Source organism: Hemitrygon akajei, chromosome 30, assembly GCF_048418815.1.
Source record: "Hemitrygon akajei chromosome 30, sHemAka1.3, whole genome shotgun sequence".
Lineage (NCBI taxonomy): Eukaryota > Metazoa > Chordata > Chondrichthyes > Myliobatiformes > Dasyatidae > Hemitrygon > Hemitrygon akajei.
The window spans coordinates 9,349,159-9,493,337 of record NC_133153.1 but is presented as its reverse complement, the minus strand read 5'-3'; the positions used below and the strand labels follow the sequence as shown (position 1 = coordinate 9,493,337).

The 144,179-nt window shown below is 43.7% G+C and overlaps 1 protein-coding gene across 2 annotated transcripts; it reads left to right on the top strand.

Annotated features, from left to right (window-relative positions):
- The first annotated feature begins 86,563 nt into the window (after window positions 1-86,563).
- minar1 (membrane integral NOTCH2 associated receptor 1) lies at window positions 86,564-133,438 on the top strand. Of its 2 annotated transcripts, none has more exons than XM_073032965.1 (4): window positions 86,564-86,773; window positions 87,194-89,333; window positions 116,144-116,371; window positions 130,220-133,438. In XM_073032965.1, the coding sequence occupies exons 2-4, from the start codon at window positions 87,210-87,212 to the stop codon at window positions 130,415-130,417; spliced, it is 2,550 nt and encodes an 849-aa protein (XP_072889066.1). In that variant the 5' UTR covers window positions 86,564-86,773; window positions 87,194-87,209; the 3' UTR covers window positions 130,418-133,438. The 2 variants fall into 2 exon arrangements, with proteins under 2 accessions (XP_072889066.1, XP_072889067.1); XM_073032966.1 differs by lacking the exon at window positions 130,220-133,438 and adding an exon at window positions 120,253-120,563.
- The last annotated feature ends 10,741 nt before the right edge of the window (window positions 133,439-144,179 follow it).

Here is a 144,179-nt window from a genome sequence, read left to right as displayed (position 1 = left end):
AACTAGTGGAGTGGTGTTGCAGCAACAACTGGCACTTAACATCAGTAAGATGAAAGAGTTGATTGTGGACTTCTGGAAGGGCAAAACGAGGAACACTTATCAATCCTCATAGAGGGATCAGAAGTGGGGAGAGTGAACAGTTTCAAGTCCCTGGGTGTCAAGATCTGAAGATCTAACCTGGTCCCAATATATTGATGCCATTATAAAGAAGGCAAGACAGCAGCTATACTTCATTAGGAGTTTGGTATGTCAATAAATACACTCAAAAATTTCTATAGATGTACCATACAGAGCATTCTGAGAGGCTGCATCACTGTCTGGTATGGAGGGGCTACTGCACTGGACTGAAAGAAGCTGCAGAGGGTTGTAAATTTAGTTGGCTCCATCTTGGGTACTAGCCGACAAAGCACCCAGGACATCTTCAAGGTGCGGTGTCTCAGAAAGGCAGTGTCCATTATTAAGGATCTCCAGCACCCAGGGCATGGCCTTTTCTCACTGTTACCATCAGGTAGGAGATACAGAAGCCTGAAGGCACACACTCAGCAATTCAGGAACAGCTTCTTCCCCTCTGCCATCCGATTCCTAAATGGATATTGAACCCTTGGACACTACCCCACTTTTTTAATGTATATTATTTCTGTTTTATACAAGATAGTAGACAGATCTCAAATCTCAGCCAATTATAACCCCACAATGCTGACCTTAATATTTTTACCACACACAAGACCAATGTGGCTTGTTGGTAGTTGTATTGCACTGTTGCAAATGTCATTCCCACAGGAATGAGCTTTTCTCCAGTACAAGTTTTTAAATGGAGATCTGCAGGCTTCCATTCAGTATCTTTGAAATGCCATTCACACTGTTATTGAGGAATGACTGAAACAGCCGAGCCAGTGTCAGGTTCCATTTTAATTAATTTGCCATTCACTTCTGGTGTAAGCCATTTTGATTGTCTATTGTTAGTTTTCACATTGTGAATCATAAGGCTACTCAGTCCTGTGTCACTCTCATCATTGTCACACTTTTCATCAACAGCATATAGATTAGTGCTCTTTTTGAAACTGCAACTTGACTTTATCTTTTTCTCTTCCCTTTATTTTGTCTGCCTGACATGTTCTTTGTAAGTGTCCTGCTTTATTGCCCTTTCTGTTTGGTCTGATGTATAGCAGGTGAGTTCCCACCACAACGATAACACAAATTGTTCAGCCAGACAGGTTTCTGTTTAGACTTTACAATTATGTTCACACTCACTTTCATTCCTTACCATACTCAATTGTGTCTCTGTCTGCTGTTTCCATTGATACAGCTATTTCAACTGCCCTTTCAGTTCAGATATTTTTGAATGCCTGCTTGTAAGATTCCCAAAACTAAATTATCTTTCAGTGCATCATTAATCCCGTTGTCATCAATGGACTGACAATGTTCAGACAAACTCTTCAATTCAGCCACATAAGCAGTAACAGATTCCCTTTTCTTTTGATTCCACTTATGAAACCTAAACTGTTATAAAATCAACAATGGCTTTGGTTGTAAAATTTCCTGCATTGCTTTCATGATCTGAGCAAGGTTATTTCAGCTGGTTTGGTTGGAGCCGTTAAACTTCTAAGCAAGCTGTGTGCTCTGCCCCTTATTTCACTCAGTGACACTGGCACTCGATTTTCATTGGCTATTTAATTTGCTTCAAAACACTGCTCAATTCATTCAGTATATATAATCCAGTTATCTGTTGTGCAATCAAAAGTATCTACCTTTCCAATGTAGCCAGCTATTTCTGCTCTTTGAACACAGCAGGCCAGGCAGCACCTATAGGAAGCACAGTCGATGTTTTGGGCCATCGACACCGGCACTTTGTGTGTGTTGCTTGAATTTCCAGTGTTTTCTCGTGTTTGCGTATTTCTGTTCTTTTATGTATCATCATCCAGTACTCTTGTTCATGAAACAGAATCTGTTTTCTGTCTTTCTTTTTAAAAAATCAACCATCTTTCTCACCCTCTTCTGAAGAAAAAAAAGCACTGTTTTTTTTTTAAACTTGAATGTGTCTTTCTCCCCTTTCAAAGAAAAAAATGTGCTGCACTTTTTTTTATATAAACACAAATGTCTCATTGTGCTTCAACCTGGTTCTCAGGTTCATTTTAAAACTTCCTTGTTGCCACTGATGTGTTTTGTAACTCCAAAGCTAATCAAAAGAAAAACACTGGAGTTGGGAGTAACATGTCTACTTTGTTTTTAAATTAGTGAGGAGACACCTTTGACGTGCTGTTGTAATGACCTATGCCATTCACATATTTTTACATACTGTATACTCGTAATTAATTATGTGAACAAAGAATGTTTAATCAAATCTTACATTTACAATATTACACAAATATTACAGAAATATTAAATACATTCGCCCCATATCCCTGTAACTCTTTCCTATCCATGCACCCCCTGTTCAAGTGCCTTTCAGAATGCTGTTAATGTCCCACTTCCTCTAGCAGTTAATTTCGTATCCTTACCACCCTCAGCGTGGAAAAAGTCCTCCCTCAGTTTCCAACCAAATCTCTTCTCTGATACAAATGACAATTGACATTTTGTTATGATTCATGTAAAGATCTTTTAAATGCACTCACACTATATGAGCAGTTTGAAGGCCTACTCAGCCTGCACTCTTGCACTAAAACCAACCCATACACATTAAAGGTTTCATTAGTTAATGGCTGGAAAGCGATTGAACCAAAGCTAGTGTCCATGATGGCCTGCTGATGCAGGTAGCCATTCCAAATTTCTACATTTGTCCAGTCACTCAGAGGAGGGATGATAGGTGGGTGAATTAAAAGTTGCAACTTTGCACTCAACCTCAGCAAGACCAGTGGACTGATTGTGGACTCTGGGGAAGTTGGGAGAACACCCCAGCCCTCCCCGAGGTCTCAGAGGTGGAAAGGGTGAGCAACTTCATGGTTGGGTATTAGCATCTCAAATGATCCATCTTGGGCCCATTACATTAATGTAATCACGAAGAAGGGACATCAGTAGCTCTAGTTCATTAGGAGTTTGAGAACCTTCGATATGTCACCAAAGTCTAACTAATTTCTACGATGTACAGTGGAGAGCATTTGGACTGGGCAGGGAAGCTCCCATGTGCTGGATTAAAAGAGGCTCCAAAGGGTTATAGTCTCAGCCAGCTCCATCATCAGCACAACCCTCCCCACATCAAGGACATCTTCAAAATGTGGGAACTCAAGAAGGCAGCATCCATAATTAAGGACCTTCACTTTACAGAGCCCGCCCTCTTCATTATTACCACCAGGGAAGAGGTACAGGAAATTGAAGACCCACAGCAAATGCTTCAGGAACAGCTTCTTCTCCTCCACCATCAGATTTATGAACAGTCCATGAACCCATAAACACTACCTCACTGCTCCTCTTTTGCTCGATTTATTGTAGCTGAGAATGTTTTTGTGTCTTGCACTGTATGCTGCCACAAATGAACTGCTGAACTTTGTTACAACTCCGTTACTGCCCCATCAGAATGTCTGTGACAAAGTTCCTCAGCAACAGTGCACATCCATCAAATATAAACAAAGAACATCCTTTCTGAAAACTTTTCAGAAACTTTTGGATGTTTTTAAGAATATTTTTTCTTCTTATTTGACATTCTTTGCCTTTATATATCCCCCAATATCAGGCCTGCACGTGCCTTGGAGGAGTGGAGACATTGGCTAATGGGAAACACTGAGTCCTTCCTAATCTGCATTAATCTGCACTGGGTCCTCTTCTTGGAGGAATTCACCTTCACCAAACAGGCTCCAAGAACACTAACAGTAGGCACACTATCACAACAGTTTGAGTCAGCTGAAATGAAGATTAACACTCAGCCTGCCATTCCATATTCCCAGATACTCACCCCGATTGTCTGGGACTTTGAGAACCAGATCTGCCAGACCCTACAATGCGAGCCTGCTCCAGCCGACACACCCAACAACCACATGTTCGTGCCAGTGGCCGTGCGCTCTGAAGCACTCCAGTGGAATCACTCCTCACCTACAACGGATAGATTTTCTTGACGCACCATGATTGCAGATGTATGCCAGTTCACTGCTGCCTGTCCTCAATGTGTCTAATTCAATTCCTCCAACCAGTGGCCCCTTCAGCTCCTGTGGCCCCTGCTGGTCCCTCAATGACCAAGGTCCTACATCGCCATGGATTTCATCATGGGTTTGTCACATCCAATGGGGTCGCAGTGATCATGATAGTGTTGGGCCAGTTCTCCAAGCTGGCCCACTTCATTGGTCTTCCCAAAGCTCTGGCAGCCTCTGAGTTGGCTGACCTGGTTCTTCAATGTGTAGCTTGCTTCCACAGCTTCCCCCAGGACACTCTGTCAGACCAGGGCCCATAATTCATCTCCCATTTCTGGTGAGCCTCCTACTCCCTCTTCTACACCTCAGTGAGTTGTCCTTTGATTATCATCTGCAAAGCAATGGACAGTCAAAAGGAGCCATTCGGCGAGTGGAAAGTTTCCGTGATACTTCACTGCCTCTGACCCTTCTGCATTTCAGAAGTATCACCTCTGATCTGAACTTGCCCACAATCTACACACCTCCTCTGCCACAGGTATGGCACCTTTTGAAGTGTTTCATAGCCATGAACCACCATTGGCTCCTCCACAGGGAGTAACAGTAGAGGTCCTGTCCACCAGGTCCCTGGTTTGCCATTGCAAGAATGCTTAGAAAAGGGCACAGAGAGCTATCCTAGCTACGATCTACACCTACTGCCACCAGACTAACCACCATCTGCACCCAGTCAGACTACTCTGGCCGGGGACTGTGTTTGACTGTCCCCTCAGAGATCTGCCTCTGCACTTTGACTCCCACAAACACTCACCTCAGTTCACTGGTCCGTTTAAGATTACACGTTGCATCAACTCAGTCACTTGCCATCTCCAATTGCTACCACCCCTCAGGATCACACCTACCTTCCACGTGTCCTGCCTCAAGACCATCATCCATACACCATTCATCCTACCCGGACTGGCACCTCCAGAACCAGCGATGGTGGAAGGTGATCCAGTGCACAGAGTTCGCAGGTCGATTTATTCACATCATCGTGGATGGGGTGTGAAATACCTGGTCGACTGGGAAGGGCAAGGCCAGAGGAGTGGTGTTGAGTTTCACCTCGGATCCACTGCACATTGAAGAGTTCCACTGGGCCCATCAGGATTGCCCTGGTGAGTGCTGGCTGTAGAAGGTGGGAGGTGGCACCTTGTCATGGCTGCCCAGGCAGGCATTTCCAGTGTCCACCTAGCTAACAGACATCACCTGCAGCCTATTTAAACCCGACCGTCATCCACAGTCCCTCTTCACTTACAGAAACCAGCCAGCCACAGCCAGTTGCTCCTTGCCATCAGTTATCTTGTTGCCTTGTTGTGTTAAGTATCTGTTCTCTCATCCTGTGGACCCTCATGGCTTATTATTTTTAGTTTATACTGAAGTGAGATACTCCCCAATTGCTGGTGCTCCCCAATGCCATTAGGCTTTACAATTCTACCGCCAGGACTTAAGAACTTTTTAAAAGCTATTATTAATGCTTTTTGAGATAGTGATTTAGATGCATATCATATTTTTTACTGAGTTAAGTATTGTATGTAATTAGTTTTGCTACAACAAGTGTATGGGACATTGGAAAAAAAGTTGAATTTCCCCATGGGGATGAATAAAGTATCTATCTATCTATCTATCTATCTATCTATCTATCTATCTATCTAAGTGATTGCTCACTACTAAACTAGCTCTGTTGCTCTACATTTGAGTCAAAACTCCTGTACATTTCTTGACACCCAATAGAAATACATTTATTATTGGTCCTTGAAAGACAGACGTGAGGAGGCTGTTAAGAGTCAACTGCGTAAAGGGGTCTGCAGTTGCATGTGGGCCAAACCAGGCAGAGGCTGGGAATTAACGCTCTGAAGGACCAGATATATTCTAACCGTCTGGTACACACTGCACTGCCAGAGGTGTGATGATTGGGCAACACTTTAGTTGTCCTTCCAGATGGATGCTAACAATTCTGAGACTTAGTTTCTGCACTGTTATAATGAGGCACAATGCCATTTTAAGTGCAGCACCTCACTTCCATCTGAGCACACTTCAACCCGAGTTCTCTATCTCTAAATAATTCACTTTCTTTGTCTGTATCTGAACTGGCCAGTTCTGCTAGGGGTCACCCATTGATAGCATTGTCTCAGTTTCTCTCTCCCCCTCTCTTAGAACAGCCTGACTCACTGAACATTTCCTACCACTCTGCATTTCACAGTTTTTAAGTTCCTTTCTCTCCAACTCCCTTACAAACCAATGGAATGGATGACACTAGTTACATTTTATTCCATGACAATCTCAGCCTATTAAAGAGATTCCCTTTGCCATCACTATCTTCCATCCCTCTCCCTGTCTCCCTGGAGATTTTTCAAATGGGAATAACATATAGGAGGAAAAGGATCTAAGATCAGGCCTCCTTTGCCCATCCTGACTCTGCAGGGAACAGTTGGTTGAATCTACGCCCAACAATTCTTTCCCTCTGCTACCCGATTTCTGAATGGACATTGAACCGACGAACACTGCCTCACTACTTGTTTGTGTGCCTGTATATTTACTGTAACTTAGTTTTTTTAATGCATTGCATTAGCCAGCCAGTAGTGTAGTGGCATCTGCACCGGAATTCAAGGCGAGTGGTCCCGGGTTCGAACCCGGCCAGCTCCTTGCACAGCTTTCCATCTGTGATGGGTTGAGCGTCAAACTAGCAACTCAGCCTTGTAAAAAATGTATTGCGTCGTTCTGCTGTTGTAACGACAACAAATTTCACAACATATGCCAGTGATATTAAACCCAGTTCTGCTTCTGGCATCCTTCCCATCATGAAAGCACTGCCTCTCCATAGGGCAGGATGACAGGACTTGTCTTCTTCCATTGCCAGCCACGGCATACACGCTGCACGTCACCGTTCAGTGTTTGAAGTCAGCAGTGGACAGTGGCGCCAGAACCAATAATGGACAAATGGACCTGGGTAACTGCGGGCCCAGCAGGGACAATTACGCTGGTTAATAGCTGGAAGCCAGGAGCCATCTCTGAATGAGCTGCTATCACTGCTTGAAAAATGACTTGTATTAATGGCATGATGTGGGAAAGTTATCGTCTGGTTTTGTTATGACATTGAGCGTAACAGCGCGAGATGCTTGGATAGATGCCCAATGGTGCTTTTCGTTTCTTACATTTCTCTCCACAATGAGCTGTGTCCCTTTACTGCACCTCATTGTATCCAGCTGCTGACTAGTGCTGGTCAAGTCTCCATCTCCTTGTTGTTACTCCAGTTTACACCTCAGCTCACTTTTGAGGGGACATCAATAACTAGGATCACTTTCGCGAGTATAACATTCCAGTCTCAGTGTGGAGCTTTCAATAAAAGCCAACTACAAGACTCAGCAGGGTAGGATCGCAAGAGATCCAAGGCAACTCAACAGGCCCTTCAGAACATCGAGTCCATACACGCCATATTCCCTCAGGTTCGAACACTCATCTACAGTGGCCAGTCTATCTAACAACCCGCGTGTCGTTGAGGTGCAGAAGGAACTCTACGCAGTCAGGGTCAGAGGTCAGGATCGAACAGGGATCCTGGAGCTGAGAGGCAGTTGTATTACTCCCCACTGAGTTACTCACTGACTTTAAAGGTCTGTTTATAGAGGGCATGTAGGGAGTGTCTCTCGTGTTGAGACCATCAGTAACTCGAAGGTCAGTGAGGCCAGCGTTGAGTGATCGGCTGTTGGAGCAATGATGACTTCCTCTGGGGATCCACAGGGCGAGACTGCACACTGCAGTTTTTTACAGCCGGAAAGATCTCGTGTCAAGATGGACGTTCAAAATGGGCAGAGAATCTTTGCTCATCACAGCAGCTGACCCCCAGCAATGGCTCTGATCGTCGATAGCGGTGTTTCTGTACAACGTGGCAATGGATTTCCGCACCTCCACCTAGGAATGCCTCTTAGGAAGCAGCATATATGCTGGGGTCCACAAATTGCAGTATACAATTGCGGGTGACATTTGTGTAGATGGGCTGTCAGAGAATTCTGACAATGGAGCTGGAAGTTGCACCTCTCTCACACTCACTTGGCTGGCATCATAGAACATAACAGCAGAGTACAAGCCCACACGTACAAACAAGCTGGATGAACTCAGCAGGTCGGGCAGCATCCGTTGAAATGAATAGTCAACGTTTCGGGTCGAGACCCTTTGTCAGGATGAAGAAGGAGGGGGCAGGGGCCCCATAAAGAAGGTGGGGGAAGGGTGGAAAGCCAATCGGAGGAAAGATCAAGGGGTGGGGGAGGGGAAGCAGGGAGGGGATAGGCAGGAGATGTGAAGAAGGAATCTAAGGGGAAAGCACTATGGGTAGTAGAAGAAGGCAGAATCATGAGCGAGGTGATAGGCAGCTAGAAGAGGAGGAAGAGTGAAACTGGAATGGGGGAAGGGAGAGGGAGGTAATTACTGGAAGTTGGAGAATTAGATGTTCATACCAAAGGGCCATGATGAGGCCAAACTCAGGTTGGAGGAGCAACACCTCATATACCATCTGGGTAGTCTCCAGCCCCTTGGAGACCATTGTCCAAGACCATGGAGACCATTCTCACTAACAATGCACTAACAGATGAGGAATGAACAAACAAGAACAGAGACAGACAGTAACTTACCAGACAATCTACCTCACCCAAACTCAATGAGCCAAAGCCACTCCAAAGAATGGCTACTCCGTTTGCACTTGCATTATTCTTATTGGCCCATTCTAATGAATCCCTCTTGCTGATTGGTCGCTCCTCAACTCAGACAAACCGCCGCGAAACACTGACTTCAAATTCTCGATCGCCGCCCTGGTTAAAAAGTAGTTCTTTTCACGCACCCCTGGTGTGGATTTCCCAACGCAGAGAAAACTGGCTCGAAGCTCTGCCTCTTAAATCTTGAACACGGATCTGACTGAAAGGTAGCCCTCTTTACACTCTGCCGCTTGCTGATTGTTCGCTCCTCACCTCGGGAAAAACTACCGCGAAACTCTGCCTTCAAAATCTGGATCGCTGCCCTGATTTAAAAAGTAGCTCTTCTCATGCACTCACGGTGTGGATTGACCAACTCCAAGTTAACTCCTAAAGTGAATCCGATTATCTTAAAGTTATGTCCTTTTACGTTAGGCATTTTTGCTGGGGAATATGCTCTTGGCTGTCCACTCGATTCATGTCTCTTATCATCTTGTACACCTGTATCAAGCCATCTCTCATCCTCCTCTCCAAAGAGAGAAGCTCTGGCTCTCTCAACCCCTCCTCAGTTCTGAATCCTTGCTGGATTCCCTCGCCCATTACTAAGCAGCTTTGATGCTGAGTGGGGCCACGTGAACAACGGCACCCCAATTGGACAACTGGTATGAGCAAAAGACTAAAATCCAAAATATAAAAGAGGAAATAACAGAGGCACACAGTAGATCAGGGAGAAACACAAGTAATTCTTCAGAGCTGACCATTCATGGGACTGTGAACATTGGCCTCACATTATAACCTTATAACCATATAACAACTACAGCACGGAAACAGGCCATCTCGGCCCTTCCATTCCGTGCGGAGCGCTTACTCTCGCCTAGTCCCACCTACCTGCACTCAGCCCATAACCCTCCATTCCTTTTCTGTCCATATACCTATCCAATTTTTTTTAAATGACAATATCGAACCTGCCTCTACCACTTCTACTGGAAGCTCATTCCACACAGCTACCACTCTCTGAGTAAAGAAGTTGCCCCTCGTGTTACCCCTTAACTTTTCCCCCCTAACTCTTAACTCATGTCCTCTTGTTTGAATCTCCCCTACTCTCGATGGAAAAAGCCTATCCAAGTCAACTCTATCTATCCCCCTCATAATTTTAAATACCTCTATCAAGTCCCCCCCTCAACCTTCTACGCTCCAATTGTTTTTAAAGTTTTCATATAAGGATCCAGTCACTTCACTCCTTACCTCTTCCAATATAAAAAAAAGATTTACAAGAAGTCTGCATTCCTGCACTTCTGGCTTTCAGTGACCCAGTTTCGATCGCCGTAGTCTTGGTGACGGTACTCGCAGCAAGCATAGTGAGTAGTGTTGCTGCCTCAAAGTTGCAGAGATCCAGGTTCAGTCCTGACTATGGGCGCTGCCTGGCTAGAGTTTGCACCTGCACCCTGTGACCGGTTTCCATCCACCTCCCAAAGAAATGCACCAAGAAGGTGGCCACTGGAATTTACCTCTTCCTGCCGAAAACTGGCAAAATAATCAAAGAGCGGCGATGGCATTCCAGGGCAGGGATGTAAGGAGAATGACAATGGGAGTAAACTTCTGGGAGGTGGCATGGACCTGACTAGTATCCCCAACTTGAGAACATTTGCAGACGCTGGAAATCCAAAGCAGCGCGCACAAAATGCTGGAGGAGCTCAGCAGGCCAGGAAGCATCTATGGAAAAAGAGTAAGCAGTCGAAGTTTCAGGGTGAAACCCTCCATCAGCACTGGAAAGTGTTTCTCCTCTTCCTTTCCAGACCTGATGAAGGGTCTTGGCCAGAAACATTGACTGTTTACTCTCTTCCATAGATGCTGCCTGGCCTGCATCTATAGTGTTTCAATTACAGAAAAATGTAATGCAGGTAGACAAGTACAATGTAAAGGCCATGACGAGGTAGATTAAGAAATCAAAAGTTCATTTTATCATATAAGAGGTCTGTTCAGGAATCTTATGATAATGGATAGAAACTGTTCTTGCTGTTTATGTGCCATAGTAACTCAGGAATTTCATTCCTAATTTGCTTTACTCCCCAATCTTTATATAAGACTTTCTTTTAAATTCTGCAATCTAAATTTGGATTAGTCCATCAAAGACACAGTGATGATAGAGAGCCACTATACACCTGCCATCGGTTCCAATTCACACTTCTGGAGTGGGAGAACATTGACCTGTGGAATGGATCTCTCCATTGTCCATTCTGCATCAATTATATTAGACAGTGAAATGGAGAAATACATGAACCATTAATTGATTTGTTCACTCAACGTCACTTCATTTCTCTACAGTTCTCATTTATGTTGTTACTTCCGTTCAGTGTGCAGCAGCCTTTCCGTTTCGAGAGAAACCCATTTTAAAACAGTTGTTTAAGTTGATAGGCACCGACCAATGCACTCATTTATTAAATGTCCATCTCTCACACTCACACACTCATGATTGCAGGATAACCTAAACCTTTTAACCTTCCTAGTAGAAAGAAATACACAAAATATTTCAGGCAAGTTAGGTATTCAGTTGTTTTTCAACTCAGTAGCAACCAACTGATGCAACAAATGCCAGAAGTCACTGAACTCATGGTTTAGGTAGTACACCTATTCAACTTGATTGCACAGGGGCCTTGCAACAGTCAGCGGTGAATGTCAGTGGCAGCGGCTTGTTGGGATATGCAGATGAAAGATTGTTGCTAATTGTGAGATCTATGTGCAATTATGGGAAGGAGTGGAACCAATTAGTGGGGTAGGATGGATGGATTCTGGTTAAGTGACACATGAAAAATAATCGAAGTGAAACTTGGGTCACAATGCAAGCTGTCAGCCAGGCAATCTTTGCCCAAGTAAAGAGACGTTATTAATGAGAAAAATTAAGTGGGCAATTATTGTGTAGTATAAATAAATAAGTAGTTATATGGAGGAGTTCATTAGTCAAAAATTTACTATAACGTTTAATATTAATTTTGGACCATTGAATTTTTCAGTTGTTATTTCATTGCAAATAACATTCACCTTTTTCAAAGAACAGAACTTTTTCACTTTTATACATATAATATGTCATGCTGGCAAGGCAAAATTTGATAACTTAAAAAAGAACAGCTCAAGAGACAATTAGAACCTGCGGTTCGCTAAGCAATTCCAGCAGACCTCTCTGAGGTCAGGATATAAGTCAATGGATTGTTGGCAATCTCAAATCGAACTTGGCACCATATAGGTAGTCACTTAACTTATCCACCACAGCCCATTTCAACACCAGAAACTCCAATTTGTGTGTAGGGTAGTTTCGTTCAAATGGTGACAGACTCCGCCTAAGGAAAGCAACAGGTCTCAACCTTGGTCCTGATATTGAACACTGCCTAAACCCTCATGGCTGGCATCTGTATGCAGTGTTAATGGCAAACGGGGGTTTGCAAAGGCCAGCACAGGTGCTTTAGTCTGCAACACTTCCAGCAGCCAAAAAGAAAAAAAAACTCTGCACATTTTGTACCCCATCTTTCCCCGAAAGGCTTTGAAGGGCTAAGGTAAACTTTACCTTCTTCTCCTTTTGTTCTCTTCCCTTTCTTCCCCAAGGGAGGGTAACCACACAGAAGCTCATTCACAGGGTGGCTTACTTTGCAGTAGTCCTTCATGAATCTCCGGTAGTACCTACAGAACCCAAGTAGCGAGCATTGGGCACTCACATTCTTGGACCTTGGCCATGTGGTCACTGCCTCCATCTTGGACAGATCTGTAGTCACTCCATACTGTGAGACTATGTGTCTGATGCAGTTGACTGGCATCTTACACTTGTCCAGTGATGGTTTTAGATCTTCAGCTTTCAGGTAGCCTCATCTTATGATCCTCCAGTGTAGACCCGAACATTATGAGATCACCTAAGTACACCAGTACATCAAGCAAGTTCATCTCCCAAACAAACATGACATGTAGCCGGTGCTCCTGATACGCCTGGGGCATTCTTTCAAACTGAAAGAATCCAAGTGGGCATATGACACGCCTTCCCTTTATCAGCTTTCCTCATGGATATCTGATAATACCCACTCTTTAGATCCAACACAGTGAATCATTTCGCTCCATTCAGGCAGGCCAGAGCATCCTTGATCTGTGGAACAGTATATCGGTCTGGGACTGTAGGTCTTACTCCTTGCAAAAGGGTCTTCCCTTTGGAGGGAATCCTCTAGACATCTTCCCTGGTGTTCTTCTCCCCGCAACTCCCACCAAAAAAACCCCCAAACCAGACTCTCTGTTTCAGGAATCTGTACCCGCCCAGTTCTCTAGAACCTTCTCTCACATTTTATAATCCTGATTGGCTGACACAACATTCCTAAGTTGGACAACATAGCTCCTTATCTTTAGCCAGAGCCAAAACACTCTCACCAGAAGGACACAGTACTTTTAGTGCTAAAATAAAGTACCTCACAGCGTAGTAGTAGAAACCTTAACCAGGGTGTTACACAAGGAATGAAGACTTAGCCTGCCAAACTCTCCCTAAAAAATACATCCTTAAGTCTTGGCAACATCCTCACAAATCTGTTCCTCATAACCCATCTGAATCCCATTGTGATGAGAGGCCTAGGTGAGGATGGTAACAATCCCAAAGCTGGAATTTCCAAGAGTAGAACCAGGACATGATTGTGAGACTGAGGCAAGAACGGGGTTCTTGACTAGATGTCAGATGAGAACCTGAGAAGACTAGGCGAGAATCCAAACAAGACGGAACTCCTTAACACAATCGCAGACTGAACCAAAGTCGAGCTGATGACTGAACACCAAACCTGAGTTCAGGTGCTCTTTAAGTATCTGAATCTTGGCACCAAAGCACAGCAGCTAATTAGGGGAGTGGGCCACAACCTTTAAAAGGTCCGTGTCATCTATCCATACTCCAGAAAATCGGAGCGTCTAAACCCCGGAGGCTGGTGCAATTGGATGCATTCCATAACACCCTTAGCTCATGTTTGCACAAGTGGGCATCTCAATACCCCAGTGTCAGGTTGCATGTATGCCTGGTACAAGGTATGCTTGCTTGTAGGTGATCCTCCCAAAAGCTCAGGGTGGCTCAGGGTGACTCAGGAGACCTTCTCTTGTCTCGCCTTTTTGCTCTGAAAGTGTCAGGTAACGCATTGGTTATCAAATACAGCTCTCTTAAAATATAACCAGGCACTAGTACCACAATTCCACAGGGAAATTATTGATTAATATTCATTAATTACACCCCTGGGGTGTTCAGCACATTCAGCTGCCAGTCACACAAAGCTCCAGTCAAACAAAATTCCTGCCTGCCCTCTCAAGTCAGAACTTAGAATTCCCATAGACTCTTACAACTACCTCATCTATACCTCCTCCTCCATCTCCACCACATCTGTTCTTGAGATGCGACCTTCCACTTCAGGACATCTGAGGCTCTCTTTTCTCAAAAAATTGTGTTTCCCTGCCCCAACTGTGGTTGATGGACCCATCACCCACATCTCTACTTACCCCACTCCCCACTCCCCCAGGTAGAATAGTTGCCTTGGTCCTTCTCTTTCGCCCCACCAGCTTACACACACAGCATACTATCCTTTGCAACTTTGGCCAGCTACACTGAGATCCCGGCACCAACCAGCCACCAGACACTTCTTATCTTCCTCACTCTTTTCTACTTTCCAAAGGGACCACAGTCTTTATGCCTCCCTGGTTTGCTCATCCCTCTCCCCTCCCTTTCCTGGTACTTTCTCCTGCAACCAGAACAGGTATAACACTTGTCCCTATACCTCCTCCCTTCACTGCCCTTCAACCTCGATGATTGTATCTAGTGCTCTCAGTACGGCCTCACTTACATCAACAGCATTGTGCGGTCACCCTTGACAATCGAGTTGAGTGAGTGCACTGTAGTGGTGAGTTTTCATCATTGGGGGAGTGGGATCCCCTGACTGGGGCCAGCCTGTAGCAACATCTGGAAGCTGAAAGGACTGAGAAAGCCTTCAGGTTTAACCAGTGTGCCCAGCAGTCACCCCAGTTCCTGATCAAGGTCTTCAGATCTATAACTCACCAGCAACAGACAGTTAAATAGTTTGCCAGATTGACTTCCACCTCAGCCAGTCTGTTGAAAGTGGCCTCTCCCTACCTCACAGTGTTATTGCTGTGTAGAAGGACAATGAGCCCTTCCTCTCTGTATTGAAATTTTTGGATTCAGTCCCAGTGTTGTGCTCTTTTTCACAGAGTGAGAATCATCAAGGGATACAGCACAAAACCAGGCCCTTCGGCCCATCACACACATGCTAACCTACAAGCACTTATCTTTATAACGTCAATCATTTTATTTTGCCCAAGTTGCCATTGACACCCCTCAGGTTCTATCACTCACCCTACACACTAAGGGTAACTTGCAGTGGCCGGTTAACTTCCCCGCCCACACATCTCTGGAGCACAAGTGGAAAGTCACGGAGACAACATGCACACTACACATAGACAGCTTCTAAAGTCGGGAGTGAAGCTAGCTTGCTTGAGTTGTGAGGCAGCATCAGTAACCACTGAACCATTGTCACCCGGAGCGGCTTGCAAACCTTCGGGTGGCACTTCATATTACATAGATGAGACCACCCTGGAGTTTTCACCACATCCAGCTATAGGAGGGACGTGTGAAGCTACAGAGAATGCAGAAAAGAATCACAACATGTTTCTGGACCAGAGGCTTGAGTATAAGGAATGACTGTTTTCCCTGGAGCGAAGGGGGCTGAGGGATGATCTTGCTGAGGTTTATAAAATCATGAGGGACACAGATAAGATGGATGGCCACAGTTTTCTTTTTATCTTGGTTGGCAAGTCTAAAACTAGAGCACATTGTTTTAGATGAGAGGGGAAAGATTTAAAGAGAAACAATGGCAAGTTTGTCACACAGTTTCGGTGGCTATGTGATAACGGAAAGTATAGACACAACATCTAAAAGACTTTTGGACAGGAATGCAGATAGGAAAGGTTTAGAGGGATTTGAACTAAGTGCGGGCAAATGGGATGTGGTTAAGGAGACACTTGGGACAGTGTGTACAGGCTGAGTTAGAGGGCTTGTTTCTGTGCTATAGGACTCTGCCACTATGAATCTGCATTCAGGCAGAGAATTCAAAATCACCTAAATAACTAAAGGTTACATAAGGGACATCATCCTCATAAGGAGCACATTTCTCACATAAACTTCAGATATTTTGTTAGTCATTTAAATCTTTAGTACAGAATCCCTTAACTAATGAGAACAGTTTCACTTTATTATCTAAACTCCTCATAATTTTCTCCACTGTTGTCAAATCTCCTCTCAAACTCTCTGCTCCCTGGAGAGCAAATCAATACTAGTCCATTGGTTTAGTTTAGCCACTGAGGTCTCACTTCCCTGGTGTCATTCTAGTTCCCCTTTAATATATCATTGCCATGGTTTCACATACTCCTTTGAGCAGGGGTTCCCAACTTTTTTAGGCCACGTACATCAACCATTAACCAAGGGGTCCATGGACCACAGGTAGGGATCCCCTGCTCTAGAATCTCTCAGCATTATAAAGGTTTAGCATAACATCTCGGCCTTGGTATACCATTTACAAAACCTATATTCAAATATTTAGTCAACTGCTTGTTCATCTTCCATGCCATCTTCAAACATTCATGCAGAGATACCCCCAGATCTCTGTTCTTCCACCCATCTGGAAAGTCAGAAGCAGAATCAGGCTTATAGTTGCTGACATATTGTATGTCATGAAATTTGTTGTGTTGTGACAGCATTACAGTGCGGGGATAACAAAGTACTATATGTTATGATTAAAAATAAATGAGTAAATAATGCAAAAGAGGAAAAGTGCTGTAGTGTCCTTAGGGATCATAGACAGTACAGAAATCTGATGGCAGAGAGGAAGAAGCTGTTTCTAAAATGTTGAGTGTGTGTCTTCAGGCTCCTGGACCTCCTGCTTTTTGATAGGAATGAGAAGAGGGCATGAGGGTCGTTAGTGACAGATGCTGTCTGCTTGAGGAAGCACCTGTCGAAGATGTTCTCAATGCTGGGATAGCTTGTGCCTATGATGCAGCTCCTTGAGTCTACAACCCTCTGAAGCCTCTTGTGATCCTGTGCATCGGTGCCTCCATACCAGTTAAGACCACAGACCATAAGACATAAGAGCAGAATTAGGCCATTTGGCCCGTCGAGTCTTTTCTGCCATTTTATCACAGCTGATCTATTTCCCTCTCAGCCCCCATCTCCTGCCTTCTCTCTGTATCCCTTTATGCCCTGCTTAATCAAGAATCTATCAATCTCTGCCTTAAATATACCCAATGACTTGGGCTGTGACAACAAATTCCACATACCTTTTCATCTACATTCCAAATGGATGTCCATCTATTCTGAGGTTGTGTCCTCTGGTTTTAGACTACCCCCACCAAAGGAAACATCCTCTCCACATCCACTCTATCATGGCCTTTCAACATTCAATAGGTTTCAATGCAATTCCCCCTCATTCTTCTGAATTCCAGAGAGTACAGACCCAGAGCCATCATGTGATGAGCTTTACATTCCTGTGAACCCTCTTCAATATCAGCGCATTTTTTTATTAGAAAAGGGGCGCTAAACTGCTCACTATACACTGTGTAAGACCTCACTAGTGCCTTATAAAGCCTCAACATTCCAGTCCTCTCAAAATGAATGCTCACTCAGCATTTGCCTTCCTCACCAATGGCTCAATCTGCAAATTAACCTTTAGAGAATCCTGCATGAGTACTCACACTTCCCTTTGCACCTCAGATGTTTGAATTTTCTCTCCATTTAGAAAATCGTCTCTGCTTTTATTTCTTTTATCAAAATGCATGACTGTGCACTTTCCGACACAGTATTCTATTTGCCACTGCTTTACCTGTTCTCCTAATCTGTCTAAGTTATTTTCTATGGGTCTTGACTTGTTAAACAGCCTCGTGTGTGGCACCTTGTCAGAGGCCTTCTGAAAATCCAAGTACACAACATCCACTGATTCTCCCTTGTCTATCCTGCTCGTTATTTCTTCAAAGAATTCCAACAGATTGCTCATACAAGATTTTCCCTTAAGGAAACCATGTTGACTTCAGCCTATTTTATCAAGTCCCTCCAAGCTGCTTGATACCACATCCTTAACAATCAATACCAACATCTCCCCAACCACTGAGGTCAAACTAACTGGCCTATACTTTCCTTTCTTCTGCCTCTCTCTTCTTGAAGAGTGGAGTGACATTTGCAATTTTCCAGTCCTCTGGAACTTTCCCAGTATACATTGATTCTTGAAAGATCATTGATAATGCCTCCACAACCTCTTCAGCCACCTCTTGCCCTCCCCCCCATTACTATATCTTCAGCATCATTTTCCAGTGATCCGATATCAATGCTCACATCTCTTTTACACTTCATATATCTGAAGAAACTTTTGGTATCCTCTTTAATATTATTGTCTAGGTAACCTCAATATTCCATCTTTACCTTTCTAATGATGTTTTTGTTTCTGTTGGTTTTTAAAAGCTTCCCAATTCTCTAACTTCCCACTAATTTTTGCTCTATTACATGCCCTCTCTTTGGCTTTTATATTGGCTTTGATTTCTCATGTCAGCCACGGTTACATCATCCTGCTTTTAAAATACTTCTTCTTTGGGATTTATCTATCCTTCCACTTCCTAATTGCTCCCAGAAACCTCAGTCATTACTGCTTTGCCGTCATCCCCGCTGGAGGTCCCTTCCCATCAGTTTTGGCCAGCTCCTCTCTCATGCCTCTGTAATTCCCTTTACTCCACTGTATTACTGATACATCTGACTTTAGGTTCTCTTTCTCAAATTGCAAGGTGAACTCCATCAAATGATGAACACTGGCACTAAGGGTTCTTTTACCTTAAGCTCTCTAATCAATTCTGGCTCTTTGCACAACACCCAGTCGAGAATAGTTGATCCCCTCGTGGGCTCAACTACAAGCTGCTCTAAAAAGCCATCTCATAGGTATTCTGTGTTCTCCTCTTGGGATCAAGCATCAGCTAGATTTTCCCAATCTACCTGTAATCCCCCATGACTATTGTAACATCGCCCTTTTGTCATGCATTATCTATCTCCTGTTGTAATTGGTGGACCACATCTTTGCTACTGTTTGACGGTCCGTATGTTACTCCCACCAGGGTTTTTTTTTACAATTGCAGTTCCTTAGCTCTACCCACAAGGATTCTACACTTCCCGATCCTATGTCACCTCTTACTAATGATTTGATTTCATTTTTTTTACCAAAAGAGCCACCTCCAACCCCTCTTCCTACCTGGCTGTTCGTTTGATACAATGTGCATCCTTGGACATTAAGCTCTAAGTTATAATCTTCTTTCAGCCACTATTCAGCAATGCCCAGAACATCATACATGTCAATCTATAACTGTGCTAAAAGTTCATCTACCTTATTCCATTAAAATATGATACCTCAGACCTGTATTTGTCACCCTTTTTGATTTTGTCCCCCTTTCACATTGTAACTCATCCCATTGACTGCAATTTTGCACTGTCATCTGCCTCTCCTTTCTAGGAGTCTCACTACACAATGCCTCTATTTGTAAACTAACTACTCCATCTTCAGCCCTATCACTCTGTTAATATACAGATTGATATCAAATGTTGATGTACCAATCTCCTCAAACTCCTAATGAAATATAGTCATTGCCATGCCTTCTCCATGATTGCAACAATATGGCGGACGCAGGATCGATCCTCCGAGATGCTAATGCCCAGGTACTTGAAACTGCTCACCCTCTCCACCACAGACACTTCAATGTGTTTTCTCCTGATTTCCTCTTCCTGAAGTCTACAACTAGTTCCTTGGTCTTGGTTGACATTGAATTCAAAGTTGTTGCTGTGCACCGCTCAACCTGCTGCTCCTCTCCACCTCCTCGCCACCATCTGGGATATTGCCTACAACAGCGGTAACATATGTGAAATTTTAGTCACTGTTCAAGCTGTGCCTAGCCGTATTAAATGTACCATTTAATCTATATTCTTACTCTTTCTGCCAAGATACTTTGAAACAGTTCACTTCTTTAAACTTCATTTTCCATTGGTCTGCCCATTCTACTGGACTTTTTAATGTCCTCCTGAAGTTCACCATCTTCTGTTAGGTGGAGTGAGCTAGGAGGCAAGAAACTGGTGAGGGTTGACATTGATTATACTAGCTCAAAGTCACTCCAACCTATTTCTAGCTCAGCCCACCAGGACTGAAATCACAGTAGCTCAGTGCTCATGAGTCATAGAGCATTGAAGCAGACCTTTCAGTTCCACCTTACGCACATTCATGGAAAACAGTGCTGCAGTGGAAACCTCCGACCCCTAAGATCAGGTTAAACCTCCAAACTCTATTCTTGAAACCACACCCTCCTGTTTTTGATAGATACTTTATTGATCTTAAAGGAAATTACGGTGTCACAGTAGTATTACAAGAGCACAGATATAAATATTAGAAGAGAAGTAGAAAGAATAAAAGATAAGTTACCACAAACAGTCTAACAGGAGGGGTTCATCACTTACCTGGCTCTAGTTTGACTCACTAGAGTCAAATGACTCATTGACTCTTTGGAGCAGTGCGGTTGTCTTACCCTATTACAAACTGTGCTCCTCTCTTCAGCCAAGGTGGCATGCAGAGAGTAAGAAACGTTGTCCGGAATTGCCAGGATTTTCCATAGGGACCTTTGTTCTAGCTCCATTGTGTCCAGTTTGACTCTTAAAACAGAGCCAGCCTTTCAAATTAATTTATTGAGCCTGTTGCCATCACCCATGTTGATGCCTTTGCCCCAGCACACCACCGCATAGAAGATTGTACTGGCAACAACAGACAGGTAGAGCGTGTGAAGGAGATGCCACTACTAGTGGAAAGAGATTTTGACTCTTCACCTTATCTCAGCCTCCTTCACACTAGGAAGAACAAGCCCAGACTCTCCAGTCTCTCCCCATAACTAAGAGCTCTCCCCATCCAGGCAACACGTCAAATAATCTTTCTGCTTCCTTCTCCTTCACTCCAAACCCTCAGGCGTGAAGTACATTTGGGACAATGGGACCATGGAAGTTGCTGCCAGATTCAGTATTTAGGTTTTAGCAAATATTTAGCATGCATTCAGCTTTACCAAATTGCTGTGATAGCTTATTTAATCTCAGAAGGGAGAGGTAGGATTGAGTGCCATCTACTGGTTATGAGTAAAACATTACCATAGCATGCCAATCATAGGTGGAATCGTAGAATGGCTGCAGCACACGAGAAACTCTATGGTCCATCTGTGGGTACCAGAACACCTCACTAGTTCCACCCCATAGTCCTCTCCCCACAATCTTGCATATTTTTCTCCATCATGTATTTATCCAGTTCCCTGCTATAGAGTACAATGGAGGCTGCCTTCATCATATCTACAGGCAGTGCATTCCAGGCCCAGTCACAATGCATAAGAAAGGTTCCACCCCTACCTTCTGTCAGCTTTAATTCCCTTCTCATGTAGTGCTCAAATCCTCCACCAACAGAAACAACCTCCCACTATCTACTCTGTTTAGACCCCTCAGTACTTTATGTATTTTTATCGGAAAACTCCTCAGCCTTCTCTAAAGAAAACAGTACCGTCCTCTCAAAACTATCCTTGTAACAGTCCCTCATCTCAGGAATCATTCTTGTGAAATCTTTCTCTCATGCCCTCACATCCTGTAATGAGTGATCAGAATTAAATACAGCTGATCCAGTTCTCAGACCAATGTCTTCTCATAGCTGAGCATGATTTCCCTACCTCTATACTCTGTTAATAATGCATAAAATTGTGTTTGCTTTATTAACAACTTTCTCAACCTGCTCTAACACATTCAATGACTGTACACAGTTACCCACACTTTATTGCTTCTCCTCATTCTTCCTATCAAAATGCATCGTGTCACATATCCTCTCATTGAACTTCATCTACTCATTCTACCAGCCCAATTCTATTGTAATTCATCACCGTCCAGTTTGCATTCCTGCCAGTCTTTGTGGCAGTTGCAAATTTAGAATTTCAGTCTTGAACCCCATATCTGGCTTGTTCATGTAAGTAATATCGTTAAAACTTATCCTTCCTCCTGTCTGCAGAACATTTGCCATGGTCCTTTTATTCAATTACTCAGCCACCTTCCTATCCAGCTAATAATGTACCATTAATACCATGAGTTTTAACTTTGCTGCTAAGTCCTTATTCAAATGCTTCTGGAAATCCAGGCACAGCAGATATCAGCATTAGTCCTTTCAACTCTCCCCATGACTTCATCGATATTTCCATCAGATTGATTAAAAGTGATTTACCCTTAACTAGTCCATGCTGGCTTGCTTTAATTAATCTATTTTCTTCCAGATGACAACTCTTTCTGACCTGGATTAATATATCTAAAAGCCTTCCCACCACTGAACCTGCTGGGCTTGTACTCATGCAACACACACAAAATGCTGGAGGAACTCGGCATGCCAGGCGGCAGCTATAGAAAAGCTATAGAACAGTCGACATTTTGGGCCAAGACCCTTCATCAAGACTGAAAATAAGATGAGAAGTTAGAGCAAGAAGGTGGAGGGAGGGGAGAAAGGAGTATAAGGTGGCAGGTGATAGGCGAAACCAGGAGAGGGGAAGGAGTGAAGTAAAGAGCTGGAAAGCTGATAGGTGAAAGAGAATCTGATAGAAAAGGATAGATGACCATGGAAGAAAGGGAAGGGGGAGGATACCAGAGAGAGGTGATGGTCAATTAGGGAGATAAGGTGAGACAGGTGTACTTCTTCCTCCCCTCTCTCAACCTTCTTGCTCTGACTTCTCATCTTTTTTTCCAGTCCTGATGAAGGGTCTCAGCCCAAAATATTGACTATTTACTTTTTTCCATAGATGCTGCCTGGCCTGCAAAGTTCCTCCGGCATTTTGTGTGTGTTGCTTGGATTTCCGGTATCTACAGCGTTTCTCTTGTTTGGACTTATAGACATTATCTCTCTTTTGAGCAACTCTTCAGACCTCTGGCACCATCCCTATATCCAAAGAAAGAATTTGGTCAGTCTGTACAACGTCTTTCTATCCTTCCCTCAGAACACAAGCGTTTATTCCCTCTTGCTCTGGGTGAATTACTTTCTTCAAATTCGTCCAACTGTTTCTCATTTCTTTACGTTGTCTGATGTTTCAACCAACTCTGCTTTCACTACTACTGAATAGCCTAATTCAAAGAAAATTGATTTTATTTCAACAAATATCTCACCAAACATTGAGTTAGAGCAACTACTGCTACAGACATAATGGATTAAAGAACTTCTCCCTCTGTTGTAGTTTCTACAGTTCTGTGAAGCTGGAGACACTGATATTTATAAATGCTTTTTAGTTACCTGCTGATTTCTTGGCTTTAGTGTATATTGGTCTTCACGTAATGTGTTTCTCCTCCACAGAATGACCACTGTGGTGTTGTTTTATTAGCCTCATTTTGCAAAAGTCAGAAATTAAGGAGGTGAAATAAACTACTAAAGTTTGTTGGGAGTTGTTTGTTTTTCAGGTGTGGACCAGAGATGAGAGCAGCAGTCTGGTTGTCAGACATACTGGAGCTCTGATTGTGTGTGTTTGAGGCAGATAATCAAGGAGCATTTTTCTCTGCCCCCAGTTCCATGGCGAGATGCCACTGCCAGGAAGTTGATGCCAGTCAGCAAGAGTGTTGCACTCAGAACCTGGACATGGCCATAGAGTCGTAGATTCATAGAACACAGAAGCAGGCCCTTTGGCCCATCTGGTTATAGAGTCATAGAGAAGTACAGCACATTTTTGGACCATCCAGTCCATGCTGAAACCATTTACACTGCCTACTCTCATTGACCTGCACTGGGACCATAGCCCTCCATACCCCTACTATCCACGTACCTATCCAAATTTCTCTTAAACTTTGAAATCAAGCTTGCTTGCACCACTTGTGCTGGCAGCTCATTCCACACTCTCACAACCCTCTGAGTGAAGAAGTTTCCCCTCATGTTCCCCTTAAACTTCTCACCTTTCACCCTTAACCCATGACCTTTGGTTGTAGTCCCAACAAACCTCAGTGCAAGAAGCCTGCTTGCACTTATCCTATTACACTGAATGTGCTATTGTGACCTGCATCTGATTTTTAAAATTCACACCTTCATAAGGACGTGAGATCCTCACCAAAACCCACAGTATGGCACTTAAACTAAGTCTTAAATGAAGGAAGATCACACCTGGGAGCTTAACATTTAAAGATGCTATGATGATTCAAGTTTGCGGCACAGATTTAGTTATTTTTATGTTTGTAAGGGTGGTCTTAGGGGCAAAGGAAAGTTGGGGGTCAGGTTAGAGTTCAGCAACAGGGATGTGGGGGAGTTTGGCGTCAGGCTGGAGTGTAAGCCTCTGCTCCACTTTCAGTGGCCAGCAACATGGACGTTGGCCATCTGTGGCTAGATGTCAGGCCTGCATGGACAAGGAATGGTGGCCGCCCCCCCAGAGTCAACAAGTTGTGTGCCAGTTCCAGAGTCAGGGTTCTGTGCGGCAAGGAGGAATGAGGTCCAATGATTATCTGGGTACACAAACTGGCGACAGCAGAATCTGAGGCCTAGTCTGTGGTGATTGGGGGTGTACTGGGGTCAAGGCTGAGAACTGAGACCCAAGGGCCGTCTGGAAGTCCAGAAATCAAGGCCTGATGGCCAGAACCCTGGGTCTGGAAATCTCTGAGTAATTTGAAGGCCGGATGCTGAAGGTGGCCTGTCCTGGGATTGGAGGACTGCAAATGCGCTTGGGTGGGCGGAAGGTAGGAACAAGGCTTATTTTCCTGTTGATGTTTGGTTGTATTCGGTGTTGTTCTGCTGAGCGTTGTGGGCACGCAACGTTGATGCTGGAATATGTGGTGACACTTGCGGGCTGCCCCCAGCACACTCCATGATGGTTGTCACTGCAAATCTCACTGTGTCAAACGCACAAGAGATAAATAGATCTAAATCTGAACCTTGAATCTTGTGTCAAAGATAAACATCACATCAAAAGAACAGGCAGATGGGCGGGAGGGATGCAGTGGCTTTGTTGGTACAAAATAAAATCAAATTCTTAGAAAGAGGTAACATAGGATCAGAAGATGTAGGATGGGTAGAGCAAGGATAAAAAAGACCCTGATGGGAAGAGCACAGAATACAGGCCTCCGAACATATTCAGGACATGGAGTGCAAGTTACAATAGAGATAGAAAAGACTTTTAAGAAGACCAATGTTATGATGGTCATGGGGCTTTCAATAAGCAAGTATCTGTAGATTGGGAAAATTAGGTTAGTGTTGGCACCCAAGAGAGGAGGAATTGGTAGAATGCTTACTGTTTGGCTTCTTAGAGTGGCTTGTATCTGAGCCCACTAGGGAATAGGCAACTCTAGATTGGCTGTTGTGTATTGAACCAGATTTGATGAGAGAACGTAAAGTAAAGGAACCAATAATGATCATAACGTGTTAGAATTCACCTGCAGTTTGAGAGTGTCAAGCTAAAATCAGAAGTGTGAATATTACAGTTGAGTTAAGTATAACTACAGGAGCATAAAACCCATGACTGTGTGGCTAGATGCAGCTCAAGTGCCATCTATAAATTTGCTGATGACAGAACAATTGTTGGCAGAATTTTAATGGTGATGAGATGGCGTACAGGAGTGAGATAGATCAGCTAGTTGAGTGGTGTCGTAGCAACAACCTTGCACTCAACGTCAGTAAGACCAAAGAACTGATTGTGGACTTCAGAAAGGGTAAGATGAGGGAACACACACCAGTCCTCATAGAGGGATCGGGAGTGAGCAATTTCAAGTTGCTGGGTGTCAATATCTCTGAAGATCTAACCTGGACCCAACGTATCGATGCAGCTACAAAGAAGGCATGTCAGTGACTATATTTCATTAGGAGTTTGAGGAAATTTGGTATGTCACCAAAGACCCTCGCAAATTTCTACAGATATACTGTGGGGTGGGGGGGGGGTGGGGAGGAGGCTACTGCACAGGGTCAAAATAAGCTGCAGTGAGTTGTAAACTTAGTCAGCTCCATTGTGGGCACTGGCCTCCATAATATCCAAGTCATCTTCAAGGAGAGATGCCTTAAAAAAAGTGGCATCTATCGTGAAGGAACCCCATCACCCTGTTCTCATTGCTACCATCAGAAAGGAGGTACAGAAGCCTGAAGGCACACTCTCAGCATTTCACGGACAGCTTCTTCCCCTCAGCCATCCAATTTCCGAATGAACAACACTTCACTACTTTTTATTTTTATTTTTGCACTACGCATTTACTTTAACTATTTAATATATATTAATATGTATAAAGACAAATTTCACGGTGATATTAAAACTGATTCTGAGTGAGGAGCTGGCCAAAGTTGGCACCAGCAGGGATGACAGTAGAGCAGCAATGGCTAGGCTTTCTGGGAGTAATTTGGAAGATATAGAGTTGGCTCATCCCAAGAGGAAGAGCATGGTGCAATCTCGCTGACAAGGATCGCAAAGATGGCACAAAAGCAAAAGGGAGGACATACAACATAGAAAAATTAGTGGGAAGCTAGAGGATTTGGCAGCATTTAAAAATCAACAGAAGACAACTAAAACAGTAATAAAGAGAGAAAAAAATGAAATATGAAGTGAGCATTGTTTCCTTGTCTGACAAATCTGTTGGAATTATTTTAAGAAATAACAGATAGGATAGACAAAGGAGAGTCAATGAATTTTGCTTACTTGAATTGTCAGAAAGCCCCAAGGTGACCCAAATGAAGTGCTAAGCAGGATAAGAGCCCACGGCATTATAGGAAAGATACTAGTATGTATAGAAGCATGGCTGACTGGCAGAAGACAATGATAGGTAATAGTGGGGACATTTTATGATTGACTGCCAATGATTTGTGCTTTTCCATAGGGGTCTGCTATATTTCATATTGAAAGGCCTAGAGAGAGTGCATGTGGAAAGGATGTTTCCATTAGCCTCGGACCAGAAGACACAGTCTCAGAATAGAAGGATGTCACTTTTAAACAGAGATGAGGAGGAATTTCTTCAGCCAGATGGTGGTGAATCTGTGGAATTTTTTGCCACTGTCGGCTAAGGAGAAAAAGTCATTGGGTATATTGAAAGCAGAAGTTGATAGCTTCATGATTAGTAAGGGCGTCAAAAGTTACAGGGAGAAGGCGAGAATAGGCATGAGAGGGAAATAAATTAGCCACAATCTAATGGCGGAGTAGTATCCATAGGCTGAATGGCCCAATTCTCCTCCATGTCTTATTGTCTAAATGCTTTATCCTTTGTTCTTCGACTGTGACCCCTGGTCCTGGGCACCTTCTCAACTGACTCGTCTCATCTACATCAACTAATGTGATAAACACCTGTATTTACCTAGAGCCTGTCAAAAATATGAGTGTATATCAGCCAAAATAGCCATGCAAATTTTTAAATTGGTGTTAATTCTAGCCTATTTTTATACCTGACATTTTCACATTCAGTGCACCATTGGACAAGGTCTGGCAGAAGCTAATTGAGATCAAGTAACCTTGAAATGATCATGAACTTCATTTAGATTGTGCTTGTAGTATGACACATTCTTCCAAGAAGGCAACAAGCCCATTCTTTCCATTAGTTCTTGTACTTTGAGAAAAGTATGTTATCAAATAAATGATTGCTGAATAAATAAATCCGTTTAAAAGCGTGAAATTAAGCAGGTCAGCCAAAGATGAAGAGATGCCTCACTGCAGCTGGAGCAAACAAGGCAAAGGAAGAACTTATTTTTAAGCTTTTTTGTAATATAATATTTGTCACATGAAAATCAATTGCACTGAGCTGCTTAAAAATGTTTCAAACCTTGGGCAGAGGGCATATGATAGATGAGTTAATTTACAGTATATTGCAAAGCATTTAAAAGTGAAATTGCTCATTTGTCTTTAATCGTTACCAACTTTTCCTCTAATTTTCTTTTAGAGATGTGTGGACCAACCATTGATCTCAACAGGAAATTTCTTAATGGCACTTTAAGATTTCATAGGTTTCAAAAATTTCAAAGATTTCAAAGTACATTTATTATCAAAGAATGTATAAATTATACAACCTAGAGATTGTTTGCTTACAGGCAGCCGCAAAGCAAGAAAGCTGAAAGAACCCAATTAAAAACAATAAAATAAAATAATGACCAACACCCGATGTGCAGAAAAAGGGAAAAAAACACAAATCTTGCAAACAGTAGACATGAGCAACAACAATCCAAACCAAAATGAGTCCTTAGATCCAAACGGCGGAGCAGTCAGGAGTAGGCCCAAGCTTTGTTATCAGTCCATTGTATCAGTGGGCATGGAGCACAGCAGCCAGGGGCCAGTATTCATAGCCTCAGCGCCAATGAGACAGGAGCCACTATCGTGGGAGAGCAAACGAAACTGGCTCTTGTTTCTAATCCCAATGCCCTGTCTTTCCAGTATATCATTTAAATTGTCCAAACAACGTATCCTACCTCAAACTAGGACCCGGGTACAGCTGCCGTGGAAGGCTCCGGTCCTAGCCCAGATCTTGTTATTTTTTTGTAATTATGCATACAATGAAATTTTTTTTGTGAGCAGGTGGCAAACAGTGCGCGGGGTTGTTTGTTGCTGATGCTGTGCGAGGCTTAAAACAAGCAGGGTAGTTTCTGGCATTTTTCATGATCAGTGGCAATAAACGTGGAGCCAATAAAAACAAAGGAGGTGCAACTGGAGTGGCCATTGTGTGAGTGGGGCATAATTAGAATGGTCCAGCTTTGGCTCAACAGGATTGGGCAAGCACAGGCAGAGGTTTTAGGTAAGTAAGAAAGTTTCTCGTAAGTTTTCTTTTCTGCTAGTGCACTACAAATGCATCCAGAACATGCATACTGGCATGTTCTTTGTGTGAGATGTGGCAACTCTAGGTGACCTAGATAGATAGATAGATACTTTATTCATCACCATGGGGAAATTCAACTTTTTTTCCAATGTCCCATACACTTGTTGTAGCAAAACTAATTACATACAATACTTAACTCAGTAAAAAAATATGATATGCATCTAAATCACCGTCTCAAAAAGCATTAATAATAGCTTTTAAAAAGTTCTTAAGTCCTGGCGGTAGAATTGTAAAGCCTAATGGCATTGGGGAGTATTGACCTCTTCATCCTGTCTGAGGAGCATTGCATCGATAGTAACCTGTCACTGAAACTGCTTCTCTGTCTCTGGATGGTGCTATGTAGAGGATGTTCAGAGTTATCCATAATTGACCGTAGCCTACTCAGCGCCCTTCGCTCAGCTACCGATGTTAAACTCTCCAGTACTTTGCCCACGACAGAGCCCGCCTTCCTTACCAGCTTATTAAGACGTGAGGCGTCCCTCTTCTTAATGCTTCCTCCCCAACACGCCACCACAAAGAAGAGGGCGCTCTCCACAACTGACCTATAGAACATCTTCAGCATCTCACTACAGACATTGAATGACGCCAACCTTCTAAGGAAGTACAGTCGACTCTGTGCCTTCCTGCACAAGGCATCTGTGTTGGCAGTCCAGTCTAGCTTCTCGTCTAACTGTACTCCCAGATACTTGTAGGTCTTAACCTGCTCCACACGTTCTCCATTAATGATCACTGGCTCCATATGGGGCCTAGATCTCCTAAAGTCCACCACCATCTCCTTGGTCTTGGTGATATTGAGACGCAGGTAGTTTGAGTTGCACCATATCACAAAGAGTCTTCCTTATAAGTACAACTACACAAGTGTATTGAGCAGCAGCTCCTTGGGGCCATGTTAAGGAACTGGACCTTCAGCTCATACGGGAGAATGAGGAGGTGATAGACAGGAGTTACAGGGAGATGAATGAGTAAGTGGCTGAAGAATTGGTGCAGGAGACAGGCTTTCAGATTTCTGAATCATTGGATCTCTACTGGGGAAGGTATGACCTGTACAAACAGGGCAGGTTACACCTGAACCTGAGGGTAACTAATATCCTCGCAGTCAGGTTTGCTAGAGCTATTGGGGAGGGTTTAAACCAATCTGGCAGGGGGAGGGGAACCAGAGTGACGGTGCTGATGATGGGGCAGTTAGTGTACCTGTAGATGCAGTGTGTAGTGAGGAAGGACAGACAGATGATGGGGCAACATCACAGTCAGTGGGATGAGTTGAAGTGTAATAGGAGGCCAAAATCAAAACAAGTGATTAATACAGGACTGAGGGCATTATATTTCAACGCACTCAGCACACAAAATAAGGTAGATTTTCTTGTAGCACAGTTGGAGATTGGCCGGTTTGATGCAGTAGGCATCTCCAAGTCGTGGCTGAAAGAAGACCATAGTTGGGAGCTTAATTTACATGTTGTATCAAAAGGGCAGACAGATAGGCAGATGGGGTGGAGTGACTGTGTAGGTAAAAAATGAAATCAAATCCTTAGAAGGAGGTGACATAGAACCGGAAGATGTAGAATTGTTGTGGGTAGAGTTAAGAAACTGCAAGGGTAAAAAGGCCCTGATGGGAGTTATATACAGGTCTCCAAACAGTGGCCAGGATGTGGGATATAAATTACAATGGGTGCTAGAAAGGGCATGCACAAAGGGCAATGTTGTGATAATCACAGAGAACTTCAGTGTGCAGGTAGCTTGGGAAAATCCAGTTGGTGTTGGATTCCAACAGAGTCAATTTGTAGAATGCCGAAGAGATGGCAATAGACAGTAGACAACAGACAGTAGGTGCAGGAGTAGGCCATTCGGCCCTTCTAGCCAACACTGCCATTCACTGTGATCATGGCTGATCATACACAATCAGTACCCAAAACTGCACACAATACTCCAGGTGGGGTCTCACCAGGGCTCTGTACAGCTGCAGAAGGACCTCTTTACTCCTATTCTCAATTACTCTTGTTATAAAAGCCAGCATGCCATTAGCTTTCTTCACTGCCTGCTGTACCTGCATGCTTGCTTTCATTGACTGATGTACAAGAACACCTAGATCTCGTTGTTTTTTGGCTTTTCAGAGCAGCTTGTGGTTGAGCCCAATAGGGAACAGCAATGCTGGTTTGGACGTTATGTAATGACGCAGACTTGATTAGGAAGCTGAAGGTAAATGAACCCTTAGGAGGCAGTGATCATGATATGATAGAATTCACCCTGCAATTTGAGAAGGAGAATCTATAATCGATGTATCAGTATTACCGAGGAGCAAAGGGAATTACAGAGGCACGAGAGAGGAGCTGGCCAAATTTGATTGGAGAGGGACACTAGCAGGGATGACAGCAGAACAGAAGTGACTTATGTTTCTGGGGAAAATTTGGATGGCACATGCAAGGTAAATCCTGAAGATGAAGAAATATTCCAAAGGGAGGATGAGGCAACTGAGGAGGAAGCTCCATTTGACAAAGGAAGTCAAAGACATCATAAAGGCAAAAGAGAAGACATACAGTTCATTGAATAAGTATTTAGCCCCCAGCTATTTGTTCACATACAGTAAAGGAGTATTAAAACCAGGCATTTTGAGTAATTCAACTGAGAACTTGTATTTGTGAATCACGTGCTCTTTTTTCATAGTTGAGCCCAAAAAATTAAAGCATGAAAAGTTAAACATTCAGAATCTGAAATGTCAACATTTTGCTCAGTTGAATCGCCTCTCACAGCTATTACAGCCATCAGTCTTTTTGGATAAGTCTCTATTAGCTTTGCACAATGCAGTGAAGCAAGATTTGCCCATTCCTCCTTGCAAGATTGTTCAAACTGTCCCAGGTTTGTTGATGAGCAACTCTGGACAGCAGTCTTGAGGTCTTGCCAAAGATGTTCGATCAGGTTAAGGTCAGGACTCTGACTGGGCCACTCAAGGACATCAATTTTCTTCATTTGAAGCCACTCCATGGTTGCTCTGGCAGTGTGTTTTGGCTCATTGTCCTGCTGAAAGATGAACTTCCTCCCCAGTTTAAGCTTTCTGGCAGAGGATAGCAGGCTTGTATCCAGGAACCCTCTGTATTTAGCAGCATTTGTCTCCCCATCAATCCTAACCAGATTTCCAGACCCTGCTGCTGAAAAGATTCCTTGTTGCACGATGCTACCTCCACCATACTTTACAGTAGGGATGGTGTTACCTGGCTGATGCACAGTATTAGATTTATATACTGCTAAGTGTTGAAGCCAAAAAGTTCCACTTTATTCTCATCCAACCACAAAATATCAAGGAAGCAGGCAGGACAGACAAAGGGGAGTCAGTGGTTGTTGTTCATTTGAATTTTTAAAAGGTCTTTGACAAGGTGCCACACATGAGGCTGCTTTAACAAAGTAAGAGTCCTTGGTATTACGGGAAACACACTAGAATGGATAGAAGATTGGCTGACAGGCAGGAGGCAAAGAGTGGGGATAAAGCGGGCCTTTTCTGATTGACTGCCAGTGACTAGTGGTGTGCCATAGTGGTCAATGTTGTAACCACTTCCTTTCACATTGTATGGCAGTAATTTGGATGGAGGAATCGATGGCTTTGTGGCCAAGTTTGTTGTCAATACGAAGATAGGTGGAAGGACAGATAGTGTTGAGGAAGCAAAGTGTCTGCAAAAGGAACAGGCAAAGAAGTGGCATTTAGAATATAGTGTAGGGAAGTGTATGGTATTGCACTTAGGAAGAAGGAAGAAAGGGGTTTATATTTTATAAATGGAGAGAAAATTCAAATTTCAGAGGTGCAGAGGGAATTGGGAGTCCTCATGCAGGATTCCCAATGGGTTAACTTGCAGGTTGAGTCAGTGGTAAAGAAAGGAAAATAGATTCATTTTGAGAGGACTAGAATACAAAGCAAGGATGTAATGCTGAGGCTTTGTAAGGCATTGGTCAGACCAAACTTGGAGTTTTGTGAGCAGTTCTTGGCCCCTTACCTAAGAGGTGATGTGCTGTCTTTAGAGAATGCCCAGAGGGGGTTCACAAGAATGATGCCAGGAATGAAAGGGTTAATGTATGAAGAGTGTTTGATGTCCTTGGGCTTGTACTTGCTAGAGTTTAGAAGAATGGGGGAGGGGGGGGATCTCTTTGAAACCGATTGTCTATTGAAAGGTCTGGATCGAGTGAATGTGGAGATGATGTTTCCTATAATGGAAGAGTCTAGGACCAGAAAGCACAGCCTCAGAGTTGAGGGGTGTTCTCTTAGAGCAGAGATGAGAAAACATCTCTTGAGCCAGAGGTTGGTGAATCTGTGGAGTTCCTTGCCACAGATGGCTGTGCTGCAGACGTCATTGGGTATACTTAATGCAGAGGTTAATAGGTTCTTGATTAATCAGGGCATCAAAAGTTACAGGTAGAAAGCAGGAGAATAGAGTTGAGAGGGATAATAAATCAGACACAATGGAATGGCAGAGCATACTCAATGGGCTGAATAGCTTAATTCTGTTCTTAAGTCTAATGGTCTTATGAATATTCGGAATGAAAATTAAAAATCATATACCTCTGGTATTATTTATTAATTGAAGGGTATAATGAACTACATATAACTAAGAAAATTTCTCACATTTCGTAAACTTTTTCTAGTCTGTATTACAAATCCATTGTCCAGATTAATTTTGCATCTGGATGAAAGGTGCATCTTAATCCTCTTTAGACCATCCAAATGATCCACCTCTAGTCTGTTTCTGGATTTACATCTGATGGAATCCATGTTCACAGTCAGCACTGGAGGCTTGAAATGTTCCAGTAATGTCAACAAGAATTGACAGTTCTACAAATTCTTCATTTCTAAGCATGTAGTTCAAGTTATCGGTAAACGTCTTAATTGAATCAATTTTAACTTTCTCAGAAATAACAAATTTGAAATCACAGTATTGTCCAATACTTTTGATGCAACGCTTTTGTTGTCATTTGTAATGGTGGCCAAGTATTTTATTGTCAGTTGTACAACAGTCTTATTTCCAAATTCAAAATCGGTTGCATCTGCAATAGCAACAGGGTCAAAAGCTTGCCGTTCTGTTAATTCACTGTCAATAAACCTATTATCCAAGTGATTACACACACGTTGAATGAATCAAATAAAAGGCACAGTATCAGCATCAGAACTTATAGATGTAAGCAGTACTTTCACTTCATCACTCCAGTAAATGGTATTGCCAGGATACTGTAACTGTAGCTTGTTAATGATTTTTTTCTTTTGCATACTTCTTCAGCTGTACTCAAACAGCCTTTCTGAAGGAATTTTCAGAGAGGTGTCAAATCTTCTAAAACATCGTTAAGGATAGTTAATGCTACTCAATATTGTGGATTAGTCAAAACCTTCAGGCAGTGGTTGTTGATTGGATCATTACATTCATTAACTTGCTGTTTGCAATACAGGATCAAAACTTAATAATTCCTCATTAAAGCAGTGACGGCAAAATGTCTTGACAGCCATCTCACTTCGTTTAGTGGTCCAAATGACAGAACATCACATTCTGTGACATTAACTGGTTCTTTCAGCTTTTAACCAACGATGTGCTGAACGTTGTCTACTCTGTTCAGAGCAGTGTTTCCATATCCTGCATAATTGATCCTTTTTTTCCATGTGTCGGCTGCTCCCAGGGTTCCTGTGTACAACACAACATTGCTCAGACAGATGCTTTGTTTGTCCATGAAGAATTGCTGCCACACCATTATTCTTTCCAAGCTTAACATTTGCTGATGTGAACATGACCGACTTTTGAATATCAAGATTGTTGATATTGTTTATATTGCTTCAACAATAGTGATACCGTCACATGCAGTTAGTTTCAAAATACCCACAAGCACAATCTTAAAGGAAGTTTAATTTTCTGGTCAAAACTTAAGATACAAAATTAATATTTTCTGTACAGAAATGTCTATATTTTCATCAGCAATTAGTGTATGGAAAGCAAATTTTCGCAGTTTTTCCATTACCTGTTCCTGAAGCACAAAGGTGATGCAATCAACAAATTCAAACACATAGTAGTGGCTGCACCACTATAATTACGTATTTGGCCATGTACATGAAATTCTTGCATGGAATGCATAGAAGCAAGCATTTTAATTGCTAAGATAATGTTGCCAATGACCACTTTGACTGTATCAGAGTTAGACTTCAGTCTTGCTCTATGCTCTCTTTGGAGTTTGTTAACGTGCACAAAATTCCACAATTCTGGATGCATAATTTGGTGACTGCATCTATATGAATTCTCTGGTTAAAATGTTGTTCTAAGTAATCCAAGTTCCATTCTTCCCATCTCTCCCCTGACTGAACTCACCCCCAACATTCGCTTCTACACAAATGATGGATACAACATTGCCAGTATCTTGATATGTAAAAATATCAGCAAATTTTAAGTTCTGTTTTTGATGTTCAGTATCCGAGTTGCAAAAGCCATTCTACCTTAAATTCTTGTACAAACTTTGTTCTTCAGAGCACTTAACTCCTCTTCTGCTTTCCTTTTCCATATCCTTAGGATACTAAAAATAATAAATATTATTTGAAAGATTTCACAAGTCAAAAAATATATAATTTTAATAAATTAACCTAAATTGTACATACAATTTTATACAAATGAATTTTTACCTTGTTCTAACAGTTTCTTAATTTTAAAAAATCTTACTAGGTTATGATTTCTTTTGAAGGATTACTAAACAAAAAAGTCAGAATATAGATTCTCTCACATCAAACAAACACAAACCACCTCTCACAACACAAGTAAACGATGCCAGACAAAATAACTGACAGGCACAATGACAAAAGTAAAATGTTTTGACTAGATGGTTTTGGTGTTCAATAGGCCAGTGGTTTATTAACAATGAGTTACCGACTTCCATTCTGTAACACTCACAAAATACTGGAGGAACTCAGCAGGTCAGGCATCATCTATGGAAAAGAGTAAACAGTCGATGTTTTGGACCAAGAACCATCACTGAAACATCAACTGTTTACTCTTCTCCATAGATGCTACCTGGCCTGCTGAGTTCCTCGAGCATTTTGTGTGTGTTACTTTGCTTTCCAGCATCTGCAGATTTTCTCTTGTTTAGACTTCAGTTCAGTGTTTATTGATACAATTTTAATTGTTGTAATTTGAAACACTGACAATGTAAATATGTTGAAGCTCTAAAATGTTTCAAAGTAAAGGTTGTGGTACAATTATTATTTAGAAAATCCATGGATTATATTCATTACAACATAATTAAGTGTATTTCACAAAACAATTTCAAAATTATATTGGCATTATATTGTCATGGAAAACTGCAGCACAGAAACAGACCCTGCATTGATCTAGCCCATGCCAAGCTGCCCAGTCCCATCAACCTGCCCCTGGACCATATCCCACCATATTCCTCCCATCCACATACCTATCCAAACTTCTCGAAATTGCATCCACCACTAGCGCTGGTAACTCATTCCACTCTCTCACGACCCTCTGAGTGAAGAGGTCTCCCCTCAACTTGCCCTTCAACTTTTCACCTTTCACCCTTAACACATTTCCTCTAGCCGTAGTCTCACCAAACTTCAGTGGAAAAAGCCTGCTTGTATTTACCCTTTCTATATCCTTCATACTTTTGTATACCTCTATCAAATCTCCCCTCAATCTTCTATGTTCCAGGGAATAAAGTTCTAACCTATTCAATCTTTCCTTATAACTCAGGTCTTCCAGTCTTGGCTAAATATTTGTAAATTTTCTCCGCACTCTTTCAATCTTATTTACATCTTTCCTGTAGGTAGGTGACCATTGCTGCACACAATACTCCAAATCAGCCCTCACTACCATCTTATACAACTTCAACATAACGTCCCAGCTTCTGTACTCAATACTTTAATCTAGGAAGGCCAATATGCCAAAAGTTTTCTTTACGACCCTATCTACCTGTGACAACACATTCAAGGAATTATGAATCTGTATTCCCAGATCCCTTTCTTCTACAACACTCCTCAGTGCCCCACTGCTCACTGTGTAAGACCTACCCTAGTTGGTCCTCTTAAAGTGCAACACCTTACACTTGTCTGCATTAAATTCAATTTGTCATTTTTCAGCCCAATTTTCCAGCTGGCCCAGATTCCGTGCAAGCTTTGATAGTCTACCTCACCTTTCGCTACAACCCCAGTCTTGGTGTCATCTGCAAAATTGTTGATTCAGTTAACCACATTATCATCTAGACCATTGATACAGTTGACAAACAACAATGGACACAGAACTGATCCCTGCAACACTCCTCTAGTCACAGGGCTCCAGTCAGAGAGGCACCCATCAACTACCACTCTCTGGCTTCTCCAACAAAGTCAATGTCTAATCCAATTTACAACCTCATGTTGAATGCCAAGCAACTGAACCTTCTTGACCAACCTCCCATGCGGGATCTTGTCAAAGGCCTTACTGAAGTCCACTTGATGACATCCACTGCCTTGTCTTCAACTTTCCTGGTAAGTTCCTTGAAAAACTCTATAAGATTGGTTAGACATGACCTACCAAGCTGACTATCCCTAATCTATCCCTGTCTATACAAATACTCATATATATGGTCCCTTAGAATACTATCCAATAGCTTTCCACTACTGATGTCAGACTTCACCGGCTTATAATTTCCTGGTTTATTCTTAGAGTCTTTCTTAATCGGTAGAACAACATTAGCGGTCCACCAATCCTCCGGTACCTCACTTATTGCTAAGGATGATTTAAGTATCTCTGCTAGGACGACAATTTCTACACTTGCCTCCCACAAGGTCCAAAGAAACATCTTGTCAGGCCCTGGGATTTGTTCACCCTAATTTGTCTCAAAACAGCAAACACCTCCTCCTCTATATACGTATGAAGGCCAATGTGCCAAAGTGCTATCCACACTTCTATTAACTATGTCCATCTCGCGAGCAAATACAGATGCAAAACTCCATTTAAGATCTCTCCCATCTCTCTTGGCTCCATGCACAGTTTGCCATTCTGATCTTCCAGAGGACCAATTTTGTCCATTGCAATCGTTTTGCTCTTAGCATATCTGCAGAAGCCATTGGGATTCTCCTTCACCTTGTCTGTTGTAGCAATCTCATGCCTACCTTTAGCCCTCTTGATTTCCTTCCTAAGTGTTCTCTATCATTTCTTATGCTCCTCAAGCACCTCATTTGTTCCTACCTGGCTGTATCTGCTAAGCACCTCCTTTTTTTCTTAACCAGGGCTTCAATTTCTCTCAAAAACCAAGGTTCCCTAAATCTGTTATCTTTACCTTTTATTCTGACAGGCACATACAAGCTTTGTACTCTCAAAATTTCACTTTTCAAGGCCTCCCACTTACCAAGTACACCCCTGCCAGAAAAAAACAGGCTGTTCCAATCTACACTTGCCAGTTCCTTTCTGATACTAACAAAGTTGGCCTTTTGCCAATTTAGAATCTCAACCTGAGGACCAGACCTATCCTTTTCCATAATTACCATGAAACTAGTGGCATTGTGATCACTAGATGCAATGTGTTCCCCTACACAAACTTCTGTCACCTGCCCTGTCTCATTCCCTAATAGCAAATCAAGTATCGTGCACTCTCTTGTAGGGACTTCTATGTATTGATTTAGAAAACCTTCCTGAACACATTTGATAAACTCTATCCCATCTAGTCTAAGAGTCCGGGTTCAAATCACCTGCTATAACAACATTATGTTTCTTACAACAATCTGTGATCTCTACAAGTTTGTTCCTCTAAATCCCTTGGACTGTTAGCTGGTCTGTAATATAGCCTCAATAACGTGGTCATATCTTTCTAATTCCTCAGTTCCAACTCACTAGACAAGTTCACTAGTCTGTTCTGGCTGAGCACTGCTGTGATATATTTCCTGACTAGTTATACCTCCCATCCTCCTTTTATCCCTCCCCTCTATCATGTCTAAAACAATGGACCCCCAAAATATAGAGCTGCCAGTCCTGCCCCTCCACAACCTTCTCACTACAGTTTCATAATTCCATGTGTTGATCCATGCCCTGAGCTCATCTGTCTTTCCTACAATACTTCTCGCACTGAAATATACACAACTCAGAACATTAGTTCCACCATGCTCAACCCTTTGATTCCTCACCTTTGTCTGTGGTCTTAAGAACATCTGTCTCCACAGCCACTCCACTATCTGTTCTGGCACTCTGGTTCCCAACCCCCCCCCCCCCGCACCTGTAGTTTTACCACCAACACCACCCCCCCCCCCCCCAACCCCTTTTCACTAAGATATCAGTCCCCCTCAAATTTAGGTGCAAACCATCTCTTCTGTACAGGTCCCAACTTAACTGGAAGAGTCCCCAATAATTCAAATATCTGACACCCTCCCTGCTACACCAGCTCCTTAGCAGTGTGTTAGACTGTATGATCTGCTTCACTAGCACTAGGAAGAAAATTCCCAGCTGCGCAGCAACAAAGGTTATGTGTGAGGGAGCATTTCAGTCACTGTGCAGCTTACAGGGAATCGTGATCAGTGAGCAGAGAGGCTCACAACATTTTATAAGCATTTAGCTGAGCACTTGAATTGCTGAGGCAAGGAAACTATGGACTAACTGCTAGAAAATCAATTTGTATGGATAGATATTTGATAGTTGGCATAGACAGACTGGATTGAAGCACATCTTTCTGAGCTGCCCAACTCTACCTCAAAATGCCAAGTGGAACTTTTAACCTAAGTGTGAGGAAATGCATTTTGGAAAGAACAACAGCACAAGGAAGGTTCGGTAAATGGGAGGGTGCTCAGTGCTGTAGAGGAACACAGAACGTTACAGCACAGTACAGGCCCTTCTGTCCACAATGCAGTGCCAACCTTTCAATCTACTCTAAGATCAATCTAACCCTTCCCTCCTACAAAGCCCTCCATTTGTCTATCTAAGAGTTTCTTAAATGTCGCCGATGTTTCTGCTTCTCCTAGCATCGCTGGCAGGGCATTCTAAGCACTTGCCGGTCTCTAAGTAAACAAAACCTCACCTTTAACATCCCCCAATACTTCCCTCCAATCACCTTGAAATTAGGCATCCTTGTATTAGCCTAGGAAAACATTTTTAGCTATTGACTCAATCTATGCCTCATATCATCTTGTACACCTCTATCAAGTCACCTCTTATCCTCCTCTCCAAGGAGAAACACCCTAGCTCAGTCAATCTTTCCTTATAAGATATTCTCTTTATTCCAGGCAGAATCCTGGTAAATCCCCTCTGCACCCTCTCTAACGCTTCCATGCCCTTCCTATAAAGAGGAAACCAGAATTGAACAGAATATTCAAAGTGTGGCCTGAACAGACTTTTATAGAGCTACAACAGTACCTCGTGGCCCTTGAATGGAATCCCCTGACTGCTGAAGGCTAACACACCATATGCCTTCTTAACAACCCGATCATCTTGCGTAACTACTTTGAGGGATCTATGGACATGAACCCCAAGATCCCTCCACTGCTAAGAATCCTGCCATTATGTCTTCAAATTCAACCTTCCAGAGTGAATCATTTCACATTTTTCTGGGTTGAACTCCCATCTGCCACACCTCCGCCCAGCTTTGCATCTTGTCAACGTCCCATTGTAACCTATGAGAGCCTTCTGTCCTATCCATAGCTCCATCAACCTTCGTGTCATCTACAAACTTGCTAACCCACCTTTCCATCTCCTCATATAAAAACCACAAAGAGCAGGGTCCCGGAACACTGACCTCTGGGAAAAATGAGCACCATTTACACCCACCCTCTGCCTTCTGTGGGCAAGCCGATTGGGAATCCACACAGTCAAGTTTCCCTGGATCCAATGACTCCTGACTTTCTGTATCAGCCCATCATGGGGTACCTTGTCAAACACCTTACTTATATCCATATGCACATATCAACTGCTCTACATTCATCAATGTGCTTTGTAATATCTTCAAAGAATACAACAGTGTCGTGTGGCATGACCTGCCCCTCACAAAGTCATCTTGACTATCCCTAATCACCCTATGCTCTTCCAAATGCTCGTAAGTCCTATCCCTAATGATTTTCCTACCACTGAAGTAAAACTCAATGGTCAGTAATTCCCAGGGTTATCTTCACTCAATTTCTTGAACAAGGGAATGTCACTTGCCACCCTCCAGTCATCTGATACTCCTGTGGCCAGTGAGGACAGAAAGATCATTGCCAAAGGCACAGTAATTTCTTCTCTCGCTTCCGAAGGGAATATTCTATGTTCTACAGTATATTGTATGTTCCATTAGTTAAACCACAGATCCGATCATAACTTTACTGGAGTCACACACACAAAATGCTGGAGGAACTCAGCAGGCCATGCACAGGATTACAGGAGTGTTGTAATTGTATGCCAAAGGGTGCAGAGGAAATTTACAATGTTGCTAAGAGGATTGTAAAATATTATCCATCAGAAAAATTGCGCCTTAAGAATTCCTGACTTATGGATGAGCATTTGAACGGTTCTCATATTATTAAATTCAAAAGTCCGATACACATCCATATGTTGGTTCCTACAAAGGACAGAATTAGCTTCCTCTCTCATTCTATTTTTAATAATTGTTCTTTTTTTTCAGTCCTTTGTACTTTGATGCCGTTCATTACATTACTGTGGAGGTACAAGGTAAATGGTAGGGCACTGAGGAGTGCAGTAGAACAGAGGGATCTGGGAGTACAGATACATAATTCCCTAAACGTGGCATCTCAAATAGATAGGGTTGTAAAGAGAGCTTTTGGTATATTGGCCTTTATAAATCAAAGTATTGAGTATAAGAGTTGGAATGTAATGGTGAGGTTGTATAAGACATTGGTGAGACCGAATTTGGAGTATTGTGTGCAGTTTTGGTCACCTAATTACAGGAAGGATATTAATAAGGTTGAAAGAGTGCAGAGAAGGTTTACAAGGATGTTGCCGGGACTTGAGAAACTGAGTTACAGAGAAAGGTTGAATAGGTTAGGACTTTATTCCCTGGAGCGTAGGAGAATGAGGGGTGATTTGATAGAGGTATATAAAATTATGATGGGTATAGAGTGAATGCAAGCAGGCTTTTTCCACTGAGGCCAGGGGAGAAAAAACCCAGAGGTCATGGGTTAAGGGTGAAGGGGGAAAAGTTTAAAGGGAACATTGGGGGGGCTTCTTCACGCAGAGAGTGGTGGGAGTGTGGAACGAGCTGCCAGATGAAGTGGTGAATGCGGGCTCACTTTTAACATTTAAGAAAAACTTGGACAGGTATATGGATGAGAGGGGTTTGGAGGGACATGGTCCAGGTGCAGGTCAGTGGGACTAGGCAGAAAAATGGTTCGGCACAGCCAAGAAGGGCCAGAAAGGCCTGTTTCCGTGCTGTAATGTTCTATGGTTCTATATGGTTACCATATTAGGTGTTTTGTTTTTGCGTATTTTCTCACTGTTCATAACCCAGAGGTAGCTATAGGCTAGATATCTATTGACTAGGTAGCCTATAGAGGAGCGGAGGATACTAAAAGGAGCATTCATTGACAAATGCAAAGTTATGAGGAGCCTAGAGGGTACATTATGCAAGCTGCTTCACTGCTTCAGTAAAGCGACCAATATCATCAAAGACCCCATCCACCCTGGACAATCCTCTCTTCTCCCCTCTCCCATTGAGCAGAAAATACAAAAGCCTGAAAGCATGTACCACCAGGCTCAAGGTCAGCTTCTACCCTGCTGTTGTAAGACTATTAAATAGTTCCCTGGTATAATAAAATAGACTCGTGACCTCACAATCTACCTCATTATGATCTTGCACCTTAATGTTTACCTGCACTGCACTGTCTCTGCACCGTTACACGTTATTCTGTGTTATTATTGTTTTGCCTCATAGTACTTCAGTGCACTGTGTAATGAATTGAACGTATGGAGAGCAAGCACAGCAGGCTTTACACTGTATCTCAGTACGTGACAATAATAAACCAATACCATTATCAAATAGCAGTGGGATTTCAAAAACCAGCATGCACATTAAAAAAATAGTTGGTAGAAGGATGAGAGAGGAAATTCTTTGCACCCAGAAGGTGGTGATATTCCAGACTCGGTGCCAGAAAGGATGATGGAAGCAGAAATCCTCAGGACTGGAGCCAGGACAAGCCAGACTGTGGACCCAGTGCTGGAAGGTGGGCATGAGCAAAAATGGACGTAAGGGGCAGAATGGCCTTTTCTGTATCATAACTTGCGTTTGATTCTATGATTTAAAAACCAATCAACTTTATTTTGATAAGGATTAAAACTAGACAAGATAAGGAAAAATTTGCTCGCCTCTGAAAATGTTACATCTTTATATGAGAGTCGGGCTTTAAAATTGCTCCAATGTTCAACAGATACTGTTTATCTATTTGTGTTTCAGAGCAAAATGAAGAGGAAGAGTGACTACTCCAGGGTCTATGTCTCTCTGTTGTAATATTCATTTGTCCACTGCATTTCTTCCACAGTGAGAATCTACGTGATAAGGTTTATAATAAACCGGGGTAAGCAATTGGAAAACCCTGCCATGAAATTACTGGCAGGCACAATGTATCTATCACATGCTTCCCCTGTATAAATGAGCTAATGATTTATTTATCAGTTCCTATTATTACACTCTGAGACTGGAAGCAAATTGGCAGAAAATCAAAACAAGTCTCATTCAAATTTACCCTAACAGTATTTTCATTATTGTCGCTAGTAACATACAGACTAGGTGGGTGGGAATCCTAGTTTATGAATGTTACTCTATAATTCTATTCCTGATCTGCACCACATCTCCTGATGAAGGTTGATATGATTGCCTTTACAAACCTACTAACCATCCTTTCTTTGTTTTGATGTAAATATCCCAATGTGTGTTTTATTATCTCAGGCTAAAAAGAGAAAAAGAACCCCAGGAATTAATCATCCATGGTAGGTGTTACAACCAAAAGGCTCACACTCCAAAGGAAATTATAATTAAACCAGTCAAAACACTGATGCTGTTGTCAGTAATTTATTCTGGCACTTTGAGACTCGTATTTTCTTATCAGCAGACTGCCAATCTTTTCTCTGTTACTATGCTACAGTGGGTTCACGGAGCAGATTCCCGGCAGTGCTGCTGGAATGATAATGTTTAATGTGTTTCCAAAGGGAAACAGACATCTTCAGAAAAAAGACAAAAGTGGATTCAAGCTTATTAGAAATGGACCTAGTCTGTACACTAGGACAGTAGAGTGTACTGTTGTATGTTCTGTCCTGCTGCAGACCACAATCAGTACCAAATAATCATTTAAAAATGTTAGATTATTATTTAAAAGCCAATCTAGGTTTCTACAGATAGTAGAGAACCCATGGGTGATTATTGCTTATACTTCCCCATTATGGAAATTGGTTCCATTCTAAAACAGATTGCTGAAGTGTACTGGAAAGTGGCATTTTCACTGGCTGCTTCCAGGTAATTATTTCAGCAGCTTATTAAAAACTCAATACTTATATTTCATTTGAAATAGCCTATTAAAACACAGAGTGCATTGATGCATGCTGTCCAACACCATTAAATCTAGTGCAGAGGGGCAGGTCGATGGTTTACTCCTTCCAAATTTTCATTTCTCTTTTGCCTTGTTCATTCTCAGGATTAGAACAAGACTAGCAATTATTGCCCAACCCTAGTTACACTTGGTAAAAAGACTGTGGGCATTCTTTTTAATATAGTTTTTCTAGTATGCTTAACATAGTCCCAGTACCTGAGAATCAAAGAACTACATTTGCTGAAGCTCTGAAATTAAAAATAAAATGTAGGAATATACTCCAGATTTTGTTTTGTCTCAAATATCATACCGTCACAGTAGTTTTCCAGAGGTCAGGCAGTATCTGTGGAAAAAGGGGAAAAAAAATTACAATTCATGTTGGTTGTAAATTGCAGGAAGGGTGAGGAATAGGATAGGTCAGAGAGAATATCTTTGATAGGGTGAGGACAGAGTTGCCCAGGTGCTTCTGTTTTATATATGGAGCTATCTGGTAGGCAGTGAAAGACAAATAAAACTGAACAAATGGAATCTGAAACAAAAAAGAAACAGGAAATACTGGAAGAACTCAGTCAGCCAAACAGCATCCGTGGAGAGAGCAACTAGTTAATGCTTTGGGTCAGGCATACAGTAATTCCTCAGAACTGGAAGGAAGGGGGAGACTGGTGGGCTCACAGTTTTCAGAACAGAGCTGGGTGGAGGAAAGAGCTGTAAGACCAAGGGGTCCATGGAGATTAGTGAAGAGACACAAGGTAATAAGGAGCATATACACTGACCATTAATGGGAGATTTTATAGAATGAGGTAAACACAACACTGGGAAACAACAAGAGTGCAGGTTACCTGCAGTTAGAAAATTCAGTTAGAGAGGAACACATTACAGCTCTAATTACAGAGTATCAACATTTCCATTTAACTGATTTTTATCTCCCCTCATTAACCTATGAACTTGACAGCTCCATAAACAGCAGAATTATCTCAGCAATCCTGACTTTATGCTAGCAGAGTTATTCCCCTGAATCTCAATCCTCCCCCTCCTTCTCTGCAGCTTCAAACAAGCTTATTTCTTGCTTCCTTAGTCCTTTAGGAGGATAGAGTCATAGAGCATTACAACAAAGAAACATGCCCTTTGGCCCATCTGGTCCATACCCGACTATTATTTTGCCTAATCCCTTTGGCCCTCACCGTGACCATAATCCTTCACACCCCTCCCATCTATGTGCCTGTATGGACTTCTCTTAAATGTTGAAGTTGAGCTCACATGCACCACTTCCGCTGGCAGCTCGTTCTACACTCACCACCCTCTGAATGAACAAGTTTCCCCTCGTGTTCCCATTAAACATTTCACCTTTCACCCTTAACCCATGACCTCCAGCTCTAGTCTCACCCAAACAGTGGAAAAGTGTGCTTACATTTGCCCTGTCTATACCCCTCATAATTTTGTATATCACTATAATATCTCCCCTCATTTTCCTACTCTCGAGGAAATAAGATCCTAACCTATTCAACCTTCCCCAAAAACTTAGGTCCTCAAGTCTAACAACATTATTGTAAATTTTCTCTGTACTCTTTCAGTCTTATTCATATATTTTCTGCAGTGGGTAATAAGAACTGTACACAATACTCCAGATTAGGCCTCACCAATGTCTTATATGACCTCAAAATAACATCCCAACTTTTCCACTCGGTAATTTGATTTATGAAGGCCAATATGCCAAAAGCTCTCTTTATGACCCTACCTACCTGCAACGACACTTTCAAGGAATTAGGGACCTGCATTCCCAGATTCCTTTGTTCTACCGCACACCTCAGTCCTCTACTGTTCACCATGCAAGACCTACCCCGGTTGGTCCCACTGATGTGCAACACCTTGCACTTGTCTGCATTAAATTCCATCTGCCATTTTTCAGCCCATATTTCCAGCTGGTCCAGAGCTTGCTCCATGCTTAGATAGCCCTCCTCGCTGTCCACTAAGCTCCAAATCTTGGTGTCATCCGCAAATTTGCAGCTCCAGTTTACCACATTATCATCCAGATTGTTGCCATAGGTGACAAACAACAATGGGCTCAACACCGATCCCTGCAAAACACCATTCGACACAGGCCTCCAGTCAGCGGCAACAATCTGTCACCACTGTCTAGCTTCTACCTTGAAGCCAATGTTGAATCCAGTTCACTACCTAACCTTGAATGCCAACTGACTGAATCTTCTTGACTTGCCTTCCATGGAGGACCTGGACAAAGGCCTTGCTAAAGTCCATCTGTTCCCTCTCCTTCATCAGCTTTCCTGGTAACTAGCTCAGTAAGATTGGTTAGATACGACCTACCACACACAAAGCGTGAGCGTAGTGACATCAGCACTGGACTTCGAGCCAAGTGGTCCCTGGTTCAGATCCAGCCAGCTCCTTGCACACTTTCCATCAGTGCTAGGTTGAGCATTGAGCTAGCAACTCGGCCTCATTAAAAACAACAGAAATAGCACGGTTGCCAATTGAGGTACCACAAGGCAGGGAAAGGAACAGCAATAAGCATGCACAAAGCCATGTAGACAATCCCTAAACAGTCCCTGACTATCCCAATACTTATATATCCAGTACCCTAGAATCCACTAGTGATGTCAGTCAATAATTCCTTCACTTATTCTTAGAGCCTTCCTTAAACAACAAAACAATCTTAGCTATTTTCCAGTCCCCTGGTACCTCACCCCTGACTAAGGGTGTTTTAAACCCCTCTGTTAGGGCCTCTGCAATTTCTGCATTAGCCTTCAGCAAGGTCTGAGAGGACATCTTATCAAACACTAGGGATTTATCCACCTGTCCACCCTAATTTGCCCGAAGACAGCAAGCAGTTCCTCCTCTGTAATCTGTATATAATCCATGACCACTTTGCTGTTTTGCCTCAGTTCTGTAGACACTGTCTGTCTCCCAAGTAAATACTTAAGATCCCCTCCATCTCTTTTGGCTTCAAAGATAACCACTCTGATCTTCGAAAGGACTGATTTAGTCTCTTGCTATACTTTTGCTCTTAATATGTGTAGAAGTCCTTAAGAATCTTCATCATCCTATCTGCTAGAGCAACTTCATGCTTTCTTTTAGCCCTCCTGATTTCCTTTTCATCTGTGTTCTCTTACATTTCTTATACTCCTCAAGTACCTCATTTGTTCTTGTCTGCCTATACCTGCGATGCACTTCCTTCTTCTACTCAACCAGGGCCTCAGTATCTCCCAAAAACCAAGGTTTGCTAGACAAGTTATCCTTGCCTTTTACCCTGTCAGGAACAAACAGACCCTGTACTCTCAAAATTTCACTTTTGAAAATCACTCACTTACCAAGCACCCCTTGCCAGAAGATAACCTATCCCAATCCACACTTGTCAGATCATTTCTGATGCCATCAAAATTAGCCGTTCTCAGATTTAGAATCTGAATCCAAGGACCTGACCTATACTTACTTCTCCATAATTACTGGACAAAGATTTTGCTTCCTGAATACTTTTGGGTGTATCTTATGGATCTTGGGCTACTGATCATGGAAAGCAACATAAAATTTCCATATCATGCACCATTTTATAAAAAGTAATCTATATTAGTTATTTCAATTCATAACTCAAGTCAGAATAACTGATGCCAAGATTAAAGAATAGTTTTGGAGGCGGAAGGTGGTTTTGTTGGTCCACAAATCAGACGGGTCATCAATGACAGGCAATACAAAGAACTTCTAGTGGGACCAGAGAAAATCACACGGCAGGCGTTCAATGATAAACACAAAGTACGCTGTCGATGCTGTGGTCAAATCAAGACATACAAACAAGCTGGATCAACTCAGCAGGTCAGGCAACATCCATTGAAATGAGCAGTTTACGTCTCGGCCCGAAACGTTGACTGCTCATTTCAACGGATGCTGCCCGACCTGCTGAGTTCATCCAGCTTGTTTGTAGGTATTCAATGATGTTGCTGAAAATGTTCCTGGCCAAGAACAGAGCATCAAGCTACGTGCAGCTGATTGACAACATGCTTCAACCATGAAGAGTAACATGTCACGAAAGATTCATTTTCTGCATTCCCATTTAGACTTCTTCCCTGCAAATCTTGGTGCTGTTAGTGATGAGCATGGTGAAAGGTTTCACCGGGACATTGTGGTCATGGAGAAATAGTATAAGGGAAACCAGAATCAATCAATGCTGGCTGATTTCTGTTGGACACTTAAGTGAGAAGCCTCAGACACTGAGTACAAATGAAAATCATCAACAGAATATTTTCAGCTTAGTTGAACTATTGCAGTGCGTCAGCACCATTATGCAATTAAGCACATTATATTCAATAAAAGTTAATTTCTGGTTTCTGCAAGTTCCTACATGATGCAAGTAGTCTGAAATTACATTTCTGTTCAGCTTCAAGTGGCTTATCATTAAAAAAATCTGAGCCAGCAACACTTTTGAAAAAATTGTTGTCCAGTATTATCATGAAACTAATGGAATTATGATCACTATTTCTAAAGTGTACCCCTACACACATTCTGTCACCTGCCCTGTCTCATTCCCTAAACTTGGATAGACAGGGACTTTTTAGGGAGAGTCAACATGGCTTTGTGCATGGTAGGTCATGTTTAACCAATCTATTAGAGTTTTTCGAGGAGGTTGCCAGGGAAGTGGATGAAGGGAAGGCAGTAGATGTTGTATACATGGACTTCAGTAAGGCCTTTGACAAGGTCCTGCATGGAAGGTTAGTTAGGAAGATTCAGTTGCTAGGTATACATGGTGAGGTAGTAAATTGGATTAGACATTGGCTCAATGGGAGAAGCCAGGGAGTGGTAATGGAGGATTGCTTCTCTGAGAGGAGGCCTGTGACTAGTGGTGTGCCACGAGGATCAGTGCTGGGTCCATTGTTATTTGTCATCTATATCAATGATCTGGATGATAATGTGGTAAACTGGATCAGCATATTTGCTGATGATATGAAGATTGGAGGGACAGTGAGGAAGGTTTTCAAAGCTTGCAGAGGGATTTGGACCAGCTGGAAAAATGGGTTGACAAATGGCAGATGGAGTTTAATGCAGACAAGTGTGAGGTATTACACTTTGGAAGGACAAACCAAGGTAGAACATACAAAGTAAATGGTAGGACACTGAAGAGTTCAGTAGTGCAGAGGGATCTGGGAATACAGATACACAATTCCCTAAAAGTGGCGTCACAGGTAGATAGGGTCGTAAAGAGAGCTTTCGATGCATTGGCCTTTATAAAACAAAGTATTAAGTATAAGAGTTGGAATGTTATGGTGAAGTTGTATAAGACATTGGTGAGGCCGAATTTGGAGTATTGTGAGCAGTTTTGGTCACCTAATTACAGGAACGATATGAATAAGGTTGAAAGAGTGCAGAGAAGGTTTACAAGGATGTTCCTGGTTCATGAGAAACTGAGTTACAGAGAAAGGTTGTGTGCTGTAATGTTCTATGGTTCTAAGAGGAGATCCATTATCACATGCTCTCTAGTTAAAACCACTATATATTGAGTAAGGAACCTTTCCTGAACGTATTTGCCAAAGTCTATCCCGACCAGCCCTTTTACAGTACAGGCGTCCCTGTCAATATGTGGAAGGCTAAAATCACCTACTATCACAACCTTATGTTTCTTGCAACTGTCTGCAATCTCTCTACAAATTTGCTCCTCTAAATCCCGATGACTAATGGATGGTCTATAATATAATAACATTAACACAGTCATCCATTTCTTATTCCTCAGTTCCCCCCATTTACAGTGGTGCTAGAAGGTTTGTGAACCCTGTAGGATTTTCTTATTTTTCTGAATAATTATGACCTAAACTGTGATCAGATGTTCATGTAAGTCCTAAAACCAGAGAACCCAATTACATAAATAACAACAAGGCGGAGCTTGGGAGGGTTAATGGCGCCTAACGGCGACTCCTTTGCTTGCATCAGAAACAGCTCTATTTCCATCTTTAATATCTCTATTTTTCCCTTTCAGGATTCTTTTGAAGACCCTGACCTGGAGTCACAAGCTGACTACAGTTCTTTGTGGGAATGGGACCCGCTCTCGGGGTCTCACAACTGGCCGTTGTTCAGCACGCCGAGAGCTCTGCTCACCTTCAGAGGCCCTGGATCCCGTGGCTCTGGAGACGGGAATCGGAGGTTGGTCCCTCTGCAGGAGATCGATGTGTCATTGGAGACAGAAGCTCTCCGGCTGTGTGCCCAGAGACCCGAGATCTTTGGGCACAGAGCTCGGAAGAAGCAACACAGCAGACTTTTAACATCGTAAACCAGCGAGTTGTTTGTCATGTCTCCCCTCTCGCTGTGAAACGGAGACACCTCTTTCTCCCTTATTAGGGAGAAAGCATGCGCTATGTCGAATGCCGGGTGAACAAAGTAGTCTTTAGAGTAACTGCAAGTCTGTGTCTTTGCTATTGCTTTGCTCACGCTTGACTGATATAGGAGACATGATAGAGGTATACAAGATATTAAGGGGAGTAGACAGCCAGCGCCTCTTCCCCAGGGCACCACTGCTCAGTACAAGAGGACATGGCTTTAAGGTAAGGGGAAGGAAGTTCAAGGGGGATATTAGAGGAAGGTTTTTCACTCAGAGAGTGGTTGGTGCATGGAATGCATTGCCTGAGTCAGTGGTGGAGGCAGATACACTAGTGAAGTTTAAGAGACTACTAGACAGGTATATGGAGGAATTTAAGGTGAGGGGTTATATAGGAGGCAGGGTTTGAGGGTCAGCACAACATTGTGGGCTGAAGGGCCTGTAATGTGCTGTACTATTCTATGTTCTATATTCTATGACTGCTTGGTGACAAGTGTCGATGGTTTTTTTTGCCGGCGGGGGGAGGGGGAGTTGTTGCTTGCTACCGCTTATGCGCAGGAGGGAGGGGAGCTGGGGCGGACTTTGGGGTTCTAACACTTAACTGTCATCCATTCTTTGGGAGCACTCCTGTGTTTTCATGGATGGTTGCGAAGAAAAAGCATTTCAGGATGTATATTGTATACGTTTCTCTGACATTAAATGTACAATTGAAACCTTTGAAAATCATTATACTTGTTCATTTATTTATTGAGAAAAATGATCCAATATTCCATGTAGTTCATGGAAAAAGTATGTGAATCTCTGGGGTAAAGCTTTCTACAAAAGCTATTTGGAATTAGGTGTTCCAATCAATGAGATGAGATTGGAGGTGTGGGTTGTAGAGGTGCCCTGCCCTATAAACAAGACAAAGTCAATTTACTGACAGAGCCTGCTCTTCTCAAGAAAGATCTGTTTATGTGCACCATACCTTAATCAAAACTTTCAAAGGACCTTAGAAGAAGAATTGTAGAGATGCATCAAGGTGGAAAAGGCTACAAAGGCATTTCTAAAGACCTGAGTGTTGATCAGTCCACAGTAAGAGAAATAGTCTATAAATGGAGGAAACTCAGTACTGTTGCTACTCTCCCTAGGAGTGGACATCCTGCAAGATCACAACAAGAGCACAACATGCAATGCCGGGGGAGGTGAAAGAGAACCCAAGGGTTAACAGCAAAAGACCTGCGGAAATCTTTACAACTTGCTAAAGTCTCTGTTCATGTGTCCACTATAAGAAAAACACTGAACAAAAATTATGTCCATGGAAGGACACCACAGAGGAAACCACTGCTCTGCAAAAAAAAAAATACTGCTCATCTGAAGACCACCCAGATGTTCCACAACACTTCTGGGCCAATGTTCTGTGGATAGATGAGACAAAAGTTGAACTTTTTAGCAAAAATGCACTTTGCTATGTTTGGAGGAAAAAGCGCACTGCACGCCAACACTAAAACTTTGTCCCAACTGTGGAGCATGGTGGAAGGAGCATCATGGTTTGGGGCTGCTTTGCCGCCTCAGGGCCTGGACAGCTTGCAATCATTGAGGAAACAATAAATTCAAAATTGTATCAAGACATCTTACAGGAGAATGTCAGGGTAGCAGTCCATCACCTGAAGCTTGATAGAAGTTGAATAATGCAACAAGGCAGAGATCCGAAAGACAACAACAGAATAGTTTAAAGAAGAAAATTCAGGTTTTGGAATGGCCGAATAACTTAACCCTACAGAAATGTCTTGGAAGGACCTGAAGCAAGCAGTTCGTGCAAGGAAATCCACCAGCATCCTAGAGTTGAAGCAGTTCCATGAGGAGGAATGGACTAAAATTTCTCCAAGCCAATGTGCAGGACTGATCAACAGCTACCAGAAATGTTTGGTTGAAGTTATTGCTGTAGAAGGGGATTTACTGAAACCAAAGGTTCGCATACTTCTTCCAACAAATACATGTAATACATTTTTCTCAATAACTAAATAAATGAACAAGTATAATGTTTTGTGTTATTTATTTCATGATGTTCTCTTTATCTAGTTTTATGACTTATACAAAGATCTAACCGCATTTTAGGTCATGTTTATGCAGAAATATAGAAAATTCTACAGTGTTCACAAACTTTCAAGCACCATTTGTAGCTTCCGTGACAAGCTCTGCAGTTTTTCCTATCTGAGCACTGTCATGACATTTTCCTTGACTAGTAATGCCACCCCTCCCTTTTTAATCCCTTCAGTTCTATCATGTCTAAAATAAAAGAACCCCAGAATACACAGCTACAGGTCCTGCCCATTCTGCAAACAAATATCACTAATGTCTACAATGTCAAAGTTCAAGGTTCAAAGTAAATTTATTATCTAAGTACATATATGTCACCGTATGCAAACCTGAGATCCATTTTCTCACGGGTATACTCAGCAAATACAAGGAACACAGTAGAATCAATGAAAGACCACCCCAACAGGACAGACGAACAACCAATGTGCAAAAGACAACAAACTGTGTGAATAAAAAAAGAAAAAGTAGTAATAAGAAGAAGTAAGCAATAAATATTGAGATCATGAGATGAAAAGTGTTTGAAACTGAGTCCACAGGTTGTGGGAACAGTTCAGTGATGGAGCGAGCAAAGCTGAGTGAAGTTGTCCCTCTAGTTCAAAAGCCTGATAGTTGAGGGGTAATAACTTCCTGAACCTGGAGGTCTGGGTCCAGTAGTGATGGCACTGATGGTACTGATGGCAGCAGTGAGAAGAGAACATAGCCTGGATGATGGGGGTCCCTGGTGATGGATGCTGCTTTCCTGCGACGGCGCTCCATGTAGATGCGCTCAATGACGGGGACGGCTTTACCTGTGATGGACTGGGCCACATCCACTACATTTTGCACATATTTCCATTCAAGGCACCGTTGTTTTCATACCAGGCCATCATGCAACCACTCAGTGTGCTCTCCACCACACATCCACAGAAGTCTGTCGGAGTTTTAGATGACATGCCAAACCTTTCAAACATCTAAGTAAGTAGATGCTGCCATGCTTTCTTCATAATAGTATACATGGTGGACCCAGGACAAATCCTCCGAATTGATAACACCAAGAAACTTAAAGTTGCTGACCCTCTCCAGCTCTGATCGCCCGATGAGAACTGGCTCACGGACCTCTGGTTTCTGAAGTCCTTGGTCTTGCTAACATTGAATGAGAGGTTGTTGTTGTGGCACCACTCAGCCGGATTTCCAATCTCGCTCCTATATGCTGGTTCATCACCACCTTCGATTCGGCCAATGACAGTGATGTTGTCAGCGAACTTAAACATGGCATTGGAGCTGGGCTTAGCCACACAGTCATAAGTGTAAAGTGAGTAGAGCAGGGGGCTGAGCACACAGGTTTGTGGAGATTGTGCAGATGTTGCCAATCTGAACTGACTAGGGTCTACAAATGAGGAAATCGAGGGTCTGGTTGCACATGGAGGTATTGAGGCCAAAGTTATTGATTCACTTTGAGGGGATGATAGTGTTGAATGTCAAGCTGTAGTTATTAAAAAGTATCCTGATGCATTCATCTTCGCTGCCAGGGTTGAGTGAGGAGGCAATGACATGGCATCTGCTGTAAACCTGTTGTGCCGGTCGGCAAATTGGAGCAGATCCAAGTCAGTTCTTAGGCAATAGTTGATATGTTTCATCTCCAGCTTCTCAAAGCACTTCATCACAGTGGACATTAGTGCTACTGGGCACTATGTTCTCCTTAGGCCATGGTATAATTGAAGCCTACATGAAGCAGGTGGATATCAGTTGATCAGCATAGGTTGGTTAGTTATCCCATCTGGGCCAATGCTTTCTGTGGGATCATTCTCATGAAGGATGCTCTCATATCAGCCATTGAGACTGAAATCACAGGGTCATTGGGGGCTGTGGGTGTTCATGGAGGTTCCTCCACGGTTTGACACTCAAAATTGGCATAAAAGACATTGAGCTCATTTGGGAGCAAAACCATGTCACCTACTATACGCCATTTGGTTTCATTTTGTAGGAGGTGATAGCATTCAAGCCCTGCCACAGCTGTTGAGCATCCTTCAGTGATTCACGTTTGATGCTAAATTGCCACTTCACATGTGAGATGGCTTTTTGGAGATCATAACTGGACCTCATTTGGTCACCAGATCTAAATGCCACTGAATTGGCCCTCAACAGATTGCATATCTCTTGATTCATCCAGGGTTTTGATTGGGGTAGATTCTGAGTGATATTGTGGGAAGACACTCATCTACAACTGTTTTTATAAAGTCCATGAAAACCATGGTATACTCATTCAGATCCTCTAATGAGTCCTTGAACACAGCCTAGTCCACTGACCCAAAGCATTCCTGTAGCCACTCCTCTGCCTCCTGCGACAACCTCTTTGTTGTCCTTACCTCTGGAGCTTTGCTTTTTAGTCTCAACCTGTATGCAGGTCGAAGAGAACAGGCAGATGATCAGATTTCCTGAAATGCAGTCCAGGCATGGAATGGGAGGTATGGAAACCTAATCGTAATATAGCTGTGCTCAAGTGTGTTGGGACCCCTGGTGCGGCAAGTGATATGTTGATAATAATTAGCCAGTGATTTCTTCAAACAAGCCTGATTGAAGTTCCCGACAGTGATTTGAAAGGCATCGAGCTAGGCTGTCCCTTGTCTGCTGATTGCAACATTCAACACATCAAGTGCCTGCTTAGCATCAGCCTTTGGCAGTATGCAAACTGTGGTCAGGATCACGGAGGAGAACTCTCCCGGTAAATAGAAGATTGGCACTTAATCATTAAACATTCCAGGTAAGGGAACAAGAGTGCGACAAGACTGCTGTGCCCGAACACTGCAAGAAGTTTAACATTAAACACAGACCCCATCTTTTGCCTTCTTCAAATCAGCTGCTCCATGTACTAAGCTCATCAACTTTACCAACAATACTCCATGTATTGAAATGGACCCAACTCAGAACATTAGTCCCACCATCCTCAACCTTTCAATTCCTGTCTTTGTAAGTAGGTTTAACGACATCGTTCCCTACACCCACTCCACTATCTGCCCTGGCTCTCTGGTTCCCACCCACCTGCAGCTCTAGTCTAAACCCCCCTGAGCAATACTAGCAAACATTTCTGCAAGGATGTCAGAGCCTCTCCAGTTCAGGTGCAAACCACCCTTCCTATACGGATTATTCCTTCCCTGAAAGAGAGCCCAAGGATTTAGATTTCTGAAGCTCCCCCTCCCGCACTTTCTCCTTAGTCACATGTTAAACTGCATTATCCTCCTATTACTGTAGGTAACTGTGTGATTTATCCCAATAGGCCATTCAGCAGACTCAATGGGCCAAATGGCCTAATTCTGCACCTATGTCTTATGGTCTATTCTGGCCTCACAAGCATATAGCAATTTTGAGATCACAGCCCTGGAGGTCCTGTCTTTTAACTCAGTACTTAACTCCCTGGACTCACTTTGCAGGACCTCATCAAGCTTCCTTACCTATATCATTGGTACCAACATGGACACCCTCTCACTTAAGAATGCTACAGACTCAATCTGTGATGCACTGACCTTGCATCTGGGAGGTAGCATACTATCCAGGAATCTTGTTCTCACCGAGAAAACCTCCTGTCTGTTCCCCTCCCCATCACAACAGTTCTCATCTGCCGCTGTCCTTCTGCGTCACAGAACCAGACTCAGTGCCAGATACCTGTAGTTTTCCTCTTCTCGGTTATCATCCCTTCCCCCCTCCAACAGTATTCAAAGTGATACATTTGTTATTGAGGGGAATGGCCACAGAGGAACTCTGCACTGGATGCTTATCCCCTTTCTCTCTCCTGATGGCTATCCAGTTACCTGTGTCCTGCACCTTAGGTGTAAATACCTCCCTGTATCACTAGGCAATCAACCCCTCCGTCTCCTGAGTAATCTGTTCACCTAGCTCCAGCTCCATTTCCCTAACACAGTCTGTAAGATGCTCTTTGTGCAGGTGCAGTCATCAGGGATGCTGGAGGTCTTCCCATATCCCATAGACAGAGCTTTCCACTACCCTGCCTGGCATTCCCCACTCTCTAACTGTGCAATAAGAAAAGAAGGGAAGAATGAAAATTACTTAAAATCTCTGTCTTCCTCTGTCTTTCCTCACTGAAGCCTCTTTAAGTCAAAGTCTCCAGCTCCACACTCTAACACTGCCCCACTCACACTATGGACTCTCCCACAATGGCTGTTCCACCCTTTTTTGGCCCTTGCCAAGGATGTAATTACCTTGGGGTCTTTGAGCTGAAATAGTAGCTCTGTTTCCCTATGACTTTCCAATATTTTATGTTCCTGTATTACCATTATTCTTTCTAATGATAAACAACAACGGAGAGTCTTTCCTGGACTGGTTCAGAAGGCAAACAAGGGCCCAGAATCAGAATCGGTTTTATTATCATAGTCTTATATGGCATGAAGAATGATGTTCTGCATGAGCAGTGCAGTACAATGACATACAATTAACACAAATCCGAAAATAGATACATAATGTAAAATGAGAGCAAAATAGTGAGGTAGTATTAATGACCATTCAGAAATCTGATGGCAGAGGGGAAGGAGCTGTAACTAAAACATCGAGTGTGCATCTTCAGGCTCCTGTAATTCCTCTCTGACGGTTGTAATGAGAAGAGGTATTGTTGTGGATGGGGAGGATGCTTAATGATGGATGCCGTCTTCTTGAGCAGCCACTTCTTAAAGATGTCCTTGACGGTGGGGATGGTTGTGCCGTGAATCCACAACCTTCTGAAGCCTCTCTCGATCCTGTGCATTGGAGTCTCCAAACCAAGTTGTGATGCAACCTGTCAGAATGCTCTCCACTGTACAGTAGGTCCATAGAAATCTGCAAGAATCTTTGGTGACTTAATGAAGTACAGCCATTAGCATCAACGTGTTGGGCCCAGAGCAGATCTTCCAAAATGTTGACACCCAGGAATTTAAAGCCACTCACCCTTTTGACCACCAGCCCCTCAATGTGAACTGGTGCATGTTCTCTCGACTTCTGCTTCTGAAGTCCACAATTAAATCCTTGTTCTTGTTGACAAAGTTGCTGTGGCAACACCAACCAATCCAGCTGATCCATTTCACTCCTGCTCATTGCCATCTAATATTTTGCCAACCACTGTGGAAAACATTTTGATGCGAGTCTGGAGATAGAAATTCTGAACTCTGCAAGCTTCTTTCAGTCTTTGTGTATTTTGGTGCCGTTCTTTCCGCTTAAAATTTAAAGGGTCTTATCTCTGATTTCATGGTCAGAGCAATTTAAGTTTACAGCAAATCTGTGTAACACAATGAAACATCTTTTGATGGACAAGCATTTTGATGAAGTATTGAGGAAAAATATCCCTCAACTCTAATCCTTTGTGCATTATTACGTGAAGTAAGTGACCTCCAATCCGTTTTGCTGCCTGATTGCAAATACTCCAATCTTTGTCTTATCACATACTTCAACATTACATTAAATTCATTTGAGTTCTTCACTCTTGATATTTGCTGCTTTGTTATTATAATAACTTTAATAGCATCTCATTTTTGGAACCCTTCCTGACTATTTTTAATTATATTTCTATCTCTAGACATTTTGTTTTCAAATATTTTACTAAAGATTCCAGTGTTTATTCTGTTCTCAAAGATGAACAAAAAGTGGATTCAATCATGTTTTAAACATGTCACTTTTACATTTGCCTTTTTCCAATTTTCTGACATCTGGTTTTTTTTAAAACTGAAGTTTTAGTGACAAATCTGAGAAATGCTTTCCTGTTACTGTCGTTCTGAAGCTGCCTAAACATCACTGAGTATAAATATATTATTGTGTGGAAAAAGGTATTATTCTGCAACAACATTCCCAGATATCCATATTTGTCCTGTGTTGCTGCTATACCATTAGTGTCCTATCCAAGTGTTCTACCATAAACTGTACACTGCTCCCATACTTCCAAGCCATTCTCCCAGCTGGAATGTAAACCATCCTCCTGGACATGGCCAGGAGTTGCTGGTTTCTGTAACACAGACTCAGCAAGCTAGTCCTGTTCAGGATCCCAGCTGTGGCTGGATACAGTACTGAAGGTGACGTCACGTGACCTTTAAGTTCTGCCAACCCACTTGCTCATCCAATCTTTCTCAAATCTCTGCCAAATGTTTTACTTCTTTTGCTGTGCCTCTGGGTTTCTGCAGATTAATGGAGACTCCTCAGGTTTTCTGTTCATTATGTAGAAAGGGACGTGTCTCCTCCAGCCTGCCTTGTCAGTAAGTATGGCCGATCTTGCACTTTAAAATAATTATAGGAAACTCATTATCCACAAGATACCATGGACATACAAAGGAAGATCAAGGCTGACCACACTTGATAAACTTGATGAGATTTCCAGCTTTCATGGTTGTGGAATATTTGTGATCAAGCAACCTGTCGGGAATCAGCCTTGAAATGGACTTCATTGCAATGCTTAGTACGTGAGTAACATAGCCTGGGGTATACAGCACTTTAAGATACTCAGCCAACCACCCCCTTGAATGCATATGAAGCTGAGATCCTGCTTGGAACAGGCAACTATGTGATAATGTCACAACTGTGTTGCATGCCTTATTCTGAAAGTACACTGCAGACCCAGTCTCCCACACACAGCTGCAGTGTGGAGTACAGGGTCATAGAACACCACAACACAAAAACAGGCCCTTTGGCCCATTTAGTCCATGCTGAACCATTAATCTGCCTCATCCCATCAACCTGCACAAGGAACATAGCCCTCCATACCCCTCCCATCCATGTATCTACCCAAATTTCTCTTAAATGGTGAAATCAAACTGCATCCACCACTTGCACTAGCCCGAGTGAAGCAGTTCCCCCTTAAACATTTCACCTTTCACCCTTAACTCAATCTCTAGTTGTAGACTTACCCAGCCTCAGTGGAAAAAGCCTACCGCACTTACCTCTTCTACACCTCACATAATTTTGTATACATCTATCAAATCTTAGCTCATTCTTCAACTCTCTAGAGAATAAAGTTTAATCTATTCAAGCTTTCCCTGTAACTCAGGCCCTCAAGTCCCAGCAATATCCTTATAAATTTTCTTTCCACTCATTCAATCTTATTTAGATCTTTCTGGTGACCAAAACTGAACAAAATACTCCAAGTTAGGCCTCGTACAATTTCTACATAGCATCCCGACTCCTGTACTCAGTACATTAATTTATGAATGCCAATGTGCCGAAAGCTTTGCTTACAACCCTATGTATCTCCTGTCCATCCAATCTGCCCTGCTGTTCATCAAAGTCATGGTTAATCCTGTACTATTCACTTACCAGCCCAATCCCTGCCCCTCTTGGATGTGTTATTCTTCAAAAACCCATTTTGCTTTTCAATAGACTCAACAATTAAATACCCACAAGGAGGTAGAGAATTCCAAACGAAAATGAAAACCAACCAAATGAAAACCTTTCTCCACATGGTTACCTCCCCCCCCCCCAATAAAATGGAGTTTGTGAGTTTGTACCTCTAGTTGTAGACTCTCAGGTTGAAGAAAACACTCTTCATCTTCGCCCTTTTCAGTATCTTCTGTTTGCAATGAGAGATCATCTCTAATTCTCTAAACTCCAGTAATTATGGCCAATCTTACTCAATCTCGCTTTGTAAAATAGCCTATTCATCTCAGGAATTAGCACTAAATGAAAATCATTAATACTGTGGACTTGCAATAAAACATTTCTACAAAGTTTCTGGCAACTAATCAGATATTACTTCTTTATCCTCAGCTATAAATCATTATTATTGGTGACCAGAAGTTCCTCAGTACCTAGCAATCAATAGCACTAAATGTGCTATATTGTACCTGCAGTTTGTTATATTCCAGATCTGAGATTAGCTTCCACTGCCATAAAGAAGCATTCAGTGTCACTGGCTGGGAATAAATTCCTAGGACGTTTATGAACATGACTTCTATCTATCTCACTATAGGTATAAACAAATCTTAATGTTCACCAAGCTCCAAGCATTTAGTTCTATGTACCCAGTTAATAACAATCAGCTATAAACCATTAGCACTGTGTACCTAATTATAGTAGATGAACAGAGACTTAGTCCTGGTATGCAAATGACTAAAGCCATTACTGAATATTCCATTCCAGATCTCAGCAGCAATCCCCGAACAGTGTCTCTCTGCCTTCATTGCCCAAACATTGAGGGAAGATCAGACAACCTAGAAATTATGTCTGACAATGATTTGAGCCTACACATCGCCATCAACCAACAACACCTACTCCTTCCTCGTTAATATTGCTTGACCTTTCCCCTGACTCAACACATCACTGCTGAAACTCTTACCTGTTATTCCTGGAATTGATGTTTACAACAATTTCCTCGTTATGTCACCATTTACCCGTACTTAGTAGTCTTCTATGTTTAGGCAATTCAAGAGTTCATCCAGGTAAATTTCAAGTCAAGTCAAGTTTATTGTCATTTTGACCATAAACTGCTGATACAGTACACAGTAAAAACAGAACCCTGAAGCTACATGAAACAACACTAGACTATGTGAGACAGCACAAGGCTACACCAGACTACAGACCTGCACAGGGCTACATAAAGTGCACAAAACAGTGCAGGGCAGTACAATAATTAATAAACAATAGGGAGTAGAGGACAAATTACAATATGATGTAAATGATGTGTAAATAAATGATGTAGATGTCAGTCTAGACTCTGGGTATTGAGGAGTCTGATAGCCTGGGGGAAGAAACTGTTGCACAGTCTGGTCAGGAGAGCCCGAATGCTTCGGTACCTTTTGCCAGATGGCAGGAGGGAGAAGAGATTGTGTAAGGGGTGCGTGGGATCTTTCACAATGCTGTTTGCTTTGTGGATGCAGCGTGTAGTGTAAATGTCCGTAATGGTGCGAAGGGTGGGAAGAGAGACCCTGATGATCTTCTCAGCTGACCTCACTACCTGCTGCAGGGTCTTGCAATCCGAGACGGTGCAATTCCCGAACCAGGCAGTGATGCAGCTGCTCAGGATGCTCTCGATACATCCTCTGTAGAATGTGGTGAGGATGGGGGGGGGGGGGGGGGTGGACTTCTCTCAGCCTTCGCAGAAAGTAGCGAAGCTGCTGGGCTTTCTTGGCTATGGAGCTGCTGTTGAGGGACCAGGTGAACACCAAGAAATTTTTTAAATGTGTGAGCACTTGCCTCCACTACTTTCTCAGGCAATGTATTGCAGATCACAGCAACCCTCCAGATCAAAATATCTTTCCACAGACCCCTCTAAACCTCTTTCCATGAGGAAACATAGAGGAGGCTTAACCCAAAACAGGAGCAGTGGAAATTACTTAGCAGTAAACAATAAATTTACTAATAGGCAGCAGAATAACAAGTCACAAGTGGCCACAAAGAAAGAGAGAACAGAAACTAAACACAATAGACAACAAGGTGAACTTTAGGCAGGGAGAGTACAAGCTAGGCACAATTAGTTGAGGCAGCTGGTTCAATGAGAACTGGGGTTAAATAGGCTGCAGGTGATGAGTCTGGAATGAGAAGCAGGTGAATCCTGTTAACTGGGTGGAGACTGGGAGCCGTCAGAGGGAACAGACCTGACAGGGTCTTTCCCCTTCCCTCATGACTGGCCTCCAACAGCTCAGATGGGTCCAGTGGAACTCATCAATGAGCAATGGACACATGATGTATCTAGACGGCACCCAAGACCTCTTCTCCGGGCCGCATCATTCCAAGTTGACCGGACACTGTGCACCCCATCCACAGTGATGTGAATCCATCAACCAGCCAACTATCCTAGGTTCCTGAGGTGCAGACTCAGGTGTGTTTAGTAGACAGCGGGCTTGAGGCAGGACATGTGAAAGGTAGGTATGATCCTGACGTGCTAGCTGTCTGGATTGATGCAATGGGACCAGTGAACTGGGGTGAGATCTTACAGGAGTTGGTTCACAGGGGCCGATCTCAGGTGGGCAGTAAGACCCGAGTCTCAGACTGGAGTAGTCTAGCTGGGTGCTGACAGTGATTGTCCTGGCAGCTAGGTTGGCAGTCCCTGCCCTCCTCCAAGCATCTTGGCATCAGTGAACCAGGGACCTGGTGGACAGAATTTCTACCCTGTGTTCTCTGTGGGGAACAACAATGTTTGGTAGACATGAATCACTCCAAAGAGTAACATAACTGTGGAGGACAAGGTGCAGTCAGCCCAGAACAAATACTTCTTCTATATGGAAGGGTTAGAGTTGGCAACACATTGCAGAAACTTCTCCACTTTTTGATTGATCGTTTGTCTGCACTTGATAGCCAGAGGACAAACTCACTGTGATGTGGAGGAGGGAGCAGAAGGCTCATCAGATGCTGGAGACAAACTGTAGGCCTGGTCCAATACAATGTCCTGAGGGAAACTGTTGAGGCAAACTACATGTTGGAGGACCTGGCCCACTGTCTTAGTGGCTGATGGACCCCTGGGGAGGGCAATGAAGTGGGCCGCCTTGGAGAAACGGTTAACCACTGTCTCGATCACCGGGCCCCATTGGAAGATGGCAACTCTGTGATGAAATCCATGGCAGTGTAGGACTATGGGTGTTGAGGGACTGGGAGTGGTCACAGGAGCCCAGAGGGCTGCTGGTTGGAGGAATAGGACTGGGTGCACTGAGGACAGAAACAAATTTCACAACATGTAGTATGCCAGTGATATTAATCCTGATTCTGATTCTGAGAGCAGGCAGTGACAAACTGACGTACATCTGAGCTCATAGTGGGCCACCAGAACCCGTGACATGGAAAATCCAGGGTCCATCGGGTACTGGACTGGAGCATGACTGGAGCAGGATGAGGACTGGGACCAGTGGAGTGTGTCAGAATGCATGGCTGCCAGGATGCACATGCCGTTGTCAGGTGTGTCGGCCAGAGCAGGTTTGTACTGTACGGCCTGGTTCTCAAGGTTCCAGATGATAGGGGCAAGCATGGAATGATGGGCCGAAGGTTGGTCCCTGTTTCATCTGGGCAAAACTGTCATGACAGTGTGTCCACCTTTCTGTTATTGGAACCAGGTTTATAGGAGATGGTTCGGAGAAGAGGCCCAGCAGCCTGACATGGGTTGAGTTGGTGGATCTGTTGTATGAATTTGAGGTTCTTTTGGTCAGCGCAGATTAGGAAGGGCTCAATGTTTCCCATTAGCTAATGATGCCAAGGCCCATTTGATAGTGAGCAGCTCCCTGTCTACTACTTCAAAACAACGCTGTGTAGGGTTGAAAGTCCTCGCTGGGAGAGGGTGGCCCTGGTGCCCTTGTCAGATGTGTCTACCACCATCACAAAAGGTCTGGAGGGGTTCGGATGGGGGAGAATGGGCGAGCTGGTGAAGTGTTTCTTGAGCTCCTGGAAAGCATGGTCCGCGGCAGCAGACCAGATTAATCTGTGAGGTACATCCCTTTGGGAGGGGGGTGAGAGGAGCAGCAATTTGGCTGTAGTTACTGATGAAACAACGGTCGAAGTCGGAAAAGCTGAAGAAGTGCTGTAGCTGCTTGAGGGTGTGTGGTCAGGGCCACTCAATGGCAGCACGCACTTGCTTTGGGTCCATGATTGTGCCTTGGGGTGAAAGGGCGTAGCCCAGGATGGAAATGACTGGGGTGTGGAGCTGACATTTTTCTAAATTGCAGTACAGTTGGTTTTAAAGGAGACACTGGAGGACTGACCAGTGGCAGTTCTTAATGGTGATTTTTTGGGTCCATGGTAGTCAATGCAGGGATTCTTTCTTTTTTTTTCTTTCATTTTGAATCGAAGAATCGTGCACAAGCTGTGGACCAGGATGGTGATTGAAGCCATGCTGTAGCACTTTGGCGATGTAGTCATTGCTAATTCATGGCCTCAGGAGGAGAGAGAGGAAACAGACAGCCTCGGGGAGGGATGGTGCCAGGAGAAGGTTGCTCACGCAGTTGTGTGGTCTATGAGGTGCCAGGGTGCTGGTTTCCCTTTCTCTGAAGGAAATGGCTAAGGCGTGATATTCCTGTGGGAGCTTGGTAAGGTCGAAGGCTTCCTCTGTCTCGGCAGATTGGTGGGGTGAAGTCAACTGAGGTTTCAGGAAGTTGGTCCGGTGTGTGGGTCCCCAACACGGCAGGCAAAGTGAGGGTCATGACTGGAGAGCCAGGAGTAACCCAGGATGAGAGGAGCGATGGGTGAGGCAATCAGGAGGAATTGGATAGACTCATAGTGCTCTCCGATGCTCATGTGCACGGGCCCAGTGCATACCCTGACTATCCCAGACCCCAATGGATGCCCATCAATAGCCATTACGTTTAAGGGGTGAGAGATACATTTGGTAGGGAGTCCAAGATACATGCACAGAGCTGGATCCAAAAAGCTGCCTGCTACACTGGAATCCATCAGAGCCTCCTGTTCACGTAGAGCCAACGGACGGTGAAGGAAGACAGAGAGAGTGAGACAGGCTGTGGTGCTGGAATGAGAGGCCAGGGAGGAGGTCCCTCATCTCTAACTGGAGGTTCCATTTCCCGGACGCGTGGGCATTTGATGTGTAGGTGGTCGGCTGCTCCCTAAATGCATGGGTTTTGGTAGCATTATTTTAAACATACATATGCCCCCCGGTTATTAAAAGATCTCTGCAATGGGGAACAGGAGCATTAACAAAGTGAGAGAAATTGTCTCTGGGTTTGAAAATGGCTGTTTCCACTGAGCCCGTGAGGCCAGAGTGTCAATGGCAGAGTACCACACACAAAACGCTGGAGGAACTCATCAGGGAAGGAATAAAGAGTTGATGTCAGTCTCTGCCATGGCACACGGATTGCCTGATGGGGTAAGTGGGAAGGTAACTGATGAGGTAGTACACTCCTTCCTCAGTTTAAGGCCTTCATAAATGCCTCTCCCCGAGTAGTCATGGACTAGGACTCAGTGGGGATGTTGGATGTTTTTAAGGAAGCGTTGAAAACATCCTAACCTCTTTTTCTGGCCCGCTGGCAATCTCTTCCCGTGACAACATGCGGATACGTGCAAGAGGGTTGGAGCGGTACTTTACTAAGGTGCCTTGGTGACAGCAAGAAAAAAAAAATACAGCTGTCAAAGTGACAATTAGAATCAAAACGGATAAATCCACATGATAATAATGTGTGGTTTACCGAGCTTCAAATAATGGAAGGGAAGGGAAGATGTCCAAACAAATTAACAAAATTAGGTAAAATGCAGAATGAAGAAAAAAGATCAGAGCTTGGAGTCATGCCAAAACACTTCAATGCATTAAAGCTTTTCCTTCGGTTGCAATGTAGGAAACCAAACACACAGTAATATCCCACAAACAAGAATGTAACAATGACCGGATGAACTGTTTTTATTACTGAATTATCAACTTTGGTCAGTGCATCAGGAATAATTCCAAAGCTATTCAGCTTTATGTATGAGATATTATATATTCACTTGAGAGGGCAGACAAGCATTTCCATCGGTACAGCTCTGCATGGATTTCATGGCGGTTATCAACCACTCTGAAATTAATAGACTAATAAGGGGTCAATAGACAGGGTGTGGATTTCCAGAAAATGGAATTGAAATTGGTTTATTACTGTCACATGGGCCAAGATATAGTGAAAGATTTAGTTTTGCTTCCCTTCTATTCAGATCAGTTCAGAAACATAATTACTTTGGGGTAGTAGACGGGAAAAGCAATAACAGAGCGCAGAATATGTAGAGATACGGTTACAGAGAAAGCGCAGTGACAATAAGGTGAAAGGACAATGAAGGGATAGATTGTGAAATCAAGAGCTCAATTTAACATACCAGACGTCTGGTCAATAGTCATAAAGTAAGAACAAACCAGAAGCTCTCCTTGAGCCTCGTGGTGCATGTTTTCAAGTTTTTGCATCTTCTGCCGGATGGAAGCGGGGAGAATTGAGAAGGTCCGGGGTGAGTGGGTCTTTAATTATGTTGGTTGCTTGTCCAAAACAACAAGAGGTGTAGACAGAGTCGATGGAGGGGCGGCTGATTTTTGTGACGGGCTGAACTACGTCCACAACTCTCTGCCGTCTCGGGCAGAACGGTTGCCGTTCCAGTCTGTGATGTGTTTGCATGCGTGTACATAGGAACCTGGACAACAGACAACCTGATGGAGGAACTCAGCAGATTGAGATGCTGCTCATCCCACTGAGTTCTTCCAGCAGATTCTGTTCAGGAAACCTTTCTAATCCAAAAGAACTGGGAAAGGTGGGTTTGCTACTGGATCTGCTAACAGAAGATACAAGGCAAATACCCAAGAAGTGGTGTACACAAAGGAACATTACAGACCACCTTTTGCATTACCATGGACATGCCTCTGATTTTGCATGAATGATTTGTCCTGCAGTCATTTTTTTCTCTTCACTGTCTGTATAACTTACCTATAATTTATACTCTACATGTTGCCTGTACCTACGTGGCTGCAGGGTTTTCATTACACCAGTACCTCATTATACTTGTACACATGACAATAAATTAGCCCTGACTTAGATTCACAGAATCTGAAACACAGAAACAGGCCCTTCAGCCCATCTAGTCCATGATGAATAGTTATTCTGTCTAGTTTCTTCAACCAACAGCTGGACTATAGTCCATCATACCCCACCCATCCACTTACTTAACTTAAATGCTGCAAAAGAGCCTGAAATGACTACTTCCACTGGCAGATTGTTCCATGCACAAAGCACCCTCTGAGTGATGATTTCCAGCTCTCCTCATTCTCCTACTCTCCAGGGAATTAAATGGTAACCTATCCACCCTTTCCTTATAATTCAGGTCCTCAAGTCCTAACAACATTCTTGTAAATTTTCTCCATACTCTTTCAACCTTACTGATATCTTTCCTGCAGGTAGATGACCAGAACTGCATACAATACTCCAAATCTGGCTTCACCAGTGTCTTACATTGTACAACATCAACATAACATCACAACTCCTCTACTCAATAATTTGATTTTTGCCAATGTTCCAAAAGCTTTCTTTATGACCCTCTTTACCCATGATGTCACGTTCAAGGAATTATGAATCTGTATTTCCAAATCCCTCTGTTCTTCCACACTCCTCAAAGCCCAACCATTCACTTTGTAAGTCCTACCCTGCTTTGTCCTTCCAAAGTTTTATATCTTAAATTTTTCTGCATTAAATTCCATGTGCTAGTTTTTCAGCGCATTTTTGTAGCTGCTCTGCATCCCGCTTTAGGTTTTGATAAACACGAAGAAATCTGCAGATGCTGGAAATTCAAGCAACACACTCAAAATGCTGGTGGAACACAGCAGGCCAGGCAGCATCTATAGGGAGAAGCACTGTCGATGTTTCGGGCCGAGATGCTGCCTGGCCTGCTGCGTTCCACCAGCATTTTGTGTTAAGTTTTGATAGCTTGACTCGCTGTTCTCTAAGACCCCAATCTTGGGGTCATCCGCAAGTTTGCTGATTCAGTTTACCACATTATCATCCAGACCATTGATATACATTGATGAAAAACAACAACAGGCCCAGCTCCAATCCCTGGGGTACACCACTAGTCACAGGCCTCCAATCAGAGAGGTGACCATTTACTACCATCCTCTGTCTTTTCCTTCAAAGTAAATGTCAAATCCATTTTACTACCTTATCCTGAATGCCAAACGTTTCTGAGCAGCCTCCAATGGGGAACCCTATCAAAGGCCTTGCTAAAGTCCACGTAAGCAACATCCACTGCTTTCTCTTCATCAACGTTCCTGATAACCTCCTCAAAAAAACTTGATGAAGTTGGTTAGACACGATATACCATGCACAAAGCCATGTTGACTATTCCTAATCTGGTCCTGTCTTTCAACGTTCAAAGTAAATTTATTATTCAAGTACATATATGATACCATATACAACCCTGGGATTCATTTTCTTGTGGGCATACTCAATAAATCCAATAACCATAATAGAATCAATGAAAGGCCACATCAACAGGGTGTATAACCAGTGTTCAAAAGATAACCAACTGTGTAAATACAAAATGAAAGAAAAAATTAATAATAATAATAATAATAATAATAATAAATAAACAATAAACATTGAGAACATGAGATGTAGAGTGCTTGAAAGTGAGTCCATGGGTTGTGGGAACAGTTTAGTGATGGGGCAAGTGAAGTTGAATGAAGTTATCCCCCCTTCTTCAAGAGCCTGTATGATTGAGGGGTAATAACTGTTCCTGAACCTGGTAGTATGAGTCTTGAGGACCCTGTTTATTCTTCCTGATGGCTGCAGTGAGAAGAGAGTATGACATTTGGAGATGGGGGTCCCTGATGATGGATGCTGCTTTCCTGCAACAATGCTCCGTGTAGGTGTACTCAACAGTGGGAAGGTCTTCACCCATGATGGACTGGGCCGCATCCATTACTTTTTGTAGGTATTTCCAACCAAGGGCATTGGTAGTTCCATACCAGGCTGTGATGCACTCAGTCAATATTCTCCCAACTACACATCTGTAGAATTTTGTCCAAGGTTTAGATGTCATGCTGAATCTTCACAAACTTCTAAGGAAGTTGCTGTGAAACCATATCACAGAGGAATTTAAAGTTGCTGACCCTGTCCACTTCTGATCCTGCGATGAGGGCTGGCTCATTGGCCTCTGGTGTTCTCATCCTGAAGTCAATCATCAGCTCCTTGGATTGCTGACATTGAGTGAGAGGTTGTTGTTGTGGCACCACTCAGTCAGATTTCCAATCTCCCTCCTGTATGCCGATTGGTCACCACCTTTGATTTGGCCCACAACAGTGGTGTCGTTAGCAAACTTTAATATGGCATTGGGTGGAGCTGGGATATTGCAGACCAATGAGCCTAAGATCAATAGTGGGTAAGTGTTTGGAAGGTATTTTATGGGACCCCAGATATACAAATATTTGGATTAATGCCTCAATCATCCAGTAGCACTTACATCCACATCCACAGTGATGAAGTGTTTTGAGAGGATGGCGATAAAACATATCAACTCCTGCCTGAGAAGTGACTTGAATCCTCTCCAAATTGCTACTGGCACAGCAGATCCACAGCAGACGTCATTTCATTGGCTCTTCACTCAAACCGGGCACATCTAGACAGCAAGGATGCTCCCTATCGGCTACAGCTCAGCATACAATACTATCATTCCCTCAGAACTAATCAATAAGCTTCAAGGCCTTGCCCTCAATGCCCCCTTGTGCAAGTGGATCCTCGATTTCCTCATTTGCAGATCCCAGTCAGTTTGGATTGGCAACAGCATCTCCTCCACAATCTCCATCGGCGCAGGTGGACCACAAGACTGTGTGCTCGGCCCCTGCTGTACTCGCTTTATGCTTGCGACTGTGAGGCTAAGCACAGCTCCAATGCCATATTCAAGACTGCAGACAACACTACTGTTGTGAGCCGAATCAAAGATGGCGATGAATCAGGATGCAGGAGGGAGATTGTACATCTGGCTGGTGGTGTGAATACAAAAAGAAAGAACAATAATAATAATAAATGAATAGGCAATAAACATCGAGAACATGAGATGTAGAGTCCTTGAAAGTGAGTCCATGGGTTGTGGGAACAGTTCAGTGATGGGGCAAGTGAAGTTATCCCACCTTGTTCAAGTGCCTGAGGGTTGGGGGTTAACAACTATTCCTGAACCTAGTGGTGTGAGTCCTGAGCTTCCTGTTTATTTTTCCTGCGGTAATTCTCCATGTAGATGCTTGCTTTTATTGAGTTAAAAAGTCAAGATGTTTTGTTGCAACTTTATGAAACACTGGTTAGGCCACATCTGGGGTATTGCATACAGTTCTGTTACCCCATACAGGAAGAATATACAGACTTTGCAGGGGGTGGGGTTTACCGGGGTGCCGCCTGGTTCCGAGGGCAAGGGCTATCATGAGAGGCTGGACAATCTTGAGTTGGTTTTTTTTGGAGCTGCTGAGGGGAGATCTGATAGTGGTTTATAGAATTTTGAGTGGGATAGATAGAGTGGACGGGGTTGAAATATCTAATACCAGAGGGCATGCACTGAAGGTGAGGGGGGTAGTATCAAGAGGGATGAGAGTGGTGAATAACTGGAATGTGCTGCCTGGTATGGTGGTAGAGGCAAATACATTAGGGGCTTTTAAGAAATGTTTGGATAGGCACCTGAATGTGAGGAAGATGGAGGGAGATGGACATTGTGTAGGTTGGAGTGTGTGTGTGTGTGGGGGGGGGGGTTGATTTACTTTCTATCTGGTTTGACACAACATTGTGGGTCAAAGGACCTGTTCATGTGCTACACTATTCTATTAGTATTGTAATGATTTTTCGAGAATCACTTGATTCTTGAATGGCTCCGGAGGGGCTGAAGAATAGCAAATATCACTCCACTCTTTAAGAAGGGAGGGAGGTAGACAAAAGGAAATTATAAGCCAGTTAGTCTGACCTCAGTGGTTGGGAAGATATTGGATTCTATTATTAAGGATGAGGTTTTGGGGTACTTGGATAAAATAGGACAAAATAACCATGGTTTCCTTAAAGGAAAACCTTCCCTGACGTTCTTTGAGGAAACAACACACAGCGTAGATAAAGGAGGATGTTGCTTACTTGAATTTTCAGAGGGCCTTTGACAAGATGCAGCACAGGATAAGAGCCAATTGTGTTACAAGAAAGATGCTACCATTGCAGGAGACAAAGATAGAAATAAAGAGTGAATAATGCTGCTCCACAGGGGTCTGTCTTGGGACCTCCTCTTTTCAAGTTATATATCAATGATTTCGATGATGGATTGATGGCTTTGTGGCCAGGTTTGCAGATGATACAAAGATGGATGAGGGGCAGGTAGTGTTGAGGAAGCTGGGAGTCTCCAAAGGACTTAGGTTGGGAGAATGGGCAAAGACATGGCAAATGAAATATCATGTAGGGAAGTGTATGGTCACGCACTTTGGTAGAAGGAATAAAGGCATAGACTATTTTCTAAATGGGGAGAAAATTCAAAAATCAAAAGAGACCTGGGAGTCCTTGTGCAGAATTCGCTCAAGGTTAGCCTGCAGGTTCAGTCAACGGTAAAGAAGGCAAATGCAATATTAGCATTCATTTTGAGAGGACCAGAATATAAGAGCAAGGATGTAATGCTGAGGCTTTATAAAGCATTGGTCAGACCGTATTTGGAGTACTGTGAGCAGTTTTGGGCCCCTTATCTAAGAAATGATGCGCTGTCACTGGAGAAGGTGCAGAGGTGGTTCATGAAAATGATTCCAGGAATGAAAGAGTTAATGTATGAGGAACGTTTGATGGCTCTGGGTCTGTACTCACTGAAGTTTAGAAGAATGAGGGGGAATCTCATTGAAACCTATCGAATATTGAAAGGCCTAGATAGAGTGGATATGGAGAGGATGTTTCCTAAAGTGAGCGAGTCTAGGATCAGAGGGCGCAACCTCAGAATAGAGGAACATCCATTTAGAACAGAGATGAGGAGGAATTGCTTTAGCCAGAGTGTACTGAAACTGTGGAATTCATTTCCACAGACGGCTCTGCAGGCCAAATCATTAAGTATATTTAAAGTGGAGATTGACAGGTTCGTGATTAGTCAGGGCGTCAAAGGCTATGGGGAGAAGACAGTAGAACGGGGTTGAAAGGGGTAATAAATCAGCCATGATGGAATGGTAGAGCATACTTGATGGGCTGAATGGCCTATTTTCTGTTCCTATAGTTTTATGGTCTTCGGCTCATCTGCCAGAGCAACCTCATAGCATCTTGTGGCTCTCCCGATTTCCCTCTTAAATGTCCTCTTCCATTTTTATACTCCTCAAACACCTCATTTATTGCTTCCTGTCTCCTCCTGCTATGCAAGTTCTTCATCTTCATAACCAGGGCTTTAATACCTGTCAAAAACCAAGATTCTCTAAATCTGTGAGCCTTGCCTTTTATTCTAATGGGCACATACAATCTCTGTACCCTTAAAATTTCACTGTTGAAGGCCTCCGCTTACTAAGCCTCCATTTGCTAGAAAATAACCTATCCACTCTTGACGGTCCATTTCTGAGGCCATAAAAATGAGTTTTTCTCTCATTTAGAATTTCAACCTGAGGACCAGTCCTATCCTTCTGCGTGATTATCTTGAAACTAATGGAATTATTACCACTAGGTCCAAAGTATTCTGCTACACACACTTTACCTGCCTTGTCCCATTCTCAAATAGGATATCCAGTATCAGCCTCTCTCTAGCTGGGACTCTATATATAGATTAAGGAAACTTTCCCCATCACATTTGACAAATTCTATCTCATCCAGTACTTCGACAGTATGAGAGTCACAGTCAGTATGTGGAAAGGGTAAGATGAGGAAACACTCATCAGTCCTCATCGAGGGATCAGAAGTGGAAAAAGTGAACAGTTTCAAGTTCCTGGGTGGCAGTATCTCTGAGGACCTATCCTGGACCCACCATATTGATGCAGCTACAAAGAGGCACAACAGAGGCTGTATTTTAATAGGAGTTGACATTTGGTATCTCTTGCAAATCTCTACAGATGCACTGTGGAGAGCATTCTAGCTGGCTGCATCACCGACTGGTATGGGCGAGGGGAAGGGGTACTACTACACAGGATCAAAATGAGCTGCGGAGAATTGTAAACTTGGTCAGCTCCATCATGGGCACTGGCCTCCGTAGCTTCCAGGACATCTTCAAGGAGCGATGCCTCAAAAAGGTGGCATCCATCATTAGTGACCCCCATCACCCAGAACATGCCTTGTTCTCATTGCTACCATCAGGGAGGAGGTACAGAAGCCGGAAGGTACACACTCAACAATTCAGGAACAGCTTCTGCCCCTCTACAATCTGATTTCTGAATGGACATAGAACCTATGAATGCTACCTCACTACTTTTTTATTTCTATTTTTGCACTACTTACTTAATTTAACTATTTAATATATATATTTACTGTAATTCACATTTTTTGTATTATTATGTACCACATTGTACTGCTGCCTAAAATTCAACAAATTTCACGACATATTGTAGTGATATTAAACCTGATTCTGATTCTGAAAGTTAAAATCACCATTAATCTCAACTTTTTTTTGCTGTGTCCCTACAAATTTGCTCCTCTAAATCCTGCTAACAATTGAGTGTTCTGTAATATAATCCCATTAACGTGGCCATTCCTTTTTTATTCCTAATTTCAACTAAAATAGTAGCCTCAGTAGGTTAGCCCTCCAGTCTGTCCTGACGGAGCACTCCAGTCTGTCCATGATGTTTTCCCTGACTAATAATGCCACCCCGTCCCCTTTAAACCCTCCCCCTCTATCATGTCTAAAACAACAGACTCACCAAACATTTAGCTGGCAGTTCTATTGTTTCTGGAACAAAGTCTCTCTAACAGCTACAATGGCATATTTACACATGCTGATCCATGCTGCTCATCTGCTTTACCTACAATACTCCTTGCATTGAAGCAGATGCAACTGAGAACATTAGTCCCACCATTCTCAGCCTTTTGATACATTTCATTGTATGTAGACTTAACCGCATCTGTCTCCAACACCATTCCACTATCTGCTTTGCCATCAGCAAACCATCCTGCAAGGACACTGGTCGCCCACAATTTCAGGTGCAAGCTGTCCCTCCTGTACAGGTCCCACCTTCCCTGGAAGAGAACCCAATGATCCAAAGTTGCAATGTCCTCCCTTCTGCACCATCTCCTAAAACATATGTTAAACTATACTATCTTCCTATTTCTAGTCTCACTAGCACGTGGCATGGGTAGCAATCATGAGATCACAACCCTGGATTTCCTGTCCTTGAACTTAGCACCCAGCTCCCTGAACTCACTTTGCAGGACCTCAACACTCTTCCTGGAGGACCACGACCTCCGTTTGCTCATCTTCTCCCTTAAGACTCATATTGGAGATACAATGGTGAAGATCACAGTGATATCAGACTTGTTGGAAATGATCCTGTGTAACTGAGAACAAAGAAGGATAAAACCGACAACAATATTGGCAATCCTGATGTAGATCAGTATTAGTCCAGCACTCCAGCATCTGTTAATGTTTATATATCTTTCCAGATCTTTTCAGCATTCCATGTGTGGAGACCCACATATCTCATTGGACCAACACTTTTAGATTTCCACTGTTTAGAAAGCTGCTGCTTTCCTTTTTTATATCTATGCATTCACCTCGGTTAATATTAATTTCCCTCTGTTTCACAATTGTTTAGCCTATTGGGACAAAATTATCTTCTTATATATACCACTAATTGAGGAAAAGGGTCCAAATTTGCCTTTTGTGTATCCTCCTTTGACAATTTGCGGCTAAGCACAAGCCCAGTCATCAGTGGTGAAGTGTATGTAAGCGCCATTCTATTGGAGAGGGGATGTGTAGAACAATCTCTGGCCATCAAACAGCTAAATTTAAAAAATTACAGCCAGGAAACTCACACAAATTAGCTTAGTCAGCTGTCAAACAGATCAATGCTTTCAATATCTCTGATTTCAGAATTGGTCAAAAACATTGGAAAAAAAACTATTGTAAATGAATTAAACAACCTGAACATTTAAGTATTATTAAGAATTAAAAGAGAGTTAACACACCAAAAATATTTTAGTACAAACGGGAAATTACCAGTGAAGAATGCCCAGCAGGCTGGGAATTTATTTATTCATGCTGGGATTCTGATCTTGGATCCATCACTGTGTTTAAATTATGGAAGCTCTGTATGGGAACTGTTGGCAAATTACTGCAATTTCCAGTACCTCTGTATCTCCATATATTTTAAGTTTACATCTGCCCTGCTTATGATAGGGTCATTAGCTAATTAGGATACAGTGCTTTTTCTCCCCTCGTTTACGTTGTTTTTAAATGCAGTGAACAATGATGCTTCCTACATTGTGCTTGGCACAATATCAATTGTCCCCACTGTTTGGCGTGCAGGGCTACGTAACATCATGGCAGCGAGTAGAGAAGGGCAATGTGACTGGCTGCACTACATCCGTAGTCCTCTTCGTCATGGCCATGAATCTACTTGTAGAGACCAGAGGGCCAAAGACAAGCACCAATATCAGACAGCCGCCAAGCAGAGATTTATGGATGGCCTTACAATTACAACACAACACATATCCAGGCCAGGTGGGGACTCCAGGCAATGGACGAGACAACCACATGGGTGCGAATGAAATTTAAACCTGCCAAATCAAGGTGTTTGGTGATAAAGAGAGGCCAACTTACCCAGAAGTTCACCTTGAAGATCCAGGATGAAGAAATCCTGTCTATCGTAGGAAACCCCATCAAGTGCCTAGGGAAACGGTATGATGACAAGTAAACTCAAAGTTCACTGCAGATGCTGTGGTCAGATCAAGACGTACAAAAAAGCTGGATGAACTCAGCAGGTCGGGCAGCATCCGTTGAAAGAAGCAGTCAACGTTTCGGGCCGAGACCCTTCGTCAGGACTAAAGAAGGAGGGGGCAGGGGCCCTATAAAGAAGGTGGGGGGGAGTGTGGAAAACCAATCAGGGGAAAGATCAAGGGGTGGGGGAGGGGAAGCAGGGAGGGGATAGGCAGGAGGGGTGAAGAAGGAATCTAAGGGGAAAGCACTATGGGTAGTAGAAGAAGGCAGAGTCATGAGAGGTGATAGGCAGCTAGAAGAGGAGACAGAGTGAAGGTGGGATGGTGAAGGGAGAGGGAGGGAATTACCGGAAGTTGGAGAATTCGATGTTCGTACCAAGGGGCTGGAGACTACCCAGACGGTAGATGAGATGTTGTTCCTCCAACTGAAGTTTGGCCTCATCATGGGCTAATGTTGGAGTCATCTATTGCATCCGGTGCTCCCAGTGCGGCCTCCTCTACATCGGCGAGACCCGACGCAGATTGGGGAACCGCTTCATCGAGCACCTACGCTCTGTCCGCCACAACAGACAGGATCTCCCGGTTGCCACCCACTTCAACTCTCCTTCACATTCCCATTTGGATATGTCCATACATGGCCTCCTCTAATGCCATGATGAGGAGGCAGTACGTCTTGGTATGATGACAGCCTGATGGATGTCAACAACAGCAAGTGCCTAGATCAACAAACGACAGAAAGGCTGGTAACATGGCTCCTAGCCAGACTAATGTGGCCAATGGTGCTGTGTGGCATCACCCTGTCAACAATGGAGGGCATGGAGAGGGAGATTAACTGGTATCTGAGAAGGTGGTTAGGAGGACCGCAGTACTTCTCTTCAACAGGGCTCTACAGCAAGTCAGCCAGGATCCAGTTGCCCCTCTCCTCGGTTGTAGGGAAAGCACGCCTCATCATGACCCTCAAAGACTCCGAGGATGACAAGGTCAGTGAAGTAGGAGTCAAGATACGGAAAGGGAGCAAACGGAAGGCGGCAGAGGCAGAAGAAGAAGCAGAGTCCTGACTTGGCCACAGAGACGTTGTCGGAATAGTGTGTAAGAGCACACAAGGCCAGGGATGTGAGTCAACAACCAGGTGGAGGGAGGCCAACCCTAAGGACAGAGTCCTGACTTGGCCACAGAGACGTTGTCAGAATAGTGTGTAAGAGCACACAAGGCCTGGGATGTGAGTCAACAACCAGGTGGAGGGAGGCCAACCCTAAGGACAGACAGCACTTGGTCCAGCAGGAGATAAGGAAGAAAGGGGAGGAGGCTAGATATGTGCGAGCAGTGGAGATGGGGAGTCAAGGGACCTGGACGAAGTGGAAAACAGAACAGAGAGTGTTGACATGGGATGACATATGGAAATATACATCTTTCCAGTTCTTACTGAGGGCTGTGTACGATGTACTACCAACTCCAACAAATCTGCGGAACTGGGGAATAACAAAAGACCCAACATGCCATCTGTGCCAGAAACCAGCCAACCTGGAGCAAATTCTTTCTTCCTGCCAGGTAGCCCTTTCCCAGGGAGAAACAACCAGGTTTTGAGAGCACTCACCCACACTTTAGACAGAGGAAAAAGGACCACAAAAAGGACAGCCAACCAAACTTCATCAGCTTCATCAGGTCCAGGGAATATGCTGCAGCAACAAACAAGCACAGAAATGGTATCCTGAGCATGGCGAAGGACTGGGAGATCAAGGTCGATCTTGAAAAGAAGCTGGAGTTCTCACCAATAGTAGAGGCCACACTTCGACCAGACATTCTACTATTGTCAGAGTGCAAAGAAGCTCTTGGTGATAGAGCTAACAGTACCATGGGAGACCCGATGCCAAGAGGCCCACGAGAGGAAGCTTGTGATGTATGAAGACCTGGTGGTGGACTGCAGACGGCAAGGCCGGCAGACATAGAACTTCCCTGTCAAAGTGGGGCAAGAGGATTTCCCGCCTACTGTCATACTGGAAGATGATGGCAGCTGAGGGAGAACCAGGAAGAGAGCCGTTAACACCATGGCTCAAGCAGCAAAGAGCGTATCCAGTTAGCTTTGGCTGCGAAGGGACGATAGTAGCTGGAAGTCTGATCGTCGGGGGTAGAAGACTGATAACCTTCTGTTGTCCCGTCATCCCGAGGACGTTCCGGGTTAGGGGATGAAACATCTGGAGACAGATGGACCCGGCTGATGACTCGACGGTCCAGCAGGAGAAACATCACAGCTGTTTAAGGTAATGCACTCGGCACAATATCAATTGTCCCCACTGTTCTAGTTATGCCTCCAGTTCTCAGCCAGTTTCCATCTTGGATAATTAACAAAACTTAACTTTTGCTAACAAGTCCTTATGTTTCTTTTTATGAAATAGTTTCTGCATGTAGTATCACCCATGGATCCTGTCTACTGCTTCAGACAACATTCACAAGGAAATCATTCAAGGTCTTCAGACACAGCCAACAATATTCCATTATCTAATGAAATAAGTGGTAAGAAGGCTCACCTCTGGCCTAATGATGGCATCATTGCTGAAAGAGCTGATGATGGTTGGGATGCAGTCCATTCCTTCAGCAACTTCCCATAACTAATGTTTGGCTCTCAACAACAAATAACTTCTTCCTTTGCACAGGGAACGATCTAACTGCAAGACATGATGCCCCTGGTTTCCAGTGATCTTTGTCTCAATGATGACCTATTTGGTCAGAAGCTGATCATGTGCCATCACTCTGACCTCATCAGTGGAATTCAACTCCTTTGTCCGTATTGGGTTTAAGACGGTGATGAGTGCATTATAGAGCCACATGATTCTGAGAAATGCCAAAATGAGCATCTATAAACAGGTTATTAGTAAGTAAGTGCCTCTTCATAGTACTTCTGGTGAGTATTTCTGTACTTTACTGATTATTTTGAATAGTCTGTTAAAACTGCAATTGACAGTTAAATGGAGACACAAGAGACTGCTGAAACTACAATCTGGAGCTAAAAAAATAAGCTGCTAGAGGAACTCAGTAGATCAGGCAGCATCTGTGGAGGGAGATAGACAGAGGACATTTCTAGATCCAAAATGTCTACTGTCCATTTCCTACCTCAGATGCTAGCTGACACACAGAGATTGGTGTTTGCTGAAACTGGCAGTGTTTGATTTGTCCAACTATGTAGTTAATTGTTCACTATTAGTGCTATATTTTAATGGTAGACGGAAGTTCTGTGTGCTTAATCATGCACTGTTAATGTTGTTTGTTTAACCGCATATTTTATTTTAAATACCCTATTAGACTTTTATTTTCTAAGGCACATGCCGCCTCCTCAATTCTCCAATCTTGCATTTATCTACATTAAAATTCGTAGCTAATTATATGCTCATTCTTATTTCTTATAATTACATTTATCAAACTTCCTTCTCATTTTAATATCAGAGAATTTTGATTCCTGAGTCCAATCTTCAATGCAGATTGTAAAAAACTAGTTCCACAAAGATTAACAAGGGCAATTGTGATGGGAAGTTGCTGCCTCCACATGCCCTCGTCTTGGTCAGGAGCCCAGCATTTACCATTAATGCAGCAGTGCAGTTCCTTTTTCGCTTCAGAAGTTTTGATTTCCAATTGCCGTTTATACCTGGGGATGCAAAATGGTGGAACTTGTTGCAATTGTCTGCTTGGGGAACTCAGAGCATCAAACAGTATCTGATGCAGGACTTCGACCCAAAATGTTGACAACTCCTTTCTCCCTATAAATGCTACTGTACCTGCTGAATTTCTCAAACAGATTGTTTGTTACTATTTATACATTTCTGTTGCGAAACGGAAACAGTGATTTTCAATTCTGTCACAATATAGGTTTGCTTCGCAGTCACGTCAGCCTCATTTCCCATAAAACTACCCATGCGGTAATACTCTCACTGTATTGATTATAGCAAAATGGTATTTACCAAGTACACTTGCATACCTTTTCAGCCACAGCCAACTCTCTCTTCAAGATACCCCAGCATCAGATGTAGCTCTACCCTTGAAGTTGTTCATTCTAAGTAACAATTAGAGGTTAAGCACAGACCCCTAATTCAGACAATGCACATTGCACCAAATTGCAATAATAATATAGATTGGCACTTCAATGCAGCATGAAATTTCAGAGAAGCCAGGATGTTAAAGATCCTTTGTAATTATGTCACAATTATATATTTTTATGTAACCTCACAGGATTAAGGATAACTTACTTGGTATGGAAACACCAATGCCTTTTGTACAAAAACACCTACAAAATGTAATGGACATGGCCCAGTCCATCATAGGTAAAACCCTCACCACTATTGAGCACATCTACACGGAGTGATGTTGCAGGAAAGCAGCATCCATTGTCAAGGAGGTTCACCCCCCAGGCTGTGCTCTCTTCTTGCTGCTTCCATCAGGCAGGAGTTATAGAACCCGCACAACCAGGTTTAGGAAGGGTTATTACCCTTCCACCATCAAGGTCTTGAACCAGAGGGGATAACTTCACTTGTCCCATCTCTGTGTTGTCTTTCTTTTTGTATTTGCACAGATGTTGGTTTTGTTTGCACAATGGTTGTTGTCCATCCTATTGGGTGTGGTCTTTCATTGATTCTATTCAGTTTCTTGTAGTTACTGTGGTTGCTTGCAAGGAAATAAGACTCTGGGCTGTCATATATGCACTTTGATAATAAAATTACTTTGAACTCCAATCCCAGTTCTGTGGCCTTTGAGGTCTCTGATGAGTCCAGTATGGGCCCTGCAGGTTCTACCACAGATGGAGAGGGAGAAGCTTGGTAGGTGGTGTGGACCTTCCTCTGTTGATATTAGGTTTCTATGTGCTCTGATGTAGGAGCTCTAGGGATTCGATGCTAATCTTCAAGCCTCAAGCATTCACATGGCACATTCTCCAAGGAGTAGTGAAGATGCTGCACTTTCTTGGGGAGGTTTTGAGCACATCCTTAAATCTTTTCCTATCTTCACCGTGGTAATCACTTGCTGTTACAGAGCATGGTTTGGACTCATATTCTAAGCATGTAAGTGATGTGATCTGCCTGGCAGAGCCTTATGGTGTGATTGGGTCCTCAGTTCTGGAGACCTTGCCTCCGATGGCACTCTGGCATGGCTGACTTGTCCTGTCAGTGTACTACAGATACAGCTCTGAATGAATTTCTTCACTTCCTTAAGGTGTCTACTATAGGGAGTCCAATTTACAGAAACACATTGGAGGACAAATATCACTGCTGCAGGTAGACCAATTTTTAAGCATTTTTTTCTTCAGTACACACCGAGTGAAGGAGATGACAAATGTCATCATCCGTATCTTCCTTCACTGACAGGTGGCTCCCGACGTAAGGGATGTGATACGACTTTGCAGAATTTTATCATGGACCTTCATGGTGCAGAACAGAGTTTACAACTGGAACAGGATGGCAGGATCAGTGTTAAGCAGAAAGGTCTTCTCTTCAGTGAAAGAGTTGTCAATGATGGTGTTATCTGTATGCCACTGCTTAGACACTGAATCTGGGTTCCCTTGGTTCTGGAGTAGAGAGAACATAGGTTAAACAGTTTCCCAATAATACTGTGGGCTTGCTCCACACTGACACAAAGAGTCATGAAGATGAACGGAAGTATGGCAAACATATGTCAGAACCAATGTACACACATCCTCCCCAAACACAAACACACACACACACACACACACACACACACACACACACACACACACACACACACACACACACACACACACACACACACACACACACACACTACTTCTTATTAATCTCTCTTAATCTACCTCTTATTAACTCTCTGTTTGACGCCTCTCACCCTCAATACCATCGACCCCTGAATATCTCCTCTTGGCCTCTTGCTTTGGGCCCACCCTTGCCCCAGCCCAGCTCCCACAGTAAGTGCAAGTCCTGATGAGACTTTAAGGATATAGCATTCAATCCTGGGTGGTGGAAGTAATGAATCTTAGCCATCCTTGGACCTAATGGGTGCAGATCCTTCAGACGGAGCTGAGAGCATTAGTGCTGGGAGCGGTCACATCCCATAGACTGGTGTTGCCTTGAGCATGGGAGTGACCTAACTGATGTGGAAACTGAACCTCCATAGGAAGCCTGAGCAAGGAAGCAACTTTAACAGAGGTACACAGGGCTGCAACGGGTGATGAGGAGTTGCAACGTAAAAGGTGGACAAAGTCAAAAAGGGTGAATACATGACTGGAGGTGTTATATTTAAATGTGTGCAGTATACAGAATACGGTAGATGAACTTGTAGCACAGTGGCAGATTGGCATGTATGATGTTGTCAGCATCACTGAATCATGGCTGAAAGAACATTATAGATGGGAGCTTAATGTCCGAGGATACACATTGTATCGAAAGGACAGGCAGGAAGGCAAAGAGGCAGCATTGCTCTCTTGGTAAAAACTGAAATCAAATCTTTAGAAACAGGTGACAGGACCAGAATGTGTTGAATCATTCTAGATAGAGCTAAGGAACTGCAAGTATAAAAAGACCCTGAGGGGGAGTTGTATACAGACCCCCAAACAGTAATAAAGATGTGGCCTACAAATTAGAATAAGAGATAGAAAATGCATGTCAAAAGGGCAATGTTACGATAGTCATGGGGGATTTCAATATGCAGGTAGATTGGGAAAATTAGGTTGGTGCTGGATCCCAAGAGGGGGAATTTCCAGAATGCCTACAAGATGACTTTTTAGAGCAGCTCATGGTTGAGCCCACTAGGGGATCAGTTTTTATGGATTGGGTGCTGTGCAATGAACCAGAATTGATTAGACAGACAGACATACTTTATTGATCCCGAGGGAAATTGAGTTTCGTTACAGTTGCACCAACCAAGAATAGTGTAGAAATATAGCAATATAAAACCATAAATAATTAAATAATAATAAGTAAATTATGCCAAGTGGAAATAAGTCCAGGACCAGCCTATTGGCTCAGGGTGTCTGACACTCTGAGGGAGGAGTTGTAAAGTTTGATGGCCACAGGCAGGAATGACTTCCTATTCTCAGTGTTACATCTTGGTGGAATGAACTCCTGTGCCTAACCAGTACATTATGGAGTTGATGGGGGTCATTGTCCAAGATGGCATGCAACTTGGACAGCATCCTCTTTTCAGACACCACCATCAGAGAGTCCAGTTCCACCCCCACAACTTCACTGGCCTTACAAATGAGTTTGTTGATTCTGTTGGTGTCTGCTACCCTCAGCCTGCTGCCCCAGCACACAACAGCAAACATGATAGCACTGGCCACCACAGCCTCGTAGAACATCCTCAGCATCGTCCGGCAGATGTTAAAGGACCTCAGTCTCCTCAGGAAGTAGAGAGTTAAGGTAAAAGAACTCACAGGGGAGAGTGATCATAATATGATTGAATTCACCCTGAAATCTGAGAAGGAAAACCTAAAGTCAGATGTATCAGTATTACGGTGGAGTAATGGGAATCACTTTAGCCAGCCAGTGGTGTAATGGCATCAGCACCAGGCTTCAAGGCAAATGGTCTTGTGCTCAAATCCAGCTAGCTCCTTGCATCCGTGCTGGGTTGTGTGTCAAGCTAGCAACTCAGCCTCCTAAATAAAACAGTCAAATGCTACAGAAATGGCAAAAATGCCATCCAATGTTCCACGAGGCATGCAAAAGGATCAACAAAGGGAATTACAGAGGCATGAGCGAGGAGTTGGCCAGGCAATTGGAAAAGAACACTGGCAGGGATGATAGCAGAGCAACAATGGCTGGAATTTCCGGAAGTAATTTGGAAGGTACAGGATATTTACATGCCGAAGAGCTAGAAGTATTCTAAAGGAAAGATGACACAACTGATGCTAACAAGAAGTCAAAGCCAACAGAGAGAGCAAGTAATAGAGCAAAAATTAGTGGGAAGTTAGAGGATTGGGAAGCTTTTAAAAACCAACAGAAGACAAATAAATAAGTAATCAAGATGGTAAGCTAGCCAATAATATTGAAGAGGATACCAGAAGTTTTTTTCCCCCAGATACTTTCCAATGATGCTGGAGAGGCAGTAATGGGGGACAAGGAAATGGTAGGTGAACTGAATAAGTACTTTACATCAGTCTTCACAATGAAAGACACTAGCAGTGTGGTGGAAGTTCCAGGTATCGGTGGTCATAAAGTGCATGAAGTTACCATTTCTATAGAGAAGGTTCTTGGGAACTGAACTGTCTGAAGTAGATGTGTCACCTGGACCAGATGGCATACACCCCAGGGCCCTGGAGGAGGTGTCTGAAGAGATTGTGGAGGTATTAGTAATGATCTTTCAAGAATCACTAGATACTGGAATGGTTCTGGAAGATAGGACAATTGCAAATGTCACTCCACTCTTCAAGAAGGAGGAAAGGCAGAAGAAAGAAAACTACTGACCTCAGTGGTTGGGAAGATTTTGGAGTCGATTGTTAAGGATGTGGTCTCACGGTACTTGGCCGCACATGATAAAATAGGCCATAGTCAGCATGGTTTCCTCAAGGGAAAATCTTACCTGACAAATCTGATAGAATTCTTCGAAGAAATAGCAACCACAATAGACAAAGGAGAGTCAATTGATGTTCTGTATTTAGATTTTCAGAAGCCTTTGACAAGATGCCACACATGAGACTGCTTAACGAGCAATAAGCCTATGGTATTACAGGAAAAGTTCTAGCATGGATAAAGCAGTGGCTGATTAGCAGGCAGAAAAGAATGGGAATAAAAGGAACCTCTTCAGGTTGGCTTCCAATGACTAGTGGTATTCCACAGGGGTCTGTGTTGGGATCAATTCTTTTTACATTATATGTCAATGATTTGGATGATGGAATTGATGGCTTTGTTGCAAAGTTTGCAGATGATATGAAAATAGGTTGAGGGACAGATGATTTGAGAAAGTAGTGAGGCAAAGAAAGGACTTAGACTAAGAGAATGGGCAAAGAAGTGGCAGATGAAATATAGTGTTGGGAAGTGTATGGTCACACAATTTGGTAAAAGAAATGAAAGTGTAGACTATTCTCTAAATGGAGATAAAATTGAGGCACAAAGGGACTTGTGCAAGATTCCCTAAAGGTTAATTTGCATGCCAAGTCTGTGGTGAGGAAGGCAAATGCAATGTTAGCATTCATTTCAAGAGGATTAGAATATAAAAACAAGGATGTAATGTTGAGACTTTATTAAGCAGTGGTGAAGCCTCACAGAGTATTCTGTGCAGTTTTGGGCCTATCTTCGAAAGGATTTGCTGAAACTGGAGAGAATTCAAAGGAGGTTCACAAAAATAATTCCAGGATTCAACAGCTTGTCACATGAAGAGCTGTCAGGGCACTGGAGCTGGGATTCAATCACAGACCCAGTACTATGCACACAGTGATATTAATCGAGTAACAAATCCCAAGGTGCGAATGAAGTTGGCATCAAAGCTCAGGCAGAGATCAAAAAATCCAAAAAATCAGAATCAGGAAACAGATATTCAAAGACAAATACTGGGAAGTCCCAGGAAAATTCACTAGCACAGTCTGGCCAAAGACAGGTGAAGACACAGGACTGAAATACACTGAGCAATAAACAGAGAGGCAGATGATAGGTGGAGCACAATGAGACACAGGTGGCAGCAATACAGGTAATAATGAGAAACAGCTGAGAGACGGAGTACTCAGTGATACAGGGGCCGGAGGAGAGCAGGAGAGCTTGGCAATACAAAGCCACAGACTGACTGCTGGGGGGAAACACACAAAAAGACAGAGTTCAACTGGAGGTACTGACAAGAGCATTTGATAGTTCTGAGACCGTATTCTCTAGAGTTCAAAAGAATGAGAGGTGGCCTCACTGAAACCTATCGAATGGTGAAAGGCCTTGATGGAATGGACATGGAGAGGATGTTTCCTACGGCGGGAGAATCTAAGACCAGAGGACACAGCGTCAGAATTGAGGGGCATCATTTTATAATGGTGACGAGGAGGAATTTCTTTAGCCAGAGAATGGTGAGTCTGTGGAATTCTTCGCCATAGGCAGCAGTGTAGGGCAAGTCTTTATGTATATTTAAGGCAGAGGTTAATAGATTTTTGATTGGTCAGGGCATCAAGGGTATGTGGAGAAGGCAGAAGATTGGGACTGAGAGGAAAATTGGATCAGCCATGACGAAGTGGAGGAGCAGACTCGATGGGCCAAATGGCCTAATTCCGCTCCTATATCCTATGGTCTTACGGTCTTATGACTGAAAGCGCTTCTTCCCAGATGAGACGAAAAGGAACCTCCTACCAGCAAGGCGGACTTCAGGTAATAATTTCCAAATTATTGTTTGGTCAACGAAAGGAAGTGTGGATTCTGGGGCCGAATTAGGTGCTGGGGATTTTACAGACCAGCAGAGGTGGAACTGAAAGGCGGAACGTCTCCCCATCCCAGTTCAACCTTCACACCAGGTCGTTCTCCCGGTGCCCTGAACAATGTCACCATCCACCCGTCCCGCTGAGGCTTTACTCCCTGTGCATACTGTCCGGTCCATTCCCCACACAAGAGCGGTGGATGATCTGAAATCTGTGGTATCCCGCGCGGTGTAGGCACCAACCCGTCTCTCTTTGACGGAATGTTTCGTTGATTCCGTTGCAGTTCCACCGGCTGGGCTTCCGAAGAGTAAGTTCGAAGTGTCCTGTTCCCCGCAGCCCGGTGCTGAGCCCCGCTCCTCGCTCGCTCTCTGAAGCCAATCCATTGGATTGAATGTCAATGACGTAATGCCGGAGAGAAACAATGTGATTCCGATTCTTTCGGCACCATCCACTCCCCCTGCCTGTGACCGCCCCCCTCCGCCAAACATGCAACTGACCGGTTGCGGGCATTCGGCGCTGCTCGGCGTTTTAATCGAAGAGCATCGCGTTGTGTTTCGGCGTCTGGATATGAAGGGGGCGAGACGAGGAGTGTAGACTGGCTGGCTCTTTTCCTGGGAGTTATTGATCATTATTGGTTGCGAATGAATTGTGAAGCAGGGTTGCAGGCAGCTACGGAGACTGCACACGGTATGTACAGGGCAAGAGCTGGGCATTTGCCGGCTTCGGGCACAGTGCGCCGGGGTAAATATACGGTATGTGCATGGTATGTCCGGGTGTGTGCAGGGTGCGTTCGGGGTAACTGCATGATATGGACAGAGGGTGTACAGGATCTTCACAGAGCAAGTGCTAATACATAGAATTTGTGCAGTATATCAATCGGGTGTATAATAGTGCTTGTATAGTGAATCAGTAAGGTGAGCACAATTTCGAGCTCTTTAATTCGCGAAGGGAGAGACCGTTTAAACACCGAGTCACCAAGAGAAGGGAGCATTTATTGTTTCACAATGTGTGCATTAGTAAAAGCATCTGAGCCAGTTATAATCAGAAGTAACACGATGTGTAATTCATTGGAGAAAGGGTGGAAATCAATTTCTTTTCTCTCTGTAGATCGCGGACGAGGAAAATGGAAGGTGCCCCGGAATACTCTCTGTTTCTGGTGCGGATACTGGAAGAACTGGACGCGAACCGCGGCACGGTCTCCTACCAGGACCTCTGCAAACTGCTGTGTGCCCGCTTCGATTTAACCCACCTGGCGAAGCTGAGGAGCCTCCTGTTCTACACCGCTTGCCTGGACCCCAATTTCCCAGCCACACTCTTCAAAGAGAAACTGCGCTGCAGTGTGGACAACACTCAGTCCAAGAAGATCATGATCGCCGCCGACATCGTGACCATGTTTAACCTGATTCAGATGAACGGCGGGGTGGCGAAGGAAAGGCTCCCTCACCGGCACCAGCAGAAGGTGAGGAAGAACGAATCCTTCGAGTCGTGCCGATCGGACACGGAGATCAGTCGGATCCGCTCCCCCGTCTACACTTGCAACCACGACCCGGCCAGCAGAGAACACGCCGCTTCCAGGCGCCCAAGCAGCTCCCCGGCGTCCGACTGCAAGGATTGCCAGCGCTTCATCTGCACTTCCGACCCCAATTTTTTCCTCGGGGTGAGGAATGAGGGAACACTGGAGAATAACGGCCGGACCACGTCCCTGGACAGGCTGCAAGCTTCTCCGACTTTTAATGGGATCGATCCCTCGGACTGCGTCATGCAGTCCACATATTTCCCCATGGATCCGGGTCAGGAATCTAACTCTGACCAAGACTCCCCCGGCAGAAAGGCCGACAGGAATGGGACTTTTGATTCCAGCGACGAAGCATTCACCATCAGCCCCTGTGCCGAGGCCACGTCAGTATTCAACAACGAGCTTCAGGACATGCTTCCTTGTGTGGGCAAGTTGGTCTCGATGGATAAAGAGTCGGAAGACGAGGACCAGGATCCGCACATCCCAAACACCTTTTCGAGGTTCTCAACCTTTTTCAGCAACAGCTTTGAGGTGCCATACAGTAATCCGTACTGTGACACCATCCCTACCAGTAATCACGAGAAAAGATACGTCAAACATGAGAGTCTGGACGACTTACAGGGGAGCACTTACTTTGGCCCAAGCACCATATCACAGGAGCCCCAGAACCTGACCAAACCGATCAAGCCGTCCTCCTGGCTCCTGAAGAGTTGGAGCCTCAACACCGAGCAGGCGGAGGACGGGCAGAAGTATTTTGGTAGCGAGAAGCGCCCTGGCATGGGTCACCAGTACCAGGCCAGTACCAAGGAGGAACTGATGGCCGAGGCGCGCCAGCGGCAGGCGGCGGCGGCGGCCGAAGCCATCAGCACCATGGACAGGGCTCAGACATACTTCCAGCAGGCGGACGACAGCGTCCATTTCCCACCGGCCGCCGCCGAGCCCGCCGGCTCCTCCAACCCTAGGAAGCTGAAGGAGAAGGGTTGCAAGACACCGAGCTTGGAGCAAACGACTAGTGTGGGAACTCAGACGGAGCAAGTGAGCCGGGCCAGGGGGCAGGCGATCGGACGGTGTGCCCGTCCTAAGCCCGGGGAGAAGGCGGGTGTCCGGCAGTCGGACGAGGACTCGGAGGCTCTGAGCGACGACATCAGCGATATTTTCAGATTTCTGGACGACATGAGTGTCAGCGGCTCGACGGGTCTCCTACAGTCTTGTTACAACAGCAACGGATCTCTGTCCCGTCTCCCCAAGGCAGACGGGGGCAGTCCCGAGAAGACTCCGGCCAAGGGAGGAGGTCCACAAAGTGACACCATCCAGGGGCATCGTCCCTGCCAGTCAGCCGACGAGGAGCTGAAGACCAGCGTGTGCAAGCTGGTGCTGAGGGTAGGCGAGATTGAGAAGAAGCTGGAGACCCTTACTGGGGTCCGGGACGAGATTTCCCAGGTCCTGGCCAAACTCAACCACCTGGACCAGAAGATTCAGGAGCCGGCGGCAGAGAAAGTATCTCCCGACAGCAACACCGACAGCCTCCGCGTCAAAGCCCTGAGAAAAAGCTTGTTTGTCCGGAGATCATCTAAGTCCCTGACAGAGGAGAACAGCGCGACCGAGTCCAAGATCGCCAGCATTTCCAACTCGCCCCGAGACTGTCGGGCGATGGGCTGCGGAGGCGAGATGGGCCAGAGCAAGCGCCAAGGCACGGCAGACAGTAAGGACTGGCAACGTAAACACAGAGAGGTATTTGCATCACTTTCTGCCGCCGTGTTCTTTATCTGATCCCACCGTATCCCCCCGGAGCTGCAAATCGGCAGATGGGTTGGGAATTGATTGTGGCGAGCTCCAGGCTACTGGGAATGGTTGGTATGTGTAAAACGTCCTAACCTGCCAATCAAAACCTTCGTTTGGTCAATGGGCACTTAAATTCCTTAGTAATCCATCTAAGTCAATGGCCAATCACTGCAAAGTTTTGTAGAGATGGTCGGTAATCAAATATCAACAATAGAATTGTAGTCAACAGGGAAACATGGGATATTTACGGTCAGTGCATGTAAAATGTATTCTAATTACAACGTAACTACCGTTGAACCGAGATTGGGGGCCGGGAGCGCACGTTAAGACATCTCGATAACTGCGCCACACGCCATCCGTTCACACGGGCTGTACCAAGACTGGCGTCACTTGTTGGGCAGCTAAGTGTTCCTAGCGTCAGAAATCTGGATCCAAGAGGGGTGTAGGCTCATCTGCCTTTTGCTCAGAGAGTGAATCTTAGTGATAAATTCTTTGTCAGAATAAAAATCTAAACTATGGCTGAAACCAAGAGAAATAGGTCCGAGGGATGGAACGTTACATTCAATCTTTTCAAGTTGACAGTTAAGGTATTGTTTCAAATTAGTACCAAGTAAATCACTGTCCAAATATAATACTCATGACTGGAATGTTTATAGTTAGAAATGAATCAATGGCAGTTTTCCCTTGCCTGACCCCTGCATCCCAATATCCACCAAATCATACCCTGACTTTAGTTCTCAATTTGAACAGTGGGTCATGGAAGGAGATGTGGTTGTATGACAATTGGTGTGAGACAGAATCAGTGTTAATCCAAGATACTGTCACATTGGTCATTAATAAGGACATTGCAAATCTTTTCAATAAATGTTTGAAATTATGTGACCATAAACTTAAACATAAAAACATAAGGAACCAAAGAAGGAGTTGGCCATTTTGTCCCCTGCACCTGAACCAACAGCAATAAAGGAAAATGGACACCCGTCCAATTCAGGATGATAGGAACCTCAGAGGGAGAAATAAAGTGATATTTTTGCAGTTATTTTTCTCTATTGACGAGATAAATAGAATGCTATCACTTACAATGACACATGGGTTACTACTGTAGGCAGCCACGTTGTGACAATAATAGAAGGGGTGGATGTTGTGTTCAAAGCCAGTTCACAGCTGAGTTCTGAATGGTTCCTGAGATCTCCGAGTATTGCGGTTTCACTCCTAAGAAGCAGCAAGGATTCCCTCAGACTCCAGACCAGCAGTTCTGATAGTGTAGTGGAGGTCAGGGTTCAGAAAATGGGAGTTCTTTTGTTGCAGAATACACGCCTTCTATATGACTTTTGTATGTGCCAATACTGATGTAAATATTGTGGCTAAAATTCTTTCCAAGCAGTGCTGCTTCTCAAATTTATAAATTATTGTGGAGTGAGTGGAGGATTAGCTCAGACAGGCATCCTAGAATCCTGGATGGCATGGAGAAGATAGACTGAAGGTACCATAGCCATGTTATATGGCACTGTGGCCCTAAGAAAATAATGTTCCTGGAGGTGCTTACCATGTCACAGTGGAATTAAAGGGACAAACTATAAGGCCAAGTTGCACTCAGGACAGAAGGTAGAGGTGTGATTTAATTGGATGTTTTTATGATCAAGGAAGTTGACAGGGTAAATACAGAGAAACTGCTTCTACTAGTGGTGATATTCTGAAGCAGGAGACATAATGACAGGGCCAGACTGCTAAGGTGCTTTCATACTGAGGTAGTTCAAATGTAGAGCGCTTTCTTCATGAACCTCAGTCAAATAAATATTTTCCGTGTGAGGCTAGGTGGCAGCAGTGAAAGAGCAAAGATGGATTTAAAGTGCAGGTAATTTGTGAACTAATGGAAATCAAAAGAGTTGAAAATGTGGAGTTAGGAATTATTGTCCCTATAATTAAATGTTGAAAGTCACAGTTTTTTCCTTTGGGAGATGGTCCTTGCTGGATAGTGGCCAGACGTGGCTAGTAACTGGCCATGCTGACTGCTGGAATTTTGATCTTAAAAATAGACACATTCCTGAGATATGTGAGCCTGTCTTAGTCTATGAATGTTGCTGCTTAATATCATGCAGAGTGAAGTGACTAGAGTGAGTACTGAAATTTATTAGGGTTGGGACTTGGGGATGAAGGTAAGCAATGGCCTCTCTGTAATTAGAGAAACAAAGGCTGATAAAACAGTAATTGCTTCTGGAAAGCAGAGAATAACAACTTGCTCGTATAAAATCAATTATTTTCTCCTGGCTTGGAAATAAACATACACTGGACCTGCCCTGTCCCTGCTTCAGATGGCAATGTGTATTTGGAGGTAAATTATGGAAAGCTGGGAATTGAAAGGAATGAGGGATTGAACACAGTGAACTTGCAATCTCTAGGAATGTGGCACCCAAACAACAACTGGAGCTGTGAGCTGGCAAGTCTCAGGTCTTGTTGGCTTTATGCAAGGATCATGAATGATACGGTCAGTGAGAAAGTCAATGCATTAGTTTTAAATTGGCAATATTCATTCTTTTGGGGGAAGGCTCCTTTAAAGCAGTAGCCTATGAATGGGTGTGGAGTGATAACTTTAGTGCTTTACTATAAGAATAAAGCCTGCCACTGACCTCAACTCAGAATTTGGATGTTAAAGATAAGTTGCATGCCTAAAAATAAGATACTATCCTGGCTGAAAAGAATTAATTTCTCTTTCTCTGCACTCTCGCCATCCATAAGTCAATTACCTACATCAGTCGTGACCCTTGCCATATTCCACTACAACATGATGATCTTTATACTTCAGTCAGGCTCACATCCACGTTTCAGAGCTTGCACATGATGCTAGCTCATTAACCATGATGGACAGGCCACCCAAACATTGCATGGCAGTCAGTGACACCCCGTCCACTCTCTTACAGGACAAAGTGGTTCAATAGGCAGTGATAGCTGACTACAATGGGATAGCCATAGCTGCTCATCACCTTACCCTCATGGAACTGATGATGTTTACAATATTTGGATGATAGTTTCAGAAATGAGAGCCAAGAACAGAACAGGACATGAACCTCCAAAGATGATGATCTCCTTGCACTCAACCCTCGTCCTCCTGTCCTACTTCCCTTCAACTCCTTATCAATTCCAATGGGTTGAGCATCTTCCTCTCAATTTCTTTGCCTCTCTTACTCTACTTCAACCCTGCCCCAACACCTTAGTTTAACTTCAGTTCAGCAGCAAGCACTCCAGCTCAACTGGGTAATAGTTTCACTCATTCAATGGGTGGTGTGTTTCTTCTCTCTACACTTTACTTTGGGACTCAGCATTAACCACGTAGGATCGCATATTTCTAATCTCCTACTGCGAGATCCTTCTTCCTTCTCTCTTTACCAGAAACAAACAAGTGTGTGCTGTCTACCCATCTGCTCTGTCATGTTGTACTCCAATGGAAATGCTTCCTCAGCATTGTCTGGGATTAGATTATTTGCCTCGAAGCTTAAAATTAGGACAACACACAAAATGTAGGAAAAACTCAGCAGATCAGCCAACATCCATAGAAAGGAATAAAGAGTCGAGGTTATGGGCCGAGGGACTGGAAAGGGAGGAGGGAAGAAGCAAGAATAAGAAGGTGGGGGAGGGGAAGGAGTACAAGCTAGAAGGTGATTGGTGAAGCCAAGGAAGTAGGTTGATTGGGGGGATGAAGTCAGAAATTGGAAGATGATAGATGGAAAAGGGCAAATAAGTAAAGAAGAAGAAGAAGGAATCTGACAGGGGAGCAGAAAGGACCATGGGAGAAAAGGAGGTGGAGGGGCACTAGAGGAGGTGATAGGTGGGTGAGGAGATGAGAGGGGGGCAGAAAGGGGAATGGAAGAAGAGAGCAGGGGGAGTTGGTGGGGAGAAATTACAGCAAATTAGAGAAATTGATGTTCATAGCATCAGATAAGAGCTATCTAGATGGAAAATGGGATGTTGCTGCCCCAAAGTGACTATGGCCTTATTGTGGCAGTAGAGAAGGCCATGGACTGATGTGTTGAAACAGAAATGGGGATTGTAATTAAAATGGTTGGCCACTGAGGTATCCTGATTTTTGCGGATGGAGCAAAGGTGCTTGACAACGTGTTTCCTCAATCTGTGGCGTGTTTCACTAATGTAGAGGAGGCTGCACTGCATGGATTGCATACAGTAGGTGATCCCGACAGACTCACAGGTCTGGTGTTGCCTCTCCTGGAAGGACTGTTTGGGGCTTTGAATGGAGGTTAGGGTGAGGCTAAGCAACTGTTAGCACTTCTTCCACCTGCAGCATTAGGTGCCAAGAGAGATCAGAGGGGAGGGATGAATGGACAGGGGAATCAGAGACAGAGAAATCCCTGTGGAAAGCGGTGAGTTTGGGGGAAGGGGGTGGTGGTTTAGTGACCTGCTTAGTGGTAGGGTCCTGTTGCAGATGGCAGATGTTGTGGAAAATGATATGCTGGATGTGATAGGTAAAGACAAGAAGAATTCTATCCCCGTTCAGGCAAAAGGAAGATCAGATGAGGGTGATGTCCAGGAAAAGCAGGAGATGTGGCCAAGGGCAGCATCAATGGTGGAGGAAGGGAAATCCTATTCTTTGAAGAAGGAGGATATCTCTGAAAATGAAAGCCTCATCATGGGGACAGATGCAGCAGAGTCAGAGGAACTGAGGAAAGAGAAACTGGAGAGCTCTGCATGGGTGCAGGTAGCAGCACCAATGTAGTACAGTGCAGAAAGAGTTGGGGAGCATAACTAGTGAAAGCTTGAAACATGGACTGTTCCACCTAGCCCACGAAAAGACAGGCATAGCTGGGGCCCATGTGGGTTCCCGTAGCTACTCCTTGGGTTTGGAGAAAGTTGGAGGAGCTGAAAGAGAAATTGTTGCCAGATGGTGGAGGGGAACAGCTTAGGTCTGTTGTCTAAAAGAAGAGAAGAGCTTTAACGCCTTCTTGATAAGGGAGAGAACTGTATGGGGATTGGTCATTCCTGGTGAAAGTGAGGCTATCAGGGCTAGGGAATTAAAAGTTGTTGAAAAGATCAAGAACATGTGAAGTTTGGTGGATGCATATAGGAGGGGACTGAACCAAGGGGGTAAAATAGATACTAATATTCATTGGTGCATGGACAGGACACCCAGGTTCTCTGAACACCAATAACTTTTTAAATTTCTCACCATTTAAAAATAACTCTTTTTTTTACCAAAGTGTGATACCCCACAGTTTCCACATCATATCTCACCTGATATGCCCTTGCCAATTCATTTTACCTGTCACATCCCTGCTGTAATCTTCTTGCAACCTACATTTCCATCTGAATTTGAATAATTAAAATAAGATTTGGATAAATTATACTCGATCCCTTCATCCAATTCATTGTTTCAGGATTGATCCATGCATTCCACTAATCATAGCATCCTAAACTGAACTATTTATTCCCTTTCAAGACTTGTTGACAAATAATTAGCCTTTAGTCCACACCATTACATCAAATCTTAATTGTATTATAAGAACTTTTGAGTTGCAATCAGGGATGAGTTGTCAGCATGTCATATGAATAGGACCTTATGATATAGGAGCAGAATTAGGCCATTTGGGCTGTTTCATAATGGCTGATCCATTTTTCCTCTCAGCCCCAGTCTCCTGCCTTCTCTCCATATCCCGTCATGCCCTGACTAATCAAGAATCTATCAATCTCTGCCTTAAATATTCCCAGTGACAGTTGCCTGAGGTAACGAATTCCACAGTTTCATCACTCCCTGGCTAAAGAAATTCCTCCTCATCTCCATTTTAAATGGATGTCCCTCTATTCTGAGTCCTCTGGTCCTAGACACCCCGATCATAGGAAATACCCTCTCCACATCCACTCTATTGAGACCTTTCATCATTCGATATGTTTTGATGAGATCCTCCCTTATTCTTCTAAATTCCAGTGAGTATAGGGCCAGAGCCATCAAACACTACTCATATGATAAGCCTTCTAATCCTAGAATTATTTTTGTGTACCTCTTTTGAACCCTTACCAATGTCAACATATCCTTTCTTAAATAATGGGCCCAAAACTGCTCACAATAGTCCAAGTGAAGCCTCACCAATGCTTTATAAAGTTTCAACATTACTTCCTTGCTTTCATATTCTAGTCCTCTTGAAATGAATGATAACATTGCATTTTCCTTCCTCACCAGACTCAACCTGAATATTAACTTTTAGGGAATCCTGCACAAGGACGCCCAAGTCCCCTGGCAACTCAGATTTTTTAATTTTCATCCATTTAAAAATATTTTATACTTTTACTTTTTCTACGAAATTGCATGACCATACACTTCCCCCATTGTATTCCATCTGCCACTGTTTGATCTGTCTAAGTACTTCTGTAGCCTCTCTTGTTTCCTCAACACCACCTTCTCCTGCAACTATCTTTGTATCGTCAGCAAATTTGGCCACAATTGGCATCAATTCCACCATCCAAATCATTGACATATAATGTAAAAAGAAGCAGTCCCAACCCAAACCCCTGTGGAACACTAGTCAGCCGTAACCAACCAGAAAAGGCTCCCTTTATTCCCACTCTTTGCCTCCTGCCAATCAGTCAATGCTCTATCCACGCTAGTATCTTTCATGTAATACCATGGGCTCCTAACTTGTTAAGCAGCTTCATATCTGGCATCTCGTCAAAGGACTTCTGAAAATCCAAGTACACAACATCCACCGATTTAAGCAAAGTTATTCAATAATGTTGTCAATTCAACCATGCTGGCAAGAAATTTAAATTACCTTCAGCTGTAATGGCAGCTTATCAAAGGGTTTCTGCAAGTACTAGAGCATCGCATCCATTGATTTTTCTACCTTCCCTATTAGTTATAGTTTCAAAAAGCTATAGTAGATTACTCATGCATGATATACTTTTCACAAATCCATGTAGACTCTGCCAAATCCTATTGTTTTTGTTTAAATACCTGCCTGACAATTCCTTATAATAGATTCCAATATTTCCCTTTTACTCATGCAGTGCACTGTCCTGATTTCTGTCTATCCACCACCTCCATACCCCTACCCACACAACCCTTTCTTAATAAAACAGTCATATTTATTTCCAGTTTATGGAGCCTGGTCAAGTATCTATGGAGTTTTGAAAGATGACAGCCAGTACATCCATTATCTCCGTCACCACCTCTCTCAAACCCTCGGGGTGCAAGTTCTCAGGGCTTGGGCATTTATCCATTTCCGATCTCATTCATTTCTCTGCACCTATTCGTTAATACGACTTTCTTTTAGTAGGTGTGAGTGGGGAAGGGTGTGTGTTAGAGTGGGTGTGAATGTGTGTGTTTGTGAGCATGAGTGTGGGCGTAAGTAGAGATGTGAGTGTGAGTGAGGGTCTGAGTGGGTTGGGTGTGGGTTAGGCTGTAGGTATGGGTCCATGAATGGGGATGTGAGTGTGAGTGAGGGTCCGAGTGGGTTGGATGTGGGTCTGACTGTGAGTACGAATGATTGGAGATGAGAATGTGGGCCTGACTGTGGGTGAGGGTGAGTGTGGTTCTAAATTGGGGTATGGGTGTAAGTGTGGGTGTGTGTTGGTATGGATGTGAGGGTGTTTGTGTCTGTGCATGAGTTTGGTTGTGAATGTGAGTGTGAATGTGCATGTAGGTATGTGTGTGTGTGTGTGCGTGTGAATGTTTGTGTAGGGGGGTGGTTATGATGTATGTGAGTGGGTGTGTGTGAGCGTTGTGTATGTGAGCGTGATTCTAAGTTGGGGTATGGGTGTGAGTCTGGGTGTGAGGGTGTTGGGTTGGTGCATGAGTTTGTGAGTGTGAGTATGTGAGTGTAGTGTATGAGTGTGATGTCTGTGAGTGAGGGTGAATGTGTGTGTGGTGTGTGAGTGTGGTCTGCGGTGTGGTTTGTATGCATGTGAGGGTGAGGGTCAGTATGGCTGTATGGTGTGGGTGTGATGTGTGCGAGTTTGAGTGTGAATGTGAGTGTAGTGTGTGAGTGTGAATATGAATGTGGGTGTACTGTGTTTAAGTATGTGTGTGAATGTGAGCGTGGGTGTGTGAGTGCCAGAATGAATGTGGTTGTGGTGTGCGTGAGTGTGGTTTTAAGTTGGGGTATGGGTATGAGGGTGTTTGTGTTGGTGCATGAGTTTGATTGTGAGTGTGAATATGAATGCGTGTGTAGGTATGTGAGTGTGTATATGTGAATGATTGTGTGGGTGTGAGTGTGGTGTGTAGGTGTAGTGTGAGGGTGAATGTGAGCGTGGTGGCAAGTGTGAGTGTGCAGGATGTGTGTGAGTGTGGTGTGTGTAAGAGTGAGTGTGAATGTGGGTGTGGTGTGTGTAAGAGTGAGTGTGAATGTGGGTGTGGTGTGTGTAAGAGTGAGTGTGAATGTGAGTTTGGTGTGTGTACGAGTGAGTGTGAATTTGGGTGTGGTGTGTGTAAGAGTGAGTGTGAATGTGAGTTTGGTGTGTGTATGAGTGAGTGTGAATTTGGGTGTGGTGTGTGTAAGAGTGAGTGTGAATGTGAGTTTGGTGTGTGTACGAGTGAGTGTGAATTTGGGTGTGGTGAGTGTGGTGTGTGGGTGTAGATGTAGATGCGAATGTGAGTGTGGAAGTGAGAGTGAGGGTGGGTTTAAGCTGGAGTATGAGTGTGGGATGTGTGTGAGCATTGTTGTGAGTGAGTGTGATTCGGTGTGTTGTCGTGAGTCTGGATATGAGTCTGAGTGAGGGTGTGTGTGGGTGTTATTATGGGTGTAGATGGAAGTTTGGGTGCAAGTGTTTTTACGAGTGGGATGTGCATGTGTGTGTGGGTGTGAGTGTTGATTTGAGCATGAGTGTGGGTGTGCATGTGAGTGTAAATGTGTGCCTGTATGTAAGTGTGGGTGGAAATGTGAGAATGTGCATGAATGTGGGTGTGAGTGGGTCTGACAGTGGGACTGTGAGTGTGGGCGTGGGTTTGTCTGTGGGTGTGAATGTGTATGGTTGTGTGTAACTGTGTGTGGGTATGTTTGTGGATGTGAATGTGTGTGGGTGGGTGTTTGTAGGTGTGAATGTGTGTGTTGTGGATGTGGGTGAGAGTGTGAGGGTAGATGTGTGAGTGCATGTAAGTGGATTGTGACAGTAGGTGCAGGTGTGAGTATGATTGTGGTTATCAATATGTGTGGGTGTGATGGTAGGGGTGTGTTTCTTTCTGGGTGTGAGTGGGAGTGTGGATGTTGGTATGAATGTGAGTGTAGGTATGTGTTCTGGTGTGAAAGTGTGTGCAACTGTGAGTATAAGTATGTGGTGTGGGTGTGAATACAGTGTATGTGACTGTGGATGTAAGTGTGAGTATAGGTGAGAGTGAGTGTGGTTGAACGTGTGTGAGTGGGTGTGGATGTGAGTTTGGTTGTGAGTGTGAGTATGAATGTGGGAGGATGTGAGGGTGTGTGAATCTGGTTGTGAGTGGTAGTGTGTGTATGGATGTAAATGTGTGTGTGAGTGTGAACCTGGGCTTGAATCTAAATGTGAATGTGAGTGTGGGTGTAAGTGTGTGTAGCTGTGTGTACGGGTTTGAGTGCATGTGTGGGTGTGAGTGTGAGTGTGCATGTAATTGTGTGAACGCATGTGTGGGTGTGTGAGTGTGCATGTAAGTGTGTGAATGCATGTGTGGGTGTATGAGTGTGCATGTAAGTGTGTGAATGCATGTGTGGGTGTGAGTGTGAGTGTGCATGTAAGTGTGTGAATGCATGTGTGGGTGTGAGTGTGAGTGTGCATGTAAGTGTGTGAATGCATGTGTGGGTGTATGAGTGTGCATGTAAGTGTGTGAATGCATGTGTGGGTGTGAGTGTGAGTGTGCATGTAAGTGTGTGAATGCATGTGTGGGTGTGAGTGTGAGTGTGCATGTAAGTGTGTGAATGCATGTGTGGGTGTATGAGTGTGCATGTAAGTGTGTGAATGCATGTGTGGGTGTATCAATGTTGTGTGTGTGTGTGTGTGTGTGTGACTAACCAAGGGCCCAAGTGGTAACCTGTTAGAGGTCCATAAGGTAATAAGAGTCACAGCTAGGGTAGATTGTCGGAATCCTTTTCTTCTGAACAGGTTATCAAAAGAGGAGGGCATAAATTTTAGATGAGGGAAGGAGGTTTAAAGGGAATATGAGGGGAAAGATATGTTAATAGAATGTGGTTGATATCTGGAACCCACTGCCAGTGGAAGTGGTGGAATTAGATATTATTTCAACATTTAAGAGGCATTTAGAACAGGCACTTGAATAGGCAAGGTCTAAACGGATTCAAGCCTGAAAGGATTACGGTAGATGGGTCAAAGATATCAATATGGACTTCCTTTCTGTACAACTGACAAACTCTATCTGGAGCAGAGATGCAAAGAGGGTAGGGTGTTCTGAACCCAAGGCACATAGAGCGTGTATAAGATAGCAGTAAACACACAGTCACATGAACAAAATAAGTCCCTGTGTGTCACATCCTGTAGATTGATGGTTCATGGATGTTTTTGACAAACATGATGGTGGCGATCTGCAGGCAAATGCAGTCCAACTTGTTTTCCACCGAGCAAACACTGGAAGCAACACCGATGGGAAGGGCAAGCCCCCAGCCCAGCATAGATGATGCACCACAAACCTCTGGCGTCTCCTCTTCTGGGGCGGCCGCAGCAGGTGACACCCCCGACACGAGGCCTAGTCCATGCTGTAACTGAGGCCACACAGCTCCCCATTCCAATAAACCACTGAACGGGGCTTGCAGCATTCTATGTTACCGATATTCAACAGGGTCTTGCGATCACAGGAAACACGTCCAAGGCAACCACTCGCCGTTAGCTTGGACACTGCCAACTCCAACACTTTTCTGTAGCAGGCAGCAACACATCCAGCTCCTCCGCTATTGAGCAATTCGCTGATGGGGTCGACCTGCAGCGCTTGAAGTTCTTAATATTCAGCGGTGTCTTGTGATCCTAAAAGAGACGTTTAAACAAGACAGTAACAGCTTTGGTTGGACCCGGAGAGGCCGCAGCATCCGAGTGCACCACCGTCTTACCGGAAAGCAAAACAAGCTACAAACCGCGCCGCCTCACCATCTATACTCTGCCTACTTACTGAAGTGAGCGGAACGCAGATGGTGAGGAGTCCTTACTGAGAGCAGGTTGGCTGCAGAAGTTTTCCAGCCCTTAGGACCTGCACTGACTTGGCTCCAGTCTGATTCAAATCGGGGTTGGGATGTGTTGTGGAGGATAAATGTAAAGTTGTTACTGGTAAGGATTTGCTTGGAGAAGAGTAACAGGAATGAACGGCACTGTAGACTGCTGAGACTGATGTGTTCAAAGTTTGTGCCTGAAAGCGCGTAAATCTCCTGGAATGTTACAGTTGTGAGTTTTCCCCTGAGGCGTTGAAGCTCGTCTCAGTATGAGAATCACCCTCAACAACGTGATACTCAACAGCGAACGCTACATGGTAATTTATTCCAAATATCTTGTCACAGAGTTGAAATTATGCCGTGTTAAATGATGAATTAATGGCGTCGAGGTCGGCTGTGAATTAACTCAGACCAGACACGCCCCTCTGGATTTTACTGTCACGCAGATGTAGCTGGGACTTCAAGCCCGGTCTGAGGCAGAGAGACTAATGTGGTTGCAACGTCCGTTTATACATTTACCAACATTAAAGGGAGAAAGAATTAATGAGATGTAGGACAGGGTGGGAGGAGCCTTGTGCTGATCCCAAACACCAACAGGCCTAGTGATTCTGAGAGGCCTTGGCTGTGCACACAAAGTGGAACATAAACTAAATGTGCTCTAATACAAAATTACTATTACAAGTGATTAGTCACTTTAATTTTATCCGTCTCGTCCCAGTTTAAGTGAAAACAACAGATTCTCGGCTTAACGCTAAACCTCTAGTGCAGGCAGCTGGAAGCACAGTACTGCAGTGATGAATGCAAATGTGCTCGGTACTGCATGCATTGTTCTGCAATTTCTAAGGGTCTCTTTGGTAGGACAGGGGTCAGCGTGGCATAGCTTGGTACAGGGAGATTAGGATTATGAAGGGTAGAACAAGCAGGATAAAATAAACTGGTTTCAATGTCTGATGGATCTGGAAGATGGCGGTAGAGATATATGATTTGGATGACAGAATTAATGACTTTGTGGCCATGTTTGTGGATGATAAGGTGCATTGGCCTTCATCAATCATGGGACTGAGTTTAGGAGCCGAGAGGTAACGTTGCAACTATATAGGACCCTGGTCAGACCCCACCTGGAGTACTGTGCTCAGTTCTGGTCGCCTCACTACAGGAAGGACGTGGAAGCCATAGAAAGGGTGCAGAGGAGATTGACAAGGACGTTGCCTGGATTGGGGAGCATGCCTTATGAGAATAGGTTGAGTGAACTTGGCCTTTATTCCTTGGAGTGACTGAGGATGAGAGGTGACCTGATAGAGGTGTACAAGATGATGAGAGGCATTGATCATGTGGATAGTCAGAGGCTTTTTCCCCAGGAATGAAATGGCTAGCACAAGAGGGTACAGTTTTAAGGTGCTTGGAAGTAGGTACAGAGGAGATGTCAGGGGTAAATTTTTTACACAGAGAGTGGTGAGTGCGTGGAATGGGCTGCCGGCAACAGAGAAGGAGGCGGATACGATAGGGTCTTTTAAGAGACTCCTGGATAGGTACGTGGAGCTCAGAAAAATAGAGGGCTATGGGTAACCCTAGGTAATTTCTAAGGTAAGGACATGTTCGGCACAGCTTTGTGGGCCGAAAGGCCTGTATTGTGCTGTAGGTCTTCTATGTTTCTATGATACGAAGATAGGTGGAGGGGCAGGTAGTGTTGAGGAAGCAGAGAGGCTGCAGAAGGACTTAGGCAGATAAGGAGAATGGGCAAAGAACAGGCAGATGGAATACAGACTTTGGAACTGTATGGTCATGCACTTTGGTGGAAGAATAAAAGCATAGACTATTTTCTAAATTAAGAGAAAATTTAAAAATCTGAAGGGCAAAGAGACCTGGGAGTCACTGTGAGGGATTCCCTGCTGGTTAATTTGCAGGTTGAGTCCGTGGTGAGGAAGACAAATTTCAAGAAGATTAGAATATAAAAGCAAGGATGTAATGTTGAGGCTTTATAAGACACTGGTGAGGCCTCACTTGGAGTATTGTGAGCAGTTTTGGACCCCTCATCTAAGAAGGTATGTGCTGGCATTGCAGAGTGTTCAAAGGAGGTTCACAAAAATGATTCCGGGATCGAAAGGCTCATCATATGATGAGCATCTGACGGCTCTGGGCCTGTAATCACTGGAATTCAGAAGAATGAGGGGTGATCTCACTGAAACCTATCGAATGTTAAAAGACCTCGATAGTGGATGTAGAGAGGATGTTTCCTATGGTGGCAGAATCTAAGACCAAAGGACACAGCCTCAGAATAGAGGGATGTCCATTTAGAATGGAAATGAGGAGAAATTGTTTAGCCAGAGAGTGGTGAATTTGATGAAAAGGTGCAGCAGACTCGATGGGCCAAATGGTCTAATTCTGCTCCTATAGCTTATATGAAACAGCACAAGATACAGGGGCCCAGGGGTCCGGCACACACACAGAGCGCATGTTTGTTGTGTTAAGGGCACCTCACTGGCCTAACTGCAAACTTCAGTTATTCCTGAAGGGGTACCAGAGTAAGCCTGAGTCACAGCCGCAATCGCCAGCATGGATGGATGATCACGGTGGGGGGAGTGATGAATCCAGTGTTACGGAATGGGATGGTGGTGGAGGGAGCTCAGCACCGGCAGGTGAATTATACAACATAGAATAGTTCAGCAAAGAAACAGGCCCTTTGGCCCACAATGCTGTGTTGAGCTAATAATCAAAACAGCAAATGTGATGAGACCCACCTTTAATCTGTCATTGTTTACATTAGGTATCATTGTCCTATCACCCAGGAGACAGAGCCGTGGGCACAAGGGCAGTGTAGAACCCGACCAATTCCTCAACAAATCAAGAACCTTACACCAAAATGTACGAACCATGGAACACTCCCAAATCATGTGAAAATATGTGCCCACCTCATTTTTACACTTCCAGCATAAATTATTATCAACAATCCCCATTTTGTAGAGTCTAGTTGGTGTCCAATAATATCTGTGTGCTATCTTATACTGAATAAATTTCCCTCTCGCTTCCCTAATATGTCTACCCACATTTGATGAAATATTTGACCACTCATTATCTTCAATATCGCTTCCAAGATCCTTCTGCCATACTGCTTTGAGATTGTTACATGGTTCACCCACAGAGTGCTTGAACATTTTATAAAAACCCAGATATCCCACTGCGAGGGAATGGACTGAGGAAATGGTTAAGCTTTCATCATATGAACACATGTTGGGAAGAATTAACAGTGAGGGAAAAGTGCAAGACACATGGGATCAATTTGGTATGTTAATTTAAACTTAAATTAGAAGTTTTTTTCTGTTTCTTAGTTTTATATGTTTTCCTGTCATGGGATGGCTGTGTAAATATGTTGTACCGTATCTGCTCTATGATATGCTGTGCTGCTTTGTAAAATAAGAATAAATAATAATAAAAATTTGAATTACAAAAAAAACAGCAAATGTCAGAAATACTCAGGTCAGAGCATCTTTACAGAAAGAAACAGCGCCATCATTTCAGTTTAGCAGGTCAAGCAGCATCTGTCGAGAAAGAGATTAGACTTTCAGATCAATGTTGCCCTCATTGATCTGAAATGGTAACTCGGTTCCTCTCTGCACCAGTGCAGCCTGATCTGTTGTACTACATGTCTCTGCCATGTTTGGTTTTATTTCAGATTTCCATCATCTGCAGATTTTCTATTTGCCGACAGTGGGGTCAGGGAGTGTTTCGGACATGAGGTACTCTGATGACTTTTGGAGAAAGGCAGCAAATTGAAAGATTGTTGCCTGAACTGGAAGGTATTGTTGGGTGAAGGGGCAGCAATTGTAGGGTCAGGCAGCAGTATAGATATGGAAGCTCACAGCAGGTGGTGAAGCTCACGGTATGGTATACTGTGGCGGGCTGATGGAATGAGGTGTTGGCAAGCCGTGACCTGAAGACTTAGCCAACAGGATTTGCCTCTATTGTTGCAATAGGAAGACGTAATTGTCCCCAGAGTGATCAACAACGTGTGCTCACAGGACAACTCAGACCTAGTTCCTGAAGGACCACTGAGCAGGGAATTATGTGGACCTGTGCAGAAACAATATCAGAGCTGAAGTGTCCAGCTGGATTTCTGGCGCAATGTATTATGAGCTAGAAACTTTAATGAACGTGTTTCAATGCAGAAATCCTTTACAGAAGCAAAGAGCATAATGCAATTAAGCTTCGAGCCTCTTTTATACAGACCTGCATAATGAAAGTCAGTGTCAAAGCAGAGGACATGTCAACAACTGAATATAGATTACATAGAAGGATAGGATGATGTTCCTTGAGAGAAGGATGGGAATATGAGAATTAACTGCAACCCAGACTGGTTTTATTGAATATCTGCTCCTACTCTGTAATCTTTCTGAAATTCTTTGTGTCAGTTTCTAGAGTGTGTTGATCGCAACGCTGCATTGGTTGTACAAGGTTAATCTCAATTAAGTCCCTGCTGTGGGTGGCATCGGTGCATAACCATACTCAAGATTCAAATTAGGTGACGGCTGTAGATTAGCCGACGGGAAGCTTGAAATAACCATGCAGCTTTACATGAATAATAAATAATGTTGTATGAGAGTTAAAACTAAATTAAGTTATCATCTTTGAAGCACTGCTTCATGAGTTTGAATGCACCCACTGAACGTGATGTCACTCCACTTTAGTTCATTTAGCTGAACCAATTTTCATTGTGCGCTCTCAAAATGGACAGAAAAGTCTCCAAAGTCATCCCACTCAAGTGGAGAGAGATGCTCAAGTTGTTCTTTGTTACATGAGACTTAAAGCAGCGAATGGAGGCTTTTGAAATAAAACAGAAAATGTTGGATGCTTTCGGAGCTCTGAAGAGAAAGAAACAGAGTTATGTTTTAGATATGTGACTATCTGCTCCACCTACTCTCATAATAAGACATTAAGGTATTTGGCCCATCAACTCTGCCCTGTCATTCCATCATGGCTGATTTATTATCCCTCTCAACCCCATTCTTCTACCTTCTCCCCATTACATTTGCCACCATTACTAATCAAGAACCTATCAAACTCCACTTTAAATATTACAAATGACTTGGTCTCCACATCCATCTGTGGCAATAAATTCCATAGATTCACCACCCTCTGGCTAAAGACATTCTTGCTCATCCATATTCTAAAGGGAATCAGCATATAGGAGGGAGATTGGCAATCTGGCTGAGTGGTGCCACAACAACTTCTCAGTCAATGTCAGGATGATGACCAGGTAGATTATTATTGACCTTAGGAGGAGGAAACTGAAGGTCCATGAGCCAGTCTTCATTGGGGGTGTGGGGGGGGGGTAGGATTCAGAGGTGGAGAGGGTCAGCAACTTTAAGTTCCTTGGTGTTATTATTTCAGAGGATCTGTCCTGGTTCCTTCAGGTAAATGCCATTACAATGAAGCATGGCAGTGCCTCGACTTTTTAGAAGTTTGTGAAGTTTCACCATGTCATCTAAAACTTTGATTAATCTGTATAGACATGTGGTGGAGAGTACATTGACTGGTTGCATCATGGCCTGGTATGGAAACACCAATGTCCTTGTATGGAAAAGCCTACAAAAAGTAATGGATACATCCCAGTCCATCACCAGTAAAGCCGTCCCCGTCATTGAGCGCATCTACATGGAGCATTGTTGCAGGAAAGCAGCACCCATCATCAAGGACCCCCACCACCCAGGCCATGCTCTCTCGTTGCTGTTGCCAACAGGAAGAAGGTACAAGAGCCACAGGACCCACATCACCAGGCTCAGGAACAGTTACTAACCCTCAATCATCAGGCTCTTGAACAAGATGGGATAACTTCACTCACCCCATCACTAAACTGTTCCCACAATCAATGGAATCATTTTCAAGGACTCTTCATCTCATGTTTTCAATATTTATTGCTTATTTATTTATTATTATTAATTTTTCTCTATATTTTGTGCAGTCTTTCACTGATTATTTTGTGTTTCTTGTATTTACTATGAATGCCACAAGAAGGTGAATCCCAGGTGACATATGTGTACATTGATTAATTACTTTAAACTTTCGGACCATGCCTGAGAGATTCTAGTTCATGCTGCATGCTGACACGGGCTGCTTCACTCACTGTACAATTGTGAATGGGACTGAGTATCAATGAACATCCCACTTCTGGCCTGGTGATGGAAGGAAGAGCATTTGCAAAGCCTCTGATTGGCATCGGATTAGTGCGGATCTCTTACGGAGATGTCCTGGGGTGGGATGATTGATCTCCAGCATGCTGAACTGCCTTCCTTTGTGTGAGGGATGACTCCAACCATTAGAATATTTTCCCCAGTCACCGGGATGTTTTGATGCACACGAAGTCAGATGTTACCCTGAGGTCAGGGGCAGGTTTTCTCACCTTGTGTCTGAAATTAGTCTCTTTTGGGAGCAAGACTGTGGTGAGACCTGATGCTCTGTGACCCTGGAGAAACCCAACCTGTGCATCAGTAAGCAGACAATTGGTGAGTAAGTGTCATTGCTGGTGCTTCCTTCCATTACATTGATAACTGAGAGTGGGCTGATTGGCTGGCAGCTAGCCAAATTGGATTGAGTCCTGATGCAGGGTTTCAACCTAAACTATCAACAATTCCTTTCCTCTCACAGATGCCGCTCGATCCGTTGAATTCCTCTAGCGGATTGTCTGCTGTTCCACATTCCAGCAAACACAATCTACTGTGTCTCTTTTATTGGATTTATTCTGCTTTTTGTGAAACAGTATTCCACATTTTCCACACCACTGGTTAATGTAACTGTAATGGAGCGGACCCAATCCTATTGGATGTCTGGCAGGCTTGAGGAGCAGATGGCCCACATCTGTTTATATTTTTTTTGTCTGTGTGTCAGAGTAAAGAAGAAATTTTGGGAAGGTAACAATAAATAGAGAAAATTTAAAAGGTGGGCAACCCTTCAAAAAGCAAGGTTAGCTAGTATGGGTTGGATTAATCAAGGAAAGGGTAAATAGCAAAGTTTCTAACTGCAGAGTTTCACTCTTCTTTAGAGTAATCTTGCAAATATTACACTTATGTCCAAAAATAGATGAATAGGGTAAAGTTAATTTTTAAGTAACAATGGGTAAAGCTTTGGAGCTCATCATCTGGAAGTAAATTCATTGTGACTTGGAGTAACGTGGATTAATAACTGACAAGAAGCTGAGATTTTTTGAACAAAAATTGCATCAGACAAACTTGAGTGAGTTACTTGATGAATCAATGGACAGGGTTGATGAGGTTAGTGAGGTTTTGTGTGCATGAACTTCAATCGGACATTTCATGAAGTCAGCAAAACTGAAGTCTGGGAATTGAAAGAGACCGTGTGAATGAGAGGTTGCAGAAGGCAGAGGAGTGGTAAACAGTTCTGGTTTCCGGCAGCAAGGAGATATTTCTGGGACTGCTGTTCACATCATTGTCTTCTCATCAATATTAATGGTAGGGCCCACGATCAACATTAAAAGCTTGAAGGAACTAAACTAATTGTGCATAAAACAGTAAGAAAGTCAAGAGTAGGTCTGAAGATGACAGAAATACACTGTTGGAATGATGACAAGTGGCAGATGAAATTGAATACAAAAAATTGTGAAGTGATATATTTTCAAAGTGCCTGCACTGACTTGGTGTAAGAACTGTCCAACTTGTCTCACTGCCCAGCTATTGTCTCACTGCTCTGGCAATCCTTTCTTTTACTTGTACATATCAAAAGTTGCTCTATTCTGCAGCTTCCACTCTTAGTCAACACATTCCAGATAATAACAATCTGCGCTGCAATAAAATATCTTTTTCACTCCTTGGCTGATATTGTCTCAGAACTAAGGCTCTTTATTATTGAGCCCCTAACAAATGAAAAGAGTTCTACCCCAAATGTTCCATTAACCTTTGCATTGAGAAAAAAAATAGCCTCACTTCATCTGGTCTCTCCATAAGGTCAACATCCTCGTCCTAGTAATGTTCTAGCAAATCTCCTCTGCTTTGGAAATCTTCCTAAAGTACCATGTCTTGAATTGAACAAAATGTAATGAGTGGTTTATTAAGGAATCAAGTAAATTCTTTGTTTTCTCCTTGTATACCTCTAAGTAAAGTCACTGACTGAAGATGACTCTGTTTTTAAAATGCTTCATCAGACTCCACCATCTTCCAAGCCTTTGATTGTAAAATTGTAGTTTATAATTCCAAATTCCTTCTTCCAACACACCTTTACCTCTTTGTGGAATATTAATCTTCCTTTTAATATGAGGCTATTACAACAGCTGGCCAGCAGAATTCCTAGAACTCTTGTTCTCAGAGCCATTACGACCTTCAAGGACAATTGCCAACAAATACTAGCCTGGATCTGCAACACTCCTTGCCTGAGTCAAAAAGATGTGTTTCCAACCACTGCCCCCTTACTGCATCCGATTGTACTAAATAGTAACTTTCAATTCCCACCGCTGCCTGTAAGGAGTTTGTACGTTCTCCCCGTAACCGCGTGAGTTTCCTGCAGGTGCTCCGGTTTCCTCCCACAGTCCAGCGACGTAGTGGGTGGTGGGTTAATTTGGCATTGTAAATTGTACTGTGATTAGGCTCAGCTTAAATTGGGGGGGTTGCTGGGTGGCTCAGCTCAAAGGGCAGGAAGGGCTTATTCCGTGCTGTATTTCAATAAATAAATATTGGTTTAAGAAGTTTACATATCAGAAGAAAGAATTGGAGTAGAAAGGAAATTAAGTATTACATTTTTACACATCTAGAGGCGCAGAATTCCCTGAAGGTGTACATAATCAAAACTTCAAAAGTGGTGAAAGTTGATGAAGCTTCAAAGAAGGAGAGTGATTTAATTTAGAGGCATGCAGTGAGAAAACAATTAATTATTAGGATTCCTTAATAAATCACTGGTTACATTTTGTCTAATTGTGATTACAGTGCTTCCAGTTGACCAGTGAGATGTTAAATCCTGAGGCTTTTCTTGACAAAGAGATCTCCATTCACCAGCTGGCTTAACGAATCATGCAAATAAGTTCATCTGCTTGCTCTGTGCTCCTTGTGTTGTTCAGAGCCGCGTAATGGCTGCACATGGCAGCAAGAGATAAATTATACAAACTCGTCCAGAATATGGGAGACACACTGGACAAAGCCAGCACCTGTCAATTTGGCTCCTCCCTGACCACATCGCAGAAGAACAGATTAGTGTTGGAAGTGTTGGAAACCTCAGTTCTGCTGTCCAGACAGTAACTAAGAATGATGCCCATGCATATTATTGGTAGACTCATTCCTACACTAGTGAGCTCCCTCATTGCTCAACTGTACATCCATATCCCCTCATCCATTCCTCAGAATCAGAGTCACTTTATATATATAGTTAAGTTAAATAAGTAGTGTAAAATTAGAAATTAAAAAAGTAGTGAAGTAGTGTGCATGGATTCATTCAGAAATCAGATGGCAGAGGGGAAGAAGCTGTTCCTGAATCACTGAGTGTGTGCCTTTAGGCTCCTGTACCTCCTACCTGATGGTAGCAATGAGAAGTGGGTGATAGGGGTCCTTAGTGATGCATGCCACCATTCTGAGGCATCAGTCCTAGAAGATGTCATGGATACAACGGAGGCTAGTGCCCATGATGGAGCCCATCACTACCTCTCACCAGTAGACCCATCCCTGTACCCACAAAGCTGTCCCCTCGTTCGTGTGTAGAGCTGTTCCTTTCATTTTCCAATCATTACCCAATTCATCTCCTTAGTCCTGGTAAAAAGCTGCTGATTGGCTGAGAACTCTGTGAAATGTAACTGCCTTTATTGTATCATTTAGTTTGCCATGGTCACTGCAAAATGATTCTCACTTTTTCCTCTTAGACTGAGAATATTTATTGAAGTGACATAAGCTGGCAAAATAGTTTGTGATTAAGACATTACTATTCAAGTGTGATCTTTACTCATTCATAATCCTTTAGGTACTGTTTCAAATCGGGAAACAAAAATCAGCCTAAAGGCTAATAGAATTACGTTGGAAATAATCTTTTTTGTGTAGCTGAACACCAAAGCTGTGACCAGCTGCCTGCGGATTGGCTCATTAGCATACCGTGTAATGGGCTATTGTGCAGCTTGGAAGTAGGCAAAGCCATCTGTGGAAATCCATGGTATTGCACAAGTTCTAAAGAACTGCTCCTCAGACCAGTGGCATATAATTTCAAACTGAGAGCTCCATTCATGAGAATGATTCTTATTGATTGGTATTGCCTTATTTTAAGTGGCATCATGTGCTAATTGTAATTTCCTATCTCCTTGAGATGCTTAACAAAGCCTGTTTGTAGAGCTCATGCTGTGAGTTTAATAGACTGTATAAAAGAAAATACTAAACCTTAGTGGATTGATTTCACCCATATTTGCTATTTCCTTCTGACATAGAAAGAGGCTATTTGGCCCATCAAGACTATGCTGGACTCAGAGCAACTCCCATTACCAGTCTATTACTTATTATCTAAACAGATGTACACTGAAATCGGTAGCTGGCCAATGGAAATGCAGCAGATCGTGTAACCAAGCCAGTTATTGGATGTTTTTGTTCCATGTGCGTGGAGATGGGAGGAGAAACCTTTGAGATAAGTGAACTCACCACAGTCATGTTTATCCTTCATCGCCAAACAATTTCAGCCATAGAAATAAAAGCCCAGATTCGGAATTTAGATCATAACATTCAAAGATGCAAAGTTCAGAAATAACCTGCAAATGAAAATCTGCAAACTGGAAATCCGGAAAAAAAGCCCAGAGCTTTCTGAAACCATGCAGACCTTCACTCTGTGACCTTTGACCCAGAGCATTAATTCCCTTTCTCCCTCTACAGATGCTGCTTGACTTGCTGACTCATTCCTGCGTTTTATATTTTTGTTTAAGTAGTCACTTCCTGAAAGGCTGGTGTATCGCAGGCATTTGTCGTTAGCCTCCTGTGGGGAAACTGAGCCTTCCCACATTCATACACAGATGGTAATGCAGTTGGTGCAGAGCACAAACTAACACACTGCTGTATCATTTATGCTTTATTTAGAAATACAGTGTGAAACAGGTCCTTCCTGTACTTTGAGCCGCGCTGCCCAGCAATGCCCCATTTAATCCTAGCTTAAACACCGGACAATCTGTAATGACCAGTTAAACTACGATCCGTTACACCTTTGGACTGTGGGAGGAAACCGGAGCACCTGGAGGAAACCCACGTGAATACAGGGAGAACATACAAACTCCTTCCAGGCAGTGACGGGAATTGAACCCGCGTCACCGGTACTGTAAAGCGTTGTGCTAACTACTATGCTACCCTGCACTGATGAATCCAATTTTTTTTAAAAAGATTTGTAATTGTAAGGAGCTACATAAGTACTTTGGGGCAGTCTTCACTGTGGAAGATGCAAGCAACATGCCAGAAATTGAAGAGAGTCAGAGGGGCAGAGGTGGGTGTGGCGGCCATTACTAAGGTGAAGGTGCTGGGGAAGCTGAAAGGCCTGAAGATGGATAAATCACCTGGACCGGATGGACTACAGCCCAGACTCTGGAAGGGGTACCTAAAGATACAGTGAAGGCATTCATGGTGGTCTTTAAAGAATCACCAGTTAAGGGAGGGTTCTGGACAATCGGAAAATTGCCAATGTGTCTCTCCTGTTGAAGGATGAAATTCTAGAGTATGTACTCAGAAGTACGTTGACAGGGAGCCACACACAAAGTTGTTGAACAAAGTAAGAGCTGTGGTATTAGACGCAAGGTACCATTGGCTGATTGGTCAAAGTCAGAGTGACAGATAAAGGGATCTTTCTTAGGTGGCTCCTGATCGCTGTGAACTTCTGCAGGGGTAAGCGTTAGAACTGCAAATCTTTACTTTATATGTTAATGATCCAGGATGAAGACTGGTGGCATTGTGGCCAAGTTTGCGGATGATAGAAGGATAGGTGGAAGAACAGGTTGTGTCTCGGAGGCAGGGAGCCTGCAGTAGGTCTTGGGGATAGGAAAAGAAGTGGCAGATGGAATACAGCATAGGGACATGTGTACTTATGCACTTTGCTAGAAAGTTAAAGGCGTGGTAATGTGGGAGACAACTTAGAAATCCGGAAGTACAAAGGGGTTTGGGGTCTTAGTTCAACTTGCAGATTGAGTCAGCAATAAAGACGACAATGTTAGCAAACATGAGGAAATCTGCAGATGCTGGAAATTCAAGCAACACACACAAAATGCTGGTGGATCGCAGCAGGTCAGGTAGCATCTATAGGAAGAAGCGCTGTCGACATTTCGGGCCGAGACCCTTCGTCAGGACTAACTGAAAAGAAAGATAGTAAGAGATTTGAAAGTAGGAACGGGAGGGGGAAATGCGAAATGATAGGAGAAGACCGGAGGGGGTGGGGTGAAGCTGAGAGCCAGAAAGGTGATTGGCAAAAGGGATACAGAGGGATACAATGTTAGCATTCATTTTGAGAGAACATGAAGATAAAATCAAAGGTATACTGCTGAGGCTTTACAAGGTATTGCTCAAACTATATTTGGATATCTAAGGAAGGATATGATGGTCCTGGAGAGAGTCCACAGGAGGCTCACAAGAATAATCCCAGGAATGAAAAGCTTAATTTATGAGGAATGTTTGATGTCTCTCGGCCTATATGAGATGGAGTTCAGGAAGATGAACCAATCTAATTGAAGCCTACTAGATACTGAAAGCCTGGATATAGATATGGAGAGGATGTTGCCATTAGTAGAAGAGTCTAAAGTGAGCTGATACAATCTTAAAATAAAGGGCTGTTCCTTTAAAACTGAGATGAAGAGGAAATTCTTCAGAGAGAATCAGAATCAGGTTTAATATGATTGGCATATGTCGTGAAATTTGTTGTTATGTGGCAGCAGTATAATTCTTATAAATTATAGATTTTATATAAGTTAAATTAAATAAATAGTGCAAAACGATAAAAATAAGTAGGGAGCAGCGATTCTGGGGAATTCATTGGGCTGTAGAAGTCAAATCATTGGATCTATTTAAGGCACAGATTGGTAAATTCTTGATAGGTAAAGGAGTCAAGGGTTACAGGGAGAAAGGGGAGAATGAGATTGAGAATAAATCCATCCTGATTGAATGGTAGGTTAGACTCAATGGTGAAATAGCCTAATTCTGTTCCTATATCTTGTGGTCATACAAGACTGCAGTCTCCTACACTCCAATTTCTGCACACTGGTGGATGCAATGATTGTTCTTTATATCATCACGGTGTTCACAAGAGTATTATTCATACCTGCAGACTAATAGTATCACTCCTCGGACTGGACTGGGAGCTGAGCATTCCTGATTCCATCAGGCACAGTGTTTATGGAAGGGATTACCACTCGAACTGAGCAGTGATACAGGGTGACGCAGAGTTGATCTGTTTGCAAGCAAGAGAGTCCTGAAGCTCAGTGTCAGCAGCCTATCTCATCCTCCAATGGAAAAGAAATTTAATGCAATGAAGTACAATGGCAAATGGGAGTCAAATCAGACAAAGAAAGAAATAGAGAAAAAAGGAAAAATGGGTTGAGAGGGGAGCAGAAGTAAGAAAAGAACATGTTAAAAATAGAAATGCTTAAAATTTGTAAGAATAACTTTGCATACAAGTGTAAATTGTTCCCTTAGCAAGAATGCTTGATTAACCTAGTGTACGTCCTGTAGGCAGTGCGGCAAACGGCAGCAGTGGCCTTTCGGATCTGGTGCTACTTTAATTTAGTTTTTTAATTTAATTTTAAGGCACAATTAGGGTTTAGGGCAATGGATAACAGAGCGACTATCTACCATCGCCAGATACTGCTACAATACAGAGATCACCCAAAAACAAACCTTCATGGAAGTCTGCTGGTTAGATTGCACGACCTCGGCTTGCTAAGGGAATCGGCCTGCAGTCCTCAGTCGCCTGATGCCGGTGGCCGGAAGTGAGGTGAGTGGGCAGGAGTCCGTACCAGGAAAAAAGCAAGCCCCAGCCGGCCAGCTCTCCCGTCCATTCTGCTCTCCAATGGACATTAAATTGGACTACATCTGTGGCAACGAAATACTCGGCGGCAGTACAGAAACAGATGGAATCCCAGACGCCGCCATTCAGTTGTTTATTTATGTAACAGATTTTCCCCCGAGCCATCAGACTACCAACCTACTGACCTCTGCTGTGCCTATTGTCTTGTTTATTATTTATTGTAATGCCTGCACTGTTCTGTGTACTTTATGCAGTCCTGGGTAGGGCTGTAGTCGAGTGTAGTTTTTGTGTTGGTTTACGTAGTTCAGTGTAGTTTTTGTATTGTTCATGTAGCACCATGGTCCTGAAAAACATTATCTCATTTTTACTGTGCACTGTACCAGCAGTTATGGTTGAAATGACAATAAAAAGTGACTTGACTTGAGTTAACAATTATCACTTTCTCAGTGGAGTGGTCAAGATATTGCAATTTATCAGTACTAATTACCTCTTGCGATTTTAATTGGTATTTAATCTGATAATCCAGCCAATTTTTAAAATTAGTGGCAAAGTCAAGGACAAGTCTTCATTCAACATGGTGGCCAACATTTATTGGCCTTCCCCAACTATCCTTGAGGATGTGGTGCCAAGTCACCTTCATGAACCTCTGCAGTCCTCCTAGTGAAGGACCTCCCACAGAGCTGTGGGATTGGGAGTTCCAATATTTAGAACCAGTGATGATGAAGGAATGACGTTATATCTCCAGGTCATAATGGAGCCTGCAGGTGATGGATTCATACTCCTATTGTCCTTGTCCTTCTTGGTGGTGGAGGTCATGGGTTTGGCAACAGTCAAAGGAATGAACTGCATCACATTCCATGGAAGCTGTACAATGCTGCCTCTATCTCCAGTTTTGTGGAGGTGATGAATATTTAGGGATGTCAGTCAAGTAGGCTGTTTTATCCTGAAGAGTGTCAGGCTTCCTGAGTATTGTTGGAACTGCACACCTCCAGGCTTGTGGGAACCATCCCACCATGCTTTGTACCACGTAGATTATCTTGAAAGCCCTTTAGTGTGTCAGGAGGTGAGCTACTACCTAGCTTCTGACCTATTCTTGTAGCCATGCTGTTAGTGAGGCAAATTCAGCTGAGCTGCTCATCAATCATGCTAAGGATGGGGGACTTAGAGATGGTAATGCCATGGAATGTCAAGGATGGGTGGCTATCCCCTTCCTCTCTTGGCCATAGTCTTTGCCCATCATTCCAGTACAAATAGCGCACTGATGTTATTTGATCACCAACCACTCACCTTCATGCCCTGAACTTGCAACCGGCTGTACATCAGTAGGGTGAATGATGAGCTCAAATCGATTTTCCATTGACTGATTTGAGTCAATGATAATTTGTAAAGTAGTCCAGAATGAATTTTGCAGTCTGTACTCCCACACATCCTTTTAAGACTTCTGTAATAGTTTTAAAATCATTCACCCTTCAGCCAGGGAAACTGAAGTTAGTTCAAATTTTCTTCCGGGCTTTCACCCCATTGTTGAGGAACAAAGACCCCATGGAATGCAGTTCAGCTCGTTGGAGCTGTTAGATATCTTACTTGCGGCTATGTTTTGTTTTTATCTGAGTCACTGCAACCTTTAATGAGATGTTACTTTCTTCTTCACATTACACTTCAACCCTTTAAATTCTTCTCTAGGCAGATCGGCGCTGCGTCACTTCACAACCGCATCGGCCTTCAAAGCCCGGGAAAGATTCCCTTTTAATTGAACAAGTCTTCAGCCCTCATGTGTATCCCAACTCCATGAAATCCCACATGAAGAACAATCCGCTGTACACAGATCTCCGGCTGACCGAGGTCCTGGAGCAGAAGCATCCTCAGCCATCGTGGGCCATTGAGGAGTACAATAGGAACGCCAGTGAAAAGGTAAAGTTAATAGCTCTGGAAATCTAGGTTGAGCTCCAGTGTTTGTGCCTTCTTTCCGCTACTGCCCCTTAAGCCTCTTTTAAATTCTCCTGGATTCGGGCTCAGCGAAGTCAGCCTGCCGAACCTTAGTTGGATTGGGTTGAAAGAGATCCATCAGGTCTAGGAACATCAGACTCGGAGGAGGCTGTTGACCCTGGGCACCCTTATACAATGAATGATCTGTGTCTCCTTCCATCTGCATTGCATCTGTGACTTTAAAAACATTCCCTAACAACAATTGTGAGCAGTTTTAGGCCCCTTATCTCAGAAAAGATATTTTGGCACTGGAAAGGGCCCAGAGGAGGTCCACGAGAATGATCCCAAGAATAAAAGGGTTAATGTATGAGGAGTGATTGGATCGTTCTGGGCCTGTATTCACTGGAATTTAGAAGAATGAGGGGGGAGATTGAAATCTATTTTATATTCAAAGGTGGTACATTATATTTCAAAGTAAAGTGTTGATTGATGTTCTAAGAATTTATTATATTAACACATGCAGGTGAAAACTGCCTGAAGACCTCAGCTAATTCCCACCCATTTCAGTCTAATTAGAATAATTTCCTGCATATCTATCTCACAGGAAATTTCAGATTGGAGCCAACTACAGTGGCTTTGAGTCTTGTCTAGTGCTACCCCTGCCAAACATTTCGACACATCTTAAGTAACACTTATCTGGTGGGTCTTGGTTGAGAAGTTCATTAAGGGGAGAGAACAGACAACAAACATCAGCAGCAGGTGTTAAACGCTCACTACGTACCACAGACTGCAGAGTTCAGGCTTTCCAAACCCTTCTGTAAAACAACTGATCTAAGAAGGAATCAGGACAGTCTCGGGTAGATAATGATAGTTACTGGACACCTTAGGTCAAGAGAACTGGGATCAGCAAACCAAACCCCCTTTCCACCACTGCCTGGGCCATGCTGGCAGATAATGGTGTGTGTGTAGATGTGCTTGGCTGTGACTGTGTGCAATATGGGAGCTGTTTCCAGAACCGCTGACTCACCAATAACCTCCTCACCTGCTACTCAATTTGGTTTTGTGCCAGAATCACTTGGCTCCAGACCTCGACTCAGTTTTAGTTCCAACACGGACGAAGGCCCTGAAATCCAGAGTCAGATTTATTACCGCTGATGTTTGTCATGGAACTCGTTTTACAGCAGCAGTGCAATGCTGTACATGAAATCATTATCATAATGACACTCCGAAATATAAAACAATAGTGCAAAATGAGAGCAAGCTAGCGAGGTGCTGCTCATGGGTTGATGGACTGTTCAGAAAGCTGATGGCAGGAGGGAAGACACTGTTCCTAAAACGTTGAGTGTGCATCTTCAAGCTCATGTGGCTTCACCCTGATAGTAGTAATGTCCTGGATGGTGAGGATCCTAAAGGATGGGTGCTACCTTCTGAGGCATCACCTTTTGAAGAAGTCCTTGATATTGGGGGTAGTTGTAACTGGCTGAGTCTACAGTTCTCTGTAGCCCTCTCAATCCTGTGCAGCGGAGCACCCATACCAGGCGGAGATGCAACCAGTCAGAATGTTGTCCGTCTGTAAAACATTGCTGGAGTCTTTGGCCATGTGCCAAATCTCCTCAAACCTGTATGATTGCATCAATATAGAGCCTCTGAGGAGTTGATGGCCAGGAACTTGAAGCTCACCTTTTCCACTACTGACCCCTCAGGATTGGTTTGTGTTCTGTGACTCCCCCTTCCTGAGGCACAGTACACCCTAAATTCCTTAGTCTTACAGAGGTGAGGTGCAATGATCTGCTTTTCACACCAAGGTATTAAATATTCTATTGACATTGGAATAATCAAAACCAGAGTTATCATCACTAACTTGCATCATGTGAAAGGTATTGTTTTGCAGCAGCAGAACAGTGCAAAGACGTAAAAGTTACCTTGGATTTCAAGATAACCCAATAATGCTAACAGATAGGAATAACAAGGCAGTGTTCATGGGTTCATGGACTGTTCAGAAATCTGATGGCAGAGGGGAAGAAGCTGTTCCTGAATCATTGATTATGGGTCCTCAGGCTCCTGTACATCCTCCCTAATGGTGGTAGTGAGAAGGGGACTGAATGGTAAGGGTCCTGAGTAATGGATACCACCTTCGTGAGGCATTGATGGTGAGGAAGGCTTTGCCTAGAATGGCTGTGATGCCTCACTCCCAGATGAGCTCAATACCTTTTATGCATGCTTTGAGAGAGAGAACAAAACTACACCGGTGCATCATCGGGTGACCGTGTGATCTCTGTTTCGGAGGACAACGGCAGAACATCTTTCAAGAGGATGAACCCTTGCAAGGTTCGGGCACTGATAGCATACCTGCTGGGGCTCTGAAAACCTGTGCCAACCAACTGCCAAGTGTGGTAACTTCTACTTTACAGAAAGACCACTCGACAGCTTGATGGCCAAAAGAGCATCTTTAGCTGAGACAGCAAATGATATTTACAATACAGAGGCTTCCAGGTACCTCGTGCGGCATGGGTGGAGGAACTATATACAATGCATACTGGGAGTAAAATGAGCGGAAGTAAAAACCCCGCCAACCCCGGATCCCGCCTCTCGTTACCAACAGCTCCCCGATTAGTATTAACTAACTTTTATTAATACATTACAACACTTCTCCCCCTTTAAAATCCGACACTCCCTTAATATAGAAGAACTGGGAAATAAAAACAGTGGTATCATTAGCAACAGGTTACCAATACAAAACATCTAAAAAATGTGGCAAATTCAACATTCAATCTAACAACAAAAAAATCTATCCAATCAAATATTCAGTCTGTCAGGAGGTTTGCGAGGGCGCTGTGATCTACGCTCTACCCCCAGTGACCCAGCAGGCACTGCTGGTGAGGATGTTTTGGGTGGGTCCGGTGTTGGGGATATGAGAGGGGTCTGTGTGTCCACGTGAGAATGTCCATCCTCCTCAGGGGACTCTGCCCCCTCTGCCAGTGTCTCTCCCTCTAGCAAAGTCACTGGTGGACATGCTTCCCCAGTATTCTGTCTCACCATTGGAAATTCCATGGAACTGTCTACCTCTGAGCCGGAATCATGATGCAGGCGCACATGGTCCTGATGTCTGCGGAAAACACGCCCATCAGTCAGCTTAACAACATAGGAGACTGACCACTCTGCTTAAGAATAACACCAGGTAGCCACTGCTGATTGTTTCTCACATAGACATTGTCACCTGGTTCTAACTGTCTGTCTCGCGCATGTTGATCATGTCCCTCCTTCTGCTTTTCCTGCTTTCTCTCCACTTTTGCCTTCATGTCCGGGCGCAGCAGGTCCAACCTCGACTTAGGCCTATGCCCCATCAGCATCTCTGCTGGAGTGCGTGCAGTCGTAGTCTGTGGAGTGAGGCGGTATTTAAACAGGAAACGTGGAAGCCGGGTACTAAGAGAGTCCCCTGTCATCCGCTTCAGGCCTTTCTTCACTGTCTGAGCAGCCCGCTCAGCCAAACCATTTGAGGCTGGGTGGAAAGGGGCCGTCCAAATGTGACAAATGCCATTCTGCTGCATGAGCTCAGCAAACAGCTCACTGGTGAACGTCGGGCCATTATCAGTGACCAGAGTGTCAGGCAACCCATGGACTGCAAACACTTGCCTGAGTTTGTCTATGGTTGAGGGGGCTGTGATGTTGCTCATGATGTGAGCTTCGATCCATTTGGAATGCGCATCTACCGTTACAAGAAACATCTGTCCCATAAAGGAGCCAGCAAAGTCCAAATGTAGCCTAGACCAGGGGTAGACTGGCCACTCCCATGGGTGCAAAGGAGCTGGTGGTGGCATGTTCTGATTGGTCTGACATTGTGTGCATGATTTTCCCTTGTTCTCCAGCTCCTGATCCATTCTTGGCCACCAGACGTAGGATCTTGCAAGGCTTTTCATTCGAGACACCCCTGGGTGAGTCTCATGAATTTCCTCCACAATCTGTGAATGGCCAGGGGGAGGCACGATGACCCTCACCCCCCAGAAAATGCAGCCATCCAACAGACTCAGTTCAGTCTTGCGTTTGGCATAAGGTCTCAATTCCTCTCCTTCCACAACTCTGCGCCTGTGGTGAACTACATATACCTGTCTGGACACGCCCCCCCCCCCCGCTGACTGCTCCTGTGGCTCCTCCCACTGACCCCTGTATAAAGGCGATTGGGGCCTGAGCCCTGCCTCTCAGTCTCCAGGATATAGCATGGTGGTCAATTGCTGCTTGTTCTTTCTTCCAGTCAATAAAAGCCTATATCTCGCCTCACGTCTCAGAGAGTTATTGATGGTGCATCCGCGCCAACCTTGTAAAAGAAAAGTCTTGACTTGAGACAGGACTGGGTCCCTCTCTGTCCATTGCTTGATCTGGGTCACCTTTACAGATGTCTCGGACAGCCTCTCCAATGAAAACACAGTCTCTGGAGGCACATATGTAGTAACAGGTGTCTCAGGTAAAGGTAGTCGACTCAGCGCATTGGCGTTTGCATTATCCCCGCCCCCCTGCTCTGTACACGATAGTACACTGGTAGGCTGACAATGTGAGAGCCCAACGCTGTATCCTGGCTGAGGTTAGCGGTGGGATACATCTGGTCTCCCTAAAAAGGCTCATCAGTGGTTTATGGTCCGTATAAATTGTGAATGCACGTCCATTGAGGTACTGATGAAAAAGTTTGACCGCAAAAACAATGGCCAGACCTTCTTTGTCTAGCTGTGAATATTCCTTCTCAGCAGCTGTCAGGGTATATGAAGCAAAACCAATAGGCTTCTCTGAACAGTCCTCCATGACATGTGAAAGAACTGCCCTGACTCCATAGGGTGAAGCGTCGCATGAAAGGGTGATCTCCTTGTCTGGGTCACAGTGAACAAGCAGCTTCACTGAGTGCAGGAATTCTTCCACTTAAAAAGCTTCCTCCTGCTCTTCACTCCATCGCCACTTAGTGTCATTGTGAAGCAGCTTATACAGTGGGGCCAAAACCTTTGACAGGTCCAGAAGAAACTTGCCATAATAATTCACCATGCCCAAAAATGATCTGAGTTCAGTGACGCTCTTGGGTCTTGGGGCCTCCTTAATAGCTCTCACTTTGTCCTCCAATGGGCAATGCCCCTCAGCTGTAATCTTGTGTCCCAGGTAGGTCACACTCAGAGCCAGGAACACACATTTTCCACGTTTCAACCGCAGCCCTGCATCTGAGAGCCTCTTCAGCACCTGTTCTAAGTTAGCCAGATGTTCCCCTCCGTGGCTTCTGTGATCAAAATATCATCAAGATACACTGCTACATGCAGAATCCCCTGCAGCGAAGAGTCCATTGTCCTTTGGAAAATGGCGGGGCTAGGCGCCATGCCAAACACCAGGCAATTGTATCTGAATAATCCCTTGTGCGTTTGTGACATACTCCTTTGAATCATCATCGAGCAGCAGCTGTTGGTAGGCATGGCTCATGTCCAGCTTTGTGAACAGCTTACCCCCTGACAGGGTCGCAAACAGGTCATCCACCCATGGCAATGGGTACTCCTCCAGCTTAGAGACCTGATTCACCGTAAGCTTGTAGTCCCCACATATCCTCACCGTTTTATCTGCCTTCAAAACTGGAACAATAGGAGCCGCCCACCTTGAAAACTGGACGGGCTCCATGATGTCCAACCCCTGTAATCGTGCCAGCTCTACCTCGACTTTGCCTTTCATGGCATAGGGCACTGACCTGGGCTTAAAAAACGTAGTGTGGCCTCAGGGTCAACATAGAGTTTCACGGTCATGTCCTTCAGTGAGCCCAGCTCGTCCCTGAAAACGTCACAATACCGCTGCAGAATGTCCTCCGTTGTGTGTCCATACTTAATTTCATGCTAGTTGAGCCAGATTTTGCAAAGCCAATCCCAGCCCAAAAGACTGGGCCCACTGCCCTTAGCTATCACCAGCCTGGCTTCAGCCTTCTGGCCCCTGGCCAAAATATCCACATATAACACCCCTAAATGAGGTATGGGCTGCCCCGTATAGGTCCTGAGTTGGAGCTTAGGTGGTCTGATGGGAGGCAGGTTGGACCCCCATGTCCTCCTGTAGGTCTCCTCACTAATGACCGATGCAGAAGCCCCTGAATCAATCTCGAACTTAATGTCCTTTCCCTTGACAGTGACTGTGGTATAATATGGTTCAGATGGTCCCTCATCCGTTTCCACCCCAAACATGTTGTAGACACACGCTGCCTCTCCGTCTGCTTCTCCTCGGTGGTGTGTGGCTGCCTGAGTCTGTTGAGCTTTCCGCTGCCCAGGCTTAACCTTACCCTTTATGCTCCTGCACGTTTTAAACAGAATGTCCCTTTTTGCTACAAACATGGCAGACACTATCTTTGAATTTACAAACATTTGCATAGTGCGTCCTTCCACACCGAAAACATTCCACCCGCTTTTCCTGTCTACCAGTCTCCCTCCTGACTTGGAGCACTGCCGTCGACTGCGACCCCCCATATCCTTTCTGTATATCCTTGGCATTATTAGCAGCCATCTCCATGCCTTGGGCAATCTCTAGGGCTGTCTGGAAAGTCAACAGTGGGGTTTCCCCCCAACAAGCGGCGTTGTACGGCGTCATTATTAATGCCGCATACTAATCTGTCACAGAGCACGTCATCCAACACGGCTCTGAAATTGCAATGTTCCGATAACTGCCGAAGCTTGGCCACAAAACCACCCACAGACTGACCTGGCTTCCGGACACGGCTGTGAAACTTGTACCATTGAGCTATCACCAAAGGTTTTGGATTGTGGTGGTTCCCCACAAGCTTGACCAGCTCATCGTATGGAATTTCTCCCGGTTTCCGCGGTGTAGCTAAGTTCCTTATCAGCTTGTAAGTCCTTGCCCCACACACACTCAGGAGAATAGAGCGCTTCTTAGCCTCCTCAGTAATTCCATTAGCACAGAAAAAGTGGCCCAACCTCTCCTCATACTCCAGCCAGTCCTCGATTCGCTCGTCGAACACACCGACCGTTCTGAACGCAGCCATCCGAACACGAGGCTCCTCGCCCGCTCACAGCTCCTGATCGAAACGCGCCGACCCATCCACAAAACCAGTTTACCTCGTCGTCAAAAATATGTGGTAACTTCTACTTACAAAAAGACCACTCGACAACTTGATGACCAAAAGAGCATCTTTATGTAGGACGGCAAATGATATTTACAATACAGAGGCTTCCAGGTACCTCGTGCGGCATGGGTGGAGGAACTATATACAATGCATACTGGGAGTAAAAAGAGCGGAAGTAAAGACCCCACCAACCCCGGATCCCGCCTCTTGCTACCACAGCTTCCCGATTGGTATTAACTTACTTTTAATAATACTCACATTACAACATCAAGGACGTTTTCAATCTCTCACTGCTGCAGTCAGAAGTTCCCATCTGCTTCAAAATGGCAACAATCATACCAGAGCCCAAGAAAAACAAGGTGGCCCTCCTCAATGACTATCGGCCAGTGACATTCACTTCTATTGTGATGAAGTGCTTTGAGAGGTTGGCCATCATTAGAATCGACTCCTGCCAAAGCAAGGTCCTGGACCCACTGCAATTTGCCTGTTGCCACAATAGGTCTACAGCAGATGCAATCTCACCGGCTCTGTACTCAGCTTTGGATCACCTGGACACTAGGCTGTTGTTTATTGACTACAGTTCAGTGTTCTACACAATCATACCCTCGGTTCTAATGAACAACTCCGAAAACCTGGGCCTCTGTACCTCCCTCTGCAACTGGATCCTTGACTTCCTCAACAGGAGACCAAAGTCTGGGAGGATCAGAAATAACATCTCCCTCTCATTGACAGTCAACACTTGTGCACCTCAAGGATGCATGCTTAGCACACTGCTCTGCTCTTTCTACACCCACGAATGTGTGTCTAGAAATTTGCCAACAGTGTTAGCAGAATTGCAGATGGTGATGAGGAGATGGTGAGGTAAATCAGTCGGTTGAGTGATGTTTCAGCAACAACCTTGCACTCACCGTCAGTAAGACCATGGAATTGATGGTGGACTTCAGAAAGGGGAAGTTGAGGGTACCATAGTGGAATAAGCAAGCATTATCAAGTTAATGTGTGTCGACATCTCTGAGGATCTATCCTGGACCCAACATATTGGTGAAATTACAGAAAGGCATTCCAACTGGCTGTCTGCTCTGCTTTGGAGCATCTCAACAACAGTAAAACGTACATCAAACTGCTGTTTGTCAATTGCAACACAACTCCACTTGGAAGCTTGTCGGAGGTGAGGTGCAGCATTGCAGTGAGACATGTGTTGGGGCAATGATACATTCTTGCTTGCTCTTCTCTGCGCCAACATTTGTTCTGTTCACTAGTCTGTTCAAAATACCCACAACATCACCGCCACAGCAGAGCAAGGGCCACATTAAGCACAGTAGTAGAACTAAAATGCACAGATGGTTCTTGCATACACAGAGGCTGAGCCCCATGTTTTCTGAAGCATAGAAGTAGTCAACATTACATTCAACATCTATTGTAGACCCAGTGGTCAGGGTTCTCTACCAATCTGACCCAGCCCAGAACCATTCCAGAATTTACTGATTCTTGAAAGATCATTATTAAAGTCTCCACAGTCTCTTTAGTCATGCTGGGGTGAAGTCCATCTGGTCCAGGTGCTCAAACTATCTTCAGACCTTTCAGCTTCCCAAGCACCTTCTCCTTAGTAGTAGCAGTATCACTCATTCTGCCCTTGAAGCTCTTAAATTTCTGGTACAGTGCTAGTGTCTTCCACAATGAGGACTGACACAAAATATGTATTAAGTACCTCGTCCTTTTCTTTGCGCCCTTTATTACCTCTCCAGCGTCATTCTCCAGCAGACCAATATCCAATTTTGTCTCTCTTATACTTTTTTTATATATTTGAGAGAACTTGTGGTATCCTCTTCTAAATTATTGGCTAGCTTACCTTCCTATTTCATCTTTTCTCTCCTTATGGCTTTTTTATTGCCTTTAGTTGGTTTTTCAAAGTTTCTCAATTCTATAACTTCCCACTAATTTTTGCTATATTATATGCTCTCTCTCTGTTGTTTTATGCTGTCATTGCCTTCCCTTGTCAACTACGGTTGCCTCATCCTCCCTTTAGAACATTTATTCATCATTGGGAGGTTTCTATCCTACCCTTTTCAAATTGCCTGGTGAAACTCCAGCCACTGTTGTTCTCCCATCATCCTGTGAGTATCCCCTGCCAAGCAGCTCCTCTCTAATGTCTCTCGGTATTTTCCTTTACTCCACTGTAATGCTGACTTTATCCACTCCTTCTGAAACTGCAGGATGAATTCTATCACGTTATGATATCTGACTCCTGAGGGTTCCTTTACCTTAATCTCCCTAATCAAATCTGGTTCATTACACTATACCCAATACAAAATTGTCTTTTCCCTAGTGAGCTCATCCAGAAGCTGTTCTAAAAAGCCATCTATAGGCATTCTACAAATTCTCTCTCTTGGGATCCAGCACCAACCCAATTGACCTGCATACTGAAATCCCTCATTACTATCAGAACATTTCCTTTTTTCTCGTGCCTTTACTATTTCCCATTGTAAGTTGCAGCCCACATCCGGGCTACTGTTCGGAGGCCTGTATATAACTCCAATCAGGATCTTTTTACACTTGCAAATTTTTAACTCTACCCACAAGGATTCTACATCTTCCAGTCCTATGGCACCTCTTTCTAAGGATTTAATTACATTTTTTTTTACCAGAAGAGCCACCCCACTCCATCAGCCTACCTGTAATGTGTATTGATCAAAATCAATACACATCTTGATCCAATGTGTATCCTTGGATGTTATGGTCCCAGCCACGACTCAGTGATGCCAACCTCTAACTGCACCACAAGATCATCTGCCTATTCTGTATACCCAGTGCAGTAAAATTTAACCCCTTCATCACCCTTTATGGTCTTGCCCCAATGGTACTCTTCATCCCACTGTCTGCAATTTTGCTCTGTTATCTGAAAATCCCTTCTCACAGTCTCACTACGCACTGCATCTACTTGTACACCAACTGCCACATCCTCAGCCCTATCACTCCAGTTCCCATCCCCCTGCTAAATGACTTTAAATCCTCCCAACTACTCTAGCAAACCTGCCCACAAGAATATTGGTCCCCTTCGAGTTCAGGTGTAATCTGCCATTTTGTACAGGTCGTACCTTCCCCAGACAAGATCCCAATAATCCAGAACTCTGAAACCCAGCCCTTGCGCTAATTCTTCGGCCGTGCATTTATCTGCCAAATCATCCTATTCTTACCATCACTGGCATGTGGCACAGGCAACAATCCAGAGATTGCTGCCCAGGAGGTCCTGCTTTTCAGCTTTCTATGTAACTCCCTATATTCTCTCTTACGGACCTTCTCCCTTTTCCTGCCTATGTCATTGGTACCAATATAGACCATGACTTATGGCTGCTCACCCTCCCCATTTAGAATGCTGTGGAGCCGATCTAAGACATTTCTGACCCTGACACCTGGGAGGCAAAGTACCATCTGGGTATCTCTTTCATGTCCACAGAACCTCTTGACTGTTCCTCTCCCCCTATCACTATGGCACTTCTCTTCTTCCCCCTTCCCTTCTGAGCCACAGAGCCAGATTCCATGCCAGAGACCCTTGGTAGGTCAGCCCCCACCCTCAACTGTACTTATTATTGAGGGGAATGGCCACAGGGATACTCTGTGCTGGCTTCCAACTATTATCTGCTAACAGTCAGCTACCAGAAAATGTCAAAGGATTTCTACTGCTCCTGATTGTTTGTTAAGAACAAGTAATGATCAACTTTTTCAGTTCTAGCAGCTGCAGTGTATACGAAATAGATCTAATGCCTTCTCCAGGGTCTCTTTTGAGGGCTTTATTGTACAATTCTCTTCCCTTGACACAAATGAGATACATATTAACTTTCATCTGTCCTGATTAATTGGCTGTAGTCAGCTCCGTGTAGACAGCATAAACTTGCCCTCACTGTCTCCAGTCTGTAGACAAATTGGAAGTCCAGTAGCTCAGGCAGGCTTATTTGTTCAATTGAATTACACAGCTCACTGTCTCTCAAAGTGCGTTCACATATTATCTCATTTAGGAGGGATCCCAGCTGGTGTGCCATGTCGTAGATTGGACAGTGCAATTAAACTCCCAATTTCTTTGACTTCATTTTGTCTCCTTGTCTCAGTGTCTCTCTCTCTCTCTCTCTCTCTCTCTCTCTCTGTAGACTCCTAAAGAATAGCTGGTAATTTAAGCTAACAAATCAAAGATGCTTTATTATTTTTAAAAAACTTACTGTACATCGTACAAAGCAGCAATTATAACATGGACACAACAAAGTCTGCAGGTGCTGGAAATCCAGAGCAGCACATACACAATGCTGGATGAACTCAGCAGGTCAGCCAGCATCTATGGAAATGAACATTGCGGGCCCAGACCCTTCATCAGGACTGAAGCATGAGCATTATAATGTGGATCTTTTCTACAGAGGCAGGCTATTTCTGATAGTTTCTATGTAGATACCCACATTTTTTTGTATCCTCCACACTGAAACAATTATATACATAAAGCAGAAAGCAGTTTGTCACACATCACTGGTCTTAAAATCTTCCACTCCCAGGACTAACAATACTCAACCCATGTCAGGTGTATGGACCAGGAATAAAACAATAAGTCTATAAGACACAGGAGTAGAATTAGGCCATTCGGCCCATCAAGGTTACTCTGCTATTCAATCATGACTGATCTATGATCGCTCAACCCCAGTTTCCTGCCTTCTCCCCATAACTTTTGATGCCCTTGGACCTATCAACTTCTGCTTTAGATGTCCTCAATGGGTGGAATAGAAGTGGAAAATATGCCACTAATTGACGGCCCTACACGCTGAGGCATGAGTTCAATGGCACTGAGTGTGTTACCAATTCACCGCTCCCGTGATTACAGCACGTTCCTGCTGGCAAGTGTTGCTGTTCCTTTTTTCTGGGAGTAAGCATGAGTTTATACAACACCCCCCCCCAACCCTTCTGCACCCTCACTGCCTCAACTTTCAAAAGAACTGAGAATGTCAACTTTATATTCCAAATGGAATTCATGATCCAACTATCTCAGCACAAACCCTGTGTCCAGAGGGAGAATTGCTGGTGAAATTGAGGAATGGGTTCATCCTGACCTCCTCCTTATTTTTTAGCTATCACTTCCTTGACAAATCTTCCTTATGAAAATCATACTTATTATTTCCAGCTGACTAGATCTTCAAATGAATGATACAATGAAACTCACTATTAGTGGAACTTATTGAATCAAATCACTAAATCAAATGGAATGTGGAAGACATTTTGGTCCATTTTGTTTGCCCCAGTTTGCATGTAATCTCTCTCTCCAGTACAGACAACGCCTGGGTTGAGAGGCTTGCATTCTTTAACAAGCAGGCCACGTCACGATTTTCTGTAATGCAACACCACATCATCTACGCATGTGCCCAGAAATGCATATTGAAAAAAAATCTAATTATTCTTTCACATAAATTCTGTGAGAGTGGTTATTAGGCAGTGGTTTGTGAATTCTGGGAGGGTGAGTTCCCATTACCTAAACAGATGTAATTCAGGGGTCACCTGTATTTACTGCAACGTCCTGTTCAAGCCGGTCTCCTTTTAGACGACGCTGTGTAATCTAATCCCACCACATTTTCCAAAGAGGGCGCTCCAGATGTTACCAGCATTTTGCCATCTACCTCTTTACCAAGTCTGAATGAGGGGGTTTCATTGAGGCGAGCAAGACTCCCAGAGGATTACCTGAATGATGTTGAGGAACAGTTTCCTCAGGCTAAAGTGGGGGGGCCTAGTTTCCCAATAAGAGATCAACTGTTGAGGAGGGAGAGAATCAGAACTGTCCATGGACCTAGAACATTAACACTTTCTCTCTCTCCACAGATGCTCCCTGATCTGCGGAGGAGTTCCAACATTTTCTGTTTTGTTTCAGATTATAGTTCTTACAGCAGCTGCACTGGGCCTCAGTGAGACCACAGCCAGATGCTTATTCTATTTTTGTCCCATTACCGCAGACAGAGTCCAGAAAAGCTTGACCAGTGACGGCAGAGATATTGAGCAACAAAAGCCCATTTCATCCAGAATGCAACATGATCTATCTACAGGGTTTGACAGGTTGGATACAGGGAGGGTGGTGAGACCAGGACTGGGTATCACAGTCTCAGAACAAAGGACAGGCAATCCGGGACCAAGATGAAAGGGTATTTTTCCACTCAGAAGGTGGTGACCCTTTGGAATTTTCGACCCTCGGATGCTCAGTCACAAAGTTCACTCAAAACAGGAGTCTATAGACGTCGGGGAATAGAGGGATATGGGGATCATGCTGGAGAAGGACCGAGGGTGGAGGGTTGCTGATCAGGCTCCTCCTCTTTCTCCCGGTCCTTATAGTTTCACATCTACATTCCAGTCTTTGTGATTTTTGGCTTTTAGATATTTCTTTACGCTGAGGGTTGTAAATCCTTGAAGATGTCACCTGAGAGGGTGATGTCGCCTCAGTGAAGGAAGGGACTGATCTGATTATGTTAATAAAGTCAGAGAGGTCTGGGAGAGGGAGAGGGAGTGAGAGAGAAGACTGTGATCCTATTGAATATGAGAGTGGGCTACCTTCCACCCCTGTTTCATGTGTTACTGATTTGCTGGCCAGAGAAAGAATTGAACTGACCATTAAGTCAGTTAAGTTTTACCCTCATTTGGATTTTAGTGGGACTAAGTTACCATTGTTTAAGACAATCTTCTCTGTTTTATACAGTCAGCTGGAAATGACATTAAGAAGACTTTCTGTCTCCTTACAGAATCAAGAATCTTTGAATCCTAATAATTTAGAATACTGGATGGAGGATATTTACACTCCAGGATATGACTCCTTGCTGAAACGAAAAGAGGCAGAATTCAGGAGGGCTAGGATTTGTAAGATCGCTGCCTTAATCGCAGCAGCAGTCTGCACAGTGGTCTTGGTCATTGTCGTCCCAATTTGCACTATGAAATCCTAATGCTTTTATAATACATGTATCAAAGAGTCTGAATAAATGTCAGAAGTCTCAGATCAGTATGTGCATTTGGGACTGATCTTGTTCACTGTTTTATCCTCTGGCATGCCCTATAAATGGGCTCACAGGATCAGACTCTAAGGTTTTAACTTCACCACAGTGAGCAACAAGTCAAAATGTTTGCATAATCTTCCTCTGTGCAGTGTTTTACTTCAATTACTGAAAAACAATCTCAACGGGTGACTCCATCAAACAATGTGTGCAGCACTATGCTGGAAGGAGTTACCCAGACTGCAGGCTGGGCGTCAAAATGTCTTGCAATGTTAAAAGGAAAATGCTGAAAGTGAATCAGGTTCCTGGTAAAACAGCAATGAAGTGAAGAGCACTGTTTGAGGCCAGTAATGTTTTGACACCAGAATTTGAAGCAGAATACAAATGGCTGACTTTGCTTGTTCGGGAAATGCCAGGAATTGAAGCAGATTCTCAATATTTCCTAGTTACCTTCTCTTTTTGTGGGACCAGCCCTGCAAAGCTCAATGTGGACCAACTATCAACCTCCACAGGCTCATCCTGGAGGGAAACAAAGTACCGTCAGTCTGCAGCTCACTTTGGAAGATGATGGGGCATGAAGCTTGTGCTTACTTGGTTCCCAGAACTGTGCATCAATCACGGGCACACCTATGCTATAATAGATAGAGTTAGGTTTCATGGGGCCAGTTCATGCACAAGGTGAACGGTGGATCTGTCACACAGATCGAAATAAATGCAGCAATAAAGCCATTAAATTGTGTTTCTGTTTGCCTGACCAGTAAATTCCTCTGGTTGCCAACGAGCAGAATTGTTTGTTATAGGCTCCCAAAATTCAGCACCCTGAACTCACTGAGGTAGAACTCCTGTAGCCAGAGGCTGGTGAATCTGTGGAATTTCATTGTCGCAGACAGCTCTGGAGGCCAAGTCGTTGGTGATGCTTAAACCTGAGGTCGATGGGCTCTTGATTAGTAAGGGTGTCAAAGGTTACGGGGAGAAAGCGATAGAGTGAGTGGAGAGGGAAAATAATCAGCCATGATCAAATGGTGGAGCAGACTTGATGGGCCAAATGGCCTAAATCTGCTCCTGTGTCTTGTGTTCTTAGGGATTTGTTACCTGTTTTTTCACACTGTAATGGCATTTGAGATAACTAAGTGTGTAAACTGAGAACCGGCTGGCTGAGAGGCAAACCTGAGAGCTGGTGGGTCCAAGGTTCTCTCACCGTTCTAATGAAACTTAAGCAATGGTGAAGTGAAAATAGCAAGGAATAAAAACCAATGAATTAAGGACAATAGATACCAACAAATACATGGAGAAAAAGGCTGAAGTAAGAGAATTAGGGGGGAAAGGAAACTACATTAAGAAATGTCACAGGCTGAAGTCAGAGGGTTTATTGCTTGGCCTGCAGTACCATGCTTACCCATGTGCGTACGGTTTTGATGCAGTGAACCAAACAAGCTGGCATCCACACCTGAGGGTGGGGTCTCTTTGGCAAAGCTACTCTCCCTCTCAGCCTCCCAGAGGACCCGAGAGCCTCAGGCAGGATGCTGGAGCAAATACCTGTCTCCTGCAAACATGTAAGGGTCCTTGTAACAGTTTTGAAATCAATGGATAGAAATGTTAAAAAAAAAAGTATGGCTTAATGGGAGCAGCTTAAATGAGTGTCTTGATCAATATGGATGAGTTGGGCTGCAGAGCCTGGTTCCATACTGTACAACTTTATGACTCAAAACTTGCTGTCAATAATTGTTAAATAGAATGTATTAAAACCCTAATGAATAGCTTAAAAAACAAGCATGTCAAAATAAGTAGCTCATCTTTTACCCGTTGGGGATCCTGTTTTAAGCTGGTTAGTGTCTCCACTCCCACACCAGGTCCATCGATGGTTGGCAGTCTGAGCAGCTTCAGGTTCTATCTTCAGTTGAAAGCAGGTCCGAGGTGACTGGAGCAGGGCTTGAAGAGCTGCTGCCTTGCAAGCTCAGCAAATCAGGTTCAATCCTGACCTCGGGCACTACCTATATGGAGTTTGCACGTTCTCCCTGCAACTGTGTGGGTTTTATCTCAAGGGCGTGCAGGTTAGGAGTTGAGTCGTCCACTGTAAGATGCTTCCAGTGTGTTGGGGACCACCAAAACCTGGGGTACGTTGATTAGTGTAAATTGGTGGTTTATGGTCATCACAGATACAGTTGGCTGAATGGCCTGTGTATCTGCCTAACTTCTCTATGACCCACTTGACCCTATGACTCTGTGTCCCTAGCTCCAGAGGGAAACTGGCCAGGTAGCTGTAACCGAATATATACACTCTTCCTGCCATTAAAGATAAAAACAGGAGCAGAGTCTGATGGGTATTGTAACTTGCCCACATGTTGCCCATGCCAGCACTCAAACTTGCACTGACAGATCCAGACAACAACTGCCATTTGTTTGTAAAATTGTAGTGGAGGGTGTTAGAACTTCTAGAAGCTGCTACAGGAAGTATAAAAGCAGAAGGACCATGGAAACATGGAACCCAGGCAACAGAAACACATCTGAAGAAATGTCCATTTGGTTAGCCTTGCACTCTCCTGGTGATCAGGAATTTCAATGATAATAGGTAAGCTGACCAAAGCTGGGAATCTCCCTTTACTCACCAGTTTGCAACTCAACTAGACTTGACAGGAGAGATTTGGTAACCTTTTGACCCAAGGACTAAAGTCATTCTTCATCGTCTGGACATCCCACCTTAAACATGTCGGCGCTGAGTCTGATCTCATTTATGACTAGATCAACGCGACGTGGAGAAGGGGACCTCACGTTGTCAGTGTAGGGCTTGTGGAATTGCCCCTTTAATATGTGCAAATATGGAATACATGCATTTCACCATAATTATCGATCATTAGCTGTGAACTATAAAGTGTGTTCAGTCCCGCAATCCCACGTGAAAACTGTGAACTATTACAACTGAAATGAATAATTTTGTATGTAATCAGAAAATAAACAGAAATGAATGTAACACCACTTTGAGCATTAGAGTGTATAAAATTATTCAGAATTATTCCAACAGCTACTCTGAAATGGTATGTTATCTGTGTAAGTCATCAGAATAACAGGTGACAAGTTGATAATAGGAGCAAATTAATCTGTCACACAAACTTGAAGCAAAGTCCATCACCAGTCCTTTGCTGCAGGAAAGCCCAGATGAAAATATGCTGAAGTATTGAAGTTGCATTCCAATTCAAGCTCTACGCTGGCTTGAGAAAGATGAACAACACTTTAGAACGAAAAAGCATGGCTAGGAATGGTTTGGATAAGGATGTATGGGCCAGATAAACCTGAGCTGTGGGGGTGTGTCGCTCAGGTGAAGTTGCACACTGCAGAGCCGACTGTCCCTCAGCTGAGATCAAAGTGAGGTCCATTGCTTCCCGATGACTGTACCACGTGCTCTCATTGAATGAATAAGCATTCAACAGCCCTGAAGATTCAATCAAATGTGCGGAGCAAATGGCCCGTTCTACGAACCTGCGATGTCTGCACATCAGGGACAATCCCTTGAACTGGTGGTTCCCACAAACCCTGGCTCAGGGAATAACCCCACGAGGTTACCCTGCAGCCCCACAGGCGCAGGGGGCAACATCTCAGCTTAGCATCCTAAATCAAGATTCATAATCCCCACACTGCCCAGTACCAAAAACAGGAAGAATGCTCACTTGTAATTCCTTCCATTGCTGGGATGGGAATTCAGCATGCCAATGGGAATGGGCTGGAGTAAGTGTGGTGTAAGGAATGGGAACTTTACTGGCTGGGTGTGACAGCCTCCAGCCATACCTAGGATACTCCCTGGGATGATCCTGGAACACCCATCCAATGGATTCAGCTAGTGACTTTACACATTGCACTGGAACATTGGCAGGTCATGGAATGGTGGGGATGTAAATTAGGAATATCGAGCCCCCAAAGAAGCAGAACCAGTGCTTTTTCTTTCCTAGAGTTTGGACACTTCAGCAGATCGGTGAACACCATGCAGAACCCCCTCTCCTTAGCAGATCAGGCAGCATATATGGAAAAGGAAATAAACAGTGGACAGTTCAGGCCAAAATCCTTCAGCAAGTCTCGCCATATATGCTGCCTGACATACTGAGTTCCTCTGGTATTTTATGTGTGTTACTCGGGATTTTCAGCATCTGCAGATTCTCTTGTGTTTACGACTCCCTCTGCTCTCCTGGATGTTTCCATAATTAAATCCATTTCAAATGGCGACTGTCCATCATTACTAAGCTGATGCCCTCCTTGTGTAACATTGAGGTCTCAGTACAGGGCTACCGGCCAGCATGGTCTGGAATAGACCCATACAACAGAGGTGAGACTGGGTCACAGCACTCTCTGTCATTTGAATTAGATGGAATTATGGAGACCTCATTTGTGTCCAACTTAATCAAATAGCCCCTACTCCTCTCCAATATTATTTTGATTAATGCGATATTCTAGGAAAATGGAAAAGTAATGAATAACATTTTAATACTCTGGTATTTCCCCTGTGAATTTTTCGCTGCACCATTCCAGACATCTGTCTTGAATGGCACTAAACAAGAGGTAATTACTTGGTTGGATGCAGAGAATTCAGCTAGGGTGTATATGGGACTTGTGTTTTTTTTTTAATGCAACCTTTCCCTTGCACCTTCCCCAACCCTATCTCTCAGTACAAGGTGAGTAAGAAGACAGTAGATTTAAAATAATGTTTTATAAAGGGTTGGAATAGACGTCCTTATGCAGCTGACTCCAAGCCTTGATCTGTGTCTACAAAGACACAATAGAAATTTCCTTGGATTAGTGAATTTTTAACGATCAACTCTACAATATATAGGACTGAATTGGAGCAGGGTATAGGAAACACTTTGAAAAAAAATCTACAGAAGATTACAGGCATCTCACTGAGACAGAAGTTCTTCATCTATCTTCTCCTTGGGCTGCTCCACGTCAAAGCTACAACCAACATGGTTAACAAGGGGAGGGAAACTAATGGAAATAGCCAGTAATTTAAAATGAATTCTCTACTGGCTGCAGCTATGTGGATTATATTTCTCAGTCAAGGCATCAGGGACAAGGACACAGTCATGTTGGGGGTGAGTTAGTGAGACGAGACATGACACATATCAGAGAGGAAGATGACAGCAAGGGGCTTCCCTGTGATTACTTGAGCCTCCCCACGGCAGAGCCCTGTTAGAAGTTTGTAAATGATGAGAGGTATGGGTAGAGTAGATAGCCAGTATCTACTTTCCTCAGAGTCAAAATCTCAAATGCTAGAGAGAATGCATTTGTGATGAGAGAAGCCAGGTTCAAAGGAGATAAGCATGACAAGTTTTAGTGCAGAGAATAGTGTACTTCCAGTGACAAATGTGATAGAGGCATTGATGTGGCTCCCAGATAAGCACATGAATATGCAGAGAATGGGGGGATATGGACATTGCATGGACAGAAGGGATTCGTTTAGGCACTTAAATTTGAGTCTTATTAGTTCAACACAACCTCATGGAATGCACTGTTCCACGTCTATGTGAATCGGAAGGTGCCATCAAGCTGATGACAATCTCTTGAAGCTATGGTAACTGACACATTCCTCATGTGGAGGAGCCTCCTGTTTTGCTGAACACTTCAGAACCTCTCACCAGACATGGGCACCAATAACCAACATACTGTTCTTTTCTGTAACTAATCATGTTTTATTTGCTGTTATAACCAGGGTCCTTTGTACATTGTGTAACAGTATACATCAGCAGTCCGAGGCACAGCTCTCCTCAGTGAGCAGTGGGCAGGCAGTAGCTTTACAGCATCCGAGGGCTGACACAGAGACTCAGACGTCCACTGTGAAAAATCTGATTTCCACTATTGTAATTTGGATAGCAGCATCCAAACAATTTTGAGCCTGTCAAAGGTTACAGAGAGAATGGACCTGTGGAGCACAAATCCGTTCTAGTCCTTTAGAATGACAATGATGATGTTGCCCCACCTTCCTCACTTCCAGTTGTTTGTATAAGGACTTTCCAGGCTTCTTCAGGCCATTGTCAGTTTCACTGCAAGTAAGAAGACAATACAGGTAGAAATCTCTGTGCCCTCAAGGGGCGGTGCACCAGCAAACTGCTGAAAGTGTTCTGTCCCAGTCTTCAGCAGGATGGAGAGGCCCTGGACATGGGGATAGGTGCTGGGGGTCAGATCAGCAAGCAAGCTTGGTGGCAGGGAAATAAGGGGAAACTGCAAACACGGTTGTCGCTGGCGAGAAGGTCTCCAGGAAGGATCATGGCCAAGATGGCGTAGTGCTCTTAGGGGTTTTACCCTCCCTTGGTATCTCAGGGTCACAGCCTGTGGTCAGAATTTGGCTCAGACTGAATCAAAGGGTTGGGTCTTAAGAGATCTTTTAGGGGTATTAAACACCAATTGTACAGGGAGTGCCCGTTGATAGCCACACAAGCAGCTTGTGTGTATTTTTACCCAGAATGCTCCAGAAAGATTAGTTACCTTGGAACTGATTGACAAGGAAATCACATTCAACATTAAAGTCTGGTCAGATTTCCAGAGTGCTGCGGAATAACTTGGGAATAGTTGTTACTGTACTTCACAGGGATAAAGTCAATACTATGACTGGAACATTTTGCAGTTCAATCTTTCCTCTTAGATTATTAAGTTTGATTTACAGCTCTCGAGCTTCAAAGGAACAATCTGTTGGAGCAACTATGGGACAAAAGGAATTGTCAACATTTTGGGTGGAGGTCCCACATCTTCAGGACTGAAATCCTAAACGTTGAAGGGTGTTCTGTTTGCTTATGAGATTCAGTAGACTTTACAGATTTTTTTGGGAAAACTGCTGCTTCTATTCCCATGATGGTTTCGATCACTACAGTGGCTCCACAGATAACACTGCATTTAACGACCAGGAACACACTGAGCATGGGTGTTCTGCACCCCAGTTTACCACTTTATTCTATATCACTGGCTGCTATGTCTTCAAGGGCCTGCTGCTCCTCATCACTTCGTCAAATCAGTAAAGTTCTTGATGTCCAGTGTACCAAGAACAAACTGGAATATAGGAGCGGGGGTTGGCCACCTCAGCCCTTAGGCCTGCCCAGTCTTTCAGTGTGTCAGCATGGTTGACCCACAACTGCCTCGGTTCCTTTTTCTGTCCTTGTTCCCAATAGCCATCCCTTCCTCAATCTTTCAAAAATGTACCATATCGTCCTCCACTCTAAATATTTCCAATGACCCAGCCTCCACAATCACCTGGGGCAGAGAATCCAGAGACTCACCACCTTCTGCATGAAAAAAATTCATAGTCTTATAACTATGACTTGTGGTTCTCTAACCTATGACCTTCTATCTCTGCCCCCTCACTTGAGGCTATCCCATGATTTGAATGAGGGTGACTCAATTGAAAGAACACATCCCAGGAGCCACAATAGGACAGATATGGCCCCTGGAACATGTTGCGTCAATGAGATTACTCACCAAACTTCCAAAGAATATCGTGTGAATTCCACCTGTTCGGTATTTCTTTATAGGATAACCCTCCCATCCCAAGGATTAGCCTGGTGAATCTCCTTAACACTGTCCAGTGTGACTATATTCTTTCCCACTTAAGGGGACCAAAATCATGTACAGTCCTCCGAGTCTGGCCTTACTAGCACCCTATATGACTGTAAGAATTTTTCCCTGCTTCATAACTTCAAAGCCTTTGCAATGGAGGTCATGATACCATTTGTCCTTTCAACTACCTGCTGCACCTCCCTGCTTCCCTTTTTGTGACTTGTGATACAAGCATTCCTTTGTACTCCACTCATTTGCAGTTCTGTTCCATGTTGACAACAGACAGCATCGAGAGAGGGGAACTAATGCTTTTAACCAGAAACTATCTCCTTCAAATAATTAATCCACATGATGATGCAACATTGGTTAAGTTCCACACCATTCCCCCAGGAATTCACACACAGGAAGGCCAAAGTAAAAATGTCATTTTGGGAAAAGACTTACACAATTATTGAGAGCATCAGAAGTTGTAGTAAATCTTCTCCGTATATGCTTTATCTTTAGGAAAACAATACTTCTCAGCCTCTCTAAGGTTTACATCTCTGTACTAATGGACAGTTGCAGCATCTCAAGAAAGAATACCAACAACACTATAGGACCCTGGAGCTCTGAGACTCTACTGAACTCCTTGATGGAGTTTATTGATGAGGCACTCTACCTTGCCAGCCTGAAGACCACAATAATCAGTTCTCATAACATCACAAAAGGGAATACTCCCAAACCCAAAAGATTCTGCAGATACTGGAAAAATCAGAGCAATTATGATCAAATAAACTACAGAAGCTATACACCTGAAATAGAAACAGAAATGCCAGAAACACAGTTCTGATTAAACATTTGCCATTTGTATCTCTCCTGATGCCTGCTGACCTGTTAGTGTTTGCAGCATTTTCTCTTTTTATTTCAATTACATTAGGATCATTGATAGATTTGACAGCACTAAGTTTGAGATGTTGACTTGAGGGCACAATCAATACTGTTGTTGGGAATTTATATGGGAATGGAGGAGATATTGTGATAACTGGGAAAGAATCCTCCAAAGGGCTCCTGTATTAAGTGCAGAAACAGCACTAAATAAAGTCAGTAGAAAGAGGTGACATAGGATCGGAAGGTGTTGAAACCTTATGGGTTGAGTTCAGAAACTGCAAAGGTAAAAGGACCCCGATGGCAGTTATATACAGACCTCCCAACAGTAGCTGGGATGCGGACCACAGGTTACAGCAGAAAATAGAAAAGGTGTGTCAAAAGGGAAATATTATGATAGTCATGAGAGACTTTAACATGCAGGTCGATTGGGAAAATCCAGTTGGCAATGGATCTCAAAAGAGTGAGTTTTTTGAATACCTACAAGATGGCTTTTTAGAGCTTTTTGTTGTTGAGCCTGTTAGGAAATCAGGTATACTGGGTCGGGTGTTATGTAATGAACTGGAAGCAATTAGTGAGCTTAAGGTAAAGGAACCCTTAGGAGTCAGTAATCACAATATGATTGAGTTCAGCTTGAAATTTGACAGGGAGAAAGTAAAGTCTGATGCAGCTGTATTTCAGTGGAGTAAAGGAAATTGCAGTGGTATGAGAGAGGAGTTGACCAAAGTAAATTGGAAGGAAATGCTGGCAGACATGACAGCACTGCAGCACTGGTGTGAGTTTCTGGGAAAAATGATGAAGGTGCAGGATAGGTGTGTTCCAAATAATGAAGGAATACCCAAATGGCAAAATAGTACAACTGTGGCTGACAAGGAAGGTCAAACCTAATGTAAAGGCAAAAGAGATGGCATAAAAGAAAGAAATTTATACGGGAAAATATAGGATTGGGAAGCTTTTAAAAACCTACAGAGAGCAACTAAAAGAATCATGAGGAGGGAAAAGATGAAATAAGAAAGCAAGCTAGCAAAAAATATCAAAGTGAATAGTAAAAGCTTTTTCAAGCATATAAAAAATAAAAGAGAGATGAGAGTGGATCTAGGACTGCTAGAAAATGAGGCCAGAGAAATAATGACTGGGGACAAGGAGATGGTAGATGAACTAAATGAGTATTTTGCATCAGTTGTCACTGTGGAAAACTCGAGCGGTGTGTCAGATGTTGACGGGTATGAGAGAAGAGAAGTGAGTGCAGTTACAATTGCAAGAGCGAAGGTGCTTTTTAGCTGAAAGACGTAAGGGTACATAAGTCACCCAGACAAGATAACTGCACACTAGAGTTCAGAAAGAGGTAGTGGTAGAGATTGTGGAGGCATTAGTAATGATCTTTCAAAAATCATTGGACTCAGGGATGGTGCCAGAGGACAGGAAAATTGCAAATATCACTCCACTCTTTAAGAAAGGAGGAAAGCAGCAGAAAGGAAATTATAGACCAGTAGTTCAGCCGTCACTGGTTGGGAACATATTAGAGTCAATTGCTAAGGATGATTTTATGGAGTACTTGGTGACACAGGACAAGATAGGACAAAGTCAACATGGTTTTCTTATGGGAAAATCTTACCTGACGAACCTGTTGGAATTCTTTGAAGAGATTACAATTAGGATAGATAAAAGGGATGTAGTGGATATTGTAAATTTAGACTTTCAGAAGGCCTTTGACAAGGTGCCACACATGAGACTGCTTACTAAATTAAGAGCCCGTGGTATTACAGGGAAGTTACAAACATGATTAGAGCATTGGCTGAATGGTAGAAGGCAGCAAGTGGGAATAAAAGGATCCCTTTCCAGTTGGCTGCCAGTGACTAGTGGTGTTCTGCAGGGGTCAGTGTTGGGACCACTTCTTTTTATGATGTATATCAATGATGTTGATGATGGAATAGACAGCTTTGTTTCCAAGTTTGCAGACGATACGAAGATTGGTGGAGGGGCAGGTAGTGTTGAGGATACAGGAAGGCTGCAGAAGGACTTGGACAGATTAAGAGAATGGGCAAGAAAGTGGCAAATAAAATACAATGTTGAAAATGCATGGTCATGCACTTTGGTATTCAAAATAATGTGCAGATACTTTCTAAACAGGGAGAGAATCCAAAAGTCTGAGGTGCAGAGGGACTTGGAAGTCCTTGTGGAAAACACCCTAAAGGTTAACTTGTAGGTTGAGTCGGTGGTGAGGAAAGCAGATTCAATGTTAGCATTCATAGAATACAAGAGCAGGGAGGTGATACTAAGGTTTTATAAGTCATTTGTGAGGTCTCACCTTGAGTATTGGGCTGCTCATCTAAGAAAAAATGTGCTGGCATTGGAGAGAGTTCAGAGGAGGTTCACAAGGCTGATTCCAGGAATGAAAGGGTTATCATACGAGGAATGTTTGATGGCTCTGGGTCTGTACCTGCTGGAATTTAGAAGGATGAGTGAGAAGGGATCTTTTGAATGTTGAAAGGACTAGACAGAGTAGATATGGAAAAGATGATTCCCATGGTGGGGGAGTCTAGGTCAAGATGGCACAGCCTCGGGATAAGGGGGTGTCCATTTAAAACAGATGTGGAGAAATTTCTTTAGCTAGAGTGAGGTGAATTTGTGGAATTTGTTACCACGGACAGCTGTGTAGGCCAGGTCATTGGGTGTATTTAAGGCAAAGATTGATTGGCCATGGCAATACAGGGAGAAGGCCGGGGAGTGGTGCTGAGGAGGGGAAGAAAGGATCAGCCAGGATTGAATGGCAGAGCAGTCTTGATGGGCCAAATGGCCTAATTCTGCTCCTATGTCTTATGATCTTATGGTCTAAACAGATGTATCCAGGGAGTACTTGGGACAGTTTCTAAATCTACTTTGTAACCTATCCTATGGATCTGTAAGTTTACAGGTGCCTTCTGGAGTGAAGAGGCAAGTTTAGTTAGTTAGTTCGGGATCAGCCCTGGCTATATTCTTTGTCCCAAGGCTTAGAGTCATAGAAGCAAACAGCATGGAAACAGGCCCTCAGCCAACCATCCAAGCTTCAGCTGGTTTAACTATAAACTCTCTGGATTAAGACAAGAACACTTAGCGTGAACTTTTAGGACCAAGACTTCATGGCGGGGATGATATCGACAGAGGTTTTGAATTGTGAGCTTTCGTAGAGAAAGTAGCATACCAGAGTTATCTCCTATTAGTCCCTTAAATATAAAAATGTGGCAGTGATAGCATCACAACACAATTTTTTTAATAATCTGGAAGATAAAGTAAGAAACTGATAAAAAAATATTTTTTCTTATGATGCAGACACTGACCAGTGATAATAGGATGGTGAGGAACAGTCTATCTATCATCAACAGACACCATCATGGAAGTAATTGGAGTCTCATAGTCCCATGGTCCTATAGAGTCTGTTAGCACTGTATTCATCTTCATGGGTGGTTGCCTTTGTCTATTAGTAACTGAGATGTAAAAATAGGAGAGATTGAAAGACAATGTTTTGCTAAAGATAAATTATGTACTAAAAAGAATCAGTACAGCTTCTGATGTTCCCAAATCAGGAAATGAAAATAAATTGTGTTATTTCCTTTCCAAAGGAGCACTTTTACTTTAGCTTTCTACATAGGGGTGGATGAATGAAATTAACCAATGCTGTATTGCATTATCATGTGGATGCAAGCATGTTCCTCTGGAGTCTGATTGTTTGAAAGAAATTGTTTCAAGTTAGCAGCATCAGTTCCTGTCTCCTGATGCTGATTTTTATCAACATGGAGCAAAACTACAAATTAGTTGTGTGGTTTTTTTTAAATTTTGCTTTTGAAGTCAGTTCAGTGCTGCATAAGTAGAAACATTCCCTTCCAACCTCTTCCTCGTACCAATCTAGAAACAGCTCTGATGAGGTATCTTATTGTACTCAACATTCTTCTTTCTTTCTTCACTGGGACAACAGGCTGATCTTTAGCTTAATAGAAAATGGATTTTATCTCTGATGACAAATCACTGTCCTAGCGAACTCACAGTTCCCATCCTCACTTGAAACTTCCTGGTTCATTGGAATCTATCCTGGTACTATATAAAAACATGAAGCAAAATTGCTGAAATAACATCTGATAGTTTGGAAGTCCTATTAGTCTTGCACCATCAAATTCCCATCTGTGCTGGACTAGCAATGTAGGGCTGCGTTTGGAGATGAGGAGCAAGTTACAACTATCAGTTACATTGATTCATTAAACGCTGCAAAGCTTATTAGCTTGAATGGTATTGGTTGTTTCTTGAAGGTTCCCATTGCATCTCCTCAGTAGGTAAAGCAATCCATGCCTGTATACAACAAAACCTAGACACCACTTGGACATGGGTTGATAATCTAGTACATCTAGTACACGAAGCAATGGCCATCTTCGACGAAGAGAGTCTAACCACCTACACTTGGCAATCAATGCTATGAGTCCCCACATTCTATGGGTCACCATTCACCAGACTGACCTGGCCACACAAATCACGCGATTCTAAGGCCAGATCAGAAGCTGGTTGTCATGACTCATTCCCACACAGCCTAAGTCCTTTCAACCACACAGTGCAAGTCAGGATCTGAGCTCAGCATCAACAGCTCTCGAAAATCGGACACTGTCCGGGTCGAAGCGCCCCGTCAACCATCCATTCACTTCCTCAAACTCTGACGCATAGTGTGTGTGCCACCTGCAAAATTCGCTGCGGTTTCTCGCCTCGGCTGTTCCCACAGAATCTTTCACACCTGTGAATCTCTCCCCCCAGGAAGGCGAGGGAGAGATGCCATACACAGGTTCCCCTGCAAGTCACACACCATCTGAACAGTCCTTCTTCACCACTGAGTCAACATATTGGAAATCCCTCCCTAAGAGCGCTGTGGGAGGCAGCCCTTCCATCAGGACTGTCATGGTTCAGGAGGGTAACATGCCCCACTTTGAATGGGCATTTTGATGGGCGACAAATGTTGGCCTTGTCAGAGATGCCTAATCCAAAAATAAATTAAACAGAAACCTTTTGCTGAGCCTGGCTGCCAATACCCCAGCTCAGACGAACACCTTCTCAGTGAGTAATTTGTCAAGCACCATTAGTATTTTGTACGAGGAGATCCCTGCAGTAAACTGAAAGATGGTATTGGCTCATTCTGCTGAATTACCCTTCCTCGGGTAATTACCACAAGCTCCTCCCCACCAACCCCTCCCCCACTAAACCTTCCCCTACCCTCCTCTTCCCCTGTAAACATCAACCCCACCCTGTCACAAGAATTGGAATATCTTGATAGTCCTCAGCAGGTCGGGCAACAACTGTGGAAAAAGAA

Excerpts from the sequence above, each read along its gene's own strand:
- minar1 (XM_073032965.1), top strand. The coding sequence starts at position 87,210 with ATGGAAGGTGCCCCGGAATACTCTCTGTTTCTGGTGCGGATACTGGAA. Across the intron at positions 89,334-116,143 it reads GGCAACGTAAACACAGAGAG|GCAGATCGGCGCTGCGTCAC; the intron begins GTATTTGCATCA and ends ATTCTTCTCTAG. Across the intron at positions 116,372-130,219 it reads ATAGGAACGCCAGTGAAAAG|AATCAAGAATCTTTGAATCC; the intron begins GTAAAGTTAATA and ends GTCTCCTTACAG.